Below are 144,179 nucleotides of genomic sequence, written 5' to 3'. Positions count from 1 at the left end.
TTAGTGACAAAACGGATGGCACTGTGATAGACTGCATCCAGTTTGCTGAGTAGAGTATTGGAAGCCATTTTGTAGATGACATCGCCGAAGTCGAGGATCGGTAGGATAGTCAGTTTTACTAGGGTAAGCTTGGCGGCGTGAGTGAAGGAGGCTTTGTTGCAGAATAGAAAGCCGACTCTTGATTTGATTTTCGATTGGAGATGTTTGATATGAGTCTGGAAGGAGAGTTTGCAGTCTAGCCAGACACCTAGGTACTTATAGACGTCCACATATTCTAGGTCGGAACCATCCAGGGTGGTGATGCTAGTCGGGCATGCGGGTGCAGGCAGCGACCGGTTGAAAAGCATGCATTTGGTTTTACTAGCGTTTAAGAGCAGTTGGAGGCCACGGAAGGAGTGTTGTATGGCATTGAAGCTTGTTTGGAGGTTAGATAGCACAGTGTCCAATGACGGGCCGAAAGTATATAGAATGGTGTCGTCTGCGTAGAGGTGGATCAGGGAGTCGCCCGCAGCAAGAGCAACATCATTGATATACACAGAGAAAAGAGTCGACCCGAGAATTGAACCCTGTGGCACCCCCATAGAGACTGCCAGAGGACCGGACAGCATGCCCTCCGATTTGACACACTGAACTCTGTCTGCAAAGTAATTGGTGAACCAGGCAAGGCAGTCATCCGAAAAACCGAGGCTACCGAGTCTGCCAATAAGAATATGGTGATTGACAGAGTCGAAAGCCTTGGCAAGGTCGATGAAGACGGCTGCACAGTACTGTCTTTTATCGATGGCGGTTATGATATCGTTTAGTACCTTGAGTGTGGCTGAGGTGCACCCATGACCGGCTCGGAAACCAGATTGCACAGCGGAGAAGGTGCGGTGGGATTCGAGATGGTCAGTGACCTGTTTGTTGACTTGGCTTTCGAAGACCTTAGATAGGCAGGGCAGGATGGATATAGGTCTGTAGCAGTTTGGGTCCAGGGTGTCTCCCCCTTTGAAGAGGGGGATGACTGCGGCAGCTTTCCAATCCTTGGGGATCTCAGACGATATGAAAGAGAGGTTGAACAGGCTGGTAATAGGGGTTGCGACAATGGTGGCAGATAGTTTCAGAAATAGAGGGTCCAGATTGTCAAGCCCAGCTGATTTGTACGGGTCCAGGTTTTGCAGCTCTTTCAGAACATCTGCTATCTGGATTTGGGTAAAGGAGAACCTGGAGAGGCTTGAGCGACGAGCTGCGGGGGGGGCGGAGCTGTTGGCCGAGGTTGAAGTAGCCAGGCGGAAGGCATGGCCAGCCGTTGAGAAATGCTTACTGAAGTTTTCGATAATCATGGATTTATCAGTGGTGACCGTGTTACCTAGCCTCAGTGCAGTGGGCAGCTGGGAGGAGGTGCTCTTGTTCTCCATGGACTTCACAGTGTCCCAGAACTTTTTGGAGTTGGAGCTACAGGATGCAAACTTCTGCCTGAAGAAGCTGGCCTTAGCTTTCCTGACTGACTGCGTGTATTGGTTCCGGACTTCCCTGAACAGTTGCATATCACGGGGACTATTCGATGCTATTGCAGTCCGCCACAGGATGTTTTTGTGCTGGTCGAGGGCAGTCAGGTCTGGGGTGAACCAAGGGCTGTATCTGTTCTTAGTTCTGCATTTTTTGAACGGAGCATGCTTATCTAAAATGGTGAGGAAGTTACTTTTAAAGAATGACCAGGCATCCTCAACTGACGGGATGAGGTCAATGTCCTTCCAGGATACCCGGGCCAGGTCGATTAGAAAGGCCTGCTCACAGAAGTGTTTTAGGGAGCGTTTGACAGTGATGAGGGGTGGTCGTTTGCGGATACAGGCAATGAGGCAGTGATCGCTGAGATCCTGGTTGAAGACAGCGGAGGTGTATTTGGAGGGCCAGTTGGTCAGGATGACGTCTATGAGGGTGCCCTTGTTTACAGAGTTAGGGTTGTACCTGGTGGGTTCCTTGATGATTTGTGTGAGATTGAGGGCATCTAGCTTAGATTGTAGGACTGGCGGGGTGTTAAGCATATCCCAGTTTAGGTCACCTAACAGAACAAACTCTGAAGCTAGATGGGGGGCGATCAATTCACAAATGGTGTCCAGGGCACAGCTGGGAGCTGAGGGGGGTCGGTAGCAGGCGGCAACCGTGAGAGACTTATTTCTGGAGAGAGTAATTTTCAAAATTAGTAGTTCGAACTGTTTGGGTATGGACCTGGAAAGTATGACATTACTTTGCAGGCTATCTCTGCAGTAAACTGCAAGTCCTCCCCCTTTGGCAGTTCTATCTTGACGGAAGATGTTATAGTTTGGTATGGAAATCTCTGCATTTTTGGTGGCCTTCCTGAGCCAGGATTCAGACACAGCAAGGACATCAGGGTTAGCAGAGTGTGCTAAAGCAGTGAGTAAAACAAACTTAGGGAGGAGGCTTCTGATGTTGACATGCATGAAACCAAGGCTTTTTCGATCACAGAAGTCAACAAATGAGGGTGCCTGGGGACATGCAGGGCCTGGGTTTACCTCCACATCACCCGCGGAACAGAGAAGGAGTAGTATGAGGGTGCGGCTAAAGGCTATCAAAACTGGTCACCTAGAGCGTTGGGGACAGAGAATAAGAGGAGCAGGTTTCTGGGCATGGTAGAATATATTCAGGGCATAATGCGCAGACAGGGGTATGGTGGGGTGCGGGTACAGCGGAGGTAAGCCCAGGCACTGGGTGATGATGAGAGAGGTTGTATCTCTGGACATGCTGGTAGTAATGGGTGAGGTCACCGCATGTGTGGGAGGTGGGACAAAGGAGTTATCAGGGGTATGAAGAGTGGAACTAGGGGCTCCATTGTGAACTAAAACAATGATAACTAACCTGAACAACAGTATACAAGGCATATTGACATTTGAGAGAGACATACAGCGAGGCATACAGTAATCACAGGTGTTGAATTGGGAAAGCTAGCTAAAGCAGTAGGTGAGACAACAGCTAATCAGCTAGCACAACAACAGCAGGTAAAATGGCGTAGACTAGGCAACGGGGCCAACAGATAAAACAAACAAGCAGAATGGAGTACCGTGATTAATGGACAGTCCAGCGTGCATCAGCTATGTAGCCAAGAGGTCAGTGTCCAGGGGGCAGTGGTGGATGGGGCAGGGAAGCTGGACTGGCGAGTGTTATCCAGGTAAAAAAAACTAACAATGACTAAATAGCTTGTAGCTAGTTAGCTGGTTAGCTTCTGGAGGTTCTTGAGTGTGTTCTAAAAATTTAAAAAATAATAGTGATTCCGTATCACATTGGGTGAGGCAGGTTTCCGGAAGGTATAAACAAATTAAAAGTCAAAAGAGATAGAAAGTAAATATGGGTCCAGTGAGAGTTTTGGGACGCGGCGATTCAGGCGGTTAGCAGGCCTGTGCTAACAAGCTAACAGTTTGTAGGCCCGGGCTAGACAAGGTAGCAGTTAGCGGACCGGAGCTGGACAAGCTAGCAGTTAGCAGGCCGAATTAGCAAGCAGGGAGATAGCGAGGGCTAGAGAGTTAGCCTTTGGGGGACGTCGCGATGGGGTGAGTCTGTTTATTCCTCTTCATGCGGTGACCGGTCGTGGGCCCGGGTATTGTAGCTCAGGAGTATGCTACGGTGCTAGCACAGGTGCGCAGGCCGGGCTAGCTTCAAGCTAAGTGGGTGGAAACGCTAGCCAGGAGAAATCATCCGGGGTTGCGGTTTAGCTAGATAGCTAGTTGTGAAGATCCAGCTGAAAAATCCAGCTGAAAAATGTTCCGTTTGCGGTGGGAATCCGGGGATGAAAAATAAATAGGTCCGTTATGCTCTGGTTAGAGTCGCGTTGTTCGAACTGGCGAGAGCTTTCCGAACTAAAGGTTAGCTGATGACCGGTTAGCTGAAGACCGCTAGCATAGCTGGTGGTTAGCTGGCTAGCTTCAGTTGAGGGGTTCCGAAGTGAATATAAATACTTTAGGAAAAATAGCTACATTGGGTGAGGCGGGTTGCAGGAGAGTATTTGGAAGCTTAGGTTTAGCAAAATGTTTTTAAAGAGATATGCGGAGAAAAATATGTAAAAAACGAAAAATAAACGATATATACAGGGACACGACACGACAGGACGACTTACTGCTACGCCATCTTCTGAACTTCTTACTTTTGTCCTTAAGAAACTTCTTACGTTTTTTTGTAAAGTAATGTTTTGTGAATCCGGACCCTGATCCCTAAAAAGGCTCTGGGGCCTGATCCATACAGGCTCTGGGGCCTGATCCATACAGGCTGTGGGGCTTGATCCCTACAGACTCTTGGGCCTGATCCATACACGGCTCTGGGGCCTGATCCATACAAGGCTCTGGGGTCTGATCCCTACACACTCTGGGGCCTGATCCCTACAGACTCTGGGGCCTGATCCCTACAGACTCTGGGGTCTGATTCCTACAGACTCTGGGGTCTGATTCCTACAGACTCTGGGGTCTGATTCCTACAGACTCTGGGGCCTGATTCCTACAGACTCTGGGGCCTGATTCCTACAGACTCTGGGGCCTGATTCCTACAGACTCTGGGGCCTGATCCCTACAGACTCTGGGGTCTGATTCCTACAGACTCTGGGGTCTGATTCCTACAGACTCTGGGGCCTGATCCCTACAGACTCTGGGGTCTGATTCCTACAGACTCTGGGGTCTGATTCCTACAGACTCTGGGGTCTGATTCCTACAGACTCTGGGGCCTGATTCCTACAGACTCTGAGGTCTGATTCCTACAGACTCTGGGGCCTGATTCCTACAGACTCTGGGGTCTGATTCCTACAGACTCTGGGGCCTGATTCCTACAGACTCTGGGGCCTGATTCCTACAGACTCTGGGGCCTGATCCCTACAGACTCTGGGGTCTGATCCCTACAGACTCTGGGGTCTGATTCCTACAGACTCTGGGCCCTGATTCCGACAGGCTCTGGGGCCTGAGAGGGGGAAGCATCTTCAGACAAAATTCCCTGCATTGTTTCAGCTGTGAAATCCTGGATATCCAATAACCTTTCTTTTTTTTTTGCTTTCACAATGATTTCCAGTTTCTTCTATTGTATGCTAGTTCGTCCAGAAAAACATGTGCACTAAATGCAACAAAATCTACCTTATTCACAATTAGTGTTTCAGGAAGTCTCAACTGACTGACATCCAAAAACTGCTGGGCATCCACTACCATAGCTTCATCATCTCTTCTCGCTGCTTCGTCGAGTTTCACCGCCTCTGTATAGGAGACCTTCTCAGCAGCCCTGATCCTCCCTGTTTTGACCTCCTTCAGCCTAACAGGGCACCAAGGAAACTCTGGAACGTGATTCCCATCACAATTGCAACACTGTCTCAGACTCTTCAACAATGACGTTCCGTTTGCAAACACTTGACACGTGGCCAAACGTTTTACATTGATGACATTGAAGTGGCTTTTGTGCATACGCTCCAACCAATCATACACTGCGTGACCCACAGGATGTGGACACCTGCTCGTCGAACATCTTATTCCAAAATCATGGGCATTAATATAAAGTTGGTCCCTCCCTTTGCTGTTATATCCACTCTTCTGGGAAGGCTTTCCACTAGACGTTGGAACATTGCTGCTATATCAGCCTCCACTCTTCTGGGAAGGCTTTCCACTAGACGTTGGAACATTGCTGCTATAACAGCCTCCACTCTTCTGGGAAGGCTTTCCACTAGATGTAGGAACATTGCTGCTATAACAGCCTCCACTCTTCTGGGAAGGCTTTCCACTAGATGTAGGAACATTGCTGCTATAACAGCCTCCACTCTTCTGGGAAGGCTTTCCACTAGATGTAGGAACATTGCTGCTATAACAGCCTCCACTCTTCTGGGAAGGCTTTCCACTAGATGTAGGAACAATGCTGCTATAACAGCCTCCACTCTTCTGGGAAGGCTTTCCACTAGATGTAGGAACATTGCTGCTATAACAGCCTCCACTCTTCTGGGAAGGCTTTCCACTAGATGTAGGAACATTGCTGCTATAACAGCCTCCACTCTTCTGGGAAGGCTTTCCACTAGATGTTGGAACATTGCTGCTATAACAGCCTCCACTCTTCTGGGAAGGCTTTCCACTAGATGTTGGAACATTGCTGCTATAACAGCCTCCACTCTTCTGGGAAGGCTTTCCACTAGATGTAGGAACATTGCTGCTATAACAGCCTCCACTCTTCTGGGAAGGCTTTCCACTAGATGTTGGAACATTGCTGCTATAACAGCCTCCACTCTTCTGGGAAGGCTTTCAACTAGATGTAGGAACATTGCTGCTATAACAGCCTCCACTCTTCTGGGAAGGCTTTCCACTAGATGTTGGAACATTGCTGCTATAACAGCCTCCACTCTTCTGGGAAGGCGTTCCACTAGATGTCGGATCATTGCTGCTATAACAGCCTCCACTCTTCTGGGAAGGCTTTCCACTAGATGTAGGAACATTGCTGCTATAACAGCCTCTTCTCTTCTGGGAAGGCTTTCCACTAGATGTTGGAACATTGCTGCTATAACAGCCTCCACTCTTCTGGGACGGCTTTCCACTAGATGTTGGAACATTTCTGCTACAACAGCCTCCACTCTTCTGGGAAGGTTTTCCACTAGATGTTGGAACATTGCTGCTACAACAGCCTCCACTCTTCTGGGAAGGTTTTCCACTAGATGTTGGAACATTGCTGCTACAACAGCCTCCACTCTTCTGGGAAGGCTTTCCACTAGATGTTGGAACATTGCTGCTATAACAGCCTCCACTCTTCTGGGAAGGCTTTCCACTAGATGTTGGAACATTGCTGCTATAACAGCCTCCACTCTTCTGGGAAGGCTTTCCACTAGATGTCGGATCATTGCTGCTATAACAGCCTCCACTCTTCTGGGAAGGCTTTCCACTAGATGTTGGAACATTGCTGCTATAACAGCCTCCACTCTTCTGGGAAGGCTTTCCACTAGATGTCGGAACATTGCTGCTATAACAGCCTCCACTCTTCTGGGAAGGCTTTCCACTAGATGTTGGAACATTGCTGCTATAACAGCCTCCACTCTTCTGGGAAGGTTTTCCACTAGATGTTGGAACATTGCTGCTATAACAGCCTCCACTCTTCTGGGAAGGCTTTCCACTAGATGTAGGAACATTGCTGCTATAACATCCTCCACTCTTCTGGGAAGGCTTTCCACTAGATGTAGGAACATTGCTGCTATAACAGCCTCCACTCTTCTGGGAAGGCTTTCCACTAGATGTAGGAACATTGCTGCTATAACAGCCTCCACTCTTCTGGGAAGGCTTTCCACTAGATGTTGGAACATTGCTGCTATAACAGCCTCCACTCTTCTGGGAAGGCTTTCCACTAGATGTAGGAACATTGCTGCTATAACAGCCTCCACTCTTCTGGGAAGGCTTTCCACTAGATGTAGGAACATTGCTGCTATAACAGCCTCCACTCTTCTGGGAAGGCTTTCCACTAGATGTTGGAACATTGCTGCTATAACAGCCTCCACTCTTCTGGGAAGGCTTTCCACTAGATTTTGGAACATTGCTGCTATAACAGCCGCCACTCTTCTGGGAAGGCTTTCCACTAGATGTTGGAACATTGCTGCTATAACAGCCTCCACTCTTCTGGGAAGGCTTTCCACTAGATGTTGGAACATTGCTGCTATAACAGCCGCCACTCTTCTGGGAAGGCTTTCCACTAGATGTTGGAACATTGCTGCTATAACAGCCTCCACTCTTCTGGGAAGGCTTTCCACTAGATGTTGGAACATTGCTGCTATAACAGCCTCCACTCTTCTGGGAAGGCTTTCCACTAGATGTTGGAACATTGCTGCTATAACAGCCTCCACTCTTCTGGGAAGGCTTTCCACTAGATGTTGGAACATTGCTGCTACAACAGCCTCCACTCTTCTGGGAAGGCTTTCCACTAGATGTTGGAACATTGCTGCGGGGACTAAGCAAAGTTTACTTCTGCTTTCTTTAAACTACTGACCAACTACTGATCTAGTTACATTCCTGGAACTCTTGTTAACAATGTTTATTTGACAAGAATTCTTGCAGGAGCTTTTCTATAATGGCTTGGGCGTAGACTGCCCTGCCATTCAGACTGTGCCGGAGATTATTCTGCTCCAATATAGCAATATGTCTATCGAACATAGTCCTTCAGATGCACATCTTGTTGTCTGAGTCTTTGGGGGCGAGGCTGTATTTGAATGGCCTCGTCAGGTACTAGCACTTGTCCAGGCGGTGTGTCAGGCTCTGCCCGGTCAGGTACTAGCACTTGTCCAGGCGGTGTGTCAGGCTCTGCCCGGTCAGTGTCTCTGTCACTTGTCCAGGCGGTGTGTCAGGCTCTGCCCGGTCAGTGTCTCTGTCACTTGTCTAGGCGGTGTGTCAGGCTCTGCCCGGTCAGTGTCTCTGTCACTTGTCTAGGCGGTGTGTCAGGCTCTGCCCGGTCAGTGTCTCTGTCACTTGTCTAGGCGGTGTGTCAGGCTCTGCCCGGTCAGTGTCTCTGTCACTCGTCTAGGCGGTGTGTCAGGCTCTGCCCGGTCAGTGTCTCTGTCACTTGTCTAGGCGGTGTGTCAGGCTCTGCCCGGTCAGTGTCTCTGTCACTTGTCCAGGCGGTGTGTCAGGCTCTGCCCGGTCAGTGTCTCTGTCACTTGTCTAGGCGGTGTGTCAGGCTCTGCCCGGTCAGTGTCTCTGTCACTTGTCTAGGCGTGTGTCAGGCTCTGCCCGGTCAGTGTCTCTGTCACTCGTCTAGGCGGTGTGTCAGGCTCTGCCCGGTCAGTGTCTCTGTCACTCGTCTAGGCGGTGTGTCAGGCTCTGCCCGGTCAGTGTCTCTGTCACTCGTCTAGGCGGTGTGTCAGGCTCTGCCCGGTCAGTGTCTCTGTCACTCGTCTAGGCGGTGTGTCAGGCTCTGCCCGGTCAGTGTCTCTGTCACTTGTCTAGGCGGTGTGTCAGGCTCTGCCCGGTCAGTGTCTCTGTCACTCGTCTAGGCGGTGTGTCAGGCTCTGCCCGGTCAGTGTCTCTGTCACTTGTCTAGGCGGTGTGTCAGGCTCTGCCCGGTCAGTGTCTCTGTCACTTGTCCAGGCGGTGTGTCAGGCTCTGCCCGGTCAGTGTCTCTGTCACTTGTCCAGGCGGTGTGTCAGGCTCTGCCCGGTCAGTGTCTCTGTCACTTGTCTAGGCGGTGTGTCAGGCTCTGCCCGGTCAGTGTCTCTGTCACTTGTCTAGGCGGTGTGTCAGGCTCTGCCCGGTCAGTGTCTCTGTCACTCGTCTAGGCGGTGTGTCAGGCTCTGCCCGGTCAGTGTCTCTGTCACTCGTCTAGGCGGTGTGTCAGGCTCTGCCCGGTCAGTGTCTCTGTCACTTGTCTAGGCGGTGTGTCAGGCTCTGCCCGGTCAGTGTCTCTGTCACTTGTCCAGGCGGTGTGTCAGGCTCTGCCCGGTCAGTGTCTCTGTCACTTGTCCAGGCGGTGTGTCAGGGGTGTGTCAGGCTCTGCCCGGTCAGTGTCTCTGTCACTTGTCTAGGCGGTGTGTCAGGCTCTGCCCGGTCAGTGTCTCTGTCACTTGTCTAGGCGGTGTGTCAGGCTCTGCCCGGTCAGTGTCTCTGTCACTCGTCTAGGCGGTGTGTCAGGCTCTGCCCGGTCAGTGTCTCTGTCACTCGTCTAGGCGGTGTGTCAGGCTCTGCCCGGTCAGTGTCTCTGTCACTTGTCTAGGCGGTGTGTCAGGCTCTGCCCGGTCAGTGTCTCTGTCACTTGTCTAGGCGGTGTGTCAGGCTCTGCCCGGTCAGTGTCTCTGTCACTTGTCCAGGCGGTGTGTCAGGCTCTGCCCGGTCAGTGTCTCTGTCACTTGTCTAGGCAGTGTGTCAGGCTCTGCCCGGTCAGTGTCTCTGTCACTCGTCTAGGCGGTGTGTCAGGCTCTGCCCGGTCAGTGTCTCTGTCACTTGTCTAGGCGGTGTGTCAGGCTCTGCCCGGTCAGTGTCTCTGTCACTTGTCTAGGCGGTGTGTCAGGCTCTGCCCGGTCAGTGTCTCTGTCACTTGTCCAGGCGGTGTGTCAGGCTCTGCCCGGTCAGTGTCTCTGTCACTTGTCTAGGCAGTGTGTCAGGCTCTGCCCGGTCAGTGTCTCTGTCACTCGTCTAGGCGGTGTGTCAGGCTCTGCCCGGTCAGTGTCTCTGTCACTTGTCTAGGCGGTGTGTCAGGCTCTGCCCGGTCAGTGTCTCTGTCACTTGTCTAGGCGGTGTGTCAGGCTCTGCCCGGTCAGTGTCTCTGTCACTCGTCTAGGCGGTGTGTCAGGCTCTGCCCGGTCAGTGTCTCTGTCACTTGTCCAGGCGGTGTGTCAGGCTCTGCCCGGTCAGTGTCTCTGTCACTTGTCTAGGCGGTGTGTCAGGCTCTGCCCGGTCAGTGTCTCTGTCACTTGTCTAGGCGGTGTGTCAGGCTCTGCCCGGTCAGTGTCTCTGTCACTTGTCTAGGCGGTGTGTCAGGCTCTGCCCGGTCAGTGTCTCTGTCACTCATCTAGGCGGTGTGTCAGGCTCTGCCCGGTCAGTGTCTCTGTCACTTGTCTAGGCGGTGTGTCAGGCTCTGCCCGGTCAGGTACTAGCACTTGTCCAGGCGGTGTGTCAGGCTCTGCCCGGTCAGTGTCTCTGTCACTTGTCCAGGCGGTGTGTCAGGCTCTGCCCGGTCAGTGTCTCTGTCACTTGTCTAGGCGGTGTGTCAGGCTCTGCCCGGTCAGTGTCTCTGTCACTTGTCTAGGCGGTGTGTCAGGCTCTGCCCGGTCAGTGTCTCTGTCACTTGTCTAGGCGGTGTGTCAGGCTCTGCCCGGTCAGTGTCTCTGTCACTCGTCTAGGCGGTGTGTCAGGCTCTGCCCGGTCAGTGTCTCTGTCACTTGTCTAGGCGGTGTGTCAGGCTCTGCCCGGTCAGTGTCTCTGTCACTCGTCTAGGCGGTGTGTCAGGCTCTGCCCGGTCAGTGTCTCTGTCACTCGTCTAGGCGGTGTGTCAGGCTCTGCCCGGTCAGTGTCTCTGTCACTCGTCTAGGCGGTGTGTCAGGCTCTGCCCGGTCAGTGTCTCTGTCACTCGTCTAGGCGGTGTGTCAGGCTCTGCCCGGTCAGTGTCTCTGTCACTCGTCTAGGCGGTGTGTCAGGCTCTGCCCGGTCAGTGTCTCTGTCACTCGTCTAGGCGGTGTGTCAGGCTCTGCCCGGTCAGTGTCTCTGTCACTTGTCTAGGCGGTGTGTCAGGCTCTGGCCGGTCAGTGTCTCTGTCACTTGTCTAGGCGGTGTGTCAGGCTCTGCCCGGTCAGTGTCTCTGTCACTTGTCTAGGCGGTGTGTCAGGCTCTGCCCGGTCAGTGTCTCTGTCACTTGTCTAGGCGGTGTGTCAGGCTCTGCCCGGTCAGTGTCTCTGTCACTCGTCTAGGCGGTGTGTCAGGCTCTGCCCGGTCAGTGTCTCTGTCACTTGTCTAGGCGGTGTGTCAGGCTCTGCCCGGTCAGTGTCTCTGTCACTCGTCTAGGCGGTGTGTCAGGCTCTGCCCGGTCAGTGTCTCTGTCACTTGTCTAGGCGGTGTGTCAGGCTCTGCCCGGTCAGTGTCTCTGTCACTTGTCCAGGCGGTGTGTCAGGCTCTGCCCGGTCAGTGTCTCTGTCACTTGTCCAGGCGATGTGTCAGGGGTGTGTCAGGCTCTGCCCGGTCAGTGTCTCTGTCACTTGTCTAGGCGGTGTGTCAGGCTCTGCCCGGTCAGTGTCTCTGTCACTCGTCTAGGCGGTGTGTCAGGCTCTGCCCGGTCAGTGTCTCTGTCACTCGTCTAGGCGGTGTGTCAGGCTCTGCCCGGTCAGTGTCTCTGTCACTCGTCTAGGCGGTGTGTCAGGCTCTGCCCGGTCAGTGTCTCTGTCACTCGTCTAGGCGGTGTGTCAGGCTCTGCCCGGTCAGTGTCTCTGTCACTCGTCTAGGCGGTGTGTCAGGCTCTGCCCGGTCAGTGTCTCTGTCACTTGTCTAGGCGGTGTGTCAGGCTCTGCCCGGTCAGTGTCTCTGTCACTTGTCTAGGCGGTGTGTCAGGCTCTGCCCGGTCAGTGTCTCTGTCACTTGTCCAGGCGGTGTGTCAGGCTCTGCCCGGTCAGTGTCTCTGTCACTCGTCTAGGCGGTGTGTCAGGCTCTGCCCGGTCAGTGTCTCTGTCACTCGTCTAGGCGGTGTGTCAGGCTCTGCCCGGTCAGTGTCTCTGTCACTCGTCTAGGCGGTGTGTCAGGCTCTGCCCGGTCAGTGTCTCTGTCACTTGTCTAGGCGGTGTGTCAGGCTCTGCCCGGTCAGTGTCTCTGTCACTCGTCTAGGCGGTGTGTCAGGCTCTGCCCGGTCAGTGTCTCTGTCACTCGTCTAGGCGGTGTGTCAGGCTCTGGCCGGTCAGTGTCTCTGTCACTCGTCTAGGCGGTGTGTCAGGCTCTGCCCGGTCAGTGTCTCTGTCACTCGTCTAGGCGGTGTGTCAGGCTCTGCCCGGTCAGTGTCTCTGTCACTTGTCTAGGCGGTGTGTCAGGCTCTGCCCGGTCAGTGTCTCTGTCACTTGTCTAGGCGGTGTGTCAGGCTCTGCCCGGTCAGTGTCTCTGTCACTTGTCTAGGCGGTGTGTCAGGCTCTGCCCGGTCAGTGTCTCTGTCACTTGTCTAGGCGGTGTGTCAGGCTCTGCCCGGTCAGTGTCTCTGTCACTTGTCTAGGCGGTGTGTCAGGCTCTGCCCGGTCAGTGTCTCTGTCACTCGTCTAGGCGGTGTGTCAGGCTCTGCCCGGTCAGTGTCTCTGTCACTCGTCTAGGCGGTGTGTCAGGCTCTGCCCGGTCAGTGTCTCTGTCACTCGTCTAGGCGGTGTGTCAGGCTCTGCCCGGTCAGTGTCTCTGTCACTCGTCTAGGCGGTGTGTCAGGCTCTGCCCGGTCAGTGTCTCTGTCACTCGTCTAGGCGGTGTGTCAGGCTCTGCCCGGTCAGTGTCTCTGTCACTCGTCTAGGCGGTGTGTCAGGCTCTGCCCGGTCAGTGTCTCTGTCACTCGTCTAGGCGGTGTGTCAGGCTCTGCCCGGTCAGTGTCTCTGTCACTCGTCTAGGCGGTGTGTCAGGCTCTGCCCGGTCAGTGTCTCTGTCACTCGTCTAGGCGGTGTGTCAGGCTCTGCCCGGTCAGTGTCTCTGTCACTCGTCTAGGCGGTGTGTCAGGCTCTGCCCGGTCAGTGTCTCTGTCACTCGTCTAGGCGGTGTGTCAGGCTCTGCCCGGTCAGTGTCTCTGTCACTCGTCTAGGCGGTGTGTCAGGCTCTAACCCGGTCAGTGTCTCTGTCACTCGTCTAGGCGGTGTGTCAGGCTCTGCCCGGTCAGTGTCTCTGTCACTCGTCTAGGCGGTGTGTCAGGCTCTGCCCGGTCAGTGTCTCTGTCACTCGTCTAGGCGGTGTGTCAGGCTCTGCCCGGTCAGTGTCTCTGTCACTCGTCTAGGCGGTGTGTCAGGCTCTGCCCGGTCAGTGTCTCTGTCACTCGTCTAGGCGGTGTGTCAGGCTCTGCCCGGTCAGTGTCTCTGTCACTCGTCTAGGCGGTGTGTCAGGCTCTGCCCGGTCAGTGTCTCTGTCACTCGTCTAGGCGGTGTGTCAGGCTCTGCCCGGTCAGTGTCTCTGTCACTCGTCTAGGCGGTGTGTCAGGCTCTGCCCGGTCAGTGTCTCTGTCACTCGTCTAGGCGGTGTGTCAGGCTCTGCCCGGTCAGTGTCTCTGTCACTCGTCTAGGCGGTGTGTCAGGCTCTGCCCCGTCAGTGTCTCTGTCACTCGTCTAGGCGGTGTGTCAGGCTCTGCCCGGTCAGTGTCTCTGTCACTTGTAGTAAATTGTCCTGACTCTGTGGTTGTATCCACAGTTTCACAAAAGAAACATGTTGCATGTCCCTCTTGATATTCCAATCCAGGACAACAGAGTTCCTGTCTACGACGGTGTATGGCTCTGGTTCGAAGTTACTTGACAACTTGTTCTGCTTTGGTTTCTGTAGCAGAACCATGTGACCGTGTTGGATTGGTGCTTTCAGTTGCTTCGCTAGATCTGGCGGAGTTCTGTCAGCCCTTCTCCTTCCTTTCAGCATCAGCAAAGCCGAACAGTGTTGTTGTGTGATTCAGGCTGTCGGCTAACAGCTCTGGCAGTTTGGTCCTGATTTTGGCGTTTGAACAATAGTTCAGCTGGCCTGTGACTGAGTGTGGCGTACTGTAGGACATGACATTCCCTCCTGATTGAGCAGTGCGGACGTCACCTTTAGGCTTTTGATTATATTCGCGGTGGTGATGCGGTTTAGGATCAATCCCTTCTCTTGAATCTGTTGTTACGAAGAGGTGTTCTCCTGTTGGAAACGGCACACACATGTCGATGGCTAGGATCTGCCGGGGTTTAGCTGGTAGCTCTGTTCTGATTGTGGGGACCTGCTTTGATGGTGTGCCATTGATTTGACATGCTGAAAAGGACTGTATTTTGGTTACACAGTAGATGTAGTCGTCTCCGTAGTGTAGAGATGCTGTTTCTCTACGTAGTAGATGTAGTCGTCTCTGTAGTGTAGAGATGCTGTTTCTCTATGCAGTAGATGTGGTCGTCTCCGTAGTGTAGAGATGCTGTTTCTCTACCTAGTAGATGTAGTCGTCTCCGTAGTGTAGAGATGCTGTTTGGCTACGTAGTAGATGTAGTCGTCTCTGTAGTGTAGAGATGCTGTTTCTCTATGCAGTAGATGTGGTCGTCTCCGTAGTGTAGAGATGCTGTTTCTCTACCTAGTAGATGTAGTCGTCTCCGTAGTGTAGAGATGCTGTTTGGCTACGTAGTAGATGTAGTCATCTCCGTAGTGTAGAGATGCTGATTGGCTACGTAGTAGATGTAGTCGTCTCCGTAGTGTAGAGATGCTGATTGGCTACGTAGTAGATGTGGTTGTCCCCGTAGTGTAGAGATGCTGATTGGCTACGTAGTAGATGTAGTCGTCTCCGTAGTGTAGAGATGCTGATTGGCTACGCAGTAGATGTAGTCGTCCCCGTAGTGTAGAGATGCTGATTGGCTACGCAGTAGATGTAGTGTAGAGATGCTGATTGGCTACGTAGTAGATGTAGTCGTCTCCGTAGTGTAAAGATGCTGATTGGCTACGTAGCAGATGTAGTGTTCTGTACATCATAGAACATCCACATACACCATAGAATTGACTACTGACGCCACTGTGGGATTCTGGGAAAAAAAATAAAAAAGCCTAAAAATATCAAACACAGGTCCATAACAGTAGATGGAGATTCCGTCTCTCTTCTGGTGCTGACGGTACTCCCACCAAGATAATCAACTGCTCAATTAATTTGTATATCAATTGAACAAATTGCGGTTCCAATATTATCTCACTAATAATATATGTTAAATCTTTGAAGTGTATTTGTTATAGGTGAGTGTATGATCTGTAACGTTTGTCGTTGGGAAAAAGAGAGGAGGACCAAGGTGCAGCGTGGTAAGTATTCATATTCTCCTTTTAATGAAAACGAATACTCGAACAAAACACAACAAAACACGAGAACGAAACGAAAACAGTCCTGAACGGTGAAATACAAAACACAGAACAGAAAATAAACACCCGTGAAACACAGGTGGGAAAAGGCTACCTAAATATGATTCTCAATCAGAGACAACGAACGACACCTGCCGCTGAACCATACCAGGCCAAACTCAAAACACAACATAGAAAACGGAACATAGACAAACCCACCCTAACTCACGCCCTGACCAAACTAAAACAAAGACATAACAAAAGAACTAAGGTCAGAACGTGACAAGTCAGCTGTTCTCATCAAAGGTTGCTTATTAGTATTCACACCTGTACCAAGGATCAGAATCTCATATTCACTTTTGAAATACCCAATTATTTTTTCCAGTGTCCTACTCCACTAGCCAGCACCTCAACCTAAACAGGCGTTCCTTCCGCCTCCAGAAATACCAAATTCTATTTAATCCAATCCGATTGTTGAAATCCGAAAAACGTGGTCCTGTTGATTACTATCATTCACGCCTGTCTCACTCACTTAGATAACTGATGCCTGACACCAGACATACACTGAAGAAGGTGGACACACAAATGTTTCTGTTTGTTTTTCCTGTTGAACCCCCCCCCCCCCCCCCACCCCCAAAATAAAAAAGAGGAAGTTGGGAAGTCTGGTATATATTTGTCCGGCCTTTAATTTCCTGGACTTATATATCGATTTAACACACCGACATTTAGAGTTTGAAGTTGAGCGCGTTGGAACTTGCTTTCTTAAAAACGTGCTTCTCTCATGCGCTGCTTATTCGTCTAGTGTAGCATCACTTATGAAGAATATTTGCCTACATCCTTTGGCACTTTATTGGGTGTATTATTCCCTTATAGAGAGCCATATGATGTTGTTTGTTAAAAGCTACGTTCTCATTGCGATATGACAGTACGTTGCATGTACACTGAGTGTACAAAAACATGAATCTTTCTAATATTGAGGATGCACTTGCAAACCCAACGTTGGCCCCGTGTTGAGTCGAATGCTTCTCACAGTGTCAAGTTGGCTGGATGTCCCAGGCCCCGTGTTGAGTCCAATGCTTCTCACAGTGTCAAGTTGGCTGGATGTCCCAGGCCCCGTGTTGAGTCGAATGCTTCTCACAGTGTCAAGTTGGCTGGATGTCCCAGGCCCCGTGTTGAGTCCAATGCTTCTCACAGTGTCAAGTTGGCTGGATGTCCCAGGCCCCGTGTTGAGTCGAATGCTTCTCACAGTGTCAAGTTGGCTGGATGTCCCAGGCCCCGTGTTGAGTCCAATGCTTCTCACAGTGTCAAGTTGGCTGGATGTCCCAGGCCCCGTGTTGAGTCCAATGCTTCTCACAGTGTCAAGTTGGCTGGATGTCCCAGGCCCCGTGTTGAGTCCAATGCTTCTCACAGTGTCAAGTTGGCTGGATGTCCCAGGCCCAAGCTGATCTAGCATCAGTTTGGGACTTTTACATTATAATAAATATTATTATTCTCTGTTTATCATATATGTATAGTCACTTTAACTATACATTCATGTACATACTACCTCAATTGGGCCGACCAACCAGTGCTCCCGCACATTGGCTAACCGGGCCATCTGCATTGTGTCCCTCCACCCGCCAACCCCTCTTTTTACGCTACTGCTACTCTCTGTTCATCATATATGCATAGTCACTTTAACCATATCTACATGTACATACTACCTCAATCAGCCTGACTAACCGGTGTCTGTATATAGCCTCTCTGCTGTATATAGCCTCTCTGCTGTATATAGCCCCTCTACTGTATATAGCCTCTCTGCTGTATATAGCCTCTCTGCTGTATATAGCCCCTCTACTGTATATAGCCTCTCTACTGTATATAACCTCTCTACTGTATATAGCCTCTCTACTGTATATAGCCTCTCTACTGTATATAGCCTCTCTACTGTATGTAGCCTCTCTACTGTATATAGCCTCTCTACTGTATATAGCCTCTCTACTGTATATAGCCTCTCTACTGTATATAGCCTCTCTACTGTATATAACCTCTCTACTGTATATAGCCTCTCTACTGTATATAACCTCTCTACTGTATATAGCCTCTCTACTGTATATAGCCTCTCTACTGTATATAACCTCTCTACTGTATATAGCCTCTCTACTGTATATAGCCTCTCTACTGTATATAACCTCTCTACTGTATATAGCCTCTCTACTATATATAGCCTCTCTACTGTATATAACCTCTCTACTGTATATAGCCTCTCTACTGTATATAGCCTCTCTACTGTATATAACCTCTCTACTGTATATAACCTCTCTACTGTATATAGCCTCTCTACTGTATGTAGCCTCTCTACTGTATATAACCTCTCTACTGTATATAGCCTCTCTACTGTATATAGCCTCTCTACTGTATATAGCCTCTCTACTGTATAGAGCCTCTCTACTGTATATAACCTCTCTACTGTATATAGCCTCTCTACTGTATATAGCCTCTCTACTGTATATAACCTCTCTACTGTATATAGCCTCTCTACTGTATATAACCTCTCTACTGTATATAGCCTCTCTACTGTATATAGCCTCTCTACTGTATATAGCCTCTCTACTGTATATAACCTCTCTACTGTATATAACCTCTCTACTGTATATAGCCTCTCTACTGTATGTAGCCTCTCTACTGTATATAACCTCTCTACTGTATATAGCCTCTCTACTGTATATAGCCTCTCTACTGTATAGAGCCTCTCTACTGTATATAGCCTCTCTACTGTATATAACCTCTCTACTGTATATAGCCTCTCTACTGTATGTAGCCTCTCTACTGTATGTAGCCTCTCTACTGTATATAGCCTCTCTACTGTATATAGCCTCTCTACTGTATATAGCCTCTCTACTGTATATAGCCTCTCTACTGTATAGAGCCTCTCTACTGTATATAGCCTCTCTACTGTATAGAGCCTCTCTACTGTATATAGCCTCTCTACTGTATATAGCCTCTCTACTGTATAGAGCCTGTCTTTTTACTGTTGTTTTATTTCTTTACTTACCTGTTGTTCACCTAACACCTTTCTAATACATTTTTTTGCACTATTGGTTAGAGCTTGTAAGTAAGAATTTCACTGTGAGGTCTACTACACCGGTTGTATTCAGCATTTCACTGTGAGGGCTACTACACCGGTTGTATTCAGCATTTCACTGTGAGGTCTACTACACCTGTTGTATTCAGCATTTCACTGTGAGGTCTACTACACCTGTTGTATTCAGCATTTCACTGTGAGGTCTACTACACCTGTTGTATTCAGCATTTCACTGTGAGGTCTACTACACCTGTTGTATTCAGCATTTCACTGTGAGGTCTACTACACCTGTTGTATTCAGCATTTCACTGTGAGGTCTACTACACCTGTTGCATTCAGCATTTCACTGTGAGGTCTACTACACCTGTTGTATTCAGCATTTCACTGTGAGGTCTACTACACCTGTTGTATTCAGCATTTCACTGTGAGGTCTACTACACCTGTTGTATTCAGCATTTCACTGTGAGGTCTACTACACCGGTTCTATTCAGCATTTCACTGTGAGGTCTACTACACCTTTTGTATTCAGCATTTCACTGTAAGGTCTACTACACCTGTTGTATTCAGCATTTCACTGTGAGGTCTACTACACCTGTTGTATTCAGCATTTCACTGTGAGGTCTACTACACCTGTTGTATTCAGCATTTCACTATAAGGTCTACTACACCTGTTGTATTCAGCATTTCACTGTAAGGTCTACTACACCTGTTGTATTCAGCATTTCACTGTAAGGTCTACTACACCTGTTGTATTCAGCATTTCACTGTGAGGTCTACTACACCTGTTGTATTCAGCATTTCACTGTGAGGTCTACTACACCTGTTGTATTCAGCATTTCACTGTAAGGTCTACTACACCTGTTGTATTCAGCATTTCACTGTGAGGTCTACTACACCTGTTGTATTCAGCATTTCACTGTAAGGTCTACTACACCTGTTGTATTCAGCATTTCACTGTGAGGTCTACTACACCTGTTGTATTCAGCATTTCACTGTAAGGTCTACTACACCTGTTGTATTCAGCATTTCACTGTAAGGTCTACTACACCTGTTGTATTCAGCATTTCACTGTGAGGTCTACTACACCTGTTGTATTCAGCATTTCACTGTGAGGTCTACTACACCTGTTGTATTCAGCATTTCACTGTGAGGTCTACTACACCTGTTGTATTCAGCATTTCACTGTAAGGTCTACTACACCTGTTGTATTCAGCATTTCACTGTGAGGTCTACTACACCTGTTGTATTCAGCATTTCACTGTAAGGTCTACTACACCTGTTGTATTCAGCATTTCACTGTAAGGTCTACTACACCTGTTGTATTCAGCATTTCACTGTGAGGTCTACTACACCTGTTGTATTCAGCATTTCACTGTGAGGTCTACTACACCGGTTGTATTCAGCATTTCACTGTGAGGTCTACTACACCTTTTGTATTCAGCATTTCACTGTAAGGTCTACTACACCTGTTGTATTCAGCATTTCACTGTGAGGTCTACTACACCTGTTGTATTCAGCATTTCACTGTGAGGTCTACTACACCTTTTATATTCAGCATTTCACTGTAAGGTCTACTACACCTGTTGTATTCAGCATTTCACTGTGAGGTCTACTACACCTGTTGTATTCAGCATTTCACTGTGAGGTCTACTACACCGGTTGTATTCAGCATTTCACTGTGAGGTCTACTACACCTTTTGTATTCAGCATTTCACTGTAAGGTCTACTACACCTGTTGTATTCAGCATTTCACTGTGAGGTCTACTACACCTGTTGTATTCAGCATTTCACTGTGAGGTCTACTACACCTGTTGTATTCAGCATTTCACTGTAAGGTCTACTACACCTGTTGTATTCAGCATTTCACTGTGAGGTCTACTACACCTGTTGTATTCAGCATTTCACTGTAAGTTCTACTACACCTGTTGTAGTCAGCATTTCACTGTGAGGTCTACTACACCTGTTGTATTCAGCATTTCACTGTGAGGTCTACTACACCTGTTGTATTCAGCATTTCACTGTAAGGTCTACTACACCTGTTGTATTCAACATTTCACTGTGAGGTCTACTACACCGGTTGTATTCGGCGCACGTGACAAATAAACTTTGATTTGTATGGACAGATCCTAGGCCAGCACTCCTGCTCTGAGACACTGTGGATATGGACCCAGATCATACAGGCATATCATTAATTTAATGATATAACTTTATTCTTACAAATGTATGGGTCAAAATCCCATCAAAGCAGAGTAGCAGTTACTGAAATGATCCCACTGCAGGATAAAGTTATAATAAACATAAATAAGGTAAACGTACAAGATATTAAATACTACATTTTATTCACACCGTTCTGACAGAACTGTAACTCTCTCCTCCTCTCCCTCCTCTCCCTCCTCTCCCTCCTCTCCCCTCTCCCTCCTCTCCCTCCTCTCCCTCCTCTCCCCTCTCTCTCCTCTCCCTCCTCTCCCTCCTCTCCCCTCTCCCTCCTCTCCCTCCTCTCCTCTCCCTCCTCTCCCCTCTCCCTCCTCTCCCTCCTCTCCCCTCTCCCTCCTCTCCCCTCTCCCTCCTCTCCCTCCTCTCCCCTCTCCCTCCTCTCCCTCCTCTCCCTCCTCTCTCCTCTCCCTCCTCTCCCCTCTCCCTCCTCTCCCCTCTCCCTCCTCTCCCTCCTCTCCCCTCTCCCTCCTCTCCCTCCTCTCCCCTCTCCCTCCTCTCCTCTCCCCTCTCCCTCCTCTCCCTCCTCTCCCCTCCTCTCTCCCCTCTCTCCCTCCTCCTCCTCCTCTCTCTCCTCTCCCCTCTCTCCCTCCTCTCCCTTCAGTGCAGCTCATAAAAACAAAAACAGTAGACAGTAAAAAAAAAATTTAAACAGAATCACAAGAATAAAACACAAAAACATCCATAAAATAATTTTAGATTGGATGATCTCAACTGCGAGTGTTGTCCTCAATAAAAAGGACCTGAACCCCCCCCGAGGGGCGACGGGAGGCTTTGATCGAGATGTAGGCCATCATGGCGGAGAGCTCCAGGGTGATGCTACAGGTGTGAGACATGCTCCGTCTGCAAATCATTAATCTAATACACACAGCAGGTCATGACGGAAACTTAGGGCTCAGTGGTTTAACAGTGAAGGGCTAGGTGAGATTAGGGGGTAGTGGTAGGGTGTAGTCAGAGGCTAGGTGAGAGCAGGGGGTAGCGGTAGGGTGTTGTCAGGGGCTAGGTGAGAGTAGGGGGTAGGGGGTAGTGGTAGGGGGTAGTCAGGGGCTAGGTGAGTAGTGGGTAGCGGTAGGGTGTAGTCAGTGGCTAGGTGAGAGTAGAGAGTAGGGGGTAGTGGTTGGGTGTAGTCAGGGGCGAGGTGAGAGCAGGGGGAAGTGGTAGGGTATAGTCAGGGGCTAGGTGAGTAGTGGGTAGTGGTAGGGTGTGGTCAGGGGCTAGGTGAGAGTAGAGAGTAGTGGTAGGGTGTTGTCAGGGGCTAGGTGAGAGCAAAGAGTAGGGGGTAGTGGTAGGGTGTTGTCAGGGGCTAGGTGAGAGTAGAGAGTAGGGGGTAGTGGTAGGGTGTGGTCAGGGGCTAGGTGAGAGCAGGGGGCAGTGGTAGGGTGTTGTCAGGGGCTAGGTGAGAGTAGAGAGTAGGGGGTAGTAGTAGGGTGTGGTCAGGGGCTAGGTGAGAGCAGGGGGCAGTGGTAGGGTGTTGTCAGGGGCTAGGTGAGAGTAGGGGGTAGTAGTAGGGTGTGGTCAGGGGCTAGGTGAGTAGGGGGTAGTGGTAGGGTGTGGTCAGGGGCTAGGTGAGTAGGGGGTAGTGGTAGGGTGTTGTCAGGGGCTAGGTGAGTAGGGGGTAGTGGTAGGGTGTGGTCAGGGGCTAGGTGAAAGTAGGGGGTAGCGGTAGGGTGTGGTCAGGGGCTAGGTGAGTAGGGGGTAGCGGTAGGGTGTTGTCAGGGGCTAGGTGAGAGTAGGGGGTAGCGGTAGGGTGTTGTCAGGGGCTAGGTGAGAGTAGGGGGTAGCGGTATGGTGTGGTCAGGGGCTAGGTGAAAGTAGGGGGTAGCGGTAGGGTGTGGTCAGGGGCTAGGTGAGTAGGGGGCAGTGGTAGGATATAGTCAGGGGCTAGGTGAGAGCAGGGGGTAGTGGTAGGGTGTGGTCAGGGGCTAGGTGAGAGTAGGGGGTAGTGGTAGGGTGTGGTCAGGGGCTAGGTGAGAGTAGAGAGTAGGGGGTAGTGGTAGGGTGTTGTCAGGGGCTAGGTGAGTAGGGGGTAGTAGTAGGGTGTGGTCAGGGGCTAGGTGAGTAGGGGGTAGTAGTAGGGTGTGGTCAGGGGCTAGGTGAGAGTAGAGAGTAGGGGGTAGTGGTAGGGTGTTGTCAGGGGCTAGGTGAGTAGGGGGTAGTGGTAGGGTGTGGTCAGGGGCTAGGTGAGAGCAGGGGGTAGCGGTAGGGTGTGGTCAGGGGCTAGGTGAGAGTAGGGGGTAGCGGTAGGGTGTTGTCAGGGGCTAGGTGAGAGTAGGGGGTAGCGGTAGGGTGTTGTCAGGGGCTAGGTGAGAGTAGGGGGTAGCGGTAGGGTGTGGTCAGGGGCTAGGTGAGAGTAGGGGGTAGCGGTAGGGTGTGGTCAGGGGCTAGGTGAGTAGTGGGTAGCGGTAGGGTGTGGTCAGGGGCTAGGTGAGAGTAGTGGGTAGCGGTAGGGTGTGGTCAGGGGCTAGGTGAGTAGGGGGCAGTGGTAGGATATAGTCAGGGGCTAGGTGAGAGCAGGGGGTAGTGGTAGGGTGTGGTCAGGGGCTAGGTGAGAGTAGGGGGTAGTGGTAGGGTGTGGTCAGGGGCTAGGTGAGAGTAGAGAGTAGGGGGTAGTGGTAGGGTGTTGTCAGGGGCTAGGTGAGAGTAGGGGGTAGCGGTAGGGTGTGGTCAGGGGCTAGGTGAGAGTAGGGGGTAGGGGTTAGTGGTAGGGTGTTGTCAGGGGCTAGGTGAGTAGGGGGTAGTGGTAGGGTGTGGTCAGGGGCTAGGTGAGAGCAGGGGGTAGCGGTAGGGTGTGGTCAGGGGCTAGGTGAGAGTAGGGGGTAGCGGTAGGGTGTTGTCAGGGGCTAGGTGAGAGTAGGGGGTAGCGGTAGGGTGTTGTCAGGGGCTAGGTGAGAGTAGGGGGTAGCGGTAGGGTGTGGTCAGGGGCTAGGTGAGAGTAGGGGGTAGCGGTAGGGTGTGGTCAGGGGCTAGGTGAGTAGTGGGTAGCGGTAGGGTGTGGTCAGGGGCTAGGTGAGAGTAGGGGGTAGCGGTAGGGTGTGGTCAGGGGCTAGGTGAGAGTAGGGGGTAGCGGTAGGGTGTGGTCAGGGGCTAGGTGAGAGCAGGGGGCAGTGGTAGGATATAGTCAGGGGCTAGGTGAGAGCAGGGGGTAGTAGTAGGATATAGTCAGGGGCTAGGTGAGAGTAGGGGGTAGTGGTAGGGTGTGGTCAGTGGCTAGGTGAGAGCAGGGAGTAGGGGGTAGCGGTAGGGTGTTGTCAGGGGCTAGGTGAGAGCAGGGGGTAGTGGTAGGGTGTTGTCAGGGGCTAGGTGAGAGTAGGGTGCAGTGGTAGGATATAGTCAGGGGCTAGGTGAGAGCAGGGGGTAGTGGTAGGGTGTGGTCAGGGGCTAGGTGAGAGTAGGGGGTAGTGGTAAGGTGTGGTCAGGGGCTAGGTGAGAGTAGGGGGTAGCGGTAGGGTGTGTGTGTGTGTATTTGGGGCGGGAGCAACAGGAGCCTCATGTTGTCGGGAGAGCCCACCTGCACTCGGCTGACCAGCTGCCTAAACAAAAACAGGATATTACATCACACAGGGAACAAGAGACCACAGGAGCAGTGGTGCCCTGTATGTCCAGGGGTTCTACTTCCTACCCACCAGGTAGGAAGTAGCTGTGATAGCACTGCCAAGCATCTGGCTCTGCCAAGTAGCTGGCCTTGCCAAGTAGATGGCACTGCCAAGTAGATGGAACTGCCAAGTAGATGGAACTGCCAAGTAGATGGAACTGCCAAGTAGATGGCACTGCCAAGTAGCTGGCCCTGCCAAGTAGCTGGCCCTGCCAAGTAGATAGCACTGCCAAGTAGCTGGCCCTGCCAAGTAGCTGGCCCTGCCAAGTAGATAGCACTGCCAAGTAGCTGGCCCTGCCAAGTAGCTGGCCCTGCCAAGTAGCTGACACTGCCTCGTGGCTGGGATGTCCTCCACCGAGTCCACCCGTCCTCTCCACCCCAAACACCTCCACTCCCTCCCTCTGACCACTGATAGACCACGCATTAACCACCCAACATGGTCAACAAACGGTCAAATCAAACATAACCTCGTCGCCAGGCAATTGCACACAGCAAATATAAACCTGCTGAAATCAACCACTCAAAGTTGACCTTAGTGGGAGCGACCATAGAATGATATGGGACCTACTGAGTAAAGTATCTGGCATCATTTAATTTTACCGTGACACACGACTGCGAGGCGATATGCTAGCGTACAAGGGAGGGTTAGGGTGAAGGTGTTGTGAGAGATGATTGGTTGGTAGTTTATAGATTAAGCCAATGCCCATGCGTTGTAACATTCTCCCAGTCTTTCTGTATTGGCTAACAAAGGCCCAGTTTTGAGTCGTTGGCCACACCAGACTCTTAAGTGTTTTTTAGCCAAAGTGTCTTGGAACGAGACTGAATCAAACACCACTGAGAACACATCAACTTCATAGACCAGTGAACAGACTGTCATCTCTCACAAAACACACACTACTATGAGTAGGGCAGACTCCGATAACTGACGCACACGGACACCAGGGTTGAATTCAAATTAGTTTTGAATTCCAGTCAATTCAGAAAATAAATCAAATTCCAATTCAACATTTTTCCTCATTGAAAAGCATTGAAGACAATTGTAATTTCAGTGTACTTCCTGAATTGACTGGAATTCAAATGGAATTGAACCCAACCCTGACGGACACACTCACATACAGTTGTGGCCAAAAATATTGGCAACCTTGCACTTTTTTAAGTAACTCACAATTCCCCCCCCCCAAACAAAATAGGTTGAAATTTAACAAAGTATTTGGTCTCCACAATTCTTTATTTCACTTAATATTACAGAACCTAGGATTTGAATCAGAACTATGTAGTGACCTCTGTCATTGCCAACACAGGGTATATAACTAAGTATTGAGATAAACTTTTGTTATTGACCAAATACATATTTTCCACCATAATTTGCAAATAAATTAATTAAAAATCATACAATGTGATCTTCTGGATGGAATTTTTTCCCTCATTTTGTCTGTCACAGTTGAAGTGTACCTATGATGAAAATTACAGTCCTTCACAATTTGATTTGAGATGACTGTACAACCATCCTGAAACACTGTCAGATTCAACAGCAGATCTCTTTGTTTCTTGGGACCGAGAACTAGAATCTCTGAGTCGATGATGGCTCTGAAAGCCATTTGGACTGGGTCTGGGGACTTTTCCATGTGAATAGAAAGTCCGATAGGAATTCAGGGAACTCAATGAGGAACGCTGTATATGGCCCAGGAGGACTGATTTCATGACTAGAAGCTCAAAAGATGAAAACACAGTCATTTATTTTTTGGTAAATTGAAATTTGCTAACGAAAATGTTAGCAACAACTCCTCCTTTGCGAGATGCACGGGGGATATGGTCACTAGTGTAAACAGGAGAAGAGGCTTCATTTAACACAGTAAATTCATCAGGCTTAAGCCATGTTTCAGTCAGGCCAATCACATCAAGATTATGATCAGTGATTAGTTGATTGACTATAACTGCCTTGGAAGTGAGGGATCTAACATTAAGTAGCCCTATTTTGAGATGTGAGGTATCACAATCTCTTTCAATAATGACAGGATGGAGGAGGTCTTTATCCTAGTGAGATTGCTAAAGCGAACACCGCCATGTTTAGTTTTGCCCAACCTGGGTCGAGGCACAGACACGGTCTCAATGGGGAAAGCTGAGCTGACTACACTGACTGTGCTACTAATGGTAGACTCCACTAAGCTGGCAGGCTGGCTAACAGCCTGTTGCCTGGCCTGCACCCGATCTCATTGATCGGGTGCATTGTGTATCATTCTCCACATTTAGCCTCATGTCAGTTTCAGTGAGGACTTTTCACCACAAGAGGGAGTTCCATAACTTCCATTTCACATTTCCACTTGGGCATCTTTTTTCAAAGTTGCCCAATTGCAAAAAAAACTGCGACATTGGCAACACATTGAGCGGAAACTCACGGTCTTGGAACTAAACTGGATACTAATTCCCTCATTGGTTGCTCTGATAAAAGTAAATTTGATCAAATGTCGATTTTTTGCGAATTTACGGTGTAGAGGCAGAGTTTATGATTGACAGAGATCGCTCCTCCTACCTGTGTGACCGTGCTCTCCTCAGTTGAAAAGCTCTGAAGAATTAAAGAGGCGCACTGTAACATGGAAACGCGTTCGCAGACTAGAAGACACATATCTCGAATGGGACATGAGCTTTCATATAACCATTGGTGTTGCTCAATTACAAGCATTGCGACGTTGACATTCGACGTGTGTTTTTATATATGCTATTTGTAATTCAACACAATCCATTACTTGCACGACATTTTCATTATATACGATGTGTCAATTCTATAATTGAATTTTTAAAATTATTATTATTTTTGATTTTATTCATACTCTCTCCAACAATTGGATTTAATTAACCATCATTGAAATATTAATTGGAGACATATTTGTCCACAAGAGGGTGATATAACCACAGAGATTCTTATGTCGGAAAAACTGCAGCCCTGCCCCCTCCTCCCCTTTTTAAAACCAAACTCTAAACAGGAAGCAGTTAGCCAGAAGGTTATCGGCTGAACACAGAAGCGAGAGCAAATAACGTTACATTTCGCCCGTGATAATGGCGTTTGTTTTTTATTTTGGCAACAGTTCAGTGAGGTATATCTCCACTTAAGAAGAAAATACAGTCTTGGAGAATCCCATCAAACTAGCTAACTAATGTAAAATAAAAAATAAAAAAAAATAGCAAGTTGCCCCTGAAGAGCTAACAACGTTAGCCATTTTCTTTGTTAATTGGCTGGCTAGCGAGCTGAAACGTGTACCGGGCTACATGTCAATTTCCTCTTGTTTGCAAGCCTGTGTGTCTAACTAACTATTGATGTAACTAGGTAACAAGCGAACTAACGTTAACGACCAATGAGTTACGAGGTGATTGTGCAGGTCAGGCGTACACAGGTACGTTACTACGCAACGCCGGGTAGCAACTAAACTGACCTAGCTAAGCTAAACTCAACTCCTATTCAATATCTTTAGACTTTTTATTTTTTGTTGTTGAGTTTAATGATGCAGAAACCTGACAACCAACTTATTTTGTAATAATATAAAAGAGCGGTGTGTCTAGACGCCGTGGTAAGTTAGCCAGTGCTATTCTGGTGATGCTAGCTAGCTAGTTCACTTGACTTACTAATTAGCTTAACGTTATTCCCCTTTTATCTTACTTAGAGAATGTCTCTCTGTACCATTCTGATGTTAATTGTGAAACTTGAATGTAATGTTTTGATATTTGCAGTATATCGTTTTTTCTGACCGGGGTCGTATGAACATCCCTGGTCTGTGTGCTGCAAGGAGCAGCTGTTGAGGAGTTCCCGGATAAATCCTCATTATCACGTCCATCTGTGGAGCTAATTGTCTTTATTTTCTACTTGAGACGAGTCTGATAGAAGAACAAGAACATCTACAGACAAACCCGGTATGTTGTGGTACACGAAACAACTTCATAAAACACAGCTGAAGTGGATAGTTAATATACATGGTCAGGTATACAGTACCAGTCAAATGTTTGGACACCTACTCGTTCCAGGGTTTTTATTTTAATAGTGAAGACATCAAAACTATGAAATAACACATATGGAATCATGTAGTAACCCAAAAAAAGTGTTAAACAAATCACAATATATTTTATATTTGAGATTATTCAAAGAAGCCAACCTTTGCCTTGATGACCGCTTTGCACACTCTTGGCATTCTCTCAACCAGCTCCACGAGTTAGTCACCAGGAATGAATTTCAATTAACAGGTGTGCCTGTGGAATTTCTTTCCTTCTCAATGCGTTCCAGCCAATCAGTTGTGTTGTGACAAGGTAGGGGTGGTTTACAGAAGATTGCCCAATTTGGTAAAAGACCAAGTCAATTTTATGGCAAGAACAGCTCAAATAAGAAAAGAGAAACGACAGTCCATCACTACTTTAAGACATGGCCAGTCAATCCTGAAAATGTATTTGGACGTTTCTTCAAGTGCAGTGGCAAAAACCATCAAACGCTGTGATGAAACTGGCTCTCATGAGGACCACCACAGGAAAGGAAGACCCAGACTTACATCTGCTGCAGAAGATAAGTTCATTAGAGTTACCAGCCTCAGAAACTGTAGCCCAAATAAATGCTTCAGAGTTCAAGTAACAGACACATCTCAACATCAACTGTTCAGAGGATACTGCGTGAATCAGGCCTTCATGGTCGAATTGCTGCAAAGAAACCACTACTAAAGGACACCAATAAGAAGACCGAACTTGCTTGGGCCAAGGAACATGAGCAATGGACATTAGACCGGTGGAAATCTGTCCTTTGGTCCAAATTTGAGATTTTTGGTTACGCATGTGTGGTCCCCACCTTGAAGCATGGAGGAGGTGTGATGGTGTGCTTTGCTGTTGACACTGTCAGTGATTTATTTAGAATTCAAGGTACACTTAACCAGCATGGCTACCACAGCATACTGCAGTGATACACCATCCCATCTGGTTTGCACTTAGTGGGAATATTATTTGTTTTTCAACAGGACAATGACCCAAAACGCCTCCAGGCTGTGTACAGCTATTTTAACCAAGAAGGATAGTGATGGAGTGCTGCATCAGATGACCTGGCCTCCACAATCACCCGACCTCAACCCAGTTGAGATGGTTTGGGATGAGTTGACCCGCAGAGTGAAGGAAAAGCAGTCAACAAGTGCTCAGCATATGTGGGAACTCTTTCAAGATGGTTGGAAAAGCATTCCAGGTGAAGCTGGTTGAGAGAATGCCAAGAGTGTGCAAAGCTGTCAAGGCAAAGGGTGGCTACTTTGAAGAATATAGAATATATTTAGATGGAACACTTTTTTGGTTACTACATGATTCCATATCTGTTATTTCATTGTTTTGATGTCTTCACTATTATTCTACAATTTTAGAGAATTGTAAAAAATAAAAACCTGTAATGAGAGGTATGTCCCAACTTTTGACCGAATCTGTACATTTTCTGTATCAATCGAGACTTTGGTCCATATACAGTTGAAGTCGGAAGTTTACATACACTTAGGTTGGAGTCATTAAAACTAGTTTCTCAACCACTCCACAATTTCTTGTTAACAAACTATAGTTTTGGCAAGTCGGTTAGGGCATCTACTTTGTGCATGACACAATTTTTCCAACAATTGTTTACAGACAGATTATTTCACTTATAATTCACTATCACAATTCCAGTGGGTCAGAAGTTTACATACACTGAGTTGACTGTGCCTTTAAACAGCTTGGAAAATTAGGTAATGTCTTTAGAAGCTTCGGATAAGCTAATTGACATAATTTGAGTCAATTGGAGGTGTACCTGTGGATGTATTTCAAGGCCTACCTTCAAACTCAGTGCCTCTGCTTGACATGGGAAAATCAAAAGAAATCAGCCAAAACCTCAGGGGGAAAGAATTGTAGACTTCCACAAGTCTGGTTCATCCTTGGGAGCAATTTCCAAACGTCTGAAGGTACCACGTTCATCTGAACAAACAATAGGACGCAAGTATAAACACCATGGGACCACGCAGCCGTCATACCGCTCAGGAAGGAGACGCGTTCTGTCTCCTAGAGGTGAACTTACTTTGGTGCGAAAAGTGAGAAACAATCCCAGAAGAACAGCGAAGGACCTTTAAAAAAAAATATTATTTAACCTTTATTTAACCAGGTAAGCTAGTTGAGAACAAGTTCTCATTTACAACTGCGACCTGGCCAAGATAAAGCTAAATTAAGCCTTGTGAAGATGCTCGAGGAAACGGGTACAAAAGTATCTATATCCACAGTAAAACAAGTCCTATATCGACAACCTGAAAGGCAGCTCAGCAAGGAAGAAGCCACTGCTCCAAAACCGCCATAAAAAAGCCAGACTACGATTTGCAACTGCACATGGGGACAAGTATTGTACTTTTTGGAGAAATGTCCTCTGGTCTGATGAAACAAAAATAGAACTGTTTGGCCAAAATGACCATCTTTATGTTTGGAGGATAAAGGGGGAGGCTAGCATGCCGAAGAACATCATCCCAACCGTGAAGCACGGGGGTGTTAGCATCATGTTGTGGGGGTGCTTTGCTGCAGGAGGGACTGGTGCACTTCATAAAATAGATAGCATCATGAGGGAGGAAAATTATGTGGATATATTGAAGCAACATCTCAAGACATCAGTCAGGAAGTTAAAGCTTGGTCTCAAATGGGTCTTCCAAATGGACAATGACCCCAAGCATACTTCCAATGTTGTGGCAAAATGGCTTAAGGACAACAAAGTCAAGGTATTAGAGTGGCCATCACAAAGCCCTGACCTCAATCTTATGGAACATTTGTGGGCAGAACTGAAAAAGTGTGTGTGAGCAAGGAGGCCTACAAATATACCAGCTTTGTCTGGAGCAATGGGCTAAAATTCACCCAACTTATTGTGGGAAGCTTTTGGAAGGCTACCTGAAACGTTTGACCCAAGTGAAACAATTTAAAGGCAATGCTACCCAAATACTAATTGAGAGTATGCAAACTTCTGACCCACTGGCAATGTGATGAAAGACATAAAACCTTAAATAAATCATTCTCTACTATTATTGACTTATATATATATATACACTTTTCACATTTCTTAAAATAAAGTGGTGATCCTAACTGACCTAAGACAGGGGATTTTTACTAGGATTAAATGTCAGGAATTGTGAAACTGAGTTTAAATGTGTTTTGGCTAAGTTGTACAGTTGAAGTTGGAAGTTTAAATACATGTATCAAGCCTTTCAGTGTAGAAGTGCTGATCTATGATCAGTTCCCCTCTCCATGTAATCTGATACATTGTGATCTAAAATGTAAAACTGATCTTAGACCAGAACTCCTACTCTGAGATGCTGGGATATCGAATGGCTATTGGTGAAGGTGGTAAATGCTTCCTTCATCTAGCTAGCGGAATGAGCTATCTAATACTAGGGATGTCTGTCTCTGTGATTTCTAGTGTTCGTATCCAGGCGGTTGTCATGCACCTGTAATCCGCTTCCTGTCAGCCAGACAGCCGGGCCCAGCCACCCAGACCCAGCCACAGCGCTCCGGTCCAGTGGGTCCCCATGGAGCCCAGTAATGACGTAGCGTTGGATATCATTATCACCAATGTGGTGGCTGTATTCAGGACACGCTGCCACCTCAACCTGCGCACCATCGCTCTGGAGGGGGTCAACGTAATCTATAAACCTGAATATGGGGTAAGGACAGACGCACAATGGGTGGACTGGCGGCCATTTTGAGTGTACACATAACCTGTATTATTTTACTTAGCTCTTAAGACTACAGGATTCTAATATCCCATAACTCTTTGCAGCAATGGAACCAGCTTTGCTTGTTAGCAACGGCGCTAGCACTTGTCATGAATTTGTTTATTTTCAAACACTCCCGCATGGAATTATTAGTGTCTTAACCTGTATTTTTTTAAACATAGCTTAGGAGGAAAGCAGGAAGTAAAATCAGAAAGTGTACCCCTCAATCTTTTTCTGTAATTTGTCGAATCAACTCAACTGACTTTACAATAAATGCAATCGATTGCATGAGCCACATCAGTTAGCATCATTTGAATGAAAAATTCTACGTTACCATGGAAATTATTGCATCACAATAGCAGCCAGCCATTGTGAGTTTACCAGTCAAATTGCCAGGGTTATAGGTTCCAAGCCTGTTCTATGTCTATGGTGAGGACACCACCTGTGACCTGTAATGTTGTTTCACCTTTCAACTCAGTTGGCCAGAGAATTGGCTTTTCCGGAATTCCTCTCAACGTTTCTAGAGGTTTTTTTTGTGATCTCAAGGGAACCCGGGGCGTTTTACTTTGAGGGAACCCGGTGCGTTTTACTTTGAGGGAACCCGGGGCGTTTTGCTTTGAGGGAACCCGGTGCGTTTTGCTTTGAGGGAACCCGGTGCGTTTTGCTTTGAGGGAACCCGGTGCGTTTTGCTTTGAGGGAACCCGGGGCGTTTTGCTTTGAGGGAACCCGGGGCGTTTTGCTTTGAGGGAACCCGGGGCGTTTTGCTTTGAGGGAACCCGGGGCGTTTTGCTTTGAGGGAACCCGGGGCGTTTGAGGGAACCCGGTGCGTTTGAGGGAACCCGGTGCTTTTGAGGGAACCTGGTGCCCTTATCTTAATTGATCTACATACTGTGTTACACTCTGCTTTAGTTCTATGCACTTCTGTGCAGATGAATTTTGGACCGGGCTGTATACAACTCTCCGTGGTTCTGTTTGCGTAGAGTCCTTTAGGTGGACCGGGCCGTATACAACTCTCCGTGGTTCTGTTTGCGTAGAGTCCTTTAGGTGGACCGGGCCGTATACAACTCTCCGTGGTTCTGTTTGCGTAGAGTCCTTTAGGTGGACCGGGCCGTATACAACTCTCCGTGGTTCTGTTTGCGTAGAGTCCTTTAGGTGGACCGGGCCGTATACAACTCTCCGTGGTTCTGTTTGCGTAGAGTCCTTTAGGTGGACCGGGCCGTATACAACTCTCCGTGGTTCTGTTTGCGTAGAGTCCTTTAGGTGGACCGGGCCGTATACAACTCTCCGTGGTTCTGTTTGCGTAGAGTCCTTTAGGTGGACCGGGCCGTATACAACTCTCCGTGGTTCTGTTTGCGTAGAGTCCTTTAGGTGGACCGGGCCGTATACAACTCTCCGTGGTTCTGTTTGCGTAGAGTCCTTTAGGTGGACCGGGCCGTATACAACTCTCCGTGGTTCTGTTTGCGTAGAGTCCTTTAGGTGGACCGGGCCGTATACAACTCTCCGTGGTTCTGTTTGCGTAGAGTCCTTTAGGTGGACCGGGCCGTATACAACTCTCCGTGGTTCTGTTTGCGTAGAGTCCTTTAGGTGGACCGGGCCGTATACAACTCTCCGTGGTTCTGTTTGCGTAGAGTCCTTTAGGTGGACCGGGCCGTATACAACTCTCCGTGGTTCTGTTTGCGTAGAGTCCTTTAGGTGGACCGGGCCGTATACAACTCTCCGTGGTTCTGTTTGCGTAGAGTCCTTTAGGTGGACCGGGCCGTATACAACTCTCCGTGGTTCTGTTTGCGTAGAGTCCTTTAGGTGGACCGGGCCGTATACAACTCTCCGTGGTTCTGTTTGCGTAGAGTCCTTTAGGTGCTCTGTGACTAGTAACTTTGAGGACAGTGTGTATTGTATAGTCCTATCCTGTGTGTGTGTGTGTGTGTGTGTGTGTGTGTGTGTGTGTGTGTGTGTGTGTGTGTGTGTGTGTGTGTGTGTAACTTCTAGAAAGTCCTGATGAAACTCCGCAAACCCAGGATCACCGCTTCCATCTGGTCTTCAGGGAAAATCATCTGTACCGGCGCTACCAGGTACACACACCTCAACACACACACACACCTCAACACACACACACACCTCAACACACACACACACACCTCAACACACACACCTCAACACACACACACACACCTCAACACACACACACACACCTCAACACACACACACACACCTCAACACACACACACACCTCAACACACACACCTCAACACACACACACACCTCAACACACACACACACCTCAACACACACACACACCTCAACACACACACACACCTCAACACACACACACACCTCAACACACACACACACACCTCAACACACACACCTCAACACACACACCTCAATACACACACCTCTCAACACACAAACCTCAATACACACACACCTCAACACACACACCTCAATACACACACCTCAACACACACACACACATCAATACACACACACATCAATACACACACACACACATCAATACACACACACACACACACACACATCAATACACACACACACACACACATCAATACACACACACACATCAATACACACACACACACATCAATACACACACACACACATCAATACACACACACACACATCAATACACACACACACATCAATACACACACACACACATCAATACACACACACACATCAATACACACACACACACACACACATCAATACACACACATCAATACACACACACACACACATCAATACACACACACACACATCAATACACACACACACACACACATCAATACACACACACACACATCAATACACACACACACACACACACACACACATCAATACACACACACACACACACACACACCAATACACACACACACACACACATCAATACACACACACACACACACACACACACACTCAATACCACACACACACACACACATCAATACACACCACACACACACACATCAATACACACACACACATCAATACACACACACACATCAATACACACACACACACACACATCAATACACACACACCACACACACATCAATACACACACACACACATCAATTACACACACACACACACACACACACATCAATACACACACACACACACACACAACACACACACATCAACACACACACACCACACACATCAATACACACACACCACACACACACATCAATACACACACACACACACACACACACATCAATACACACACACACACATCAATACACACACACACACACACCAATACACACACATCAATACACACACATCAATACACACCACACACACACACACACACATCAATACACACACATCAATACACACACACACACACACACACACATCAATACACACACACACACATCAATACACACACATCAATACACACACACACACATCAATACACACACACACACATCAATACACACACATCAATACACACACATCAACACACACACATCAATACACACACATCAACACACACACATCAATACACACACATCAATACACACACATCAATACACACACATCAATACACACACATCAATACACACACATCAATACACACACACACACATCAATACACACACACACACACACACACACACATCAATACACACACACACACACACACACACATCAATACACACACACACACACACACACACATCAACACACACACACACACACACACATCAACACACACACACACACACATCAACACACACACCACACACACACACATCAACACACACACACACACATCAACACACACACACACACACACACATCAACACACACACACACATCAATACACACACACACACATCAATACACACACATCAATACACACACATCAATACACACACAGATCAATACACACACACACACATCAATACACACACACACACACATCAATACACACACTCAATACACACACACATCAATACACACACACATCAATACACACACACATCAATACACACACACATCAATACACACACACATCAATACACACACACATCAATACACACACACATCAATACACACACACATCAATACACACACACATCAATACACACACACATCAATACACACACACATCAATACACACACACACATCAATACACACACACATCAATACACACACACACACATCAATACACACACACACACATCAATACACACACATCAATACACACACACACATCAATACACACACACACACATCAATACACACACACACATATCAATACACACACACACATATCAATACACACACACACACATCAATACACACACACACACATCAATACACACACACACACATCAATACACACACACACATCAATACCACACACACACACACACATCAATACACACACACACATCAATACACACACACACACACACATCAATACACACACACACACACACACACATCAATACACACACACACACATCAATACACACACACACACACCAATACACACACACACATCAATACACACACACACACACACATCAATACACACACACACATCAATACACACACACACACACCACATCAATACACACACACACACATCAATACACACACACACACATCAATACACACACACACACACATCAATACACACACACACCACACATCAATACACACACACACACACATCAATACACACACACATCAATACACACACACACACACACATCAATACACACACACACACATCAATACACACACACACATCAATACACACACACACACACACATCAATACACACACACACACACACATCAATACACACACACACACACACACACACATCAATACACACACACACACACACACACATCAATACACACACACACACACACACATCAATACACACACACACACACACACATCAATACACACACACACACACACACACACACATCAATACACACACACACACACACACACACACACATCAATACACACACACACACACACACACATCAATACACACACACACACACACCTCAATACACACACATACACACACACCTCAATACACACACACACTGATCTGTGTCTCTGATGTGTCTCTCTGTCTCCCCAGCGAGGATGAGGCTAAGCAGGGAGCCCGGAGGTTAGCCCGCACCCTGCAGAAACTGGGCTTCAAGGTACGAGAACTAACCTGTACATGACCCGTGGGGTTCAATTGGTAGAGCGTGGTACTAACCTGTTCATGACCCGTGTGGCTGTTGGTAGAGCATGGTACTAACCTGTTCATGACCCGTGTGCCTGTTGGTAGAGCGTGGTACTAACCTGTACATGGCCCTTGTGGCTGTTGGTAGAGCGTGGTACTAACCTGTTCCTGACCCGTGTGGTTCAGTTGGTAGAGCGTGGTACTAACCTGTACATGACCCGTGTGCCTGTTGGTAGAGTGTGGAACTAACCTGTTCCTGACCCTTGTGGGGTTGTTGGTAGAGCGTGGTACTAACCTGTACATGACCCGTGTGGTTCAGTTGGTAGAGCGTGGTACTAACCTGTACATGACCCGTGTGCCTGTTGGTAGAGCGTGGTACTAACCTGTACATGACCCGTGTGGGGTTGTTGGTAGAGCGTGGTACTAACCTGTACATGACCCGTGTGGCTGTTGGTAGAGCGTGGTACTAACCTGTTCATGACCCGTGTGGCTGTTGGTAGAGCGTGGTACTAACCTGTTCATGACCCGTGTGGTTCAGTTGGTAGAGCGTGGTACTAACCTGTACATGACCCGTGTGGGGTTGTTGGTAGAGCGTGGTACTAACCTGTACATGACCCGTGGGGTTGTTGGTAGAGCGTGGTACTAACCTGTACATGACCCGTGGGGTTGTTGGTAGAGCGTGGTACTAACCTGTACATGACCCGTGTGGCTGTTGGTAGAGCGTGGTACTAACCTGTTCATGACCCGTGTGCCTGTTGGTAGAGCGTGGTACTAACCTGTTCATGACCCGTGTGGCTGTTGGTAGAGCGTGGTACTAACCTGTTCATGACCCGTGTGGCTGTTGGTAGAGCGTGGTACTAACCTGTTCCTGACCCGTGGGGTTGTTGGTAGAGCGTGGTACTAACCTGTTCATGACCCAGGGGCTTCAGTTGGTAGAGCGTGGTACTAACCTGTACATGACCCGTGGGGTTGTTGGTAGAGCGTGGTACTAACCTGTACATGACCCGTGGGGTTGTTGGTAGAGCGTGGTACTAACCTGTACATGACCCGTGTGGCTGTTGGTAGAGCGTGGTACTAACCTGTTCCTGACCCGTGTGGGGTTGTTGGTAGAGTGTGGTACTAACCTGTTCATGACCCGTGGGGTTGTTGGTAGAGCGTGGTACTAACCTGTTCATGACCCGTGGGGTTGTTGGTAGAGCGTGGTACTAACCTGTTCATGACCCGTGGGGTTGTTGGTAGAGCGTGGTACTAACCTGTTCATGACCCGTGGGGTTGTTGGTAGAGCGTGGTACTAACCTGTTCATGACCCGTGGGGTTGTTGGTAGAGCGTGGTACTAACCTGTTCATGACCCAGGGGGTTCAGTTGGTAGAGCGTGGTACTAACCTGTTCATGACCCAGGGGGTTCAGTTGGTAGAGCGTGGTACTAACCTGTACATGACCCGTGGGGTTCAGTTGGTAGAGCGTGGTACTAACCTGTTCATGACCCTTGTGGCTGTTGGTAGAGCGTGGTACTAACCTGTACATGACCCATGGGGTTCAGTTGGTAGAGCGTGGTACTAACCTGTTCATGACCCGTGGGGTTGTTGGTAGAGCGTGGTACTAACCTGTACATGACCCGTGGGGTTCAGTTGGTAGAGCGTGGTACTAACCTGTTCATGACCCTTGTGGCTGTTGGTAGAGCGTGGTACTAACCTGTACATGACCCATGGGGTTCAGTTGGTAGAGCGTGGTACTAACCTGTTCATGACCCGTGGGGTTGTTGGTAGAGCGTGGTACTAACCTGTTCATGACCCGTGGGGTTGTTGGTAGAGCGTGGTACTAACCTGTTCATGACCCGTGGGGTTGTTGGTAGAGCGTGGTACTAACCTGTTCATGACCCGTGGGGTTGTTGGTAGAGCGTGGTACTAACCTGTTCATGACCCGTGGGGTTGTTGGTAGAGCGTGGTACTAATCATGACCCGTGGGGTTGTTGGTAGAGCGTGGTACTAATCATGACCCGTGGGGTTGTTGGTAGAGCGTGGTACTAATCATGACCCGTGGGGTTGTTGGTAGAGCGTGGTACTAATCATGACCCGTGGTGTTGTTGGTAGAGCGTGGTACTAACCTGTTCATGACCCGTGGGGTTGTTGGTAGAGCGTGGTACTAATCATGACCCGTGGGGTTGTTGGTAGAGCGTGGTACTAATCATGACCCGTGGGGTTGTTGGTAGAGCGTGGTACTAATCATGACCCGTGGGGTTGTTGGTAGAGCGTGGTACTAACCTGTTCATGACCCGTGGGGTTGTTGGTAGAGCGTGGTACTAATCATGACCCGTGGGGTTGTTGGTAGAGCGTGGTACTAACCTGTACATGACCCGTGTGGCTGTTGGTAGAGCGTGGTACTAATCATGACCCGTGGGGTTGTTGGTAGAGCGTGGTACTAATCATGACCCGTGGGGTTGTTGGTAGAGCGTGGTACTAATCATGACCCGTGGGGTTGTTGGTAGAGCGTGGTACTAACCTGTACATGACCCGTGTGGCTGTTGGTAGAGCGTGGTACTAATCATGACCCGTGGGGTTGTTGGTAGAGCGTGGTACTAATCATGACCCGTGGGGTTGTTGGTAGAGCGTGGTACTAACCATGACCCGTGGGTTGTTGGTAGAGCGTGGTACTAATCATGACCCGTGGGGTTGTTGGTAGAGCGTGGTACTAACCTGTTCATGACCCGTGGGGTTGTTGGTAGAGCGTGGTACTAACCTGTTCATGACCCGTGGGGTTGTTGGTAGAGCGTGGTACTAATCATGACCCGTGGGGTTGTTGGTAGAGCGTGGTACTAATCATGACCCGTGGGGTTGTTGGTAGAGCGTGGTACTAACCTGTTCCTGACCCGTGGGGCTGTTGGTAGAGCGTGGTACTAATCATGACCCGTGGGGTTGTTGGTAGAGCGTGGTACTAATCATGACCCGTGGGGCTGTTGGTAGAGCGTGGTACTAACCTGTTCCTGACCCGTGGGGCTGTTGGTAGAGCGTGGTACTAATCATGACCCGTGGGGTTGTTGGTAGAGCGTGGTACTAATCATGACCCGTGGGGCTGTTGGTAGAGCGTGGTACTAACCTGTTCCTGACCCGTGGGGCTGTTGGTAGAGTGTGGTACTAATCATGACCCGTGGGGTTGTTGGTAGAGCGTGGTTGTGGGTTTAATTCCCACGGGGGACTGTTACGGGGCCAGAAATACCATGTGCTAAATGACTCCAATGTAAATCACAAAACATCATTAAAATGATCGAATCGAGGAATCGATTCCTTACGAAAGTGTTGATTCCTTAAGAATCAATTGTAAATCGAGCCCTAACTATAGCCCACCACAAACTATCGTGTGTGTGTGTGTAGGTGAGGTTCTCAGAGTTCAAGGTGGTGAATGTCCTGGCAGTGTGCTCCATGCCGTTCGCCATCCGACTCATCGACTTCACCAAGAACAACCGGCCCATCGCCAGGTAAAACAGACTACGTCGTCACCCCAGCAATGGATCACACACACACACTGTCACTGCAACAACCATTGCCAAACGTTTCCACAGATCTCCACTCTCAGCACAGCAGTGTGTGACTGTGTAGATGAGGCCTTTCTATAGTAAAGGGTGTCCCAGCCAGAACAACCCATAGGGCAGGAGTCCAGCTCCTGTTACTGTAGTGAGACAGCTTGAAGTACCAGGACACCCCCTGGACAGGACACTAGTCCTTCTCCTGTTTCTGTAGTGAGACCGCTTGAAGTACCAGGACACCCCCTGGACAGGACCCTCGTTAAGAATCAATGCTATATCTTTAATTGAAATGCTCTTTGATTTTGGTACAATCTGACATTCACTGCTGTTCAAGGTTTTAGGGAAACTGGCCCATAGATTTTAAATTCTCAATGGGAATAGATGACGTGTCCATGTCCTTACCGTGTCCTTACCGTGTCCTTACCGTGTCCTTACCATGTCCTTACCGTGTCCTTACCAAACATTTTCACAGACGAAAAGTTCAGATGAGTTGAACTTTTGACGGGTCGACGGATGCCCCCCCCCCCCCCTCCCCCCCGTGGATCAATTTCCAAAATATAAAATTGATAAATTAAACATTGGGCAGGGGCGGTGTTGTTAACTCAGTCAGGGCCCAACTTAAGAGAGAAACTGCTGATGCACAAACACATTTAGCTATTGCACCTTTTGAATTCTACTAATTGTTATGTCAAATCACTGACAGTCACTCAATTAGCCCCTGTGCCCACATAAACGTGGGTACTGACAGTCACTCAATTAGCCCCTGTGCCCACATAGACGTGGGTACTGACTCACTCAATTAGCCCCTGTGCCCACATAGACGTGGGTACTGACTCACTCAATTAGCCCCTGTGCCCACATAAACGTGGGTACTGACTCACTCAATTAGCCCCTGTGCCCACATAGACGTGGGTACTGACTCACTCAATTAGCCCCTGTGCCCACATAGACGTGGGTACTGACTCACTCAATTAGCCCCTGTGCCCACATAGACGTGGGTACTGACAGTCACTCAATTAGCCCCTGTGCCCACATAGACGTGGGTACTGACTCACTCAATTAGCCCCTGTGCCCACATAGACGTGGGTACTGACTCACTCAATTAGCCCCTGTGCCCACATAAACGTGGGTACTGACTCACTCAATTAGCCCCTGTGCCCACATAGACGTGGGTACTGACAGTCACTCAATTAGCCCCTGTGCCCACATAGACGTGGGTACTGACTCACTCAATTAGCCCCTGTGCCCACATAGACGTGGGTACTGACTCACTCAATTAGCCCCTGTGCCCACATAAACGTGGGTACTGACTCACTCAATTAGCCCCTGTGCCCACATAAACGTGGGTACTGACAGTCACTCAATTAGCCCCTGTGCCCACATAGACGTGGGTACTGACTCACTCAATTAGCCCCTGTGCCCACATAGACGTGGGTACTGACTCACTCAATTAGCCCCTGTGCCCACATAAACGTGGGTACTGACTCACTCAATTAGCCCCTGTGCCCACATAAACTGGATGGAAATGTGGGTACTGACAGTCACTCAGCTAATATTGTTTCAGATTGGTAAGTTGGTCTAGCCAGCTATCTAAACTTGTAGTAATCATGGTGGATTTACTGACCTAGGGGCCACCATTCATTTTGTTAGTCACGCTCACTCAGATATCCTATTCAAAACGGCAAACATTTCTCTCCACCCAATGACAAAATCAATAGAATTGCAGGAAATGACTTGTAAAATGTCAAATTGATCTCCGCGCCATGGCAAAATTAGAATTGCACGAAATGCCTTTTATAAATGTCCTACATCTCCTCTCAGACCCCTTCCCTACCTTCAGGCTCTGCTCAAATCCCTCCATCCCGAGCACTCTCTCTGCCACCGCTGGTCTCTTGACCCTCCCGCCCCTACAGGAGGGATGTTCCCACTGGTCTCTTGACCCTCCCACCCCTACAGGAGGGAAGTTCCCGCTCGTCTCCGTCCTGGCAACCCGATGATGGAAGCAGCTTCCCCCTGAAGCTAGGACAGCAGAGTCCCTTCCCGTCTTCTAAAAACCTGCCCTCTTCAAATAGTATCTTAAATAGTCCAACAGCAACCACGCCAAACCCCCCCCCTTACTAGCTCTGATCTTGCTATAAAAAATTAAAAAAAGATTTACTACGAATGTGTGATGTAGTTGTCCCACCTGGCTTATCTTAAGATAAGAGCTTCTGCTAAATGACTAAAATGTCAAATGTCATGGCAAAATGTGTAGACTTGCAGGACATTCATTTTAAAAAATAAAATAAAAAATTGTTCCAGGGTCCTTAGCTCAGTGATGAGCTTTATTGTTGAACCGCTGAGCTGTCGTCAACGAACAGCATTCTCACATAGGTGTTCGTTTTGTCCAGGTGGGAAAGGGCAGTGTGGAGTGAAATAGAGACCGCATCATCTGTGTATCTGTTATGGCGGTATGCAAATTGGAGTGGGTCAAGGGTCTCTGGGATAATGGTGTTGATGTGAGCCATTTACTAGCTTTTCAAAGCACTTCATGGCTACAGACGTGAGTGCTACGGGGCTGTAGTCATGTAGGCAGGTTACCTTAGTGTTCTTGGGCAAAGGTACTATGGTGGTCTGCTTGAAACATGTTGGTATTACAGACTCAATCAGGGACAGGTTGAAAATGTCGTTGAAGACACCTGCCAGTTGGTCAGCACATGCCCGGAACACACGTCCTGGTAATCCGTCTGGCCCTGCGGCCTTGTGAATGTTGACCTGTTTAAAGGTCTAACTCACATCGGCTCACCCACACGCTACTCTATAATGACAAAGGTCTAACTCACATCGGCTCACCCACACGCTACTCTATAATGACAAAGGTCTAACTCACATCGGCTCACCCACACGCTACTCTATAATGACAAAGGTCTAACTCACATCGGCTCACCCACACGCTACTCTATAATGACAAAGGTCTAACTCACATCGGCTCACCCACACGCTACTCTATAATGACAAAGGTCTAACTCACATCGGCTCACCCACACGCTACTCTATAATGACAAAGGTCTAACTCACATCGGCTCACCCACACGCTACTCTATAATGACAAAGGTCTAACTCACATCGGCTCACCCACACGCTACTCTATAATGACAAAGGTCTAACTCACATCGGCTCACCCACACGCTACTCTATAATGACAAAGGTCTAACTCACATCGGCTCACCCACACGCTACTCTATAATGACAAAGGTCTAACTCACATCGGCTCACCCACACGCTACTCTATAATGACAAAGGTCTAACTCACATCGGCTCACCCACACGCTACTCTATAATGACAAAGGTCTAACTCACATCGGCTCACCCACACGCTACTCTATAATGACAAAGGTCTAACTCACATCGGCTCACCCACACGCTACTCTATAATGACAAAGGTCTAACTCACATCGGCTCACCCACACGCTACTCTATAATGACAAAGGTCTAACTCACATCGGCTCACCCACACGCTACTCTATAATGACAAAGGTCTAACTCACATCGGCTCACCCACACGCTACTCTATAATGACAAAGGTCTAACTCACATCGGCTCACCCACACGCTACTCTATAATGACAAAGGTCTAACTCACATCGGCTCACCCACACGCTACTCTATAATGACAAAGGTCTAACTCACATCGGCTCACCCACACGCTACTCTATAATGACAAAGGTCTAACTCACATCGGCTCACCCACACGCTACTCTATAATGACAAAGGTCTAACTCACATCGGCTCACCCACACGCTACTCTATAATGACAAAGGTCTAACTCACATCGGCTCACCCACACGCTACTCTATAATGACAAAGGTCTAACTCACATCGGCTCACCCACACGCTACTCTATAATGACAAAGGTCTAACTCACATCGGCTCACCCACACGCTACTCTATAATGACAAAGGTCTAACTCACATCGGCTCACCCACACGCTACTCTATAATGACAAAGGTCTAACTCACATCGGCTCACCCACACGCTACTCTATAATGACAAAGGTCTAACTCACATCGGCTCACCCACACGCTACTCTATAATGACAAAGGTCTAACTCACATCGGCTCACCCACACGCTACTCTATAATGACAAAGGTCTAACTCACATCGGCTCACCCACACGCTACTCTATAATGACAAAGGTCTAACTCACATCGGCTCACCCACACGCTACTCTATAATGACAAAGGTCTAACTCACATCGGCTCACCCACACGCTACTCTATAATGACAAAGGTCTAACTCACATCGGCTCACCCACACGCTACTCTATAATGACAAAGGTCTAACTCACATCGGCTCACCCACACGCTACTCTATAATGACAAAGGTCTAACTCACATCGGCTCACCCACACGCTACTCTATAATGACAAAGGTCTAACTCACATCGGCTCACCCACACGCTACTCTATAATGACAAAGGTCTAACTCACATCGGCTCACCCACACGCTACTCTATAATGACAAAGGTCTAACTCACATCGGCTCACCCACACGCTACTCTATAATGACAAAGGTCTAACTCACATCGGCTCACCCACACGCTACTCTATAATGACAAAGGTCTAACTCACATCGGCTCACCCACACGCTACTCTATAATGACAAAGGTCTAACTCACATCGGCTCACCCACACGCTACTCTATAATGACAAAGGTCTAACTCACATCGGCTCACCCACACGCTACTCTATAATGACAAAGGTCTAACTCACATCGGCTCACCCACACGCTACTCTATAATGACAAAGGTCTAACTCACATCGGCTCACCCACACGCTACTCTATAATGACAAAGGTCTAACTCACATCGGCTCACCCACACGCTACTCTATAATGACAAAGGTCTAACTCACATCGGCTCACCCACACGCTACTCTATAATGACAAAGGTCTAACTCACATCGGCTCACCCACACGCTACTCTATAATGACAAAGGTCTAACTCACATCGGCTCACCCACACGCTACTCTATAATGACAAAGGTCTAACTCACATCGGCTCACCCACACGCTACTCTATAATGACAAAGGTCTAACTCACATCGGCTCACCCACACTATCCTAACTCTATATGACAAAGGTCTAACTCACATCGGCTCACCCACACGCTACTCTATAATGACAAGGTCTAACCACATCGGCTCACCCACACGCTACTCTATAATGAACAAAGGCTAACTCACATCGGCTCACCCACACGCTACTCTATATGACAAAGTGAAAACGGTTTTTTAAAAATTTTTGCTAATTTAGTGAACATTTATTTACATAAGTATTCATACCCCTGAGTCAATACATGTTAGAATCACCTTTTGATTCTTTCTGGTTAGAATCACCTTTTTGATTCTTTCTGGTTAGAATCACCTTTTTGATTCTTTCTGGTTAGAATCACCTTTTTGATTCTTTCTGGTTAGAATCACCTTTTTGATTCTTTCTGGTTAGAATCACCTTTTTGATTCTTTCTGGTTAGAATCACCTTTTTGATTCTTTCTGGTTAGAATCACCTTTTTGATTCTTTCTGGTTAGAATCACCTTTTTGATTCTTTCTGGTTAGAATCACCTTTTTGATTCTTTCTGGGTAAGTCTCTTAAGAACTTTGCACACCTGGATTGTACAATATTTCCACATTACTTTTAATAAAATTCTTCAAGCTCTGTCAAGTTGGTTGTTGACAGTCATTGTTTAAGTCTTGCCATAAGATTTTCAAGCCTCCGAAACATTCAACTCCATATTTGGCCTTTTGTTTTAGGTTATTGTCCTGTTGAAAAGTGAATTTGTCCCCCAGTGATTATTTTTATCCTAAAAAAACTCAAAAGTCCTTGCCGATGACAAGCATACCCATAACATGATGCAGCAACCACCATACTTGAAGTATGAAGTGGTACTCTGTGTTGGATTTGCTCCAAACGGTAACTCTTTGTATTCAGGACATGAAGTTAATTTCTTTGCCATATTTTTTTGCAGTGTTACTTTAGTGTCTTGTTGCAAACAGGATGCACGTTTTGGAATATATTTGATTCTGTACAGGCTTCCTTTTATCACTCTGTCTTTTAGTTTAGTATTGTGGAGTTAACTACAATGTTGTTGATCCATCCTCAGTTTCTCCTTTCACAGCCATTAAACTCAAACTGTTTTAAAGTCAGTCCCCATAATGGTGAAATCCTTGAGCGGTTTCCTTCCTCTCTGGCAACTAATAACTTCACGACGCTCAGAGATGTATTCAAATTCAGCTTTTTTAACATTTATTTTTTACCCACCTACCAATAGGTTCCCTTCTTTGCGAGACATTGGAAAACCTCCCTGGTCTTTGTGGTTGAATCTGTGTTGTGAAATTCATTGCTCGACTGAGGGACCTGACAGATAATTGTTTGTGTGGTGGTACAGAGATGAGGTAGTCATTCACAAATTATGTTACACTTATTATTGCACACAGAGTGAGTCCATACAACTTATTTTTACTCCTGAACTTGTTTAGGCTTGTCATAACAAAAGGGTTGAGTACTTATTGACTCATTTCAGCTGTTCATTTTTTAAATTAATTTGTAAAAAAATGTCTAAACAAATTCCACTTTTGACATTATGTGGTTGTGTGTAGATCAGTGACACAATCTCAATTTAATCTGTTTTTAAATTCAAGCTGTAACGCAACAAAATGTGGAAACAGTCAAGGGGTGTGAATACTTTCTGAAAGGGTGGGTGTGTGTGTGTGTGTGTGTGTGTGTGTGTGTGTGTGTGTGTGTGTGTGTGTGTAGCTATGAGCCAGAGCTCCACCCCGCTGCCACCTACAGGATCAAAACCCTCAAGGCCACCGTCCAGGTCTTCTCTACCGGCAGCCTTACCATCACAGGTACACACACACACACACACTGTCCAGGTCTTCTCTACCGGCAGCCTTACCATCACAGGTACACACACACACACCGTCCAGCGACAGCCTTACCATCACAGGTACACACACACACACCGTCCAGCGACAGCCTTACCATCACAGGTACACACACACACACACACCGTCCAGCGACAGCCTTACCTTCACGGGTACACACACACACCGTACACAGTCAAACTTTTACGTCTTGTCACTTTTGTGGAAACTTGAAACCCGTGTCCAACCACACCCAACGCATTTCATATGACTAACTTTGTCTGTCTGTGTCTCGTCTGTCTGTCTCTCTCAGGACCAAATGTGCAGGCTGTAGCCACGGCTGTAGAGCACATCTACCCCATGCTATTAGAGTGTCAGAAACCCCTCCGCAAATAACACACACGGAAAAACAAGAACGGAATGGAGAGAGAAAGACAGAGGCTAAAAAGCACCTCATCCATTGGATGCATTGTATTATCCTCAACTTGTCTGCCCCGGCAACAGTCTGGGCCTTTGTCCTGATTGGCTGGATTTGTCCAGGAAGTCAGAAAGGCAGCTTCCGTCCTCCTACTGTCCAATGACCTGTTGTCTTGGTGACAGCTACGCCCTCTGAACTTTGACCCTGGATGACCTCTACAGTATGACCTCTAACCTTTCACCTTTAGCAGCCAGCCAGCCAATGATGGCTGCTCCAGTGACTGATTCACACTCATGGTTGACTCTCCAAGCCAACCATGATTCCTTATTATTTTAGATTTGATGATGTCACGGGCTGTGTTCCAAATGGCAGCCTATTCCCTATATAGTGTACTACTTTCATGGGTCCTGGTCTAAGGTAGTGCACTATGTAGGGAATATGGCCCTGGTCTAAAGTAGTGTACTATATAGGGAATAGGCTTTCATTAATGCATGGGCAGACAGACCAGTCTTCAACATGACCTGTCCCACAGAACATGACAGACCAGTCTTCAACATGACCTGTCCCACAGAACACAAGGGTTTTAACAGAACATGATGTAACAGACAGACCAGTCTTCAACATGACCTGTCCCACAGAATGAGGGTTTTAACAGAACATGACGTAACAGATATTTCCATAAGAAGCTTTGACAGTCCCATTTGACCGTGATGTTGAACAGAGCCTTGTTTTTAGACCCTGTAGTCATCTGCTCTATTCAAATCACTGGGATTACAAAATTCCTGTAACTTTCCACAAATTCCCAGGTTCTCCGAAAATCTCGGTCGGACGATTCCAGATGACCTGTTTCTTCTATCCTTTCCTGGGAAAACTTCCTACAGTGATTTCTTGAAAACCTGTGAATTCTGGGAGAGTTGCCGGTGTTACGCAACCCGACATGTCCCCCTTTAACCACAGATCAGATGTTTCCATCCACCTTGGTAGTCTTTTACTTGAGATGCGTCTTCTGGAAGATTCCGTCCGTGAGTTGTTCAGGCTGGGGCTTTGAATACTTGACAGACAGGTGGTGGTTGTTGATCTGTGGAGAGAAACACCTGCTGGAATGGGAAATGCTTGTCCTATTCCTGTCCTGATTGTTGTATGGTTGGACTTTTTTTGTATTTTATAAATAAAATAAAATGTTTAAAAAAAGGGGAAAAAGGAACGTAACAATAAAATAAATAATCAGAGGAATTGATTGTTGTAAATGTCTCGCTGTCTCTCTCACTGTCTCTCTCTCTCACACACCCCCCCCCCCCCCCCCAATAAAATGCAAGGGCCTGCGCTAACTGTATGTGTGGGTATTGATGTGGGTAAGCAGACACACGGCCCCTTATGTTCAGATTGTTTTTATGCCCCCCCCCCCCCCATCAAAGTTGCCCATCCTTGCCCTACACCAAGTTGTTACCCGGTGGTGTGGTGGCGTTATCTGGAGCTATGAACAATCTGCATATTGCAATGCTTATACGGTGAAGTATGAATCATGTCAAGGACGAAAAGTAGACAAAAGCAACACCTTAAACACACACAAGGAATAATCAAACCCTGCTTCGACAAGGAACAAACCAACTAAGCGCAAACACACAATATTGTCCATGGCTATATTATTAGCGCAGAATTTGTCAGAGGCGCAGCATCGCATGACTTCCGGGAATGCTTGCAAACAGATCAAGCACGCTGGGTTTTGGGGTTAGTGAAGTCTATAGAGTACCACAGTATGAGTCATAAAACCTAGCGGTCAAACATAAATTGTTCCAATCATTTTTTCCCCCAGTAAATAGATATGGAATAAATGGAAGTCACCGTGTATGAGAGAGATTTACAGTTGTAGGCTTACCCTGGTGTGAAGTTTTGACAAGAAGCGCAATCCTTTTTAAGTGTTTCTAAAATTAATTGTGGAAAAACGATTGGAACCATTTCCCTGTTTTACCGGTAAAATGACACCTCCACTGTGGAGCTCTATGAGAAGAGAAACTATCTTCCTTAGTTGTTATATTTCCCGAAATGTAAAGGCACAACCTAGATTCGAGACAATTTGAACATGTTATAAGCCAACCACGTCAAAGTGACAAACTTGACTCATTTTCATTTTCGTTAAAAACAACTCTTTTTTTTTGACGGCCTGCTCATGCGCATAATCGCCTGAGACGACAGCTAGACCCGATGACCTTTTTTCTGCGAAGGAGTTTATCTACCCAACCGCGCCATGACGTACCTGTGAAGCTAGCCACAATAAGGATGAGTCATAATCGTGGAATTTGCGGTTTGCCTTCAAAATAAAAGTTTTTTAAACGGTTACAAATAGTGGAATCATGCCATATTTGGATTATATAATGCTAAACAAGGTCGGAATGTTGTTCTATATATATATATATTTTAAACAAAAGACAATAATTTGTTAATTTGACACAACAAAAAAATCTGAAATCGCACTGTGGCTGTGTTAGACTAAATAATTGCATTGGGGGCATATTTATTTGCACTGTATGGCCTATGGCTGTTGCACCAATGAAATCCGCCTACTCAGTGACACTCCAAAGAGCACACCCACTCAGGACGTGACCGCGAATTATGGGCTACGAGGTTGGCTGAATGTACCTACTGTTGGTGCAGAAAACCGGCAAGAATACGATTACTGCACCATTTGTATCAGTTCGCTCTGTGTCACTCTCACTGACAAATTCAGTCCCACACTGAGAGAGACCTGTGCATTCTCCTTACCAGAGTTGTTCGGCTGTGATACACCTCGTTTTATTACTGAGTGACAACTGTAACAGCAGGCTAGTGGTGTTATCGCCACACCAGTGCCAGAATGTTAACTCATGGTAGAATAACACCAACAGGTTTCCCAGAATGTTAACTCATGGTAGAATAACACCAACAGGTTTCCCAGAATGTTAACTCATGGTAGAATAACACCAACAGGTTTCCCAGAATGATAACTCATGGTAGAATAACACCAACAGGTTTCCCAGAATGATAACTCATGGTAGAATAACACCAACAGGTTTCCCAGAATGATAACTCATGGTAGAATAACACCAACAGGTTTCCCAGAATGTTAACTCATGGTAGAATAACACCAACAGGTTTCCCAGAATGTTAACTCATGGTAGAATAACACCAACAGGTTTCCCAGAATGTTAACTCATGGTAGAATAACACCAACAGGTTTCCCAGAATGATAACTCATGGTAGAATAACACCAACAGGTTTCCCAGAATGATAACTCATGGTAGAATAACACCATCAGGTTTCCCAGAATGTTAACTCATGGTAGAATAACACCAACAGGTTTCCCAGAATGATAACTCATGGTAGAATAACACCAACAGGTTTCCCAGAATGATAACTCATGGTAGAATAACACCAACAGGTTTCCCAGAATGATAACTCATGGTAGAATAACACCAACATGTTTCCCAGAATGATAACTCATGGTAGAATAACACCAACAGGTTTCCCAGAATGATAACTCATGGTAGAATAACACCAACAGGTTTCCCAGAATGATAACTCATGGTAGAATAACACCAACAGGTTTCCCAGAATGTTAACTCATGGTAGAATAACACCAACAGGTTTCCCAGAATGTTAACTCATGGTAGAATAACACCAACAGGTTTCCCAGAATGTTAACTCATGGTAGAATAACACCAACAGGTTTCCCAGAATGATAACTCATGGTAGAATAACACCATCAGGTTTCCCAGAATGTTAACTCATGGTAGGATAACACCAACAGGTTTCCCAGAATGATAACTCATGGTAGAATAACACCAACAGGTTTCCCAGAATGTTAACTCATGGTAGAATAACACCAACAGGTTTCCCAGAATGATAACTCATGGTAGAATAACACCATCAGGTTTCCCAGAATGATAACTCATGGTAGAATAACACCAACAGGTTTCCCAGAATGATAACTCATGGTAGAATAACACCAACAGGTTTCCCAGAATGTTAACTCATGGTAGAATAACAACCAACAGGTTTCCCAGAATGTTAACTCATGGTAGAATAACACCAACAGGTTTCCCAGAATGTTAACTCATGGTAGAATAACACCAACAGGTTTCCCAGAATGATAACTCATGGTAGAATAACACCAACAGGTTTCCCAGAATGTTAACTCATGGTAGAATAACACCAACAGGTTTCCCAGAATGATAACTCATGGTAGAATAACACCAACAGGTTTCCCAGAATGATAACTCATGGTAGAATAACAACCAACAGGTTTCCCAGAATGATAACTCATGGTAGAATAACAACCAACAGGTTTCCCAGAATGATAACTCATGGTAGAATAACACCAACAGAAGGTGGGCTGTTACAGAAGGTGGGCTGTTACAGAAGGTGGGCTGTTACAGAAGGTGGGCTGTTACAGAAGGTGAGCTGTTACAGAAGGTGGGCTGTTACAGAAGGTGGGCTGTTACAGAAGGTGGGCTGTTACAGAAGGTGAGCTGTTACAGAAGGTGTGCTGTTACAGAAGGTGAGCTGTTACAGAAGGTGTGCTGTTACAGAAGGTGGGCTGTTACAGAAGGTGGGCTGTTACAGAAGGTGGGCTGTTGCAGAAGGTGGGCTGTTACAGAAGGTGGGCTGTTACAGAAAGTGGGCTGTTACAGAAGGTGGGCTGTTACAGAAGGTAGGCTGTTACAGAAGGTGGGCTGTTACAGAAGGTAGGCTGTTACAGAAGGTGTGCTGTTACAGAAGGTGGGCTGTTACAGAAGGTGGGCTGTTACAGAAGGTAGGCTGTTACAGAAGGTAGGCTGTTACAGAAGGTGGGCTGTTACAGAAGGTGTGCTGTTACAGAAGGTGGGCTGTTACAGAAGGTAGGCTGTTACAGAAGGTAGGCTGTTACAGAAGGTGGGCTGTTACAGAAGGTGGGCTGTTACAGAAGGTAGGCTGTTACAGAAGGTGGGCTGTTACAGAAGGTGGGCTGTTACAGAAGGTGGGCTGTTACAGAAGGTGTGCTGTTACAGAAGGTGGGCTGTTACAGAAGGTGGGCTGTTACAGAAGGTGTGCTGTTACAGAAGGTGGGCTGTTACAGCAGGTCTATCAAGTAACAGGTTTTTTTTTTTTGCATAGCTGATGTTAAAACATAACATCGGAAGAATTTTCATTCCAAAACGCTAAATATATGTGTATTTATACAGGGGGGGGGGGGGGGGGAAATGATTTAATTTGGTTATATTCCACTGACAATCTCTCAGTGGTGTAAAGTACTTAAGTAAAAATACTTTTGTTATTTTTTAATTTTTTACTTTACTTAACAAAAGCAAGTCAGTTCAGAACAAATTCTTATTTACGATGACAGCCTGGCAAAAGGCCTCCTGCAGAGACAGGGGGTTGGGATTTAAAATAAAAACTATTCAAAAATATAAATAAATATAAATATAGGACAAAACACAACAACTTTTTTGAAGCATCTGTACTTTTATTATTTATATTTTTGGAAACTTTTACCTTTTTAAATTCTTAAAGAAAATTATATTTTTTACTCCGTATATTTTATCCCTGACACCCAAAAGTACTTTTTTCAATGCTCAGCAGGACAGGAAAATGGTCCAATTTACACAAACACATCAAGAGTACATCTCTGGTCATCCCTACTGCCTCTGATCTGGAGGACTCACTAAACAGAGAACATCTCTGGTCATCCCTACTGCCTCTGATCTGGCAGACTCACTAAACAGAGAACATCTCTGGTCATCCCTACTGCCTCTGATCTGGAGGACTCACTAAACAGAGAACATCTCTGGTCATCCCTACTGCCTCTGATCTGGAGGACTCACTAAACAGAGAACATCTCTGGTCATCCCTACTGCCTCTAATCTGGAGGACTCACTAAACAGAGAACATCTCTGGTCATCCCTACTGCCTCTGATCTGGAGGACTCACTAAACAGAGAACATCTCTGGTCATCCCTACTGCCTCTGATCTGGAGGACTCACTAAACAGAGAACATCTCTGGTCATCCCTACTGCCTCTAATCTGGAGGACTCACTAAACAGAGGACATCCCTGGTCATCCCTACTGCCTCTGATCTGGAGGACTCACTAAACAGAGAACATCCCTGGTCATCCCTACTGCCTCTAATCTGGAGGACTCACTAAACAGAGAACATCCCTGATCATCCCTACTGCCTCTGATCTGGAGGACTCACTAAACAGAGAACATCTCTGGTCATCCCTACTGCCTCTGATCTGGAGGACTCACTAAACAGAGAACATCCCTGGTCCTCCCTACTGCCTCTGATCTGGTGGACTCACTAAACAGAGAACATTCCTGGTCATCCCTACTGCCTCTGATCTGGAGGACTCACTAAACAGAGAACATCCCTGATCATCCCTACTGCCTCTGATCTGGAGGACTCACTAAACAGAGAACATCTCTGGTCATCCCTACTGCCTCTGATCTGGAGGACTCACTAAACAGAGAACATCCCTGGTCCTCCCTACTGCCTCTGATCTGGAGGACTCACTAAACAGAGAACATCCCTAGTCCTCCCTACTGCCTCTGATCTGGAGGACTCACTAAACAGAGAACATCCCTGGTCATCCCTACTGCCTCTAATCTGGAGGACTCACTAAACAGAGGACATCCCTAGTCCTCCCTACTGCCTCTGATCTGGAGGACTCACTAAACAGAGAACATCCCTGGTCATCCCTACTGCCTCTGATCTGGAGGACTCACTAAACAGAGAACATCCCTAGTCCTCCCTACTGCCTCTGATCTGGAGGACTCACTAAACAGAGAACATCCCTGGTCATCCCTACTGCCTCTGATCTGGAGGACTCACTATACAGAGAGCATCTCTGGTCATCCCTACTGCTTCTGATCTGGTGGACTCACTAAACAGAGAACATCCCTGGTCATCCCTACTGCCTCTGATCTGGAGGACTCACTAAACAGAGAATATCCCTGGTCATCCCTACTGCCTCTGATCTGGAGGACTCACTAAACAGAGAACATCCCTGGTCATCCCTACTCCCTCTGATTTGGAGGACTCACTAAACAGAGAACATCCCTACTGCCTCTGATCTGGAGGACTCACTAAACAGAGAACATCCCTGGTCATCCCTACTGCCTCTGATCTGGAGGACTCACTAAACAGAGAACATCCCTGGTCATCGCTACTACCTCTAATCTGGAGGACTCACTAAACAGAGAACATCCCTGGTCATCACTACTGCCTCTGATCTGGAGGACTCACTAAAAAGAGAACATCCCTGGTAATCCCGACTGCCTCTGATCTGGAGGACTCACTAAACAGAGAACATCCCTGGTCATCCCTACTGCCTCTGATCTGGAGGACTCACTAAACAGAGAACATCCCTAGTCCTCCCTACTGCCTCTGATCTGGAGGACTCACTAAACAGAGAACATCCCTGGTCATCCCTACTGCCTCTGATCTGGAGGACTCACTAAACAGAGAGCATCTCTGGTCATCCCTACTGCTTCTGATCTGGTGGACTCACTAAACAGAGAACATCCCTGGTCATCCCTACTGCCTCTGATCTGGAGGACTCACTAAACAGAGAACTTCCCTGGTCATCCCTACTGCCTCTGATCTGGAGGACTCACTAAACAGAGAACATCTCTGGTCATCCCTACTGCCTCTGATCTGGAGGACTCACTAAAAAGAGAACATCCCTGGTCATCCCGACTGCCTCTGATCTGGAGGACTAACTAAACAGAGAACATCCCTGGTCATCCCTACTGCCTCTGATCTGGAGGACTCACTAAACAGAGAACATCCCTGGTCATCCCTACTGCCTCTGATCTGGAGGACTCACTAAACAGAGAACATCCCTGGTCCTCCCTACTGCCTCTGATCTGGAGGACTCACTAAACAGAGAACATCCCTAGTCCTCCCTACTGCCTCTGATCTGGAGGACTCACTAAACAGAGAACATCCCTGGTCATCCCTACTGCCTCTAATCTGGAGGACTCACTAAACAGAGGACATCCCTAGTCCTCCCTACTGCCTCTGATCTGGAGGACTCACTAAACAGAGAACATCCCTGGTCATCCCTACTGCCTCTGATCTGGAGGACTCACTAAACAGAGAACATCCCTAGTCCTCCCTACTGCCTCTGATCTGGAGGACTCACTAAACAGAGAACATCCCTGGTCATCCCTACTGCCTCTGATCTGGAGGACTCACTATACAGAGAGCATCTCTGGTCATCCCTACTGCTTCTGATCTGGTGGACTCACTAAACAGAGAACATCCCTGGTCATCCCTACTGCCTCTGATCTGGAGGACTCACTAAACAGAGAATATCCCTGGTCATCCCTACTGCCTCTGATCTGGAGGACTCACTAAACAGAGAACATCCCTGGTCATCCCTACTCCCTCTGATCTGGAGGACTCACTAAACAGAGAACATCCCTACTGCCTCTGATCTGGAGGACTCACTAAACAGAGAACATCCCTGGTCATCCCTACTGCCTCTGATCTGGAGGACTCACTAAACAGAGAACATCCCTGGTCATCCCTACTGCCTCTGATCTGGAGGACTCACTAAACAGAGAACATCCCTGGTCATCGCTACTACCTCTAATCTGGAGGACTCACTAAACAGAGAACATCCCTGGTCATCACTACTGCCTCTGATCTGGAGGACTCACTAAACAGAGAACATCCCTGGTAATCCCGACTGCCTCTGATCTGGAGGACTCACTAAACAGAGAACATCCCTGGTCATCCCTACTGCCTCTGATCTGGAGGACTCACTAAACAGAGAACATCCCTAGTCCTCCCTACTGCCTCTGATCTGGAGGACTCACTAAACAGAGAACATCCCTGGTCATCCCTACTGCCTCTGATCTGGAGGACTCACTAAACAGAGAGCATCTCTGGTCATCCCTACTGCTTCTGATCTGGTGGAATCACTAAACAGAGAACATCCCTGGTCATCCCTACTGCCTCTGATCTGGAGGACTCACTAAACAGAGAACTTCCCTGGTCATCCCTACTGCCTCTGATCTGGAGGACTCACTAAACAGAGAACATCTCTGGTCATCCCTACTGCCTCTGATCTGGAGGACTCACTAAACAGAGAACATCCCTGGTCATCCCTACTGCCTCTGATCTGGAGGACTAACTAAACAGAGAACATCCCTGGTCATCCCTACTGCCTCTGATCTGGAGGACTCACTAAACAGAGAACATCCCTGGTCATCCCTACTGCCTCTGATCTGGAGGACTCACTAAACAGAGAACATCCCTGGTCCTCCCTACTGCCTCTGATCTGGAGGACTCACTAAACAGAGAACATCCCTAGTCCTCCCTACTGCCTCTGATCTGGAGGACTCACTAAACAGAGAACATCCCTGGTCATCCCTACTGCCTCTAATCTGGAGGACTCACTAAACAGAGGACATCCCTAGTCCTCCCTACTGCCTCTGATCTGGAGGACTCACTAAACAGAGAACATCCCTGGTCATCCCTACTGCCTCTGATCTGGAGGACTCACTAAACAGAGAACATCCCTAGTCCTCCCTACTGCCTCTGATCTGGAGGACTCACTAAACAGAGAACATCCCTGGTCATCCCTACTGCCTCTGATCTGGAGGACTCACTATACAGAGAGCATCTCTGGTCATCCCTACTGCTTCTGATCTGGTGGACTCACTAAACAGAGAACATCCCTGGTCATCCCTACTGCCTCTGATCTGGAGGACTCACTAAACAGAGAATATCCCTGGTCATCCCTACTGCCTCTGATCTGGAGGACTCACTAAACAGAGCACATCCCTGGTCATCCCTACTCCCTCTGATCTGGAGGACTCACTAAACAGAGAACATCCCTACTGCCTCTGATCTGGAGGACTCACTAAACAGAGAACATCCCTGGTCATCCCTACTGCCTCTGATCTGGAGGACTCACTAAACAGAGAACATCCCTGGTCATCGCTACTACCTCTAATCTGGAGGACTCACTAAACAGAGAACATCCCTGGTCATCACTACTGCCTCTGATCTGGAGGACTCACTAAACAGAGAACATCCCTGGTAATCCCGACTGCCTCTGATCTGGAGGACTCACTAAACAGAGAACATCCCTGGTCATCCCTACTGCCTCTGATCTGGAGGACTCACTAAACAGAGAACATCCCTAGTCCTCCCTACTGCCTCTGATCTGGAGGACTCACTAAACAGAGAACATCCCTGGTCATCCCTACTGCCTCTGATCTGGAGGACTCACTAAACAGAGAGCATCTCTGGTCATCCCTACTGCTTCTGATCTGGTGGACTCACTAAACAGAGAACATCCCTGGTCATCCCTACTGCCTCTGATCTGGAGGACTCACTAAACAGAGAACTTCCCTGGTCATCCCTACTGCCTCTGATCTGGAGGACTCACTAAACAGAGAACATCTCTGGTCATCCCTACTGCCTCTGATCTGGAGGACTCACTAAACAGAGAACATCCCTGGTCATCCCTACTGCCTCTGATCTGGAGGACTAACTAAACAGAGAACATCCCTGGTCATCCCTACTGCCTCTGATCTGGAGGACTCACTAAACAGAGAACATCTCTGGTCATCCCTACTGCCTCTGATCTGGAGGACTCACTAAACAGAGAACATCCCTGGTCATCCCTACTGCCTCTGATCTGGAGGACTAACTAAACAGAGAACATCCCTGGTCATCCCTACTGCCTCTGATCTGGAGGACTCACTAAACAGAGAACATCCCTGGTCATCCCTACTGCCTCTGATCTGGAGGACTCACTAAACAGAGAACATCCCTGGTCCTCCCTACTGCCTCTGATCTGGAGGACTCACTAAACAGAGAACATCCCTAGTCCTCCCTACTGCCTCTGATCTGGAGGACTCACTAAACAGAGAACATCCCTGGTCATCCCTACTGCCTCTAATCTGGAGGACTCACTAAACAGAGGACATCCCTAGTCCTCCCTACTGCCTCTGATCTGGAGGACTCACTAAACAGAGAACATCCCTGGTCATCCCTACTGCCTCTGATCTGGAGGACTCACTAAACAGAGAACATCCCTAGTCCTCCCTACTGCCTCTGATCTGGAGGACTCACTAAACAGAGAACATCCCTGGTCATCCCTACTGCCTCTGATCTGGAGGACTCACTAAACAGAGAGCATCTCTGGTCATCCCTACTGCTTCTGATCTGGTGGACTCACTAAACAGAGAACATCCCTGGTCATCCCTACTGCCTCTGATCTGGAGGACTCACTAAACAGAGAACTTCCCTGGTCATCCCTACTGCCTCTGATCTGGAGGACTCACTAAACAGAGAACATCCCTGGTCATCCCTACTGCCTCTGATCTGGAGGACTCATTAAACAGAGAACATCCCTAGTCCTCCCTACTGCCTCTGATCTGGAGGACTCACTAAACAGAGAACATCCCTGGTCATCCCTACTGCCTCTAATCTGGAGGACTCACTAAACAGAGAGCATCTCTGGTCATCCCTACTGCTTCTGATCTGGTGGACTCACTAAACAGAGAACATCCCTGGTCATCCCTACTGCCTCTGATCTGGAGGACTCACTAAACAGAGAACATCCCTGGTCATCCCTACTGCCTCTGATCTGGAGGACTCACTAAACAGAGAACATCCCTGGTCATCCCTACTCCCTCTGATCTGGAGGACTCACTAAACAGAGAACATCCCTACTGCCTCTGATCTGGAGGACTCACTAAACAGAGAACATCCCTGGTCATCGCTACTGCCTCTGATCTGGAGGACTCACTAAACAGAGAACATCCCTGGTCATCGCTACTACCTCTAATCTGGAGGACTCACTAAACAGAGAACATCCCTGGTCATCACTACTGCCTCTGATCTGGAGGACTCACTAAACAGAGAACTTCCCTGGTCATCCCTACTGCCTCTGATCTGGAGGACTCACTAAACAGAGAGCATCTCTGGTCATCCCTACTGCTTCTGATCTGGTGGACTCACTAAACAGAGAACATCCCTGGTCATCCCTACTGGCTCTGATCTGGAGGACTCACTAAACAGAGAACATCCCTGGTCATCCCTACTGCCTCTGATCTGGAGGACTCACTAAACAGAGAACATCCCTGGTCATCCTTACTCCCTCTGATCTGGAGGACTCACTAAACAGAGAACATCCCTGGTCATCCCTACTGCCTCTGATCTGGAGGACTCACTAAACAGAGAACATCCCTGGTCATCGCTACTACCTCTAATCTGGAGGACTCACTAAACAGAGAACATCCCTGGTCATCACTACTGCCTCTGATCTGGAGGACTCACTAAACAGAGAACATCCCTGGTCATCTCTACTGCCTCTGATCTGGAGGACTCACTAAACAGAGAACATCCCTGGTCATCCCTACTGCCTCTGATCTGGAGGACTCACTAAACAGAGAACATCCCTAGTCCTCCCTACTGCCTCTGATCTGGGGGACTGGCTAAACAGAGAACATCCCTGGTCATCCCTACTGCCTCTGATCTGGAGGACTCACTAAACAGAGAACATCCCTGGTCATCTCTACTGCCTCTGATCTGGTGGACTCACTAAACAGAGACCATCCCTACTGTCTCTGATCTGGAGGACTCACTAAACAGAGAACATCCCTGCTCATCTCTACTGCCTCTGATCTGGAGGACTCACTAAACAGAGAACATCCCTTGTCATCCCTACTGCCTCTGATCTGGAGGACTCACTAAACAGAGAACATCCCTGGTCATCTCTACTGCCTCTGATCTGGTGGATTCACTAAACAGAGAACATCCCTACTGTCTCTGATCTGGAGGACTCACTAAACAGAGAACATCCCTGGTCATCCCTACTGTCTCTGATCTGGAGGACTCACTAAACAGAGAACATCCCTGGTCATCCCTACTGCCTCTGATCTGGAGGACTCACTAAACAGAGAACTTCCCTGGTCATCCCTACTGCCTCTGATCTGGAGGACTCACTAAACAGAGAACATCCCTGGTCATCCCTACTGCCTCTGATCTGGAGTACTCACTAAACAGAGAAAAATCCCTAGTCCTCCCTACTGCCTCTGATCTGGGGGACTCACTAAACAGAGAACATCCCTGGTCATCCCTACTGCCTCTGATCTGGAGGACTCACTAAACAGAGAACTTCCCTGGTCATCCCTACTGCCTCTGATCTGGAGGACTCACTAAACAGAGAACATCCCTGGTCATCCCTACTGCCTCTGATCTGGAGGACTCACTAAACAGAGAACATCCCTGGTCATCTCTACTGCCTCTGATCTGTAGGACTCACTAAACAGAGAACATCCCTGGTCATCCCTACTCCCTCTGATCTGGAGGACTCACTAAACAGAGAACATCCTTACCGCCTCTGATCTGGAGGACTCACTAAACAGAGAACATCCCTGGTCATCCCTACTGCCTCTGATCTGGAGGACTCACTAAACAGAGAACATCCCTGGTCATCGCTACTACCTCTAATCTGGAGGACTCACTAAACAGAGAACATCCCTGGTCATCCCTACTGCCTCTGATCTGGAGGACTCACTAAACAGAGAACATCCCTGGTCATCACTACTGCCTCTGATCTGGAGGACTCACTAAACAGAGAACATCCCTGGTCATCCCTACTGCCTCTGATCTGGAGGACTCACTAAACAGAGAACTTCCCTGGTCATCCCTACTGCCTCTGATCTGGAGGACTCACTAAACAGAGAACATCCCTGGTCATCCCTACTGCCTCTGATCTGGAGTACTCACTAAACAGAGAACATCCCTAGTCCTCCCTACTGCCTCTGATCTGGGGGACTCACTAAACAGAGAACATCCCTGGTCATCCCTACTGCCTCTGATCTGGAGGACTCACTAAACAGAGAACTTCCCTGGTCATCCCTACTGCCTCTGATCTGGAGGACTCACTAAACAGAGAACATCCCTGGTCATCCCTACTGCCTCTGATCTGGAGGACTCACTAAACAGAGAACATCCCTGGTCATCTCTACTGCCTCTGATCTGTAGGACTCACTAAACAGAGAACATCCCTGGTCATCCCTACTCCCTCTGATCTGGAGGACTCACTAAACAGAGAACATCCCTACCGCCTCTGATCTGGAGGACTCACTAAACAGAGAACATCCCTGGTCATCCCTACTGCCTCTGATCTGGAGGACTCACTAAACAGAGAACATCCCTGGTCATCACTACTGCCTCTGATCTGGAGGACTCACTAAACAGAGAACATCCCTGGTCATCTCTACTGCCTCTGATCTGGAGGACTCACTAAACAGAGAACATCCCTGGTCATCCCTACTGCCTCTGATCTGGAGGACTCACTAAACAGAGAACATCCCTAGTCCTCCCTACTGCCTCTGATCTGGGGGACTGGCTAAACAGAGAACATCCCTGGTCATCCCTACTGCCTCTGATCTGGAGGACTCACTAAACAGAGAACATCCCTGGTCATCTCTACTGCCTCTGATCTGGAGGACTCACTAAACAGAGAACATCCCTTGTCATCCCTACTGCCTCTGATCTGGAGGACTCACTAAACAGAGAACATCCCTGGTCATCTCTACTGCCTTTGATCTGGTGGACTCACTAAACAGAGAACATCCCTGGTCATCCCTACTGCCTCTGATCTGGAGGACTCACTAAACAGAGAACATCCCTGGTCATCTCTACTGCCCCTGATCTGGTGGACTCACTAAACAGAGACCATCCCTACTGTCTCTGATCTGGAGGACTCACTAAACAGAGAACATCCCTGGTCATCCCTACTGCCTCTGATCTGGAGGACTCACTAAACAGAGAACATCCCTGGTCATCTCTACTGCCCCTGATCTGGTGGACTCACTAAACAGAGACCATCCCTACTGTCTCTGATCTGGAGGACTCACTAAACAGAGAACATCCCTGGTCATCTCTACTGCCTCTGATCTGGAGGACTCACTAAACAGAGAACATCCCTTGTCATCCCTACTGCCTCTGATCTGGAGGACTCACTAAATAGAGAACATCCCTGGTCATCTCTACTGCCTCTGATCTGGTGGACTCACTAAACAGAGAACATCCCTACTGTCTCTGATCTGGAGGACTCACTAAACAGAGAACATCCCTGGTCATCCCTACTGTCTCTGATCTGGAGGACTCACTAAACAGAGAACATCCCTGGTCATCCCTACTGCCTCTGATCTGGAGGACTCACTAAACAGAGAACTTCCCTGGTCATCCCTACTGCCTCTGATCTGGAGGACTCACTAAACAGAGAACATCCCTGGTCATCCCTACTGCCTCTGATCTGGAGTACTCACTAAACAGAGAACATCCCTAGTCCTCCCTACTGCCTCTGATCTGGGGGACTCACTAAACAGAGAACATCCCTGGTCATCCCTACTGCCTCTGATCTGGAGGACTCACTAAACAGAGAACTTCCCTGGTCATCCCTACTGCCTCTGATCTGGAGGACTCACTAAACAGAGAACATCCCTGGTCATCCCTACTGCCTCTGATCTGGAGGACTCACTAAACAGAGAACATCCCTGGTCATCTCTACTGCCTCTGATCTGTAGGACTCACTAAACAGAGAACATCCCTGGTCATCTCTACTGCCTTTGATCTGGTGGACTCACTAAACAGAGAACATCCCTACTGTCTCTGATCTGGAGGACTCACTAAACAGAGAACATCCCTGGTCATCCCTACTGCCTCTGATCTGGAGGACTCACTAAACAGAGAACATCCCTGGTCATCTCTACTGCCCCTGATCTGGTGGACTCACTAAACAGAGACCATCCCTACTGTCTCTGATCTGGAGGACTCACTAAACAGAGAACATCCCTGGTCATCTCTACTGCCTCTGATCTGGAGGACTCACTAAACAGAGAACATCCCTTGTCATCCCTACTGCCTCTGATCTGGAGGACTCACTAAACAGAGAACATCCCTGGTCATCTCTACTGCCTCTGATCTGGTGGACTCACTAAACAGAGAACATCCCTACTGTCTCTGATCTGGAGGACTCACTAAACAGAGAACATCCCTGGTCATCTCTACTGTCTCTGATCTGGTGGACTCACTAAACAGAGAACATCCCTGGTCATCTCTACTGCCTCTGATCTGGAGGACTCACTAAACAGAGAACATCCTTGGTCATCCCTACTGCCTCTGATCTGGAGGACTCACTAAACAGAGAACATCCCTGGTCATCCCTACTGCCTCTGATCTGGAGGACTCACTAAACAGAGAACATCCCTGGTCATCCCTACTGCCTCTGATCTGGAGGACTCACAAAACAGAGAACATCCCTGGTCATCCCTACTGCCTCTGATCTGGAGGACTCACTAAACAGAGAACATCCCTGGTCATCTCTACTGCCTCTGATCTGGAGGACTCACTAAACAGAGAACATCCCTTGTCATCCCTACTGCCTCTGATCTGGAGGACTCACTAAACAGAGAACATCCCTGGTCATCTCTACTGCCTTTGATCTGGTGGACTCCCTAACAGAGAACATCCCTACTGTCTCTGATCTGGAGGACTCACTAAACAGAGAACATCCCTGGTCATCCCTACTGCCTCTGATCTGGAGGACTCACTAAACAGAGAACATCCCTGGTCATCTCTACTGCCCCTGATCTGGTGGACTCACTAAACAGAGACCATCCCTACTGTCTCTGATCTGGAGGACTCACTAAACAGAGAACATCCCTGGTCATCTCTACTGCCTCTGATCTGGAGGACTCACTAAACAGAGAACATCCCTGGTCATCTCTACTGCCTCTGATCTGGTGGACTCACTAAACAGAGAACATCCCTACTGTCTCTGATCTGGAGGACTCACTAAACAGAGAACATCCCTGGTCATCCCTACTGTCTCTGATCTGAAGGACTCACTAAACAGAGAACATCCCTGGTCATCCCTGCTGCCTCTGATCTGGAGGACTCACTAAACAGAGAGCATCTCTGGTCATCCCTACTGCCTCTGATCTGGAGGACTCACTAAACAGAGAACTTCCCTGGTCATCCCTACCGCCTCTGATCTGGAGGACTCACTAAACAGAGAACATCCCTGGTCATCCCTACTGCCTCTGATCTGGAGGACTCACTAAACAGAGAACATCCCTAGTCCTCCCTACTGCCTCTGATCTGGGGGACTGGCTAAACAGAGAACATCCCTGGTCATCCCTACTGCCTCTGATCTGGAGGACTCACTAAACAGAGAACATCCCTGGTCATCTCTACTGCCTCTGATCTGGAGGACTCACTAAACAGAGAACATCCCTGGTCATCTCTACTGCCTCTGATCTGGAGGACTCACTAAACAGAGAACATCCCTTGTCATCCATACTGCCTCTGATCTGGAGGACTCACTAAACAGAAAACATCCCTGGTCATCTCTACTGCCTCTGATCTGGTGGACTCACTAAACAGAGAACATCCCTACCCGCTCTGATCTGGAGGACTCACTAAACAGAGAACATCCCTGGTCATCCCTACTGTCTCTGATCTGGAGGACTCACTAAACAGAGAACATCCCTGGACATCTCTACTGCCTCTGATCTGGAGGACTCACTAAACAGAGAACATCCCTGGTCATCCCTACTGCCTCTGATCTGGAGGACTCACTAAACAGAGAACATCCCTGGTCATCTCTACTGTCTCTGATCTGGTGGACTCACTAAACAGAGAACATCCCTGGTCATCTCTACTGCCTCTGATCTGGAGGACTCACTAAACAGAGAACATCCTTGGTCATCCCTACTGCCTCTGATCTGGAGGACTCACTAAACAGAGAACATCCCTGGTCATCCCTACTGCCTCTGATCTGGAGGACTCACTAAACAGAGAACATCCCTGGTCATCCCTACTGCCTCTGATCTGGAGGACTCACAAAACAGAGAACATCCCTGGTCATCCCTACTGCCTCTGATCTGGAGGACTCACTAAACAGAGAACATCCCTGGTCATCCCTACTGCCTCTGATCTGGAGGACTCACTAAACAGAGAACATCCCTATTCCTCCCTACTGCCTCTGATCTGGAGGACTCACTAAACAGAGAACATCCCTGGTCATCCCTGCTGCCTCTGATCTGGGGGACTCACTAAACAGAGAGCATCTCTGGTCATCCCTACTGCTTCTGATCTGGTGGACTCACTAAACAGAGAACATCCCTGGTCATCCCTACTGCCTCTGATCTGGAGGACTCACTAAACAGAGAACTTCCCTGGTCATCCCTACTGCCTCTGATCTGGAGGACTCACTAAACAGAGAACATCCCTGGTCATCCCTACTGCCTCTGATCTGGAGGACTCACTAAACAGAGAACATCCCTAGTCCTCCCTACTGCCTCTGATCTGGAGGACTCACTAAACAGAGAACATCCCTGGTCATCCCTACTGCCTCTGATCTGGAGGACTCACTAAACAGAGAGCATCTCTGGTCATCCCTACTGCTTCTGATCTGGTGGACTCACTAAACAGAGAACATCCCTGGTCATCCCTACTGCCTCTGATCTGGAGGACTCACTAAACAGAGAACATCCCTGGTCATCCCTACTCCCTCTGATCTGGAGGACTCACTAAACAGAGAACATCCCTGGTCATCACTACTGCCTCTGATCTGGAGGACTCACTAAACAGAGAACATCCCTGGTCATCCCTACTGCCTCTGATCTGGAGGACTCACTAAACAGAGAACATCCCTGGTCATCCCTACTGCCTCTGATCTGGAGGACTCACTAAACAGAGAACATCCCTAGTCCTCCCTCTGCCTCTGATCTGGAGGACTCACTAAACAGAGAACATCCCTTGTCATCCCTACTGCCTCTGATCTGGAGGACTCACTAAACAGAGAACATCCCTGGTCATCCTTACTCCCTCTGATCTGGAGGACTCACTAAACAGAGAACATCCCTACCGCCTCTGATCTGGAGGACTCACTAAACAGAGAACATCCCTGGTCATCCCTACTGCCTCTGATCTGGAGGACTCACTAAACTGAGAACATCCCTGGTCATCGCTACTACCTCTAATCTGGAGGACTCACTAAACAGAGAACATCCCTGGTCATCACTACTACTGCCTCTGATCTGGAGGACTCACTAAACAGAGAACATCCCTGGTCATCCCTACTGCCTCTGATCTGGAGGACTCACTAAACAGAGAACATCCCTTGTCATCCCTACTGCCTCTGATCTGGAGGACTCACTAAACAGAGAACATCCCTGGTCATCCCTACTCCCTCTGATCTGGAGGACTCACTAAACACAGAACATCCCTACCGCCTCTGATCTGGAGGACTCACTAAACAGAGAACATCCCTACCGCCTCTGATCTGGAGGACTCACTAAACAGAGAACATCCCTGGTCATCCCTACTGCCTCTGATCTGGAGGACTCACTAAACAGAGAACATCCCTGGTCATCGCTACTACCTCTAATCTGGAGGACTCACTAAACAGAGAACATCCCTGGTCATCACTACTGCCTCTGATCTGGAGGACTCACTAAACAGAGAACATCCCTGGTCATCCCTACTGCCTCTGATCTGGAGGACTCACTAAACAGAGAACATCCCTGGTCATCACTACTGCCTCTGATCTGGAGGACTCACTAAACAGAGAACATCCCTGGTCATCTCTACTGCCTCTGATCTGGAGGACTCACTAAACAGAGAACATCCCTGGTCATCCCTACTGCCTCTGATCTGGAGGACTCACTAAACAGAGAACATCCCTAGTCCTCCCTACTCCCTCTGATCTGGAGGACTCACTAAACAGAGAACATCCCTACCGCCTCTGATCTGGAGGACTCACTAAACAGAGAACATCCCTGGTCATCCCTACTGCCTCTGATCTGGAGGACTCACTAAACAGAGAACATCCCTTGTCATCCCTACTGCCTCTGATCTGGAGGACTCACTAAACAGAGAACATCCCTACCGCCTCTGATCTGGAGGACTCACTAAACAGAGAACATCCCTGGTCATCCCTACTGCCTCTGATCTGGAGGACTCACTAAACAGAGAACATCCCTAGTCCTCCCTACTGCCTCTGATCTGGGGGACTCGCTAAACAGAGAACATCCCTGGTCATCCCTACTGCCTCTGATCTGGAGGACTCACTAAACAGAGAACATCCCTGGTCATCTCTACTGCCTCTGATCTGGAGGACTCACTAAACAGAGAACATCCCTTGTCATCCCTACTGCCTCTGATCTGGTGGACTCACTAAACAGAGAACATCCCTACTGTCTCTGATCTGGAGGACTCACTAAACAGAGAACATCCCTGGTCATCCCTACTGCCTCTGATCTGGAGGACTCACTAAACAGAGAACATCCCTGGTCATCTCTACTGCCTCTGATCTGGTGGACTCACTAAACAGAGAACATCCCTACTGTCTCTGATCTGGAGGACTCACTAAACAGAGAACATCCCTGGTCATCCCTACTGCCTCTGATCTGGAGGACTCACTAAACAGAGAACATCCCTGGTCATCTCTACTGCCTCTGATCTGGTGGACTCACTAAACAGAGAACATCCCTGGTCATCTCTACTGCCTCTGATCTGGAGGACTCACTAAACAGAGAACATCCTTGGTCATCCCTACTGCCTCTGATCTGGAGGACTCACTAAACAGAGAACATCCCTGGTCATCCCTACTGCCTCTGATCTGGAGGACTCACTAAACAGAGAACATCCCTGGTCATCCCTACTGCCTCTGATCTGGAGGACTCACAAAACAGAGAACATCCCTGGTCATCCCTACTGCCTCTGATCTGGAGGACTCACTAAACAGAGAACATCCCTGGTCATTCCTACTGCCTCTGATCTGGAGGACTCACTAAACAGAGAACATCCCTGGTCATTGCTACTACCTCTAATCTGGAGGACTCACTAAACAGAGAACATCCCTGGTCATCACTACTGCCTCTGATCTGGAGGACTCACTAAACAGAGAACATCCCTGGTCATCTCTACTGCCTCTGATCTGGTGGACTCACTAAACAGAGAACATCCCTGGTCATCTCTACTGCCTCTGATCTGGAGGACTCACTAAACAGAGAACATCCTTGGTCATCCCTACTGCCTCTGATCTGGAGGACTCACTAAACAGAGAACATCCCTGGTCATCCCTACTGCCTCTGATCTGGAGGACTCACTAAACAGAGAACATCCCTGGTCATCCCTACTGCCTCTGATCTGGAGGACTCACAAAACAGAGAACATCCCTGGTCATCCCTACTGCCTCTGATCTGGAGGACTCACTAAACAGAGAACATCCCTGGTCATCCCTACTGCCTCTGATCTGGAGGACTCACTAAACAGAGAACATCCCTGGTCATCCCTACTGCCTCTAATCTGGAGGACTCACTAAACAGAGAACATCCCTGGTCATCCCTACTGCCTCTGACCTGGAGGACTCACTAAACAGAGAACATCCCTGATAATTTTTTTATGTTTGTTGTTCAACTTTAACCCTCTACCTCAAACATGTATGTTACTGTGTGTTGTTAATTTGTCAAGTGAATACATGTCGCAGGCGGATGGGTCAGAAGGTCGTGTGAACTGGGGAAGGCCTGTGTTCTGGGACGCAGGCGGACGGGTCAGAAGGTCGTGTGAACTGGGGAAGGCCTGTGTTCTGGGACGCAGGCGGACGGGTCAGAAGGTCGTGTGAACTGGGGAAGGCCTGTGTTCTGGGACGCAGGCGGACGGGTCAGAAGGTCGTGTGAACTGGGGAAGGCCTGTGTTCAGGGACGCAGCCGGACGGGTCAGAAGGTCGTGTGAACTGGGGAAGGCCTGTGTTCTGGGACGCAGGCGGACGGGTCAGAAGGTCGTGTGAACTGGGGAAGGCCTGTGTTCAGGGACGCAGGCGGACGGGTCAGAAGGTCGTGTGAACTGGGGAAGGCCTGTGTTCTGGGACGCAGGCGGACGGGTCAGAAGGTCGTGTGAACTGGGGAAGGCCTGTGTTCTGGGACGCAGGCGGACGGGTCAGAAGGTCGTGTGAACTGGGGAAGGCCTGTGTTCTGGGACGCAGGCGGATGGGTCAGAAGGTCGTGTGAACTGGGGAAGGCCTGTGTTCTGGGACGCAGGCGGATGGGTCAGAAGGTCGTGTGAACTGGGGAAGGCCTGTGTTCAGGGACACAGTGGGAAACAAGGCTACATAAAAAACTAGTTCCTCCTGCAATACTTTTCCAGTCATCTGAAGAGTTACATAATTGTATGTCTCTTTCTGCAGGGTTTTTAATTTAATTTATTTAACCAGGCAAGTCAGTTAAGAACAAATTCTTATTTTCAATAACGGCCTAGGAACAGTGGGATAACTGGTCTAGGAACAGTGGGTTAACCGGTCTAGAAACAGTGGGTTAACTGGTCTAGGAACAGTGGGTTAACTGGTCTAGGAACAGTGGGTTAACTGGTCTAGGAACAGTGGGGTTAACTGGTCTAGGAACAGTGGGTTAACTGGTCTAGGAACAGTGGGTTAACTGGTCTAGGAAAAGTGGGTTAACTGGCCTAGGAACAGTGGGTTAACTGGTCTAGGAACAGTGGGTTAACTGGTCTAGGAACAGTGGGTTAACTGGTCTAGGAACAGTGGGTTAACTGGTCTAGGAACAGTGGGTTAACTGCCTGTTCAGGGGCAGAACGACAGATTTGTACCTTGTCAGCTCGGGGGATTTGAACTTGCAACCTTCCGGTTACTAGTCTAACGCTCTAACCACTAGGCTACCCTGCCGCCCCAATAATGATGGCCTACCCCGTCCAAACCCTAAACCGGATGACGCTGGGCCAATTATGCGCTGCCCTATGGGACTCCCAATCACGGCCGGTTGTGATACAGCCTGGAATCGAACCAGGATCTGTAGTGACGCCTCTAGCACTGAGATGCAGTGCCTTAGACTGCTCCACCACTTGGGACTGTTTGAGGTGCTGGCCCCTAGCTTCTCCTCCTGCACGAGCTCAGACATTGTGGGGCAGAGAGTGTTCTGGAAGCTGCTGGAGAACATCCCAGAGAGCTGGCCGGAGAACATCCCAGAGAGCTGGCCGGAGAACATCCCAGAGAGCTGGCCGGAGAACATCCCAGAGAGCTGGCCGGAGAACATCCCAGAGAGCTGGCCGGAGAACATCTCAGAGTGGTGGCCGGAGAACATCCCAGAGAGCTGGCCGGAGAACATCTCAGAGTGCTGGCCGGAGAACATCCCAGAGAGCTGGCCGGAGAACATCCCAGAGAGCTGGCCGGAGAACATCCCAGAGAGCTGGCCGGAGAACATCCCAGAGAGCTGGCCGGAGAACATCCCATGAGGTGAGACGGTGAACTGATGTTGAACTGGGCAGTCAGCTGCTCCAATACAGTATGAGGTGAGATGGTGAACTGGGCAGTCAGCTGCTGCTGCTCCAATACAGTATGAGGTGAGACGGTGATGTCAGGACAGGGAGAGGACACTACTTGTACTCAGCACAGGGAGAGGACACTACTCGTACTGAGCACAGGGAGAGAACACTACTAGTACTCAGGACAGGGAGAGGACACTACTAGTACTCAGGACAGGGAGAGGACACTATTAGTACTCAGGACAGGGAGAGGACACTATTAGTACTCAGGACAGGGAGAGGACACTATTAGTACTCAGGACAGGGAGAGGACACTATTTGTACTCAGCACTGGGAGAGGACACTACTTATACAGGTGAGTTTACAACCAAGTCATTGATGCTGTGATGATATATGTGGATTTATGCCAATGTTTTTTACTGTGTCCAGCTGCTGTATGTGATGCAGAGATACAGAGCTCTACTGTAGATATAACACCTCCAACACTCCAACACATATCATATCATCAGAGATACAGAGCTCTACTGTAGATATAACACCTCCAACACTCCAATATATCATAAGAGATACAGAGCTCTACTCTACGGTCTCCTAATATATCACATCAGCCAGTGGTCCGGGTCACGGTCTCCTAATATATCACATCAGCCAGTGGTCTGGGTCACGGTGTCCTAATAAATCACATCAGCCAGTGGTCTGGGTCACAGTCTCCAAATAAATCACATCAGCCAGTGGTCCCAGTTGAGCATCATTTATTTCTGTTGCTGTTGTTAAATGGGAAACAGCACTGGCTTAACGATGTGGATGGCTGTCGATGGCTTAACGATATTGATGGCTGTCGATGGCTTAACGATGTGGATGGCTGTCGATGGCTTAACGATGTGGATGGCTGTCGATGGCTTAACGATATTGATGGCTGTCGATGGCTTAACGATATGGATGGTTGTCGATGGCTTAACGATATGGATGGTTGTCGATGGCTTAACGATATGGATGGTTGTCGATGGCTTAACGATATGGATGGTTGTCGATGGCTTAACGATGTGGATGGCTGGTCGATGGCTTAACGATATTGATGGCTGTCGATGCCTTAACGATGTGGATGGCTGTCGATGGCTTAACGATGTGGATGGCTGTCGATGGCTTAACGATATGGATGGTTGTTGATGGCTTAACGATATGGATGGTTGTCGATGGCATTAATCTGTAGCATGAAGACAAGTGTGTTAGCAGTGGGCTTATGTGACCATTACATCGGTGTATGCTAGCTAACACACTTATTTACAGCAATCATATGCCAAAGCACATCCCAGAAAGCCCCTCAATCCCTCACAGGTACCATATACCCACACATGTATAAATCAGTAACGTACAGCTAACTTGTACACATTGTAAAATAGAAAACGTGACCTACCCATTGCATCACATTTTCATACTGGGAAGACCTGATGTTCGCGATCTCCCCCTATCTGCAAGCGGGGCCAATCACAACACACCTTTTGGTCATTAGAGTTGAACTAACCAATAAGAATGCTTGAACATTAAATACCCATTTCTTTAGAGGAAAGTGTCCCTGTTACATTAGGACACAGGGGTGTGTGGTGTGTTCAGTGTTTCTTTCCCACAGGATGACCAAGGAGCTGCTCTCACTGATGACTCTACTGTCTGTTGAAGAAACGCCAGCCGCTTGATGACTGATTGGATCAAACTGAATTGGTCCACCCACACCGACGGCGTGGTGAAGAAGGCGCAGCAGCGCCTCTTTAACCTCAGGAGGCTGAAGAAATGTGGCTTGTCACCAAAAACACTCGCATGCCACTTTATATAATGTTTGCATACCCTACATTAGTCATCTCATGTGTATATACTGTACTCTATATCATCTACTGCATCTTGTCTATGCCGTTCGGCCATCACTCTATTTATATATACATATTCTTATTCATTCCTTGACACTTGTTTGTGTATAAGGTAGTTCAAATCAAATCAAATGTATATATAAATACTGGAGGCTGAGACAGGAGGGGTCAGGAGACACTGTGGCCCCACCCGAGGACACCCCCTGACAGGGCCAAACAGGAAGGATATAACCCCACCCACTTTGCCAAAGCATAGCCCCCACACCACTAGAGGGATATCCTTAAATTCACACAGGACACCGAATAGGACAGGAGAAGTACTCCAGATATAACAAACTGACCCTTGCCCCCCGACACATAAACTACTGCAGTATAAATACTGGAGGCTGAGACAGGAGGGGTCAGGAGACACTGTGGCCCCACCCGAGGACACCCCCTGTCCCTCCCACCCCCTAGTTGTGACTTTACTGTCTGTTGAAGAAATGGCAGCCGCTTGATGACCCAAAATATAAGCTTGTTTTTACTCCATTGGTTTGTTATTTTAAAAAATACAATTGTACAAATACATTCTCAGTTAGTTGCATAAATAATTAGGATTTCTGAATGTTATATGAAATATCAAAACCAAATGGAAATTCACTTCAGCGTGAGGCACGGAATAATAATAAAATAAAAATATATATATATATTTTGTCATGCTGGATGTTTTAAGGTCAAGCTTCTTCAGTAGTTGGGGGAAAAAATACCATTTGCACTTGAATGCTGTAAATAAATACTGTGTATGAATACTGGAGTGATGTATGATTTCAAATCACATTGTTCATAGACCAGGTTGATACTGTGTCCATGTGTTTGCAAGTGCGCTGAAATTACATTGTTTTCAAGTAAACAAATCAACGACCTAAAAAATATATATTTTTAAATTAATTTAATTTAAACCGAACGTAGACTGGACGTCGTCTTTTCAATTACATTTTGCTATGCGGTCAACTGCCCCCCCCCCCCAACCCCTCTTTACGCTGCTGCTACTCTCTTGTTCATCTTATATGCATAGTGACATTAACCATACCTACATGTACATACTACCTCAATTAGCCCGACCAACCAGTGCTCCCTCACATTGGCTCACTGGGCTATCTGCATTGTGTCCCAACCACCACCCGCCAACCCCTCTTCTTACGCTACTGCTACTCTCTGTTCATCATATATGCATAGTCACTTTAACCATATCTACATGTACATACTGCCTCAATCAGCCTGACTAACAGGTGTCTGTATGTAGCTACATGTACATACTACCTCAATCAGCCTGACTAACAGGTGTCTGTATGTAGCTACATGTACATACTACCTCAATCAGCCTGACTAACAGGTGTCTGTATGTAGCTACATGTACATACTACCTCAATCAGCCTGACTAACCAGTGTCTGTATGTAGCTACATGTACATACTACCTCAATCAGCCTGACTAACAGGTGTCTGTATGTAGCTACATGTACATACTACCTCAATCAGCCTGACCTCTCTACTGTATGTAGCCTCTCTACTGTATATAGCCTCTCTACTGTATATAGCCTCTCTACTGTATGTAGCCTCTCTACTGTGTATAGCCTCTCTACTGTATATAGCCTCTCTACTGTATATAGCCTCTCTACTGTATATAGCCTCTCTACTGTATATAGCCTCTCTGCTGTATATAGCCTCTCTACTGTATATAACCTCTCTACTGTATATAGCCTCTCTACTGTATATAGCCTCTCTACTGTATATAGCCTCTCTACTGTATATAGCCTCTCTACTGTATATAACCTCTCTACTGTATATAGCCTCTCTACTGTATATAGCCTCTCTACTGTATATAGCCTGTCTACTGTATATAGCCTCTCTACTGTATATAGCCTCTCTACTGTATATAACCTCTCTACTGTATATAGCCTCTCTACTGTATATAGCCTGTCTACTGTATATAGCCTCTCTACTGTATATAGCCTCTCTACTGTATATAACCTCTCTACTGTATATAGCCTCTCTACTGTATATAGCCTGTCTACTGTATATAGCCTCTCTACTGTATATAACCTCTCTACTGTATATAACCTCTCTACTGTATATATCCTCTCTACTGTATATAGCCTCTACTGTATATAGCCTCTCTACTGTATATAGCCTCTACTGTATATAACCTCTCTACTGTATATAGCCTCTCTACTGTATATAGCCTCTCTACTGTATATAGCCTCTCTACTGTATATAGCCTCTCTACTGTATATAGCCTCTCTGCTGTATATAGCCTCTCTACTGTATATAGCCTCTCTACTGTATATAGCCTCTCTACTGTATATAGCCCCTCTACTGTATATAGCCTCTACTGTATATAACCTCTCTACTGTATATAACCTCTCTACTGTATATAACCTCTCTACTGTATATAGCCTCTCTACTGTATATAGCCTGTCTACTGTATATAGCCTCTCTACTGTATATAGCCTGTCTACTGTATATAGCCTGTCTACTGCATATAGCCTCTCTACTGTATATAGCCTCTCTACTGTATATAGCCTCTCTACTGTATATAGCCTCTCTACTGTATATAGCCTCTCTACTGTATATAGCCTCTCTACTGTATATAGCCTCTCTGCTGTTATTTTCAAATGTCTTTTTACTGTTGTTTTATTTCTTTACTTACCTACACACACACATACCTTTTTTTCCCGCACTATTGGTTAGAGCCTGTTAGTCAGCATTTCACTGTAAGGTCTACTACACCTGTTGTATTCAGCATTTCACTGTAAGGTCTACTACACCTGTTGTATTCAGCATTTCACTGTAAGGTCTACTACACCTGTTGTATTCAGCATTTCACTGTGAGGTCTACTACACCTGTTGTATTCAGCATTTCACTGTAAGGTCTACTACACCTGTTGTATTCAGCATTTCACTGTGAGGTCTACTACATCTGTTGTATTCAGCATTTCATTGTGAGGTCTACTACACCTGTTGTATTCAGCATTTCACTGTACGGTCTACTACACCTGTTGTATTCAGCATTTCACTGTGAGGTCTACTACACCTGTTGTATTCAGCATTTCACTGTGAGGTCTACTACACCTGTTGTATTCAGCATTTCACTGTAAGGTCTACTACACCTGTTGTATTCAGCATTTCACTGTGAGGTCTACTACACCTGTTGTATTCAGCATTTCACTGTAAGGTCTACTACACCTGTTGTATTCAGCATTTCACTGTGAGGTCTACTACACCTGTTGTATTCAGCATTTCACTGTAAGGTCTACTACACCTGTTGTATTCAGCATTTCACTGTAAGGTCTATTACACCTGTTGTATTCAGCATTTCACTGTAAGGGCTACTACACCTGTTGTATTCACCATTTCACTGTAAGGTCTACTACACCTGTTGTATTCAGCATTTCACTGTGAGGTCTACTACACCTGTTGTAGTCAGCATTTCACTGTGAGGTCTACCTACACCTGTTGTATTCAGCATTTCACTGTAAGGTCTACTACACCTGTTGTATTCAGCATTTCACTGTGAGGTCTACTACACCTGTTGTATTCAGCATTTCACTGTAAGGTCTACTACACCTGTTGTATTCAGCATTTCACTGTGAGGTCTACTACACCTGTTGTATTCAGCATTTCACTGTAAGGTCTACTACACCTGTTGTATTCAGCATTTCACTGTGAGGTCTACTACACCTGTTGTATTCAGCATTTCACTGTGAGGTCTACTACACCTGTTGTATTCAGCATTTCACTGTGAGGTCTACTACACCTGTTGTATTCATCATTTCACTGTCAGCTCTACTACACCTGTTGTATTCAGCATTTCACTGTGAGGTCTACTACACCTGTTGTATTCAGCATTTCACTGTAAGGTCTACTACACCTGTTGAAATCGGCGCATGTCACAAATTTTGATTTGATAAGTTTCCACAAAAATTATCATCTTAGCTCTTATTGCAGGACTTTGAATGTGAGAAATCACCTCACCAGTCAGTCGATTGTGTACATTACACATTCATATTGCACTGTAACAGCTTAACCTATGGATGTGGAACCCATGAAATGGGGTTATCAGCCAACTCCTGTGTATCCGTTTTGAATCACTTTCAATTAGGGGAACTTTTTTTTTGAAGGCAAATTCCACTATTGTGTTCTAATCCTTATTGAAGACAGCTTCACACAGGTCCATGACTTCCTTTATGTGATCGGGGATTTCTATTGGAGAATACATGTTTTTTGTGTGTGCATATCTTCAGATTAGATTGCAGAGTTTTAATAGTCACATGTACAAGGTTACAGATGTAATTACAGGGTACAGTGACATTTCTTGAGAGCTGAGCTGCAACAACGCAGGACAAAGTGAAATAAAACAATAGTAGATAATATAGTAATATATACATATTAACAAGTGTGCAGTGATAAATGTTCATTTGGGTTGGGGGGGGGGGGGGGGGGTGACAGAGTAAACGGTACTGTCTTTGTTATCAGGCTTTTGATTTTATAACATAGATATTACATTTGCAAAAGTGCACAAACTCTTATCTGCTGTTATTATGTCATACAACTATAGACAATCAATGTCCTGTAGTTGATGTGACTGATTTCCACACAACATTAGTGTAGATTGTAAAACAAACTCTTCTATTAGAGACTTCTGATCACTTGATGTTTTCTACACATCTGTGATTTTGTGGACTGGCATACAAAGGAAGGTGGGTTTATAATTACACAATAAGAAGTTCAACCAGTTTACTTGGTTTGGACAGAGTTTTACGGCACCGGGCATAGACATCATTAAAACTTCTAGTTTAGTTTTTTATATTTGGTTGAGTTGTCAACTAACGTGAATTAAACGTGAAAATCAACAAAACACGGAACCATGTCATTGGATTTATATATATTTTTAAATGGGGTAAAAAAATTAAAATAAATAGACAATTGGTTTACCGCGATAATTTTTTGCAAATCCAATACATTTTCGTCATCACGTAGATTCGTTTTATTATGACGTGGCAAAAACGTTGCTTCAAACATGTTTTTTTTTTGCCCAGTGGGACGTTATTTGGGCTCGTACAGAAATCCAAGGGCAGGCCTGCAGTTTTCTATTGGTGTGTTATAAACATGGAGGCGGATCTTGCCCGAGCACCTCTGGTCAAAAACAAGTACCGTGTACTGTAGCAACTGGAGGACGAGCTGAGTTGTTTTAAAAAAATACTACTCATTTACTATTATTTAAAAATGAGGAGAATTACTGCTACAAATGGACGGGTTTAGATAGCATTCAGGGCACCCTATGCTGATCCGGTAAGTGATTAATACTGCGAATCAATCAATCATCAGATTCAGATATGAATCAATATCTCAATTAGTTCATACCCCTGCACATCTACTCGGTACTGGGACCACGTGTATATATCTACGTTATCATTACTCAGTACTTATTGTATGATTACGTGTTATTACTTATTATTTCTCTATTTTCTCTCTCTCTGCGTTTCTGGGAAGAGCCCGTCAGTAAGCATTTCACTGTTAGTCTACACCTGTTGTTTACCAAGCATGTGACGAATAAAATGCGGTTTGATGTCATCCCGAGTCGAGACGTGTAGTCCAGGGTAGCCTAATGTTTTGGAACGGGACTGTACTAGTTTAGTCTCGTCTATCCTCTTCAAAAGGTATGTGGAACGTCTTGTCAACAACGCAGCCGAAGTTAGGCACTGGCCCGGATAGTTTATTTTGAAGGAGATCTTGAGTATGTTTGCCCAGACAGACCAGTAAGAGGTAAAGTAGACTGGTGTCGAGACCAGCGTGAGCAACAATAGTGGAATCAGCGTTTCGCCTTAAAAAATAAAATGGTGTAATCATGCCACAATTGTATTTGATAATACTAAACTATATTGGAATGGTATTATATAAATGCAACAAAATACAATAATGAGTTAATTTGACACAAACATAAAAAAAATAGTTGAAATGTATAAACTTCAGAATTGCAATGGGGACATAGTTATATTGCAATATACAGCCTTACAAATAGCTCGTATTGCGGGCCTTTAACAATGGGAAATCACCTCACAACTCAGTCTATTGTGCCTATTCCTTACATTCATATTGCAATGTACCACCTTCCCTATGGATCTTGGGTCCATGAAATGGGGAATCAGCCCACTCACTGACCCCCGCAGATCACAATTCTAAAGCCTTGACACAACTATGACGTGTCGTGGTTCTTTAACTGTGGGAAAAGCTACAATAAGAGCTACAACCCTTCAGGTTTATTCTGTGGAGAGGTCTGCTACTGGCTACTGCCAGGGTCCACTGTAAATATAATCATCCCATTACTGGTCCGACTATAACCCGCTAGACACATTTTCGGTTGTGTATACAGCTGAAATGCAGTATACAGACAAAATGCAAAAAAAGGGGATTTAGACGGGAGAAAATGAAGTGCGTCTCTAGTCAGCCTCAAATAACCATCATATAACCTATAATAACATCATGTAACCATTAATAACCATCATGTAACCATTAATAACATTCCTGTAACCTATAGTAACATCCCTGTAGCCTATAATAACATCCCTGTAACCTATAGTAACATCCCTGTAACCTATAGTAACCTATAATAGCATTCCTGTAACCTATAGTAACCATCCTGTAACCTATAATAACATCCCTGTAACCTATAGTAACATCCCTGTAACCTATAATAACATCCCTGTAACCTATAGTAACATCCCTGTAACCTATAGTAACCATCCTGTAACCTATAATAACATCCCTGTAACCTATAATAACATCCCTGTAACCTATAGTAATATCCCTGTAACCTATAGTAACCATCCTGTAACCTATAATAACATCCCTGTAACCTATAGTAACATCCATGTAACCTATAATAACATCCCTGTAACCTATAATAACATCCCTGCAACCTATAGTAACATCCTGTAACCTATAATAACATCCCTGTAACCTATAGTAACATCCCTGTAACCTATAGTAATATCGCTGTAACCTATAGTAACCATCCTGTAACCTATAGTAACATCCCTGTAAGCTATAATAACATCCCTGTAACCCATAGTAACATCCCTGTAACCTATAGTAATATCCCTGTAACCTATAGTAACCATCCTGTAACCTATAATAACATCCCTGTAACCTATAGTAACATCCCTGTAACCTATAGTAATATCCCTGTAACCTATAGTAACCATCCTGTAACCTATAATAACATCCCTGTAACCTATAGTAACATCCCTGTAACCTTTAGTAACCATCCTGTAACCTATAGTAACCATCCTGTAACCTATAATAACATCCCTGTAACCTATAGTAACATCCCTGTAACCTTTAGTAACCATCCTGTAACCTATAATAGCATTCCTGTAACCTATAGTAATATCCCTGTAACCTATAGTAACCATCCTGTAACCTATAATAACATCCCTGTAACCTATAGTAACCATCCTGTAACCTATAGTAACCATCATGTAACCTATAGTAACATCCCTGTAACCTATAGTAACATCCCTGTAACCTATAGTAACCATGCTGTAACCTATAATAACATCCCTGTAACCTATAGTAACATCCCTGTAACCTATAGTAACCATCCTGTAACCTATAATAACATCCCTGTAACCTATAGTAACCATCCTGTAACCTATAGTAACCATCATGTAACCTATAGTAACATCCCTGTAACCTATAGTAACATCCCTGTAACCTATAGTAATATCCATGTAACCTATAGTAACCATATTGTAACCTATAATAACATCCCTGTAACCTATAGTAACATCAAATCAAATCAAATCAAATTTATTTATATAGCCCTTCGTACATCAGCTGATATCTCAAAGTGCTGTACAGAAACCCAGCCTAAAACCCCAAACAGCAAGCAATGCAGGTGTAGAAGCATCCCTGTAACCTATAGTAACCATCTTGTAACCTATAATAACATCCCTGTAACCTATAGTAACCATCCTGTAACCTATAATAACATCCCTGTAACCTATAGTAACATCCCTGTAGCCTATAGTAACCATCCTGTAACCTATAATAACATCCCTGTAACCTATAGTAACCATCCTGTAACCTATAGTAACCATCATGTAACCTATAGTAACATCCCTGTAACCTATAATAACATCCCTGTAACCGATAGTAACCACCCTGTAAGCTATAATAACATCCCTGTAACCTATAATAGCATCCCTGTAACCTATAGTAACATCCCTGTAACCTATAGTAACTATCCTGTAACCTATAGTAACATTCCTGTAACCTATAGTAACCATCCTGTAACCTATAATAACATCCCTGTAACATATAGTAACATCCCTGTAACCTATAGTAACATCCCTGTAACCTATAGTAACATCCTGTAACCTATAATAACATCCCTGTAACCTATAATAACATCCCTGTAACCTATAGTAACATCCCTGTAACCTTTAGTAACCATCCTGTAACCTATAGTAACCATCCTGTAACCTATAATAACATCCCTGTAACCTATAGTAACATCCCTGTAACCTTTAGTAACCATCCTGTAACCTATAATAGCATTCCTGTAACCTATAGTAATATCCCTGTAACCTATAGTAACCATCCTATAACCTATAATAACATCCCTGTAACCTATAGTAACCATCCTGTAACCTATAGTAACCATCATGTAACCTATAGTAACATCCCTGTAACCTATAGTAACATCCCTGTAACCTATAGTAATATCCCTGTAACCTATAGTAACCACCCTGTAACCTATAGTAACATCCCTGTAACCTATAATAACATCCCTGTAACCTATAGTAACATCCATGTAACCTATAGTAACATCCCTGTAACCTATAGTAATATCCCTGTAACCTATAGTAACCATCTTGTAACCTATAATAACATCCCTGTAACCTATAGTAACATCCCTGTAACCTATAGTAACCATCTTGTAACCTATAATAACATCCCTGTAACCTATAGTAACCATCCTGTAACCTATAATAACATCCCTGTAACCTATAGTAACATCCCTGTAACCTTTAGTAACCATCCTGTAACCTATAATAGCATTCCTGTAACCTATAGTAATATCCCTGTAACCTATAGTAACCATCCTGTAACCTATAATAACATCCCTGTAACCTATAGTAACCATCATGTAACCTATAGTAACATCCCTGTAACCTATAGTAACATCCCTGTAACCTATAGTAATATCCCTGTAACCTATAGTAACCACCCTGTAACCTATAGTAACATCCCTGTAACCTATAATAACATCCCTGTAACCTATAGTAACATCCATGTAACCTATAGTAACATCCCTGTAACCTATAGTAATATCCCTGTAACCTATAGTAACCATCTTGTAACCTATAATAACATCCCTGTAACCTATAGTAACATCCCTGTAACCTATAGTAACCATCTTGTAACCTATAATAACATCCCTGTAACCTATAGTAACCATCCTGTAACCTATAATAACATCCCTGTAACCTATAGTAACATCCCTGTAACCTTTAGTAACCATCCTGTAACCTATAATAGCATTCCTGTAACCTATAGTAATATCCCTGTAACCTATAGTAACCATCCTGTAACCTATAATAACATCCCTGTAACCTATAGTAACATCCCTGTAACCTATAGTAACCATCCTGTAACCTATAGTAACCATCCTGTAACCCATAATAACATCCCTGTAACCTATAATAACATCCCTGTAGCCTATAGTAACATCCCTGTAACCTATAGTAACATCCCTGTAACCTATAGTAACCATCCTGTAACCTATAATAACATCCCTGTAACCTATAATAACATCCCTGTAACATATAGTAACATCCCTGTAACCTATGGTAACATCCCTGTAACCTATAGTAACCATCCTGTAACCTATAATAGCATCCCTGTAACCTATAGTACCCATCCTGTAACCTATAGTAACATCCCTGTAACCTATAGTAACCATCCTCTAACCTATAATAACATCCCTGTAACCTATAGTAACATCCCTGTAACCTATAGTAACATCCCTGTAACCTATAGTAACCATCCTGTAACCTATAATAACATCCCTGTAACCTATAGTAACATCCCTGTAACCTATAGTAACATCCATGTAACCTATAATAACATCCCTGTAACCTATAATAACATCCCTGTAACCTATAGTAACCATCCTGTAACCTATAATAACATCCCTGTAACGTATAGTAACATCCCTGTAACCTTCAGTAACCATCATGTAACCTATAATAACATCCCTGTAACCTATAGTAACATCCCTGTAACCTTTAGTAACCATCCTGTAACCTATAGTAACATCCTGTAACCTATAATAACATCCCTGTAACCTATAGTAACATCCCTGTAACCTTTAGTAACCATCCTGTAACCTATAATAGCATTCCTGTAACCTATAGTAATATCCCTGTAACCTATAGTAACCATCATGTAACCTATAATAACATCCCTGTAACCTATAGTAACCATCCTGTAACCTATAGTAACATCCCTGTAACCTATAGTAACCACCCTGTAACCTATAGTAACATCCCTGTAACCTATAATAACATCCCTGTAACCTATAGTAACATCCATGTAACCTATAGTAACATCCCTGTAACCTATAGTAATATCCCTGTAACCTATAGTAACCATCTTGTAACCTATAATAACATCCCTGTAACCTATAGTAACATCCCTGTAACCTATAGTAACCATCCTGTAACCTATAATAACATCCCTGTAACCTATAGTAACCATCCTGTAACCTATAATAACACCCCTGTAACCTATAGTAACATCCATGTAACCTATAGTAACCATCCGGTAACCTATAGTAACATCCCTGTAACCTATAGTAACCATCCTGTAACCTATAATAACACCCCTGTAACCTATAATAACATCCCTGTAACCTATAGTAACATCCTGTAACCTATAGTAACCATCCTGTCACCTATAGTAACCATCCTGTAACCTATAGTAACATCCCTGTAACCTATAGTAACCATCCTGTAACCTATAATAACATCCCTGTAACCTATAGTAACCATCCTGTAACCTATAGTAACCATCCTGTAACCTATAGTAACCATCCTGTAACCTATTCCCTATATAGTACACTACTTTAGACCAGAGCCCTATTCCCTATATAGTGTACTACTTTAGACCAGAGCCCTATTCCCTATATAGTGTACTACTTTAGACCAGAGCCCTATTCTCTATATAGTACACTACTTTAGACCAGAGCCCTATTCCCTATATATTGTACTACTTTAGACCAGAGCCCTATTCTCTATATAGTACACTACTTTAGACCAGAGCCCTATTCCCTATATAGTACACTACTTTAGACCAGAGCCCGAAAGCTGTGTGTTGTTCTGGATGGCCCGAAGGCTGTGTGTTGTTCTGGATGGCCCGAAGGCTGTGTGTTGTTCTGGATGGCCCCGATAACTAGCAGCAGCGACAACAAACTGCCATGTGGTGAATCGTGTGGCTCATTTCAGCTCATTTGATCTTGTTCTTGATAACATGTCTTGTTTTTAAATCAAATCTAAATGTATTTGTCACATACACATGGTTAGCAGATGTTAATGCGAGTGTAGTGAAATGCTTGCGAAATGCTTCGAGGTGTTTTGACTGATGTCACGTAATTTACTTATGTAAATGAGATATTTCTGTATTTAATTTTCAATAATTCTAAGAACCTGTTTTCACTTTGTCATTATGGGGAATTGTGATGTCATTATGGGGTATTGTGATGTCATTATGGGGAATTATGATGTCATTATCGGAATTGTGTGTAGAATCCATTTTGAATTCAGGCTGTAACACAACAAAATGTGGAATAAGTCAAGGGGGGTCTGAATAATTTCTTGAAGGCACTGTATATAGTTAATGCTCGTCTTCTTCAGCCTGAAGGCTGTAGTTCTGTAAATATACGATTGATAGCAGAATAAAAATAAAACAAAATGTTGTGCCTGTGTAGCAGATGCAGATTTCTGAAACTCAATACTCAGCCTGAAGTGACACCCCTTGTGTAAATTAAGGCCTTTTTCAGTGGCGCAAGGGTTGGAACTCTTGAGGGTTGGAACTCTTGAGGGTTGGAACTCTTGAGGGTTGGAACTCTTGAGTTGGAACTCTTGATGGTTGGAACTCTTGATGGTTGGAACTCTTGAGTTGGAACTCTTGATGGTTGGAACTCTTGAGTTGGAACTCTTGATGGTTGGAACTCTTGAGGGTTGGAACTCTTGAGGGTTGGAACTCTTGATGGTTGGAACTCTTGATGGTTGGAACTCTTGATGGTTGGAACTCTTGAGGGTTGGAACTCTTGAGGGTTGGAACTCTTGATGGTTGGAACTCCTGATGGTTGGAACTCTTGATGGTTGGAACTCTTGAGGAGAGCGGCATTGTGAATTGGGAGATGTGGTTCTACAGCGTGACGTCCATCTGTCTATTGATGACGATGATGATGAGATGTTACTGTATATGTTCATCCTCCTCTCCTCTCTCCCACCTTCCCCCGACCCCAGAGTCAGTAGGAGGTGATGAATCCCCCAGCTGAGATGTCCCCTCCCACCGCCCCTGTCGCCACAGAGACACGGAGCATGACCTCTGACCCGTCCCACCTCGGAACTCTGGGAAGTAATGTCCGCCTGAAGGCAGCCACACCTAACAGCACAGGTACTGAGTCGCACACACACACACACACACACACACACACACACACACACACACACACACACACACACACACACACACACACACACACACACACACACACACACACACACACACACACACACACACACACACACACACTCCCACCCGTAGCTGCTGTACCGGTACCACCTGTATATAGCCTCCACATTGACTCTGTACCGTAATACCCTGTATATAGCCTCCACGTTGACTCTGTACCGGTAACCCATGTATATAGCCTCCACATTGACTCAATACACCTGTTGTATTCAGCATTTCACTGTCAGGTCTACTACACCTGTTGTATTCAGCATTTCACTGTCAGGTCTACTACACCTGTTGTATTCAGCATTTCACTGTCAGGTCTACTACACCTGTTGTATTCAGCATTTCACTGTAAGGTCTACTACACCAAAAATTATAATGTGCAAATATTGTACAATCCAGGTGTGTAAAGCTCTTAGAAACTTACCCAGAAAGACTCACGGCTGTAATCACTCTTAGAGACTTACCCAGAAAGACTCACAGCTGTAATCACTCTTAGAGACTTACCCAGAAAGACTCACAGCTGTAATCACTCTTAGAGACTTACCCAGAAAGACTCACAGCTGTAATCACTCTTAGAGACTTACCCAGAAAGACTCACAGCTGTAATCACTCTTAGAGACTTACCCAGAAAGACTCACAGCTGTAATCACTCTTAGAGACTTACCCAGAAAGATTCACAGCTGTAATCACTCTTAGAGACTTACCCAGAAAGACAACAGCTGTAATCACTCTTAGAGACTTACCCAGAAAGACTCACGGCTATAATCACTCTTAGAGACTTACCCAGAAAGACTCACGGCTGTAATCACTCTTAGAGACTTACCCAGAAAGACTCACGGCTGTAATCACTCTTAGAGACTTACCCAGAAAGACTCACGGCTGTAATCACTGCCAAAGGTGATTCTAACATGTATTGACTCAGGTGTGTGAATATTTTGTGTAGACTGTTGATGAAAAATAACAATTTAATCCATTTTAATCCATTTTAATCCATTTTAACTATGTGGTTTCTATGGTAGGAACAACAGTTTCCCAAACCTCTCCTCTGTGTGTGTGTGTTTGTGTGTTTGTGTGTTTGTGTGTTTGTGTGTATGTGTGTGTGTGTGTGTGTGTGCGTGTAACCATATCAGGGAGTGTGTGTTGTGTATCAGTTAGTGTGTTATCCGGTGTTCTCTCGTCCTGCCTGGCACAGGTGATAGTGCTATCACACCACACACACACACACACACACACACACACACACACACACACACACACACACACACACACACACACACACACACACACACACACACACACACACACACACACACACACACACACACACACACACACACACACACACACACTGAGGAGAGGTTTGCTCGGTCATGAAACAGTGGTATTAGTCTGTGTGTTTACCTATGGCCTGTTAACCCTTCTACGTGTATTGTGTGTGTGTGTGTGTGTGTACTTATGGCCTGATAAACCTTCCCCTACTGTGTCGGTAAGACGGCTTTAGTCCAGGAATCTGGGGAGGGGAATTTTAACATGAATTAACACATGAAGAGGAATCTACCAGAATAACCTTTTCCAAGCCATGTCAAACCTGTCCTCAAGACCCCCAGACATGTCAAACCTCTCCTCAGGACCCCCAGACATGTCGGGCCTGTCCTCCAGGACCCCCAGACATGTCAAACCTCTCCTCAGGACCCCCAGACATGTCAAAACTCTCCTCAAGACCCCCAGACATGTCAAACCTCTCCTCAAGACCCCCAGACATGTCGGGCCTGTCCTCCAGGACCCCCAGACATGTCAAACCTCTTCTCAGGACCCCCAGACATGTCAAAACTCTCCTCAGGAACCTCAGACATGTCAAACCTCTCCCCAGGACCCCCAGACGTGTCAAACCTCTCCCCAGGATCTCCAGACATGTCAAACCTCTCCCCAGGACCCCCAGACATGTCAAATCTCTCCCCAGGACCTCCAGATGTGTCAAACCTCTCCCCAGGACCCCCAGACGTGTCAAACCTCTCCCCAGGATCTCCAAACATGTCAAACCTCTCCTCAGGACCCCCAGACATATCAAACCTCTTCTCAGGACCCCCAGACATGTCACACCTCTCCTCAAAACCCCCAGACATGTTGAACCTGTCCTCCAGGACCCCCAGACATGTCAAAACTCTCCTCAGGACCCCCAGACATGTCAAACCTCTCCTCAGGACCCCCAGACATGTCAAACCTCTTCTCAGGAACCCCAGACATGTCAAACCTCTCCTCAGGACCCTCAGACATGTCAAACCTCTCCTCAGGACCCCCAGAGATGTCAAACCTCTCCCTTGGACCCCCCGATGTGTCAAACCTCTCCTCAGGACCCTCAGACATGTCAACCTCTACTCAGGACCCCCAGAGATGTCAAACCTCTCCCCAGGACCCCCAGATATGTCAAACCTCTCCCCAGGACCCCCAGACATGTCAAACCTCTCCCCAGGACCCCCTGATGTGTCAAACCTCTCCCCAGGACCCCCAGATGTGTCAAACCCCTCCTCAGGACCCCCAGACATGTCAAACCTCTCCCCAAGATCCCCAGACATCTCAAACCTCTTCTCAGGACCCCCAGACATGTCAAACCTCTCCTCAAAACCCCCAAACATGTCGAACCTGTCCTCCAGGACCCCCAGACATGTCAAAACTCTCCTCAGGACCCCCAGACATGTCAAACCTCTCCTCAGGACCCTCAGACATGTCAAACCTCTCCTCAGGACCCCCAGACATGTCAAACCTCTCCCCAGGACCCCCAGACATGTCAAACCTCTCCTCAGGATCTCCAGACGTGTCAAACCTCTCCCCAGGACCCCCAGACATGTCAAATCTCTCCCCAGGACCTCCAGATGTGTCAAACCTCTCCCCAGGACCCCCAGACATGTCAAATCTCTCCCCAGGACCCCCAGACATATCAAACCTCTTCTCAGGACCCCCAGACATGTCACACCTCTCCTCAAAACCCCCAGACATGTTGAACCTGTCCTCCAGGACCCCCAGACATGTCAAAACTCTCCTCAGGACCCCCAGACATGTCAAACCTCTCCTCAGGACCCCCAGACATGTCAAACCTCTTCTCAGGAACCCCAGACATGTCAAACCTCTCCTCAGGACCCTCAGACATGTCAAACCTCTCCTCAGGACCCCCAGAGATGTCAAACCTCTCCCTTGGACCCCCCGATGTGTCAAACCTCTCCTCAGGACCCTCAGACATGTCAACCTCTACTCAGGACCCCCAGAGATGTCAAACCTCTCCCCAGGACCCCCAGATATGTCAAACCTCTCCCCAGGACCCCCAGACATGTCAAACCTCTCCCCAGGACCCCCTGATGTGTCAAACCTCTCCCCAGGACCCCCAGATGTGTCAAACCCCTCCTCAGGACCCCCAGACATGTCAAACCTCTCCCCAAGATCCCCAGACATCTCAAACCTCTTCTCAGGACCCCCAGACATGTCAAACCTCTCCTCAAAACCCCCAAACATGTCGAACCTGTCCTCCAGGACCCCCAGACATGTCAAAACTCTCCTCAGGACCCCCAGACATGTCAAACCTCTCCTCAGGACCCTCAGACATGTCAAACCTCTCCTCAGGACCCCCAGACATGTCAAACCTCTCCCCAGGACCCCCAGACATGTCAAACCTCTCCTCAGGATCTCCAGACGTGTCAAACCTCTCCCCAGGACCCCCAGACATGTCAAATCTCTCCCCAGGACCTCCAGATGTGTCAAACCTCTCCCCAGGACCCCCAGACGTGTCAAACCTCTCCCCAGGATCTCCAGACATGTCAAACCTCTTCTCAGGACCCCCAGACATGTCAAACCTCTCCTCAAAACCCCCAGACATGTCGAACCTGTCCTCCAAGACCCCCAGACATGTCAAAACTCTCCTCAGGAACCCCAGACATGTCAAACCTCTCCTCAGGACCCCCAGACATGTCAAACCTCTTCTCAGGAACCCCAGACATGTCAAATCCTCTCCTCAGGACCCTCAGACATGTCAAACCTCTCCTCAGGACCCCCAGACATGTCAAACCTCTCCTCAGGACCCCCAGACATGTCAAACCTCTCCTCAGGACCCCCAGAGATGTCAAACCTCTCCCCAGGACCCCCAGATGTGTCAAACCTCTCCTCAGGACCCCCAGACATGTCAAACCTCTCCCCAGGACCCCCAGACATGTCAGACCTCTCCCCAGGACCTCCAGACGTGTCAAACCTCTCCTCAGGACCCTCAGACATGTCAAACCTCTCCTCAGGACCCCCAGAAATGTCAAACCTCTCCCCAGGACCTCCAGATGTGTCAAACCTCTCCCCAGAACCCCCAGACGTGTCAAACCTCTCCCCAGGATCTCCAGACATGTCAAACCTCTCCTCAGGACCCCCAGACATGTCAAACCTCTCCTCAGGACCCCCAGACATGTCAAACCTCTCCTCAGGACCCCCAGACATGTCGAACCTGTCCTCCAGGACCCCCAGACATGTCAAAACTCTCCTCAGGACCCCCAGACATGTCAAACCTCTCCTCAGGACCCCCAGACATGTCAAACCTCTCCCCAGGACCCCCAGACATGTCAGACCTCTCCCCAGGACCTCCAGACGTGTCAAACCTCTCCTCAGGACCCTCAGACATGTCAAACCTCTCCTCAGGACCCCCAGAGATGTCAAACCTCTCCCCAGGACCCCCAGATGTGTCAAACCTCTCCTCAGGACCCCCAGACATGTCAAACCTCTCCCCAGGACCCCCAGACATGTCAGACCTCTCCCCAGGACCTCCAGACGTGTCAAACCTTTCCTCAGGACCCCCAGACATGTCAAACCTATCCTCAGGATCTCCAGACGTGTCAAACCTCTCCTCAGGACCCCCAGACATTTCAAACCTGTCCTCCAAGACCCCCAGACATGTCAAACCTCTCCTCAAAACCCCCAGACATGTCGAACCTGTCCTCCAAGACCCCCAGACATGTCAAACCTCTCCTCAGGATCTCCAGACATGTCAAACCTCTCCTCAGGACCCCCAGACATTTCAAACCTGTCCTCCAAGACCCCCAGACATGTCAAACCTCTCCCCAGGACCCCCAGATGTGTCAAACCTCTCCTCAGGACCCTCAGACATGTCAAACCTCTCCTCAGGACCCCCAGAGATGTCAAACCTGTCCCCAGGACCCCCAGATGTGTCAAACCTCTCCTCAGGACCCCCAGACATGTCAAACCTCTCCCCAGGACCCCCAGACATGTCAGACCTCTCCCCAGGACCTTCAGACGTGTCAAACCTTTCCCCAGGACCCCCAGACATGTCAAACCTCTTCTCAGGAACCCCAGACATGTCAAACCTCTCCTCAGGACCCTCAGACATGTCAAACCTCTCCTCAGGACCCCCAGAGATGTCAAACCTCTCCCCAGGACCCCCAGATGTGTCAAACCTCTCCTCAGGACCCTGAGACATGTCAAACCTCTCCTCAGGACCCCCAGACATGTCAAACCTGTCCCCAGGACCCCCAGATGTGTCAAACCTCTCCTCAGGACCCCCAGACATGTCAAACCTCTTCTCAGGAACCCCAGACAAGTTCAAATCCTCTCCTCAGGACCCTCAGACATGTCAAACCTCTCCTCAGGACCCCCAGACATGTCAAACCTCTCCTCAGGACCCCCAGACATGTCAAACCTCTCCTCAGGACCCCCAGAGATGTCAAACTTCTCCCCAGGACCCCCAGATGTGTCAAACCTCTCCTCAGGACCCCCAGACATGTCAAACCTCTCCCCAGGACCCCCAGACATGTCAGACCTCTCCCCAGGACCTCCAGACGTGTCAAACCTCTCCTCAGGACCCTCAGACATGTCAAACCTCTCCTCAGGACCCCCAGAGATGTCAAACCTCTCCCCAGGACCTCCAGATGTGTCAAACCTCTCCCCAGAACCCCCAGACGTGTCAAACCTCTCCCCAGGATCTCCAGACATGTCAAACCTCTCCTCAGGACCCCCAGACATGTCAAACCTCTCCTCAGGACCCCCAGACATGTCAGACCTCTCCCCAGGACCTCCAGACGTGTCAAACCTTTCCTCAGGACCCCCAGACATGTCAAACCTCTCCTCAGGATCTCCAGATGTGTCAAACCTCTCCTCAGGACCCCCAGACATTTCAAACCTGTCCTCCAAGACCCCCAGACATGTCAAACCTCTCCTCAAAACCCCCAGACATGTCGAACCTGTCCTCCAAGACCCCCAGACATGTCAAACCTCTCCTCAGGATCTCCAGACATGTCAAACCTCTCCTCAGGACCCCCAGACATTTCAAACCTGTCCTCCAAGACCCCCAGACATGTCAAACCTCTCCCCAGGACCCCCAGATGTGTCAAACCTCTCCTCAGGACCCTCAGACATGTCAAACCTCTCCTCAGGACCCCCAGAGATGTCAAACCTGTCCCCAGGACCCCCAGATGTGTCAAACCTCTCCTCAGGACCCCCAGACATGTCAAACCTCTCCCCAGGACCCCCAGACATGTCAGACCTCTCCCCAGGACCTTCAGACGTGTCAAACCTTTCCCCAGGACCCCCAGACATGTCAAACCTCTCCTCAGGACCTCCAGACGTGTCAAACCTCTCCTCAAAACCCCCAGACATGTCGAACCTGTCCTCCAAGACCCCCAGACATGTCAAAACTCTCCTCAGGACCCCCAGACATGTCAAACCTCTCCTCAGGACCCCCAGACATGTCAAACCTCTTCTCAGGAACCCCAGACATGTCAAACCTCTCCTCAGGACCCTCAGACATGTCAAACCTCTCCTCAGGACCCCCAGAGATGTCAAACCTCTCCCCAGGACCCCCAGATGTGTCAAACCTCTCCTCAGGACCCTCAGACATGTCAAACCTCTCCTCAGGACCCCCAGACATGTCAAACCTGTCCCCAGGACCCCCAGATGTGTCAAACCTCTCCTCAGGACCCCCAGACATGTCAAACCTCTTCTCAGGAACCCCAGACAAGTTCAAATCCTCTCCTCAGGACCCTCAGACATGTCAAACCTCTCCTCAGGACCCCCAGACATGTCAAACCTCTCCTCAGGACCCCCAGACATGTCAAACCTCTCCTCAGGACCCCCAGACATGTCAAACCTCTCCTCAGGATCTCCAGACGTGTCAAACCTCTCCTCAGGACCCCCAGACATTTCAAACCTGTCCTCCAAGACCCCCAGACATGTCAAACCTCTCCTCAAAACCCCCAGACATGTCGAACCTGTCCTCCAAGACCCCCAGACATGTCAAACCTCTCCTCAGGATCTCCAGACATGTCAAACCTCTCCTCAGGACCCCCAGACATTTCAAACCTATCCTCCAAGACCCCCAGACATGTCAAACCTCTCCCCAGGACCCCCAGATGTGTCAAACCTCTCCTCAGGACCCTCAGACATGTCAAACCTCTCCTCAGGACCCCCAGAGATGTCAAACCTGTCCCCAGGACCCCAGATGTGTCAAACCTCTCCTCAGGACCCCCAGACATGTCAAACCTCTCCCCAGGACCCCCAGACATGTCAGACCTCTCCCCAGGACCTTCAGACGTGTCAAACCTTTCCCCAGGACCCCCAGACATGTCAAACCTCTCCTCAGGACCTCCAGACGTGTCAAACCTCTCCTCAAAACCCCCAGACATGTCGAACCTGTCCTCCAAGACCCCCAGACATGTCAAAACTCTCCTCAGGACCCCCAGACATGTCAAACCTCTCCTCAGGACCCCCAGACATGTCAAACCTCTTCTCAGGAACCCCAGACATGTCAAACCTCTCCTCAGGACCCTCAGACATGTCAAACCTCTCCTCAGGACCCCCAGAGATGTCAAACCTCTCCCCAGGACCCCCAGATGTGTCAAACCTCTCCTCAGGACCCTCAGACATGTCAAACCTCTCCTCAGGACCCCCAGACATGTCAAACCTGTCCCCAGGACCCCCAGATGTGTCAAACCTCTCCTCAGGACCCCCAGACATGTCAAACCTCTTCTCAGGAACCCCAGACAAGTTCAAATCCTCTCCTCAGGACCCTCAGACATGTCAAACCTCTCCTCAGGACCCCCAGACATGTCAAACCTCTCCTCAGGACCCCCAGACATGTCAAACCTCTCCTCAGGACCCCCAGAGATGTCAAACTTCTCCCCAGGACCCCCAGATGTGTCAAACCTCTCCTCAGGACCCCCAGACATGTCAAACCTCTCCCCAGGACCCCCAGACATGTCAGACCTCTCCCCAGGACCTCCAGACGTGTCAAACCTCTCCTCAGGACCCTCAGACATGTCAAACCTCTCCTCAGGACCCCCAGAGATGTCAAACCTCTCCCCAGGACCTCCAGATGTGTCAAACCTCTCCCCAGAACCCCCAGACGTGTCAAACCTCTCCCCAGGATCTCCAGACATGTCAAACCTCTCCTCAGGACCCCCAGACATGTCAAACCTCTCCTCAGGACCCCCAGACATGTCAGACCTCTCCCCAGGACCTCCAGACGTGTCAAACCTTTCCTCAGGACCCCCAGACATGTCAAACCTCTCCTCAGGATCTCCAGACGTGTCAAACCTCTCCTCAGGACCCCCAGACATTTCAAACCTGTCCTCCAAGACCCCCAGACATGTCAAACCTCTCCTCAAAACCCCCAGACATGTCGAACCTGTCCTCCAAGACCCCCAGACATGTCAAACCTCTCCTCAGGATCTCCAGACATGTCAAACCTCTCCTCAGGACCCCCAGACATTTCAAACCTGTCCTCCAAGACCCCCAGACATGTCAAACCTCTCCCCAGGACCCCCAGATGTGTCAAACCTCTCCTCAGGACCCTCAGACATGTCAAACCTCTCCTCAGGACCCCCAGAGATGTCAAACCTGTCCCCAGGACCCCCAGATGTGTCAAACCTCTCCTCAGGACCCCCAGACATGTCAAACCTCTCCCCAGGACCCCCAGACATGTCAGACCTCTCCCCAGGACCTTCAGACGTGTCAAACCTTTCCCCAGGACCCCAGACATGTCAAACCTCTCCTCAGGACCTCCAGACGTGTCAAACCTCTCCTCAAAACCCCCAGACATGTCGAACCTGTCCTCCAAGACCCCCAGACATGTCAAAACTCTCCTCAGGACCCCCAGACATGTCAAACCTCTCCTCAGGACCCCCAGACATGTCAAACCTCTTCTCAGGAACCCCAGACATGTCAAACCTCTCCTCAGGACCCTCAGACATGTCAAACCTCTCCTCAGGACCCCCAGAGATGTCAAACCTCTCCCCAGGACCCCCAGATGTGTCAAACCTCTCCTCAGGACCCTCAGACATGTCAAACCTCTCCTCAGGACCCCCAGACATGTCAAACCTGTCCCCAGGACCCCCAGATGTGTCAAACCTCTCCTCAGGACCCCCAGACATGTCAAACCTCTTCTCAGGAACCCCAGACAAGTTCAAATCCTCTCCTCAGGACCCTCAGACATGTCAAACCTCTCCTCAGGACCCCCAGACATGTCAAACCTCTCCTCAGGACCCCCAGACATGTCAAACCTCTCCTCAGGACCCCCAGAGATGTCAAACTTCTCCCCAGGACCCCCAGATGTGTCAAACCTCTCCTCAGGGACCCCCAGACATGTCAAACCTCTCCCCAGGACCCCCAGACATGTCAGACCTCTCCCCAGGACCTCCAGACGTGTCAAACCTCTCCTCAGGACCCTCAGACATGTCAAACCTCTCCTCCGGACCCCCAGAGATGTCAAACCTCTCCCCAGGACCCCCAGATGTGTCAAACCTCTCCTCAGGACCCCCAGACATGTCAAACCTCTCCCCAGGACCCCCAGACATGTCAGACCTCTCCCCAGGACCTCCAGACGTGTCAAACCTTTCCCCAGGACCCCCAGACATGTAAAACCTCTCCTCAGGATCTCCAGACGTGTCAAACCTCTCCTCAGGACCCCCAGACATTTCAAACCTGTCCTCCAAGACCCCCAGACATGTCAAACCTCTCCCCAGGACCCCCAGATGTGTCAAACTTCTCCTCAGGACCCTCAGACATGTCAAACCTCTCCTCAGGACCCCCAGAGATGTCAAACCTGTCCCCAGGACCCCCAGACGTGTCAAACCTCTCCTCAGGACCCCCAGACATTTCAAACCTGTCCCCAGGACCCCCAGATGTGTCAAACCTCTCCTCAGGACCCCCAGACATGTCAAACCTCTTCTCAGGAACCCCAGACAAGTTCAAATCCTCTCCTCAGGACCCTCAGACATGTCAAACCTCTCCTCAGGACCCTCAGACATGTCAAACCTCTCCTCAGGATCCCCAGACATGTCAAACCTGTCCCCAGGACCCCCAGATGTGTCAAACCTCTCCTCAGGACCCCCAGACATGTCAAACCTCTTCTCAGGAACCCCAGACAAGTTCAAATCCTCTCCTCAGGACCCTCAGACATGTCAAACCTCTCCTCAGGACCCCCAGACATGTCAAACCTCTCCTCAGGACCCCCAGACATGTCAAACCTCTCCTCAGGACCCCCAGAGATGTCAAACTGCTCCCCAGGACCCCCAGATGTGTCAAACCTCTCCTCAGGGCCCCCAGACATGTCAAACCTCTCCCCAGGACCCCCAGACATGTCAGACCTCTCCCCAGGACCTCCAGACGTGTCAAACCTCTCCTCAGGACCCTCAGACATGTCAAACCTCTCCTCAGGACCCCCAGAGATGTCAAACCTCTCCCCAGGACCCCCAGATGTGTCAAACCTCTCCTCAGGACCCCCAGACATGTCAAACCTCTCCCCAGGACCCCCAGACATGTCAGACCTCTCCCCAGGACCTCCAGACGTGTCAAACCTTTCCCCAGGACCCCCAGACATGTCAAACCTCTCCTCAGGATCTCCAGACGTGTCAAACCTCTCCTCAGGACCCCCAGACATTTCAAACCTGTCCTCCAAGACCCCCAGACATGTCAAACCTCTCCCCAGGACCCCCAGATGTGTCAAACTTCTCCTCAGGACCCTCAGACATGTCAAACCTCTCCTCAGGACCCCCAGAGATGTCAAACCTGTCCCCAGGACCCCCAGACGTGTCAAACCTCTCCTCAGGACCCCCAGACATTTCAAACCTGTCCTCCAAGACCCCCAGACATGTCAAACCTCTCCCCAGGACCCCCAGATGTGTCAAACCTCTCCTCAGGACCCTCAGACATGTCAAACCTCTCCTCAGGACCCCCAGAGATGTCAAATCTGTCCCCAGGACCCCCAGATGTGTCAAACCTCTCTTCAGGTCCCCCAGACATGTCAAACCTCTCCCCAGGACCCCCAGACATGTCAGACCTCTCCCCTGGACCTCCAGACGTGTCAAACCTTTCCCCAGGACCCCCAGACATGTCAAACCTCTCCTCAGGATCTCCAGACGTGTCAAACCTCTCCTCAAAACCCCCAGACATGTCGAACCTGTCCTCCAAGACCCCCAGACATGTCAAAACTCTCCTCAGGACCCCCAGACATGTCAAACCTCTCCTCAGGACCCCCAGACATGTCAAATCTCTTCTCAGGAACCCCAGACATGTCAAACCTCTCCTCAGGACCCTCAGACATGTCAAACCTCTCCTCAGGACCCCCAGAGATGTCAAACCTCTCCCCAGGACCCCCAGATGTTTCAAACCTCTCCTCAGGACCCTCAGACATGTCAAACCTCTCCCCAGGACCCCCAGACATGTCAAACCTGTCCCCAGGACCCCCAGATGTGTCAAACCTCTCCTCAGGACCCCCAGACATTTCAAACCTGTCCTCCAAGACCCCCAGACATGTCAAACCTCTCCCCAGGACCCCCAGATGTGTCAAACCTCTCCTCAGGACCCTCAGACATTTCAAACCTCTCCCCAGGACCCCCAGATGTGTCAAACCTCTCCTCAGGACCCCCAGACATGTCAAACCTCTCCCCAGGACCCCCAGACATGTCAGACCTCTCCCCAGGACCTCCAGACGTGTCAAACCTTTCCCCAGGACCCCCAGACATGTCAAACCTCTCCTCAGGATCTCCAGACGTGTCAAACCTCTCCTCAGGACCCCCAGACATTTCAAACCTGTCCTCCAAGACCCCCAGACATGTCAAACCTCTCCCCAGGACCCCCAGATGTGTCAAACTTCTCCTCAGGACCCTCAGACATGTCAAACCTCTCCTCAGGACCCCCAGAGATGTCAAACCTGTCCCCAGGACCCCCAGACGTGTCAAACCTCTCCTCAGGACCCCCAGACATTTCAAACCTGTCCTCCAAGACCCCCAGACATGTCAAACCTCTCCCCAGGACCCCCAGATGTGTCAAACCTCTCCTCAGGACCCTCAGACATGTCAAACCTCTCCTCAGGACCCCCAGAGATGTCAAATCTGTCCCCAGGACCCCCAGATGTGTCAAACCTCTCTTCAGGTCCCCCCAGACATGTCAAACCTCTCCCCAGGACCCCCAGACATGTCAGACCTCTCCCCTGGACCTCCAGACGTGTCAAACCTTTCCCCAGGACCCCCAGACATGTCAAACCTCTCCTCAGGATCTCCAGACGTGTCAAACCTCTCCTCAAAACCCCCAGACATGTCGAACCTGTCCTCCAAGACCCCCAGACATGTCAAAACTCTCCTCAGGACCCCCAGACATGTCAAACCTCTCCTCAGGACCCCCAGACATGTCAAATCTCTTCTCAGGAACCCCAGACATGTCAAACCTCTCCTCAGGACCCTCAGACATGTCAAACCTCTCCTCAGGACCCCCAGAGATGTCAAACCTCTCCCCAGGACCCCCAGATGTTTCAAACCTCTCCTCAGGACCCTCAGACATGTCAAACCTCTCCCCAGGACCCCCAGACATGTCAAACCTGTCCCCAGGACCCCCAGATGTGTCAAACCTCTCCTCAGGACCCCCAGACATTTCAAACCTGTCCTCCAAGACCCCCAGACATGTCAAACCTCTCCCCAGGACCCCCCAGATGTGTCAAACCTCTCCTCAGGACCCTCAGACATTTCAAACCTCTCCTCAGGACCCCCAGAGATGTCAATCCTGTCCCCATGACCCCCAGATGTGTCAAACCTCTCCTCAGGACCCCCAGACATGTCAAACCTCTCCTCAGGACCCCCAGACATGTCAAATCTCTACCCAGGACCTCCAGATGTGTCAAACCTCTCCCCAGGACCCCCAGACGTGTCAAACCTCTCCTCAGGACCCCCAGACATTTCAAACCTCTCCCCAGGATCTCCAGACATGTCAAACCTCTCCCCAGGACCCCCAGACGTGTCAAACCTCTCCCCAAGACCCCCAGAGATGTCAAACCTCTCCCCAGGACCCCCCAGACATGTCAAACCTCTCCTCAGGACCCCCAGACATGTCGAACCTGTCCTCCGGGACCCCCAGACATGTCAAACCTCTCCTCAGGACCCCCAGACATGTCAAACCTCTCCCCAGGACCCCCAGACATGTCAAATCTCTCCCCAGGACCTCCAGACGTGTCAAACCTCTCCCCAGGACCCCCAGACGTGTCAAACCTCTCCCCAGGATCTCCAGACATGTCAAACCTCTCCCCTGGACCCCCAGACATGTCAAATCTCTCCCCAGGGCCTCCAGATGTGTCAAACCTCTCCCCAGGACCCCCAGACGTGTCAAACCTCTCCCCAGGACCCCCAGACATGTCGAATCTCTCCCCAGGACCTCCAGATGTGTCAAACCTCTCCCCAGGACCCCCAGACGTGTCAAACCTCTCCCCAGGATCTCCAGACATGTCAAACCTCTCCTCAAAACCCCCAGACATTTCGAACCTGTCCTCCAAGACCCCCAGACATGTCAAAACTCTCCTCAGGACCCCCAGACATGTCAAACCTCTCCTCAGGAACCCCCAGAAATGTCAAACCTCTTCTCAGGACCCTCAGACATGTCAAACCTCTCCTCAGGACCCCCAGAGATGTCAAACCTCTCCCCAGGACCCCCAGATGTGTCAAACCTCTCCTCAGGACCCTCAGACATGTCAAACCTCTCCTCAGGACCCCCAGACATGTCAAACCTGTCCCCAGGACCCTCAGATGTGTCAAACCTCTCCTCAGGACCCCCAGACATGTCAAACCTCTCCCCAGGATCCCCAGACATGTCAAACCTCTCCTCAGGATCTCCAGACATGTCAAACCTCTCCTCAGGACCCCCAGACATTTCAAACATGTCCTCCAAGACCCCCAGACATGTCAAACCTCTCCCCAGGACCCCCAGATGTGTCAAACCTCTCCTCAGGACCCCCAGATGTGTCAAACCTCTCCTCAGGACCCTCAGACATGTCAAACCTCTCCTCAGGACCCCCAGACATGTCAAACCTGTCCCCAGGACCCTCAGATGTGTCAAACCTCTCCTCAGGACCCCCAGACATGTCAAACCTCTCCCCAGGATCCCCAGACATGTCAAACCTCTCCTCAGGATCTCCAGACATGTCAAACCTCTCCTCAGGACCCCCAGACATTTCAAACATGTCCTCCAAGACCCCCAGACATGTCAAACCTCTCCCCAGGACCCCCAGATGTGTCAAACCTCTCCTCAGGACCCCCAGACATGTCAAACCTCTCCTCAGGAACCCCCAGAAATGTCAAACCTCTTCTCAGGACCCTCAGACATGTCAAACCTCTCCTCAGGACCCCCAGAGATGTCAAACCTCTCCCCAGGACCCCCAGATGTGTCAAACCTCTCCTCAGGACCCTCAGACATGTCAAACCTCTCCCCAGGATCCCCAGACATGTCAAACCTCTCCTCAGGATCTCCAGACATGTCAAACCTCTCCTCAGGACCCCCAGACATTTCAAACATGTCCTCCAAGACCCCCAGACATGTCAAACCTCTCCCCAGGACCCCCAGATGTGTCAAACCTCTCCTCAGGACCCTCAGACATGTCAAACCTCTCCTCAGGACCCCCAGAGATGTCAAACCTGTCCCCAGGACCCCCAGATGTGTCAAACCTCTCCTCAGGACCCCCAGACATGTCAAACCTCTCCCCAGGACCCCCAGACATGTCAGACCTCTCCCCAGGATCTCCAGACGTGTCAAACCTTTCCCCAGGACCCCCAGACATGTCAAACCTCTCCTCAGGATCTCCAGACGTGTCAAACCTCTCCTCAAAACCCCCAGACATGTCGAACCTGTCCTCCAAGACCCCCAGACATGTCAGACCTCTCCCCAGGATCTCCAGACGTGTCAAACCTTTCCCCAGGACCCCCAGACATGTCAAACCTCTCCTCAGGATCTCCAGACGTGTCAAACCTCTCCTCAAAACCCCCAGACATGTCAAACCTGTCCCCAGGACCCTCAGATGTGTCAAACCTCTCCTCAGGACCCCCAGACATGTCAAACCTCTCCCCAGGATCCCCAGACATGTCAAACCTCTCCTCAGGATCTCCAGACATGTCAAACCTCTCCTCAGGACCCCCAGACATTTCAAACCTGTCCTCCAAGACCCCCAGACATGTCAAACCTCTCCCCAGGACCCCCAGATGTGTCAAACCTCTCCTCAGGACCCTCAGACATGTCAAACCTCTCCTCAGGACCCCCAGAGATGTCAAACCTGTCCCCAGGACCCCCAGATGTGTCAAACCTCTCCTCAGGACCCCCAGACATGTCAAACCTCTCCCCAGGACCCCCAGACATGTCAGACCTCTCCCCAGGATCTCCAGACGTGTCAAACCTTTCCCCAGGACCCCCAGACATGTCAAACCTCTCCTCAGGATCTCCAGACGTGTCAAACCTCTCCTCAAAACCCCCAGACATGTCGAACCTGTCCTCCAAGACCCCTAGACATGTCAAAACTCTCCTCAGGAACCCCAGACATGTCAAACCTCTCCTCAGGACCCCCAGACATGTCAAACCTCTCCTCAGGATCTCCAGACGTGTCAAACCTCTCCTCAAAACCCCCAGACATGTCGAACCTGTCCTCCAAGACCCCCAGACATGTCAAACCTCTCCTCAGGACCCCCAGACATGTCAAACCTCTCCCCAGGATCCCCAGACATGTCAAACCTCTCCTCAGGATCTCCAGACATGTCAAACCTCTCCTCAGGACCCCCAGACATTTCAAACATGTCCTCCAAGACCCCCAGACATGTCAAACCTCTCCCCAGGACCCCCAGATGTGTCAAACCTCTCCTCAGGACCCCCAGATGTGTCAAACCTCTCCTCAGGACCCTCAGACATGTCAAACCTCTCCTCAGGACCCCCAGACATGTCAAACCTGTCCCCAGGACCCTCTGATGTGTCAAACCTCTCCTCAGGACCCCCAGACATGTCAAACCTCTCCCCAGGATCCCCAGACATGTCAAACCTCTCCTCAGGATCTCCAGACATGTCAAACCTCTCCTCAGGACCCCCAGACATTTCAAACATGTCCTCCAAGACCCCCAGACATGTCAAACCTCTCCCCAGGACCCCCAGATGTGTCAAACCTCTCCTCAGGACCCCCAGACATGTCAAACCTCTCCTCAGGAACCCCCAGAAATGTCAAACCTCTTCTCAGGACCCTCAGACATGTCAAACCTCTCCTCAGGACCCCCAGAGATGTCACACCTCTCCCCAGGATCCCCAGATGTGTCAAACCTCTCCTCAGGACCCTCAGACATGTCAAACCTCTCCCCAGGATCCCCAGACATGTCAAACCTCTCCTCAGGATCTCCAGACATGTCAAACCTCTCCTCAGGACCCCCAGACATTTCAAACATGTCCTCCAAGACCCCCAGACATGTCAAACCTCTCCCCAGGACCCCCAGATGTGTCAAACCTCTCCTCAGGACCCTCAGACATGTCAAACCTCTCCTCAGGACCCCCAGAGATGTCAAACCTGTCCCCAGGACCCCCAGATGTGTCAAACCTCTCCTCAGGACCCCCAGACATGTCAAACCTCTCCCCAGGACCCCCCAGACATGTCAGACCTCTCCCCAGGATCTCCAGACGTGTCAAACCTTTCCCCAGGACCCCCAGACATGTCAAACCTCTCCTCAGGATCTCCAGACGTGTCAAACCTCTCCTCAAAACCCCCAGACATGTCGAACCTGTCCTCCAAGACCCCCAGACATGTCAGACCTCTCCCCAGGATCTCCAGACGTGTCAAACCTTTCCCCAGGACCCCCAGACATGTCAAACCTCTCCTCAGGATCTCCAGACGTGTCAAACCTCTCCTCAAAACCCCCAGACATGTCAAACCTGTCCCCAGGACCCTCAGATGTGTCAAACCTCTCCTCAGGACCCCCAGACATGTCAAACCTCTCCCCAGGATCCCCAGACATGTCAAACCTCTCCTCAGGATCTCCAGACATGTCAAACCTCTCCTCAGGACCCCCAGACATTTCAAACCTGTCCTCCAAGACCCCCAGACATGTCAAACCTCTCCCCAGGACCCCCAGATGTGTCAAACCTCTCCTCAGGACCCTCAGACATGTCAAACCTCTCCTCAGGACCCCCAGAGATGTCAAACCTGTCCCCAGGACCCCCAGATGTGTCAAACCTCTCCTCAGGACCCCCAGACATGTCAAACCTCTCCCCAGGACCCCCAGACATGTCAGACCTCTCCCCAGGATCTCCAGACGTGTCAAACCTTTCCCCAGGACCCCCAGACATGTCAAACCTCTCCTCAGGATCTCCAGACGTGTCAAACCTCTCCTCAAAACCCCCAGACATGTCGAACCTGTCCTCCAAGACCCCTAGACATGTCAAAACTCTCCTCAGGAACCCCAGACATGTCAAACCTCTCCTCAGGACCCCCAGACATGTCAAACCTCTCCTCAGGATCTCCAGACGTGTCAAACCTCTCCTCAAAACCCCCAGACATGTCGAACCTGTCCTCCAAGACCCCCAGACATGTCAAACCTCTCCTCAGGACCCCCAGACATGTCAAACCTCTCCTCAGGACCCCCAGACATGTCAAACCTCTTCTCAGGAACCCCAGACATGTCAAACCTCTCCTCAGGACCCCCAGACATGTCAAACCTCTCCTCAGGACCCCCAGACATGTCGAACCTGTCCTCCAGGACCCCCAGACATGTCAAACCTCTCCTCAGGACCCCCAGACATGTCGAACCTGTCCTCCAGGACCCCCAGACATGTCAAACCTCTCCCCAGGACCCCCAGACATGTCAAATCTCTCCCCAGGACCTCCAGATGTGTCAAACCTCTCCCCAGGACCCCCAGACGTGTCAAACCTCTCCCCAGGATCTCCAGACATGTCAAACCTCTCCCCTGGACCCCCAGACATGTCAAATCTCTCCCCAGGACCTCCAGATGTGTCAAACCTCTCCCCAGGACCCCCAGACGTGTCAAACCTCTCCCCAGGACCCCCAGACATGTCAAATCTCTCCCCAGGACCTCCAGATGTGTCAAACCTCTCTCCAGGACCCCCAGACGTGTCAAACCTCTCCCCAGGATCTCCAGACATGTCAAACCTCTCCTCAAAACCCCCAGACATGTCGAACCTGTCCTCCAAGACCCCCAGACATGTCAAAACTCTCCTCAGGACCCCCAGACATGTCAAACCTCTCCTCAGGACCCCCAGACATGTCAAACCTCTTCTCAGGAACCCAGACATGTCAAACCTCTCCTCAGGACCCTCAGACATGTCAAACCTCTCCCCAGGACCCCCAGAGATGTCAAACCTCTCCCCAGGACCCCCAGATGTGTAAAACCTCTTCTCAGGACCCTCAGACATGTCAAACCTCTCCTCGGGACCCCCAGACATGTCAAACCTGTCCCCAGGACCCCCAGATGTGTCAAACCTCTCCTCAGGACCCCCAGACATGTCAAACCTCTCCCCAGGACCCCCAGACATGTCAAACCTCTCCCCAGGACCCCCAGACATGTCAAACCTCTCCTCAGGATCTCCAGACGTGTCAAACCTCTCCTCAGGACCCCCAGACGTGTCAAACCTCTCCTCAGGACCCCTAGACATTTCAAACCTGTCCTCCAAGACCCCCAGACATGTCAAACCTCTCCTCAAAACCCCCAGACATGTCTAATCTCTCCCCAGGACCTCCAGATGTCTCAAACCTCTCCCCAGGACCCCCAGACGTGTCAAACCTCTCCTCAGGACCCCCTTACATTTCAAACCTCTCCCCAGGATCTCCAGACATGTCAAACCTCTCCCCAGGACCCCCAGACATGTCAAATCTCTCCCCAGGACCCCCAGACGTGTCAAACCTCTCCCCAGGATCTCCAGACATGTCAAACCTCTCCCCAGGACCCCCAGACATGTCAAATCTCTCCCCAGGACCCCCAGAGATGTCAAACCTCTCCCCAGGACCCCCAGACGTGTCAAACCTCTCCCCAGGATCTCCAGACATGTCAAACCTCTCCTCAGGACCCCCAGACATGTCAAACCTCTCCTCAAAACCCCCAGACATTTCAAACCTGTCCTCCAAGACCTCCAGACATGTCAAACCTCTCCTCAGGAACCCCAGACATGTCAAACCTCTCCTCAAAACCCCCAGACATGTCGAACCTGTCCTCCAGGACCCCCAGACATGTCAAAACTCTCCTCAGGACCCCCAGACATGTCAAACCTCTCCTCAGGACCCCCAGACATGTCAAACCCCTTCTCAGGAACCCCAGACATGTCAAACCTCTCCCCAGGACCCCCAGACATGTCAAACCTCTCCCCAGGACCCCCAGAGATGTCAAACCTCTCCCCAGGACCCCCAGATGTGTCAAACGTCTCCTCAGGACCCCCCGACATGTACAACCTCTCCCCAGGACCCCCAGACATGTCAAACCTCTCCCCAGGATCTCCAGACATGTCAAACCTCTCCTCAGGACCCCCAGATGTGTCAAACCTCTCCTCACGACCCCCAGACATTTCAAACCTGTCCTCCAAGACCTCCAGACATGTCAAACCTCTCCTCAGGAACCCCAGACATGTCAAACCTCTCCTCAAACCCCCCAGACATGTCGAACCTGTCCTCCAGGACCCCCAGACATGTCAAAACTCTCCTCAGGACCCCCAGACATGTCAAACCTCTCCTCAGGACCCCCAGACATGTCAAACCTCTTCTCAGGAACCCCAGACATGTCAAACCTCTCCCCAGGACCCCCAGAGATGTCAAACCTCTCCCCACGACCCCCAGATGTGTCAAACCTCTCCTCGGGACCCTCCGACATGTAAAACCTCTCCTCAGGACCCCCAGAGATGTCAAACCTCTCCCCAGGACCCCCAGACGTGTCAAACCTCTCCCCAGGATCTCCAGACATGTCAAACCTCTCCTCAGGATCCCCAGACATGTCAAACCTCTCCTCAAAACCCCCAGACATGTCAAACCTCTCCTCAGGAACCCCAGACATGTCAAACCTCTTCTCAGGACCCCCAGACATGTCAAACCTCTCCTCAGGACCCCCAGAGATGTCAAACCTTTCCCCAGGACCCCCAGATGTGTCAAACCTCTCCCCAGGACCCCCAGAGATGTCAAACCTCTCCCCAGGACCCCCAGATGTGTCAAACCTCTCCCCAGGACCTCCAGATGTGTCAAACCTCTCCTCAGGATCCCCAGACGTGTCAAACCTCTCCTCAGGACCCCCAGACATGTCAAACCTCTTCTCAGGACCCCCAGACATGTCAAACCTCTCCTCAAAACCCCCAGACATTTCAAACCTCTCCTCAGGACCCCTAGACATTTCAAACCTGTCCTCCAAGACCCCCAGACATGTCAAACCTCTCCTCAGGAACCCCAGACATGTCAAATCTCTCCCCAGGACCTCCAGATGTGTCAAACCTCTCCCCAGGACCCCCAGACGTGTCAAACCTCTCCTCAGGACCCCCTGACATTTCAAACCTCTCCCCAGGATCTCCAGACATGTCAAACCTCTCCCCAGGACCCCCAGACATGTCAAATCTCTCCCCAGGATCTCCAGATGTGTCAAACCTCTCCCCAGGACCCCCAGACATGTCAAATCTCTCCCCAGGACCTCCAGATGTGTCAAACCTCTCCCCAGGACCCCCAGACGTGTCAAACCTCTCCCCGGGATCTCCAGACATGTCAAACCTCTCCTCAGGACCCCCAGACATTTCAAACCTCTCCTCAAAACCCCCAGACATGTCGAACCTGTCCTCCAGGACCCCCAGACATGTCAAAACTCTCCTCAAAACCCCCAGACATGTCGAACCTGTCCTCCAGGACCCCCAGACATGTCAAAACTCTCCTCAGGACCCCCAGACATGTCAAACCTCTCCTCAGGACCCCCAGACATGTCAAATCTCTCCCCAGGACCCCCAGACATGTCAAACCTCTCCTCAAAACCCCCAGACATTTCAAACCTCTCCTCAGGACCCCTAGACATTTCAAACCTGTCCTCCAAGACCCCCAGACATGTCAAACCTCTCCTCAGGAACCCCAGACATGTCAAAACTCTCCTCAGCACCCCCAGACATGTCAAACCTCTCCTCAGGACCCCCAGACATGTCAAACCTCTTCTCAGGACCCCCAGACATGTCAAACCTCTCCCCAGGACCCCCAGAGATGTCAAACCTCTCCCCACGACCCCCAGATGTGTCAAACCTCTCCTCAGGACCCTCCGACATGTAAAACCTCTCCTCAGGACCCCCAGAGATGTCAAACCTCTCCCCAGGACCCCCAGACGTGTCAAACCTCTCCCCAGGATCTCCAGACATGTCAAACCTCTCCTCAGGACCCCCAGACATGTCAAATCCTCTCCTCAAAACCCCCAGACATGTCAAACCTCTCCTCAGGAACCCCAGACATGTCAAACCTCTTCTCAGGACCCCCAGACATGTCAAACCTCTCCTCAGGACCCCCAGAGATGTCAAACCTTTCCCCAGGACCCCCAGATGTGTCAAACCTCTCCCCAGGACCCCCAGAGATGTCAAACCTCTCCCCAGGACCCCCAGATGTGTCAAACCTCTCCCCAGGACCTCCAGATGTGTCAAACCTCTCCTCAGGATCCCCAGACGTGTCAAACCTCTCCTCAGGACCCCCAGACATGTAAAACCTCTTCTCAGGACCCCCAGACATGTCAAACCTCTCCTCAAAACACCCAGACATTTCAAACCTCTCCTCAGGACCCCTAGACATTTCAAACCTGTCCTCCAAGACCCCCAGACATGTCAAACCTCTCCTCAGGATCCCCAGACGTGTCAAACCTCTCCTCAGGACCCCCAGACATGTAAAACCTCTTCTCAGGACCCCCAGACATGTCAAACCTCTCCTCAAAACACCCAGACATTTCAAACCTCTCCTCAGGACCCCTAGACATTTCAAACCTCTCCCCAGGACCCCCAGACGTGTCAAACCTCTCCCCAGGATCTCCAGACATGTCAAACCTCTCCTCAGGACCCCCAGACATGTCAAATCCTCTCCTCAAAACCCCCAGACATGTCAAACCTCTCCTCAGGAACCCCAGACATGTCAAACCTCTTCTCAGGACCCCCAGACATGTCAAACCTCTCCTCAGGACCCCCAGAGATGTCAAACCTTTCCCCAGGACCCCCAGATGTGTCAAACCTCTCCCCAGGACCCCCAGAGATGTCAAACCTCTCCCCAGGACCCCCAGACATGTCAAATCTCTCCCCAGGACCTCCAGATGTGTCAAACCTCTCCCCAGGACCCCCAGACGTGTCAAACCTCTCCCCAGGATCTCCAGACATGTCAAACCTCTCCTCAGGACCCCCAGACATGTCAAACCTCTCCTCAAAACCCCCAGACATTTCAAACCTCTCCTCAGGACCCCTAGACATTTCGAACCTGTCCTCCAAGATCCCCAGACATGTCAAACCTCTCCTCAGGAACCCCAGACATGTCAAATCTCTCCCCAGGACCTCCAGATGTGTCAAACCTCTCCCCAGGACCCCCAGACGTGTCAAACCTCTCCTCAGGACCCCCTGACATTTCAAACCTCTCCCCAGGATCCCCAGACATGTCAAACCTCTCCCCAGGACCCCCAGACATGTCAAATCTCTCCCCAGGACCTCCAGATGTGTCAAACCTCTCCCCAGGACCCCCAGACGTGTCAAACCTCTCCCCAGGATCTCCAGACATGTCAAACCTCTCCCCAGGACCCCCAGACATGTCAAATCTCTCCCCAGGACCTCCAGATGTGTCAAACCTCTCCCCAGGACCCCCAGACGTGTCAAACCTCTCCCCAGGATCTCCAGACATGTCAAACCTCTCCTCAGGACCCCCAGACATTTCAAACCTGTCCTCCAAGACCCCCAGACATGTCAAACTTCTCCTCAAAACCCCCAGACATGTCGAACCTGTCCTCCAGGACCCCCAGACATGTCAAAACTCCTCAGGACCCCCAGACATATCAAACCTCTCCTCAGGACCCCCAGACATGTCAAACCTCTTCTCAGGAACCCCAGACATGTCAAACTTCTCCTCAAAACCCCCAGACATGTCGAACCTGTCCTCCAGGACCCCCAGACATGTCAAAACTCCTCAGGACCCCCAGACATGTCAAATCTCTCCCCAGGACCTCCAGATGTGTCAAACCTCTCCCCAGGACCCCCAGACGTGTCAAACCTCTCCCCAGGATCTCCAGACATGTCAAACCTCTCCTCAGGACCCCCAGACATTTCAAACCTCTCCTCAAAACCCCCAGACATGTCGAACCTGTCCTCCAGGACCCCCAGACATGTCAAAACTCTCCTCAAAACCCCCAGACATGTCAAACCTCTCCTCAGGACCCCCAGACATGTCAAACCTCTTCTCAGGAACCCCAGACATGTCAAACCTCTCCTCAGGACCCCCAGACATGTCAAACCTCTCCTCAGGACCCCCAGACATGTCGAACCTGTCCTCCAGGACCCCCAGACATGTCAAACCTCTCCTCAGGACCCCCAGACATGTCGAACCTGTCCTCCAGGACCCCCAGACATGTCAAACCTCTCCCCAGGACCCCCAGACATGTCAAATCTCTCCCCAGGACCTCCAGATGTGTCAAACCTCTCCCCAGGACCCCCAGACGTGTCAAACCTCTCCCCAGGATCTCCAGACATGTCAAACCTCTCCCCTGGACCCCCAGACATGTCAAATCTCTCCCCAGGACCTCCAGATGTGTCAAACCTCTCCCCAGGACCCCCAGACGTGTCAAACCTCTCCCCAGGACCCCCAGACATGTCAAATCTCTCCCCAGGACCTCCAGATGTGTCAAACCTCTCTCCAGGACCCCCAGACGTGTCAAACCTCTCCCCAGGATCTCCAGACATGTCAAACCTCTCCTCAAAACCCCCAGACATGTCGAACCTGTCCTCCAAGACCCCCAGACATGTCAAAACTCTCCTCAGGACCCCCAGACATGTCAAACCTCTCCTCAGGACCCCCAGACATGTCAAACCTCTTCTCAGGAACCCAGACATGTCAAACCTCTCCTCAGGACCCTCAGACATGTCAAACCTCTCCCCAGGACCCCCAGAGATGTCAAACCTCTCCCCAGGACCCCCAGATGTGTAAAACCTCTTCTCAGGACCCTCAGACATGTCAAACCTCTCCTCGGGACCCCCAGACATGTCAAACCTGTCCCCAGGACCCCCAGATGTGTCAAACCTCTCCTCAGGACCCCCAGACATGTCAAACCTCTCCCCAGGACCCCCAGACATGTCAAACCTCTCCCCAGGACCCCCAGACATGTCAAACCTCTCCTCAGGATCTCCAGACGTGTCAAACCTCTCCTCAGGACCCCCAGACGTGTCAAACCTCTCCTCAGGACCCCTAGACATTTCAAACCTGTCCTCCAAGACCCCCAGACATGTCAAACCTCTCCTCAAAACCCCCAGACATGTCTAATCTCTCCCCAGGACCTCCAGATGTCTCAAACCTCTCCCCAGGACCCCCAGACGTGTCAAACCTCTCCTCAGGACCCCCTTACATTTCAAACCTCTCCCCAGGATCTCCAGACATGTCAAACCTCTCCCCAGGACCCCCAGACATGTCAAATCTCTCCCCAGGACCCCCAGACGTGTCAAACCTCTCCCCAGGATCTCCAGACATGTCAAACCTCTCCCCAGGACCCCCAGACATGTCAAATCTCTCCCCAGGACCCCCAGAGATGTCAAACCTCTCCCCAGGACCCCCAGACGTGTCAAACCTCTCCCCAGGATCTCCAGACATGTCAAACCTCTCCTCAGGACCCCCAGACATGTCAAACCTCTCCTCAAAACCCCCAGACATATCAAACCTGTCCTCCAAGACCTCCAGACATGTCAAACCTCTCCTCAGGACCCCCAGACATGTCAAACCCCTTCTCAGGAACCCCAGACATGTCAAACCTCTCCCCAGGACCCCCAGACATGTCAAACCTCTCCCCAGGACCCCCAGAGATGTCAAACCTCTCCCCAGGACCCCCAGATGTGTCAAACGTCTCCTCAGGACCCCCCGACATGTACAACCTCTCCCCAGGACCCCCAGACATGTCAAACCTCTCCCCAGGATCTCCAGACATGTCAAACCTCTCCTCAGGACCCCCAGATGTGTCAAACCTCTCCTCACGACCCCCCAGACATTTCAAACCTGTCCTCCAAGACCTCCAGACATGTCAAACCTCTCCTCAGGAACCCCAGACATGTCAAACCTCTCCTCAAACCCCCCAGACATGTCGAACCTGTCCTCCAGGACCCCCAGACATGTCAAAACTCTCCTCAGGACCCCCAGACATGTCAAACCTCTCCTCAGGACCCCCAGACATGTCAAACCTCTTCTCAGGAACCCCAGACATGTCAAACCTCTCCCCAGGACCCCCAGAGATGTCAAACCTCTCCCCACGACCCCCAGATGTGTCAAACCTCTCCTCGGGACCCTCCGACATGTAAAACCTCTCCTCAGGACCCCCAGAGATGTCAAACCTCTCCCCAGGACCCCCAGACGTGTCAAACCTCTCCCCAGGATCTCCAGACATGTCAAACCTCTCCTCAGGATCCCCAGACATGTCAAACCTCTCCTCAAAACCCCCAGACATGTCAAACCTCTCCTCAGGAACCCCAGACATGTCAAACCTCTTCTCAGGACCCCCAGACATGTCAAACCTCTCCTCAGGACCCCCAGAGATGTCAAACCTTTCCCCAGGACCCCCAGATGTGTCAAACCTCTCCCCAGGACCCCCAGAGATGTCAAACCTCTCCCCAGGACCCCCAGATGTGTCAAACCTCTCCCCAGGACCTCCAGATGTGTCAAACCTCTCCTCAGGATCCCCAGACGTGTCAAACCTCTCCTCAGGACCCCCAGACATGTCAAACCTCTTCTCAGGACCCCCAGACATGTCAAACCTCTCCTCAAAACCCCCAGACATTTCAAACCTCTCCTCAGGACCCCTAGACATTTCAAACCTGTCCTCCAAGACCCCCAGACATGTCAAACCTCTCCTCAGGAACCCCAGACATGTCAAATCTCTCCCCAGGACCTCCAGATGTGTCAAACCTCTCCCCAGGACCCCCAGACGTGTCAAACCTCTCCTCAGGACCCCCTGACATTTCAAACCTCTCCCCAGGATCTCCAGACATGTCAAACCTCTCCCCAGGACCCCCAGACATGTCAAATCTCTCCCCAGGATCTCCAGATGTGTCAAACCTCTCCCCAGGACCCCCAGACATGTCAAATCTCTCCCCAGGACCTCCAGATGTGTCAAACCTCTCCCCAGGACCCCCAGACGTGTCAAACCTCTCCCCGGGATCTCCAGACATGTCAAACCTCTCCTCAGGACCCCCAGACATTTCAAACCTCTCCTCAAAACCCCCAGACATGTCGAACCTGTCCTCCAGGACCCCCAGACATGTCAAAACTCTCCTCAAAACCCCCAGACATGTCGAACCTGTCCTCCAGGACCCCCAGACATGTCAAAACTCTCCTCAGGACCCCCAGACATGTCAAACCTCTCCTCAGGACCCCCAGACATGTCAAATCTCTCCCCAGGACCCCCAGACATGTCAAACCTCTCCTCAAAACCCCCAGACATTTCAAACCTCTCCTCAGGACCCCTAGACATTTCAAACCTGTCCTCCAAGACCCCCAGACATGTCAAACCTCTCCTCAGGAACCCCAGACATGTCAAAACTCTCCTCAGCACCCCCAGACATGTCAAACCTCTCCTCAGGACCCCCAGACATGTCAAACCTCTTCTCAGGACCCCCAGACATGTCAAACCTCTCCCCAGGACCCCCAGAGATGTCAAACCTCTCCCCACGACCCCCAGATGTGTCAAACCTCTCCTCAGGACCCTCCGACATGTAAAACCTCTCCTCAGGACCCCCAGAGATGTCAAACCTCTCCCCAGGACCCCCAGACGTGTCAAACCTCTCCCCAGGATCTCCAGACATGTCAAACCTCTCCTCAGGACCCCCAGACATGTCAAATCCTCTCCTCAAAACCCCCAGACATGTCAAACCTCTCCTCAGGAACCCCAGACATGTCAAACCTCTTCTCAGGACCCCCAGACATGTCAAACCTCTCCTCAGGACCCCCAGAGATGTCAAACCTTTCCCCAGGACCCCCAGATGTGTCAAACCTCTCCCCAGGACCCCCAGAGATGTCAAACCTCTCCCCAGGACCCCCAGATGTGTCAAACCTCTCCCCAGGACCTCCAGATGTGTCAAACCTCTCCTCAGGATCCCCAGACGTGTCAAACCTCTCCTCAGGACCCCCAGACATGTAAAACCTCTTCTCAGGACCCCCAGACATGTCAAACCTCTCCTCAAAACACCCAGACATTTCAAACCTCTCCTCAGGACCCCTAGACATTTCAAACCTGTCCTCCAAGACCCCCAGACATGTCAAACCTCTCCTCAGGATCCCCAGACGTGTCAAACCTCTCCTCAGGACCCCCAGACATGTAAAACCTCTTCTCAGGACCCCCAGACATGTCAAACCTCTCCTCAAAACACCCAGACATTTCAAACCTCTCCTCAGGACCCCTAGACATTTCAAACCTCTCCCCAGGACCCCCAGACGTGTCAAACCTCTCCCCAGGATCTCCAGACATGTCAAACCTCTCCTCAGGACCCCCAGACATGTCAAATCCTCTCCTCAAAACCCCCAGACATGTCAAACCTCTCCTCAGGAACCCCAGACATGTCAAACCTCTTCTCAGGACCCCCAGACATGTCAAACCTCTCCTCAGGACCCCCAGAGATGTCAAACCTTTCCCCAGGACCCCCAGATGTGTCAAACCTCTCCCCAGGACCCCCAGAGATGTCAAACCTCTCCCCAGGACCCCCAGACATGTCAAATCTCTCCCCAGGACCTCCAGATGTGTCAAACCTCTCCCCAGGACCCCCAGACGTGTCAAACCTCTCCCCAGGATCTCCAGACATGTCAAACCTCTCCTCAGGACCCCCAGACATGTCAAACCTCTCCTCAAAACCCCCAGACATTTCAAACCTCTCCTCAGGACCCCTAGACATTTCGAACCTGTCCTCCAAGATCCCCAGACATGTCAAACCTCTCCTCAGGAACCCCAGACATGTCAAATCTCTCCCCAGGACCTCCAGATGTGTCAAACCTCTCCCCAGGACCCCCAGACGTGTCAAACCTCTCCTCAGGACCCCCTGACATTTCAAACCTCTCCCCAGGATCCCCAGACATGTCAAACCTCTCCCCAGGACCCCCAGACATGTCAAATCTCTCCCCAGGACCTCCAGATGTGTCAAACCTCTCCCCAGGACCCCCAGACGTGTCAAACCTCTCCCCAGGATCTCCAGACATGTCAAACCTCTCCCCAGGACCCCCAGACATGTCAAATCTCTCCCCAGGACCTCCAGATGTGTCAAACCTCTCCCCAGGACCCCCAGACGTGTCAAACCTCTCCCCAGGATCTCCAGACATGTCAAACCTCTCCTCAGGACCCCCAGACATTTCAAACCTGTCCTCCAAGACCCCCAGACATGTCAAACTTCTCCTCAAAACCCCCAGACATGTCGAACCTGTCCTCCAGGACCCCCAGACATGTCAAAACTCCTCAGGACCCCCAGACATATCAAACCTCTCCTCAGGACCCCCAGACATGTCAAACCTCTTCTCAGGAACCCCAGACATGTCAAACTTCTCCTCAAAACCCCCAGACATGTCGAACCTGTCCTCCAGGACCCCCAGACATGTCAAAACTCCTCAGGACCCCCAGACATGTCAAATCTCTCCCCAGGACCTCCAGATGTGTCAAACCTCTCCCCAGGACCCCCAGACGTGTCAAACCTCTCCCCAGGATCTCCAGACATGTCAAACCTCTCCTCAGGACCCCCAGACATTTCAAACCTCTCCTCAAAACCCCCAGACATGTCGAACCTGTCCTCCAGGACCCCCAGACATGTCAAAACTCTCCTCAAAACCCCCAGACATGTCGAACCTGTCCTCCAGGACCCCCAGACATGTCAAAACTCTCCTCAGGACCCCCAGACATGTCAAACCTCTCCTCAGGACCCCCAGACATGTCAAATCTCTCCCCAGGACCTCCAGATGTGTCAAACCTCTCCCCAGGACCCCCAGACGTGTCAAACCTCTCCCCAGGATCTCCAGACATGTCAAACCTCTCCTCAGGACCCCCAGACATGTCAAACCTCTCCTCAAAACCCCCAGACATTTCAAACCTCTCCTCAGGACCCCTAGACATTTCAAACCTGTCCTCCAAGATCCCCAGACATGTCAAACCTCTCCTCAGGAACCCCAGACATGTCAAATCTCTCCCCAGGACCTCCAGATGTGTCAAACCTCTCCCCAGGACCCCCAGACGTGTCAAACCTCTCCTCAGGACCCCCTGACATTTCAAACCTCTCCCCAGGATCCCCAGACATGTCAAACCTCTCCCCAGGACCCCCAGACATGTCAAATCTCTCCCCAGGACCTCCAGATGTGTCAAACCTCTCCCCAGGACCCCCAGACGTGTCAAACCTCTCCCCAGGATCTCCAGACATGTCAAACCTCTCCCCAGGACCCCCAGACATGTCAAATCTCTCCCCAGGACCTCCAGATGTGTCAAACCTCTCCCCAGGACCCCCAGACGTGTCAAACCTCTCCCCAGGATCTCCAGACATGTCAAACCTCTCCTCAGGACCCCCAGACATTTCAAACCTGTCCTCCAAGACCCCCAGACATGTCAAACTTCTCCTCAAAACCCCCAGACATGTCGAACCTGTCCTCCAGGACCCCCAGACATGTCAAAACTCCTCAGGACCCCCAGACATATCAAACCTCTCCTCAGGACCCCCAGACATGTCAAACCTCTTCTCAGGAACCCCAGACATGTCAAACCTCTCCTCAGGACCCCCAGAGATGTCAAACCTCTCCCCAGGACCCCCAGATGTGTCAAACCTCTCCCCAGGACCCCCAGAGATGTCAAACCTCTCCCCAGGACCCCCCGATGTGTCAAACCTCTCCCCAGGACTTCCAGATGTGTCAAACCTCTCCTCAGGACCCCAGACGTGTCAAACCTCTCCTCAGGACCCCCAGACATTTCAAACCTGTCCTCCAAGACCCCCAGACATGTCAAACCTCTCCTCAGGACCCCCAGACATGTCAAACCTCTCCTCAGGACCCCCAGACATGTCAAACCTCTCCTCAGGACCCCCAGACATGTCAAACCTCTTCTCAGGAACCCCAGACATGTCAAAGCTCTCCTCAGGACCCTCAGACATGTCAAACCTCTCCTCAGGACCCCCAGAGATGTCAAACCTCTCCCCAGGACCCCCAGATGTGTCAAACCTCTCCTCAGGACCCTCAGACATGTCAAACCTCTCCTCAGGACCCCCAGAGATGTCAAACATGTCCCCAGGACCCCCAGATGTGTCAAACCTCTCCCCAGGACCCCCTGACATTTCAAACCTCTCCCCAGGATCCCCAGACATGTCAAACCTCTCCCCAGGACCCCCAGACATGTCAAATCTCTCCCCAGGACCTCCAGATGTGTCAAACCTCTCCCCAGGACCCCCAGACGTGTCAAACCTCTCCCCAGGATCTCCAGACATGTCAAACCTCTCCCCAGGACCCCCAGACATGTCAAATCTCTCCCCAGGACCTCCAGATGTGTCAAACCTCTCCCCAGGACCCCCAGACGTGTCAAACCTCTCCCCAGGATCTCCAGACATGTCAAACCTCTCCTCAGGACCCCCAGACATTTCAAACCTGTCCTCCAAGACCCCCAGACATGTCAAACTTCTCCTCAAAACCCCCAGACATGTCGAACCTGTCCTCCAGGACCCCCAGACATGTCAAAACTCCTCAGGACCCCCAGACATATCAAACCTCTCCTCAGGACCCCCAGACATGTCAAACCTCTTCTCAGGAACCCCAGACATGTCAAACCTCTCCTCAGGACCCCCAGAGATGTCAAACCTCTCCCCAGGACCCCCAGATGTGTCAAACCTCTCCCCAGGACCCCCAGAGATGTCAAACCTCTCCCCAGGACCCCCCGATGTGTCAAACCTCTCCCCAGGACTTCCAGATGTGTCAAACCTCTCCTCAGGACCCCAGACGTGTCAAACCTCTCCTCAGGACCCCCAGACATTTCAAACCTGTCCTCCAAGACCCCCAGACATGTCAAACCTCTCCTCAGGACCCCCAGACATGTCAAACCTCTCCTCAGGACCCCCAGACATGTCAAACCTCTCCTCAGGACCCCCAGACATGTCAAACCTCTTCTCAGGAACCCCAGACATGTCAAAGCTCTCCTCAGGACCCTCAGACATGTCAAACCTCTCCTCAGGACCCCCAGAGATGTCAAACCTCTCCCCAGGACCCCCAGATGTGTCAAACCTCTCCTCAGGACCCTCAGACATGTCAAACCTCTCCTCAGGACCCCCAGAGATGTCAAACATGTCCCCAGGACCCCCAGATGTGTCAAACCTCTCCCCAGGACCCCCAGACATGTCAAACCTCTCCTCAGGATCTCCAGACGTGTAAAATCTCTCCTCAGGACCCCCAGAGATGTCAAACCTCTCCCCAGGACCCCCAGATGTGTCAAACCTCTCCCCAGGACCCCCAGAGATGTCAAACCTCTCCCCAGGACCCCCAGATGTGTCAAACCTCTCCCCAGGACCTCCAGATGTGTCAAACCTCTCCTCAGGATCCCCAGACGTGTCAAACCTCTCCTCAGGACCCCCAGACATGTCAAACCTCTTCTCAGGACCCCCAGACATGTCAAACCTCTCCTCAAAACCCCCAGACATTTCAAACCTCTCCTCAGGACCCCTAGACATTTCAAACCTGTCCTCCAAGACCCCCAGACATGTCAAATCTCTCCCCAGGACCTCCAGATGTGTCAAACCTCTCCCCAGGACCCCCAGACGTGTCAAACCTCTCCCCAGGATCTCCAGACATGTCAAACCTCTCCCCAGGACCCCCAGACATGTCAAATCTCTCCCCAGGACCTCCAGATGTGTCAAACCTCTCCCCAGGACCCCCAGACGTGTCAAACCTCTCCCCAGGATCTCCAGACATGTCAAACCTCTCCTCAGGACCCCCAGACATGTCAAATCTCTCCCCAGGACCCCCAGACATGTCAAACCTCTCCTCAAAACCCCCAGACATTTCAAACCTCTCCTCAGGACCCCTAGACATTTCAAACCTGTCCTCCAAGACCCCCAGACATGTCAAACCTCTCCTCAGGAACCCCAGACATGTCAAATCTCTCCCCAGGACCTCCAGATGTGTCAAACCTCTCCCCAGGACCCCCAGACGTGTCAAACCTCTCCTCAGGACCCCCTGACATTTCAAACCTCTCCCCAGGATCTCCAGACATGTCAAACCTCTCCCCAGGACCCCCAGACATGTCAAATCTCTCCCCAGGACCTCCAGATGTGTCAAACCTCTCCCCAGGACCCCCAGACGTGTCAAACCTCTCCCCAGGATCTCCAGACATGTCAAACCTCTCCCCAGGACCCCCAGACATGTCAAACCTCTCCTCAGGATCCCCAGACGTGTCAAACCTCTCCCCAGAACCCCCAAACCCTCCTGGCTAAATAAACCATATAAACGAATGACGTGATGTTTTGATGCACAACAGAATGAATCAATAATGGTGACCGCTGAAGGATATTTTTTTCATGTTCTTTGCTCTTTAATGAAATATTGTTTAATTTCTCCCTTCTCTCCCCTCCTCCCTCCCTTCAGGTTGTACCTGGCTGGTTGTCCTAGCAGCGATAGCTGCATCTCTCAGTGGCTTGATGTTGGGCTATGAATTAGGCCTGACTTCCGGGGTCCTGCTCCAGCTAAGGGGTATCCTCTCTCTGTCATGCCGGGAACAGGAGCTCCTGGTGGGGTCTCTGCTGCTGGGCTGTCTGGTGATCTCCATTGTTGGAGGCTGGGGCCTGGACCGCTACGGACGCCGCTGGTCCATGCTTCTGTCCGGAGGCCTGGTGGCTGGAGGTACCATGCTACTACTGCTCCCGGCCTCGCTCACCACGCTGTCCCTCGGCCGCGCCGTGGTTGGCATGGGGACAGCGTTGTCGGGTACGGCGGCGTGCATGTACATAGCGGAGATTGCGCCACGGGAGCGCCGTGGGTTGTTAGTGACACTGTACGAGCTGATGGTGGTTGTCGGGGTTTTGCTAGGTTTCGGGTGTAGCTACGCATTCTCTGCGCTGCCTAATGGGTGGAGATACACCTTCGGTCTTGTCCTCCCACCAGCCGTTCTACAGGCTGCTGCCCTCGTCCTCCTCCCACCCAGCCCGCGCTTCCTCGTTGCCAGGGGCGACTCGGCGCGGGCCAAGGAGGTGCTGGTCCGTCTGAGGGGTGTGGCCAGCAGGGAGACCGTGGAGGAGGAGCTACGGGGCATCCAGGCGGGGCTTAAGGAGGAAGCGGAGCACGGTTTCCGAGAGCTGTTCAGCGACAAGGCTAACCTGCGTCGGCGATTGCTAACGGGCGTGGCTCTAGTGTTCCTGCAGCAGACTACGGGTCAGCCAAACCTCCTCTCGTACGCCTCGCCGCTACTACGCAGCGTGGGTTTCCATAGCGACGCCGCCGCCAACCTCGCCTCTACGGGCTTCGGCGTAGTGAAAGTGGTGGGGACTGTACCTGCCGTCCTATTGGTCGACAGGGTCGGGCCCAAGAGCTTCCTGTGTGTCGGTGCGGTCGCCATGGGGATGTCGCTGGTGACACTAGGGGCGGTGACCTTGCAGAGCCACACCCATCTCACCAGCCTATGCCAGAGCCCTGTGGGGCTGAACCACACCTACCAGGGACAGGACTTAAACACTCCTTCCTCCGGATTGGACTATAGCTCTTTTAAATTAATCACGCCCCCTCCTGGTGAGAGCCAATGGAATGGCAGTGACTCTGCGGAGGCTCTGGGGACTAAGAGAGAGGATGCTGGGATGGGGTCAGGGGTTAGGGGTCAGGGTCACGTGAAGTGGATCTCACTTGTCAGCCTTCTGGTGTATGTAGCTGCTTTCTCCTTCAGCCTCGGACCAAGTAAGAACACACACACACATACGCACACACACACACACACACACAACACAACACAACACTGTTGGGTCTCTGCCAGTGACTTAGAGTTCTTATCTCACATGACACCAATCATACAGACTGTTTTGGCTAGGAACGAGAGCGATGGAGAGAGAGAGAGAGAGAGAGAGAGAGAGAGAGAGAGAGAGAGAGGGAGAGAGAGAGAGAGAGAGAGAGAGAGAGAGAGAGAGAGAGAGAGGGAGAGAGAGAGAGAGAGAGAGGGAGAGAGAGAGAGAGGAGAGACAGAGGGAGAGGGAGAGAGGGAGAGGCTAAAGACTAGCTCCACCTTTATAACTTTATGTTGAACTGCTATAGGGCCTGCTATAGGGCCTGCTGTAGGGCCTGCTATAGGGCCTGTTGTAGAGCCTGCTATAGGGCCTGCTATAGGGCCTGCTGTAGGGCCTGCTATAGGGCCTGTTGTAGAGCCTGCTATAGGGCCTGCTATAGGGCCTGCTATAGGGCCTGCTGTAGGGCCTGCTATAGGGCCTGCTGTAGGGCCTGCTATAGGGCCTGTTATAGGGCCTGCTATAGGGCCTGCTGTAGAGCCTGCTATAGGGCCTGCTATAGGGACTGCTGTAGGGCCTGCTGTAGAGCCTGCTATAGGGCCTGCTGTAGGGCCTGCTGTAGAGCCTGCTATAGGGCCTGCTATAGGGCCTGCTGTAGAGCCTGCTATAGGGCCTGCTGTAGAGCCTGCTATAGGGCCTGCTGTAGGGCCTGCTGTAGAGCCTGCTATAGGGCCTGCTATAGGGCCTGCTGTAGGGCCTGCTGTAGGGCCTGCTATAGGGCCTGCTGTAGAGCCTGCTATAGGGCCTGCTATTGGGCCTGCTGTAGAGCCTGCTATAGGGCCTGCTGTAGAGCCTGTTGTAGAGCCTGTTGTAGAGCCTGTTGTAGAGCCTGCTGTAGAGCCTGCTGTAGAGCCTGTTGTAGAGCCTGTTGTAGAGCCTGCTGTAGAGCCTGTTGTAGAGCCTGTTGTAGAGCCTGTTGTAGAGCCTGTTGTAGAGCCTGCTATAGAGCCTGTTGTAGAGCCTGCTGTAGAGCCTGTTGTAGAGCCTGTTGTAGAGCCTGTTGTAGAGCCTGTTGTAGAGCCTGCTGTAGAGCCTGCTGTAGAGCCTGTTGTAGAGCCTGTTGTAGAGCCTGCTGTAGAGCCTGTTGTAGAGCCTGTTGTAGAGCCTGTTGTAGAGCCTGTTGTAGAGCCTGCTATAGAGCCTGTTGTAGAGCCTGCTGTAGAGCCTGTTGTAGAGCCTGTTGTAGAGCCTGTTGTAGAGCCTGCTATAGAGCCTGTTGTAGAGCCTGTTGTAGAGCCTGTTGTAGAGCCTGCTGTAGAGCCTGCTGTAGAGCCTGTTGTAGAGCCTGTTGTAGAGCCTGCTATAGAGCCTGTTGTAGAGCCTGCTGTAGAGCCTGTTGTAGAGCCTGTTGTAGAGCCTGTTGTAGAGCCTGCTATAGAGCCTGTTGTAGAGCCTGTTGTAGAGCCTGTTGTAGAGCCTGCTGTAGAGCCTGTTGTAGAGCCTGTTGTAGAGCCTGTTGTAGAGCCTGTTGTAGAGCCTGCTGTAGAGCCTGTTGTAGAGCCTGCTATAGAGCCTGTTGTAGAGCCTGCTATAGAGCCTGTTGTAGAGCCTGTTGTAGAGCCTGTTGTAGAGCCTGTTGTAGAGCCTGCTGTAGAGCCTGTTGTAGAGCCTGCTGTAGAGCCTGTTGTAGAGCCTGTTGTAGAGCCTGTTGTAGAGCCTGTTGTAGAGCCTGCTGTAGAGCCTGTTGTAGGGCCTGCTGTAGAGCCTGTTGTAGAGCCTGTTGTAGAGCCTGTTGTAGAGCCTGCTATAGAGCCTGTTGTAGAGCCTGTTGTAGAGCCTGCTATAGAGCCTGTTGTAGAGCCTGTTGTAGAGCCTGTTGTAGAGCCTGCTATAGAGCCTGCTATAGAGCCTGTTGTAGAGCCTGCTATAGAGCCTGTTGTAGAGCCTGCTATAAAGCCTGCTGTAGAGCCTGTTATAGAGCCTGCTATAAAGCCTGCTGTAGAGCCTGTTATAGAGCCTGCTATAAAGCCTGCTGTAGAGCCTGTTGTAGAGCCTGCTATAAAGCCTGCTGTAGAGCCTGTTGTAGAGCCTGCTATAAAGCCTGCTGTAGAGCCTGTTGTAGAGCCTGTTGTAGAGCCTGTTGTAGAGCCTGTTGTAGAGCCTGCTATAAAGCCTGCTGTAGAGCCTGTTGTAGAGCCTGTTGTAGAGCCTGTTGTAGAGCCTGTTGTAGAGCCTGTTGTAGAGCCTGTTGTAGAGCCTGCTATAAAGCCTGCTGTAGAGCCTGTTGTAGAGCCTGCTATAAAGCCTGCTGTAGAGCCTGTTATAGAGCCTGCTATAAAGCCTGCTGTAGAGCCTGTTGTAGAGCCTGCTATAAAGCCTGCTGTAGAGCCTGTTGTAGAGCCTGTTGTAGAGCCTGTTGTAGAGCCTGTTGTAGGGCCTGCTCTAGAGCCTGCTATAAAGCCTGCTGTTGAGCCTGTTGTAGAGCCTGTTGTAGAGCCTGTTGTAGAGCCTGCTATAGAGCCTGTTGTAGAGCCTGCTATAGAGCCTGTTGTAGAGCCTGCTATAAAGCCTGCTGTAGAGCCTGTTATAGAGCCTGCTATAAAGCCTGCTGTAGAGCCTGCTATAAAGCCTGCTGTAGAGCCTGTTGTAGAGCCTGCTATAAAGCCTGCTGTAGAGCCTGTTGTAGAGCCTGCTATAAAGCCTGCTGTAGAGCCTGTTGTAGAGCCTGTTGTAGAGCCTGTTGTAGAGCCTGCTATAAAGCCTGCTGTAGAGCCTGTTGTAGAGCCTGTTGTAGAGCCTGTTGTAGAGCCTGCTGTAGAGCCTGTTGTAGAGCCTGTTGTAGAGCCTGTTGTAGAGCCTGTTGTAGAGCCTGTTGTAGAGCCTGCTATAGAGCCTGCTGTAGAGCCTGCTGTAGAGCCTGCTGTAGAGCCTGCTATAGAGCCTGCTGTAGAGCCTGTTGTAGAGCCTGTTGTAGAGCCTGTTGTAGAGCCTGTTGTAGAGCCTGCTGTAAAGCCTGCTGTAGAGCCTGTTGTAGAGCCTGCTGTAGAGCCTGTTGTAGAGCCTGTTGTAGAGCCTGTTATAGAGCCTGTTGTAGAGCCTGTTGTAGAGCCTGCTATAGAGCCTGTTATAGAGCCTGTTGTAGAGCCTGTTGTAGAGCCTGCTATAGAGCCTGTTATAGAGCCTGTTGTAGAGCCTGTTGTAGAGCCTGCTATAAAGCCTGTTGTAGAGCCTGTTGTAGAGCCTGCTGTAGAGCCTGTTGTAGAGCCTGTTGTAGAGCCTGTTGTAGAGCCTGCTATAAAGCCTGTTGTAGAGCCTGTTGTAGAGCCTGCTGTAGAGCCTGTTGTAGAGCCTGCTGTAGAGCCTGCTGTAGAGCCTGTTGTAGAGCCTGTTGTAGAGCCTGTTGTAGAGCCTGTTGTATAGCCTGTTGTAGAGCCTGCTATAAAGCCTGCTATAGAGCCTGCTGTAGAGCCTGTTGTAGAGCCTGTTATAGAGCCTGTTGTAGAGCCTGCTGTAGAGCCTGTTGTAGAGCCTGTTGTAGAGCCTGCTATAAAGCCTGCTGTAGAGCCTGTTGTAGAGCCTGCTATAGAGCCTGCTGTAGAGCCTGTTGTAGAGCCTGTTGTAGAGCCTGCTATAAAGCCTGCTGTAGAGCCTGTTGTAGAGCCTGCTATAGAGCCTGTTGTAGAGCCTGTTGTAGAGCCTGCTATAGAGCCTGCTGTAGAGCCTGTTGTAGAGCCTGTTGTAGAGCCTGCTGTAGAGCCTGCTGTAGAGCCTGTTGTAGAGCCTGTTGTAGAGCCTGTTGTAGAGCCTGCTATAAAGCCTGTTGTAGAGCCTGTTGTAGAGCCTGCTGTAGAGCCTGTTGTAGAGCCTGTTGTAGAGCCTGTTGTAGAGCCTGCTATAAAGCCTGTTGTAGAGCCTGTTGTAGAGCCTGCTGTAGAGCCTGTTGTAGAGCCTGCTGTAGAGCCTGCTGTAGAGCCTGTTGTAGAGCCTGTTGTAGAGCCTGTTGTAGAGCCTGTTGTAGAGCCTGCTATAAAGCCTGCTATAGAGCCTGCTGTAGAGCCTGTTGTAGAGCCTGTTATAGAGCCTGTTGTAGAGCCTGCTGTAGAGCCTGTTGTAGAGCCTGTTGTAGAGCCTGCTATAAAGCCTGCTGTAGAGCCTGTTGTAGAGCCTGCTGTAGAGCCTGCTGTAGAGCCTGTTGTAGAGCCTGTTGTAGAGCCTGTTGTAGAGCCTGCTATAAAGCCTGTTGTAGAGCCTGTTGTAGAGCCTGCTGTAGAGCCTGTTGTAGAGCCTGTTGTAGAGCCTGTTGTAGAGCCTGCTATAAAGCCTGTTGTAGAGCCTGTTGTAGAGCCTGCTGTAGAGCCTGTTGTAGAGCCTGCTGTAGAGCCTGCTGTAGAGCCTGTTGTAGAGCCTGTTGTAGAGCCTGTTGTAGAGCCTGTTGTAGAGCCTGTTGTAGAGCCTGCTATAAAGCCTGCTATAGAGCCTGCTGTAGAGCCTGTTGTAGAGCCTGTTATAGAGCCTGTTGTAGAGCCTGCTGTAGAGCCTGTTGTAGAGCCTGTTGTAGAGCCTGCTATAAAGCCTGCTGTAGAGCCTGTTGTAGAGCCTGCTATAGAGCCTGCTGTAGAGCCTGTTGTAGAGCCTGTTGTAGAGCCTGCTATAAAGCCTGCTGTAGAGCCTGTTGTAGAGCCTGCTATAGAGCCTGTTGTAGAGCCTGTTGTAGAGCCTGCTATAGAGCCTGCTGTAGAGCCTGCTGTAGAGCCTGTTGTAGAGCCTGTTGTAGAGCCTGTTGTAGAGCCTGTTGTAGAGCCTGTTGTAGAGCCTGCTATAGAGCCTGTTGTAGAGCCTGCTGTAGAGCCTGTTGTAGAGCCTGCTATAAAGCCTGTTGTAGAGCCTGTTGTAGAGCCTGTTGTAGAGCCTGTTGTAGAGCCTGCTATAGAGCCTGCTGTAGAGCCTGTTGTAGAGCCTGCTATAAAGCCTGTTGTAGAGCCTGCTATAGAGCCTGTTGTAGAGCCTGTTGTAGAGCCTGCTATAAAGCCTGCTGTAGAGCCTGTTGTAGAGCCTGTTGTAGAGCCTGCTATAAAGCCTGTTGTAGAGCCTGCTATAAAGCCTGTTGTAGAGCCTGCTATAAAGCCTGTTGTAGAGCCTGCTATAAAGCCTGTTGTAGAGCCTGTTGTAGAGCCTGCTATAAAGCCTGTTGTAGAGCCTGCTATAAAGCCTGTTGTAGAGCCTGTTGTAGAGCCTGCTATAAAGCCTGTTGTAGAGCCTGTTGTAGAGCCTGTTGTAGAGCCTGCTATAAAGCCTGTTGTAGAGCCTGCTGTAGAGCCTGTTGTAGAGCCTGCTATAAAGCCTGTTGTAGAGCCTGTTGTAGAGCCTGTTGTAGAGCCTGTTGTAGAGCCTGCTATAGAGCCTGCTGTAGAGCCTGTTGTAGAGCCTGCTATAAAGCCTGTTGTAGAGCCTGCTATAGAGCCTGTTGTAGAGCCTGCTATAAAGCCTGCTGTAGAGCCTGTTGTAGAGCCTGTTGTAGAGCCTGCTATAAAGCCTGTTGTAGAGCCTGCTATAAAGCCTGTTGTAGAGCCTGCTATAAAGCCTGTTGTAGAGCCTGCTATAAAGCCTGTTGTAGAGCCTGTTGTAGAGCCTGCTATAAAGCCTGTTGTAGAGCCTGCTATAAAGCCTGTTGTAGAGCCTGTTGTAGAGCCTGCTATAAAGCCTGTTGTAGAGCCTGTTGTAGAGCCTGTTGTAGAGCCTGCTATAAAGCCTGTTGTAGAGCCTGCTGTAGAGCCTGTTGTAGAGCCTGCTATAGAGCCTGTTGTAGAGCCTGCTATAAAGCCTGCTGTAGAGCCTGCTATAAAGCCTGCTGTCATAACTGTATGTGTCACATTCCCTTCGAGATGTTTCTAATACACTGTTCTCTGTGTGTGTGTGTGTGTGTGTGTGTGTGTGTATGTGTGTGTGTGTGTGTGTGTGTGTGTGTGTGTGTGTGTGTGTGTGTGTGTGTGTGTGTGTGTGTGTGTGTGTGTGTGTGTGTGTGTGTGTGTGTGTGTGTGTGTGTGTGTGTGCGTGCGTGCGTGCGTGTGCCTGCCTGCCTGCCTGCCTGCGTGCGTGTGTGTTTGTACTTGCTGTGCGCCCCTGTGTGTGTGTTTGTACTTGCTGTGCTCCCCTGTGTGTGTGTGTGTTCCAGTGGTGTATGTGGTGCTGAGTGAGATCTTCCCTACAGGGGTCAGAGGTAAAGCCGTGTCTGTCGTGTCGGCTGTCAACTGGGCCACCAACCTCCTCATGTCCATGACCTTCCTCTCTGCCACAGGTACAGTACAGCTGAGGTACAGTACAGCTGAGGTACAGTACAGCTGAGGTACAGCTGAGGTACAGCTGAGGTACAGTACAGCTGAGGTACAGTACAGCTGAGGTACAGTACAGCTGAGGTACAGCTGAGGTACAGCTGAGGTACAGCTGAGGTACAGTACAGCTGAGGTACAGCTGAGGTACAGCTGAGGTACAGCTGAGGTACAGTACAGCTGAGGTACAGCTGAGGTACAGTACAGCTGAGGTACAGCTGAGGTACAGCTGAGGTACAGTACAGCTGAGGTACAGCTGAGGTACAGTACAGCTGAGGTGTGGTCCAACACAATCAGTCGTATGGAATCACTGAGTAATTCGCCGTCTTACTAAAATACTCCAAGCTTCATAACGAGGTTAACGAGTGGACACTCCTAAGACGGGATTCAATCAATGACCGTTGATTCTAGTTCATATCACGTACCGCCAAGCAGCCTTGTAGTTGTCTAGTCTGTGTTTTATCAAATGGGAAATAAGCGTAAAGCACAATTTATAACAAGGAATTAGCAACTCGTTTAAGGTAGGCCAGCGTGCTGCTCCAACAGTGGGAGAAATAAGGTAGGCTACTTGATTTAAACATGTGAACAAAGTGGACAGGCCAATGTGCTGACGTTGAGACTGGACAGAGGAACTCTGCCTAGAAGGCCAGCATCCCGGAGTTGCCTCTTCACTGTTGACGTTGAGACTGGACAGAGGAACTCTGCCTAGAAGGCCAGCATCCCGGAGTCGCCTCTTCACTGTTGACGTTGAGACTGGACAGAGGAACTCTGCCTAGAAGGCCAGCATCCCGGAGTTGCCCCTTCACTGTTGACGTTGAGACTGGACAGAGGAACTATGCCTAGAAGGCCAGCATCCCGGAGTCGCCTCTTCACTGTTGACGTTGAGACTGGACAGAGGAACTATGCCTAGAAGGCCAGCATCCCGGAGTCGCCTCTTCACTGTTGACGTTGAGACTGGACAGAGGAACTCTGCCTAGAAGGCCAGCATCCCGGAGTTGCCTCTTCACTGTTGACGTTGAGACTGGACAGAGGAACTCTGCCTAGAATGCCAGCATCCTGGAGTTGCCTCTTCACTGTTGATGTTGAGACTGGACAGAGGAACTCTGCCTAGAAGGCCAGCATCCCAGAGTCACCTCTTCACTGTTGACGTTGAGACTGGACAGAGGAACTCTGCCTAGAAGGCCAGCATCCCAGAGTCACCTCTTCACTGTTGACGTTGAGACTGGACAGAGGAACTCTGCCTAGAAGGCCAGCATCCCGGAGTCGCCTCTTCACTGTTGACGTTGAGACTGGACAGAGGAACTCTGTAGGTCCAACACAATCAGTCGTATGGAATCACTGAGTAATTCGCCGTCTTACTAAAATACTCCAAGCTTCATAACGAGGTTAACGAGTGGACACTTCTAAGACGGGATTCAATCAATGACCGTTGATTCTAGTTCATATCACGTACCGCCAAGCAGCCTTGTAGTTGTCTAGTCTGTGTTTTATCAAATGGGAAATAAGCGTAAAGCACAATTTATAACAAGGAATTAGCAACTCGTTTAAGGTAGGCCAGCGTGCTGCTCCAACAGTGGGAGAAATAAGGTAGGCTACTTGATTTAAACATGTGAACAAAGTGGACAGGCCAATGTGCTGACGTTGAGACTGGACAGAGGAACTCTGCCTAGAAGGCCAGTGTCCCGGAGTTGCCTCTTCACTGTTGACGTTGAGACTGGACAGAGGAACTCTGCCTAGAAGGCCAGCATCCCGGAGTCGCCTCTTCACTGTTGACGTTGAGACTGGACAGAGGAACTCTGCCTAGAAGGCCAGCATCCCGGAGTTGCCTCTTCACTGTTGACGTTGAGACTGGACAGAGGAACTATGCCTAGAAGGCCAGCATCCCAGAGTCACCTCTTCACTGTTGATGTTGAGACTGGACAGAGGAACTCTGCCTAGAAGGCCAGCATCCCGGAGTCGCCTCTTCACTGTTGACGTTGAGACTGGACAGAGGAACTCTGCCTAGAAGGCCAGCATCCCGGAGTTGCCTCTTCACTGTTGACGTTGAGACTGGACAGAGGAACTCTGCCTAGAAGGCCAGCATCCCGGAGTTGCCTCTTCACTGTTGACGTTGAGACTGGACAGAGGAACTCTGCCTAGAAGACCAGCATCCCAGAGTCGCCTCTTCACTGTTGATGTTGAGACTGGTGTTTTGCGTGTACTATTTAATGAAGCTGCCAGTTGAGGACTTGTGAGGCGTCTGTTTCTCAAACTAGACACTCTAATGTACTTGTCCTCTTGCTCAGTTGTGCACCGGGGCCTCACACTCCTCTTTCTATTCTGGTTAGAGCCAGTTTGCGCTGTTCTGTGATGGGAGTAGTACACAGCGTTGTACGAGAATAGACTGATGAGTTTCAGAAGAAAGTTCTTTGTTTCTTGCCATTTTGAGCCTGTAATCGAACCCACAAATGCTGATGCTCCAGATACTCAACGAGTCTAAAGAAGGCCAGTTTTATTCCTTCTTTTATCAGAACAACAGTTTTCAGCTGTGCTAACATAATTGATAAGGGGTTTTCTAATGATCAATTGCCCTTTTGATAAACTTGATGATAAACTTGGATTAGTTAACACAACGTGCCATTGGAACACAGGAGTGATGGTTGCTGATAATGGGCCTTGGTACTCCTATATTCCATTTAAAATCAGCCGTTTCCATCTACAATAGTCATATACAACATTAACAATGTCTACACTGTATTTTAATGGACAAGAAATGTGCGTTTCTTTCAAAAACAGGGACATTTCTCTTAGTGACCCCAAACTTTTGAACGGTAGTGTGTGTATATATGTATAAATAAATACAGTATATTACACTAGGGCTGCCTCCCATTGATATTACACACTAGGGCTGCTTCCCAGGGCTCTATATCGGATGGTATTTTGAACCAGGGCCTAGTTTTCATCTTGTCATGTCTGACTAGACTAGTTCAGCAGGTTAATCAAACCAACTAGGCAGAGCGGCAGTCAGCTAGAGTCTTCATTCTGGTTTTTCTAGACCAGGACTGAAAACCTACAGGACAGTAGACATCCAGGAAGAGGGTTGGACTGAAAACCTACAGGACAGTAGACATCCAGGAAGAGGGTTGGACTGAAAACCTACAGGACAGTAGACATCCAGGAAGAGGGTTGGACTGAAAACCTACAGGACAGTAGATCTCCAGGAAGAGGGTTAGACAGCCCTGTTTCAGACTAATATCAGGCTTGGTGTCATTTTGAAATTCAAGGAAATTATTTTAATCAACTTTTGTTGAGTTTTATTGATAAGTCGATGAATATAGATGATGTTTTTTATATTACTGAATTGACCCTGACTATCAAGAATGTAATTAAGAAATATATAAATATTAAGACGAACAATGTCGGAGTCCAGAGTATATATACAGTATATATATATGCGATGGGATGAATACACATTATGACAGTATGTGCATAGTATATATAGTATATCTGTAGAATACGTAGGATATAATAGTATACAGTGCCTTCGGAAAGTACTTATACTAAAAAACTCTAATAACAGTTCATACAAGATTCCAAGAACACAGGATGAGATGTTACTATCCTTTGTGCAAGCACTTCCAAGAGTTCATGAACAGTGAGCCTGGTGAAATTTGGGGAGCGCATCGTCAGTAGTGTACCTTTGGTTCCTAGGGTGTTTCGGCCTTTCACACTATACACCCTCCCCAAAGGCGGCCAGCGACAGGGTGATCAATCCTACGCTTGCGTCCCATTCCCAATTAGTCATAGTGAGTTGCCTTGTTGTTGATAGCCAACATCCCATGGGACTATGCATGGCAGGGGCGTCCTCCTCCCTGAGTCAAGCATTGTTGACCGCATACCTCCTGGCCCTCTCACTTCGGGGCCCAGCTGGGGTCTTTCCTCTTCATCCAGAGCCACTGACTGCTGCCTTCTGCCGCCTCCGATACAGCTTTGATTGCCGAACGCTGGCTCTGGCCCTTAATTCCAAGGTCTCTAAGCAGTCTGGTTGTAGATGTTGCCACAAAACCTCTGCAGCCCACCTCCACTGGTCGGACTTCTGTGTTCCAGCCATGATGCCGTGCTTCGGCAGCTAGATCGGCATAGCGCAGATGCTTTCGCTCATAAGCCTCATCTACTGAGACCTCCCAGGGTACTGTGAGCTCAATGATGAAGACCTTCTTGAGCGAACGGGACCAGAGCACCATGTCAGGACTTAGGGTGGTGGTTGCGATCTCCAGAGGAAATCTTGTCAATTTAAATAAATTCATTAGGCCCTAATCTACGGATTTCACATGACTTAGAATAAATATATGTGTCTGTTGGTCACAGATACTTTTTTTTTTTAAAGGTAGGAGTGTGGATCAGAAAACCAGTCAGTATGTGGTGTGACCCCCATTTACCACAAGCAGCACGACACATCTCCTTCACACAGAGTTGATCAGTCTGTTGATCCTCAAATCAAATCTTACCGGTCACATACACATATTTAGCAGATGTTATTGCGGGTTTAGCTAAATTATTATGTTCTCAGCTCCAACAGTGTAGTAGTATCTAACAATTCACAACAATACACACAAATTTAAAAGTAAAAGAATGTAATTAAGAAATATATCAATATTAAGACGAACAATGTCGGAGTCCAGAGTATATATACAGTATATATATATGCGATGGGATGAATACACATTATGACAGTATGTGCATAGTATATATAGTATATCTGTAGAATACGTAGGATATAATAGTATACAGTGCCTTCGGAAAGTATTCAGACCCCTTGACTTTTTACACATTTTGTTACATTTTACAGCCTTATTCTATAATTGATTAATTAAAACATTTCCCTCATCAATCTACAAACAATACCCCATAATGACATCACAATACCCCATAATGACATCACAATACCCCATAATGACATCACAATACCCCATAATGACATCACAATACCCCATAATGACATCACAATACCCCATAATGACATCACAATACCCCATAATGACACCACAATACCCATAATGACATCACAATACCCCATAATGACATCACAATACTCCATAATGACATCACAATACCCCATAATGACATCACGATACCCCATAATGACATCACAATACCCCATAATGACATCACGATACCACATAATGACATCACAATACCCCATAATGACATCACAATACCCCATAATGACATCACGATACCCCATAATGACATCACAATACCCCATAATGACATCACAATACCCCATAATGACATCACAATACCCCATAATGACATCACAATACCCCATAATGATAAAGCGAAGAAAAAAAACAGTTTTTCAAATGTATTAAAAATAAAAGACAGAAATACTTATTTACATAAGTATTTAGTATCCCTTTGCTATGAGACTCGAAATTTAGCTTGTTTCCATTTATCATCCTTGAGATGTTTCTACAACTTGATTGGAGTCCACCTGTGGTAAATTAAATTGATTGGACATGATTTTTGGAAAGGCACACACCTGTCTATATAAGGTCCCACAGTTGACAGTGCATGTCAGAGCAAAAACCAAGCCATTAGGTTGAAGGAATTGTCGGTAGAGCTCAGAGACAGAATTGTGTCGAGGCACAGATCTGGGGAAGGGTACCAAAAACTGTCTGCAGCATTGAAGGTCCCCAAGAACACAGTGGCCTCCATCATTCTTAAATGGAAGAAGTTTGGAGCCACCAAGACTCTTCCTAGAGCTGGCCGCACAGACAAACTGACCAATCGGGGGAGAAGGTCCTTGGTCAGGGAGGTGACCAAGATCCCAATGGACACTCTGACAGAGCAGACTGGGAGACGAATCAGGATCGAGGCAAAGATGAACAGAGTGAAGTACAGAGAGATCCTTGATGAAAACCTGCTCCAGAGCTCTCAGGACCTCAGACTGGGACGAAGGTTCACCTTCCAACAAGACAACAACCAAGACAACGTAGGAGTGGCTTCGGGACAAGTCTCTGAATGTCCTTGAGTGGCCCATCCAGAGCCCGGACTTGAACCCATCTCTGGAGAGACCTGAAAATAGCTGTGCAGCAACTCTCCCCATCCAACCTGACAGAGCTTGAGAGGATCTGCAGAGAAGAATGGGAGAAACTCCCCAAATACAGGTGTGCCAAGCTTGTAGCATCATACCCAAGAAGACACGAGGCTGTAATCACTGCCAAAGGTGCTTCAACAAAGTACTGAGTAAAGGGTCTGAATAGTTATGGAAATGTCATATTTCTGTTTTTTATTTTAATTTGCCAAAAAAATCTAAAAAGCTGTTTTGAATTTGTCATTATGTAGATTGATGAGGAGGAAAAAACTATTCAATCCATTTTACAATAAGGCTGTAAACAAAATGTAGAAAAAGTCAAGGCACTGTATAGGTGTGACATTTATTATGGTCCTGTAGAGAGGATGATGAGGTGTAACATCTATTATGGTCCCCCTGCTGAGTAGATGAGGAGGCGTGTCATGTTTGTTACTTCCTTCCTGTAGAGAGGATGATGAGGTGTAACATCTATTATGGTCCCCCTGCTGAGTAGATGAGGAGGCGTGTCATGTTTGTTACTTCCTTCCTGTAGAGAGGATGATGAGGTGTAACATCTATTATGGTCCCCCTGCTGAGTAGATGAGGAGGCGTGTCATGTTTGTTACTTCCTTCCTGTAGAGAGGATGATGAGGTGTAACATCTATTATGGTCCCCCTGCTGAGTAGATGAGGAGGCGTGTCATGTTTGTTACTTCCTTCCTGTAGAGAGGATGATGAGGTGTAACATCTATTATGGTCCCCCTGCTGAGTAGATGAGGAGGCGTGTCATGTTTGTTACTTCCTTCCTGTAGAGAGGATGATGAGGTGTAACATCTATTATGGTCCCCCTGCTGAGTAGATGAGGAGGCGTGTCATGTTTGTTACTTCCTTCCTGTAGAGAGGATGACGAGGTGTAACATCTATTATGGTCCCCCTGCTGAGTAGATGAGGAGGCGTGTCATGTTTGTTACTTCCTTCCTGTAGAGAGGATGATAAGGTGTAACATCTATTATGGTCCCCCTGTTGAGTAGATGAGGAGGCGTGTCATGTTTGTTACTTCCTTCCTGTAGAGAGGATGACGAGGTGTAACATCTATTATGGTCCCTCTGCTGAGTAGATGAGGAGGCGTGTCATGTTTGTTACTTCCTTCCTGTAGAGAGGATGACGAGGTGTAACATCTATTATGGTCCCTCTGCTGAGTAGATGAGGAGGCGTGTCATGTTTGTTACTTCCTTCCTGTAGAGAGGATGACGAGGTGTAACATCTATTATGGTCCCCCTGCTGAGTAGATGAGGTGTTTAACATTTATTATCCCCCTGCAGAGAGGATTGGTGTGTAACATGTATTATGGTCCCCCTGCAGAGAGGATTGGTGTTCCCAACGTGATGTTCCTGTACGCCACCATAAGCTTCATCCTGCTGGTCTTCGTCATCCTCTTCATCCCAGAGACTCAGGGACGCACACTGGAACAGATCTCTAAAGAACTGGCCAAGAAGTAAACCCCCACACACACCAGGGCCCATAGGGATTAGGGAAACAGTCAAAGATCTTTAGTCACCACCCAGAACATCTACCTAGTTCCTAGACGTACACCCCTACCCACCAAATGTTAGTTCAAGAGTTCTAGAGTAAGAAGTGGTTTTGACTTGGTCAATATTGGTCAAGACAACCTCTGATAGCTCTATACTCATATCTCTCTCTCCTTCTGCTCCTCCTCTCTCTCTTTCTACCTCTCTCTCTACCTCTCTCTCTACCTCCCTCTCTACCTTTCTTGCTCTCTGTCTCTCTCTCTCTACCTCTCTCTCTACCTCTCTCTCTACCTCCCTCTCTACCTTTCTTGCTCTCTGTCTCTCTCTCTCTCTACCTCTCTCTCTACCTTTCTTGCTCTCTGTCTCTCTCTCTCTACCTCTCTCTCTACCTTTCTTGCTCTCTGTCTCTCTCTACCTCTCTCTCTACCTTTCTTGCTCTCTGTCTCTCTCTCTCTACCTCTCTCTCTACCTTTCTTGCTCTCTGTCTCTCTCTCTCTCTACCTCTCTCTCTACCTTTCTTGCTCTCTGTCTCTCTCTCTCTACCTCTCTCTCTACCTTTCTTGCACTCTGTCTCTCTCTACCTCTCTCTTGCTCTCTGTCTCTACCTCTCTCTCCTCACCTAGAAAGCAGCTGAAGGTGAGGTTCTGGCGTCGAGTGCAACCCCAGGAGACTCTCTTCACCATTCACAGGACCCCTGAACTCTCAACTCTGAACCCTCACCCTCTCACCTAGCTGTCCACAGCAGAGGGACGAAGATCTGGGAGGAGAGAGGAAATGCGAGAAATGGAGAGGAGGGAGGCCGAGAAAGGAGGAGGAGAGAGGTAGAAGAGGGATGATAGAAGGAGAACAACCATATGACTATGAGATCACTTTATTCTCCCTCGCTCGCTCCCTTCCTCCTTCCCTCCCCCCTATTGAGAGAGCAGCCCTGAGGCTCAGATGGAACTCTGAGATCTGTCTGTCCTCTGGATTGCTAACCTGTCTGTCTGTTTCTACCTGTTTGTAACACTTTCTGTTTTCAAACAGAATACACAGGATTTTATCTTGGGGGGTAAAAAAATAAGCAATTTTCTGTATGACCCCGAATTTATTCAAACAGGGACTGTTTCAAGTTAGGGATGTGTTAAACAATAGACGTGTTAATGAATTTACCGTGGGGGAAAAACACCTCCATTCACCACAGTTTGATATTGGGACACATGGTCTCGAGCTGGGTCAAAATGTGTCAAATTATATACCATGTATTTGACCCACTACCACTTTCACACACCGTTACAAGAAAGAATGTGACAAAATGTATCAAATAAGGGGTTTTGTCTCTGTGTAAATGGGGTTTAAAGGTGCTGTTTCCACTGTTATTCAGACCCCTTGACTTTTTCCACATTTTGTTAGGTTACAGCCTTATTCTGAAATTGATTAAATTGTTTTTAGCCCTCTCATCAATCTATGCACAATAACCCATAATGACATCACAATACCCCATAATGACATCACAATACCCCATAATGACATCACAATACCTCATAATGACATCACAATACCTCATAATGACAAAGCAAAAAAAAAAAATGTAATAAAAAATGTATTATATTAAATTTACATACAGTACCAGTCAAAAGTATGGACACTACTCATTCAAGGGTTTTTCTTTATTTTTTTACTCTTTTCTACATTGTAGAACAATAGTGAAGACATCAAAACTATGAAATAACACACATGGAATCATGTAGTAACCAACACAATGAAATAACACATATGGAATCATGTAGTAACCAACACAATGAAATAACACATATGGAATCATGTAGTAACCACCACAATGAAATACCACACATGGAATCATGTAGTAACCACCACAATGAAATACCACATATGGAATCATGTAGTAACCACCACAATGAAATACCACACATGGAATCATGTAGTAACCACCACAATGAAATACCACACATGGAATCATGTAGTAACCACCACAATGAAATACCACACATGGAATCATGTAGTAACCACCACAATGAAATACCACACATGGAATCATGTAGTAACCAACACAATGAAATAACACATATGGAATCATGTAGTAACCAACACAATGAAATAACACATATGGAATCATGTAGTAACCACCACAATGAAATACCACGTATGGAATCATGTAGTAACCAACACAATGAAATACCACATATGGAATCATGTAGTAACCACCACAATGAAATACCACATATGGAATCATGTAGTAACCACCACAATGAAATACCACGTATGGAATCATGTAGTAACCACCACAATGAAATACCACGTATGGAATCATGTAGTAACCACCACAATGAAATACCACGTATGGAATCATGTAGTAACCAACACAATGAAATACCACGTATGAAATCATGTAGTAACCAACACAATGAAATACCACGTATGGAATCATGTAGTAACCACCACAATGAAATACCACATATGGAATCATGTAGTAACCAACACAATGAAATAACACATATGGAATCATGTAGTAACCAACACAATGAAATACCACGTATGGAATCATGTAGTAACCAACACAATGAAATACCACGTATGGAATCATGTAGTAACCAACACAATGAAATACCACGTATGGAATCATGTAGTAACCAACACAATGAAATACCACGTATGGAATCATGTAGTAACCAACACAATGAAATACCACGTATGGAATCATGTAGTAACCACCACAATGAAATACCACGTATGGAATCATGTAGTAACCACCACAATGAAATACCACGTATGGAATCATGTAGTAACCAACACAATGAAATACCACGTATGGAATCATGTAGTAACCAACACAATGAAATACCACGTATGGAATCATGTAGTAACCAACACAATGAAATACCACATATGGAATCATGTAGTAACCAACACAATGAAATACCACATATGGAATCATGTAGTAACCACCACAATGAAATACCACACATGGAATCATGTAGTAACCACCACAATGAAATACCACACATGGAATCATGTAGTAACCACCACAATGAAATAACACATATGGAATCATGTAGTAACCAACACAATGAAATAACACATATGGAATCATGTAGTAACCAACACAATGAAATACCACGTATGGAATCATGTAGTAACCAACACAATGAAATACCACATATGGAATCATGTAGTAACCAACACAATGAAATACCACATATGGAATCATGTAGTAACCACCACAATGAAATACCACACATGGAATCATGTAGTAACCACCACAATGAAATACCACACATGGAATCATGTAGTAACCACCACAATGAAATACCACATATGGAATCATGTAGTAACCACCACAATGAAATACCACACATGGAATCATGTAGTAACCACCACAATGAAATACCACACATGGAATCATGTAGTAACCACCACAATGAAATACCACACATGGAATCATGTAGTAACCAACACAATGAAATAACACATATGGAATCATGTAGTAACCAACACAATGAAATAACACATATGGAATCATGTAGTAACCAACACAATGAAATACCACATATGGAATCATGTAGTAACCACCACAATGAAATACCACATATGGAATCATGTAGTAACCACCACAATGAAATACCACGTATGGAATCATGTAGTAACCACCACAATGAAATACCACGTATGGAATCATGTAGTAACCACCACAATGAAATACCACGTATGGAATCATGTAGTAACCAACACAATGAAATACCACGTATGAAATCATGTAGTAACCAACACAATGAAATACCACGTATGGAATCATGTAGTAACCACCACAATGAAATACCACATATGGAATCATGTAGTAACCAACACAATGAAATAACACATATGGAATCATGTAGTAACCAACACAATGAAATACCACGTATGGAATCATGTAGTAACCAACACAATGAAATACCACGTATGGAATCATGTAGTAACCAACACAATGAAATACCACGTATGGAATCATGTAGTAACCAACACAATGAAATACCACGTATGGAATCATGTAGTAACCAACACAATGAAATACCACGTATGGAATCATGTAGTAACCACCACAATGAAATACCACGTATGGAATCATGTAGTAACCACCACAATGAAATACCACGTATGGAATCATGTAGTAACCAACACAATGAAATACCACGTATGGAATCATGTAGTAACCAACACAATGAAATACCACGTATGGAATCATGTAGTAACCAACACAATGAAATACCACGTATGGAATCATGTAGTAACCAACACAATGAAATACCACGTATGGAATCATGTAGTAACCAACACAATGAAATACCACGTATGGAATCATGTAGTAACCAACACAATGAAATACCACGTATGGAATCATGTAGTAACCAACACAATGAAATACCACGTATGGAATCATGTAGTAACCACCACAATGAAATACCACGTATGGAATCATGTAGTAACCACCACAATGAAATACCACGTATGGAATCATGTAGTAACCAACACAATGAAATACCACGTATGGAATCATGTAGTAACCACCACAATGAAATACCATGTATGGAATCATGTAGTAACCACCACAATGAAATACCATGTATGGAATCATGTAGTAACCACCACAATGAAATACCACGTATGGAATCATGTAGTAACCAACACAATGAAATACCACGTATGGAATCATGTAGTAACCACCACAATGAAATACCACATATGGAATCATGTAGTAACCACCACAATGAAATACCACGTATGGAATCATGTAGTAACCACCACAATGAAATACCACGTATGGAATCATGTAGTAACCAACACAATGAAATACCACGTATGGAATCATGTAGTAACCACCACAATGAAATACCACATATGGAATCATGTAGTAACCACCACAATGAAATACCACGTATGGAATCATGTAGTAACCAACACAATGAAATACCACGTATGGAATCATGTAGTAACCACCACAATGAAATACCACGTATGGAATCATGTAGTAACCACCACAATGAAATACCACGTATGGAATCATGTAGTAACCAACACAATGAAATACCACGTATGGAATCATGTAGTAACCAACACAATGAAATACCACGTATGGAATCATGTAGTAACCAACACAATGAAATACCATGTATGGAATCATGTAGTAACCACCACAATGAAATACCACGTATGAAATCATGTAGTAACCACCACAATGAAATACCACGTATGGAATCATGTAGTAACCAACACAATGAAATACCACGTATGGAATCATGTAGTAACCAACACAATGAAATACCACGTATGGAATCATGTAGTAACCACCACAATGAAATACCACGTATGGAATCATGTAGTAACCAACACAATGAAATACCACATATGGAATCATGTAGTAACCACCACAATGAAATACCACGTATGGAATCATGTAGTAACCAACACAATGAAATACCATGTTGTAACCATAAAAGTGTTAAACAAATCTAAATATATTTTATATTTGAGATTCTTGAAAGTAGCCACCCTTTGTCTTGTTGACAGCTTTGCACAGTCTTAAATGAGTAGGTGACTAGTACTGTAAGTATTCAGACACTTTACTCATTACTTTGTTGAAGCACCTTTGGCAGCGAAAACAGCCTCGAGTCTTCTTGGGTGTCACACCTGTATTTGGGGAGTTTCTCCCATTCTTCTCTGCAGAACCTCTTAAGCTCTGTCAGTTTGGATGGGGAGTGTTGCTGCACAGCTATTTTCATGTCTCTCCAGAGATGATGATCAGGTTTCAGTCCAGCCTCTGGCTGGGCCAACTCAAAGACATTCAGAGACTTCTTCCGCAGCCACTCCTGTGTTGTCTTGCCTGTGTGTTTAGGGTCGTTGTTCGTTGTTGGAAGGTGAACCTTCACCCCAGTCTTAGGTCCTGAGAGCTTTGGAGCAGGTTTTCATCAAGGATCTCTCTGTGCTTTGCTCGGTTCATCTTTGCCTCAATCTGGCTGGTGTGTTTACGGACATATTCAATCTCTCCCTATCCCAGTCTGCTGTCCCCACATGCTTCAAGATGGCCACCATTGTTCCTGGACCCAAAGATAACTGAATTAAATGACTATTTTCCCATAACACTCACCTCCACCTTACCTGATACCCTAGACTAATTTCAATGTGCATACCGCCCCAATAGATCCACAGCCTTCACACTGCACACTGCCCTATCCCATCTGGACAAGAGGAATACCTATGTAAGAATGATGTTCATTGACTACAGCTCAGCCTTCAACACCATAGTACCCTCCAAGCTCATCATTAAGCTGGAGACCCTGGGTCTGAACCCCACCCTGTGCAACTGGGTACTGGACTTCCTGACAGGCCGCCCCCAGGTGGTGAGGGTAGGTAACAACATCTCCACCCCGCTGATCCTCAACACTGGGGCCCCACAAGGGTGCGTTCTGAGCCCTCTCCTGTACTCCCTGTTCACCCACGACTGCGTGGCCATGCAGCCTCCAACTCAATCAACAAGTTTGCAGACGACACAACAGTAGTGTGCTTGATCACCAACAACGATGAGACGGCCTACAGGGAGGAGGTGAGGGCCCTCGGAGTGGGGTGTCAGGAAAACAACCTCTCCCTCAACGTCAACAAAACAAAGGAGATGATTGTGGACTTCAGGAAACAGCAGATGGAACACCCCCCTATCCACATCAACGGGACGCAGTGGAGAAGGTGGAAAGATTCAAGTTCCTCGGCGTACACATCACTGACCATCTGAAATGGTCCACCCACACAGACAGCGTGGTGAAGAAGGCACAACAGCGTCTCTTCAACCTCAGGAGGCTGAATAAATTTGGCTTGGCCCCTAAAACCCTCACAAACTTTTACAGATGCACAATCGAGAGCATCCTGTCAGGCTGTATCACCGCCTGGTACGGCAACTTCTCCGCCCACAACCGTAAGGCTCACCAGATGTTAGTGAGGTCTGCGCAACGCATCACCGGGGGCAAACTACCTGCCCTCCAGGACACCTACGCCACCCGATGTCACAGGAAGGCCAAAAAGATCATCAAGGACAACAACCACCCGAGCCACTGCCTGTTCACCCCGCTATCATCCAGAAGGCGAGGTCAGTACAGGTGCATCAAAGCTGGGACCGAGAGACTGAAAAACAGCATCTATCTCAAGGCCATCAGACTGTTAAACAGCCATCACTAGCACAGAGAGGCTGCTGCCTACATAGAGACTCATATCACTGGCCTCTTTAATAAATGGATCACCAGTCACTTTAAATAATTTAATAATGTTTACATATCTTACATTACTCATCTCATATGTATACACTGTATTTTATACCATCTATTACATCTTGCCTATGCTGCTCAGTCTTCGCTCATCCATATATTTATATGTACATATTCTCATTCACCCCTTTATATTTGTGTATTAGATAGTTGTTGTGGAATTGTTAGATTACTTGTTAGATATTACTGCACAGTCGGAACGAGAAACACAAGCATTTCGCTACACTCGCTTTAACATCTGCTAACCACGTGTATGTTGCCAATAAAATTGGATTTGATTTGATTTGAGTCCCTGAAAAACATCCCCACAGCATGATGCTGCCACCACCATGCTTCACTGTAGGGACGGTGCCAGGTTTCCTCCAGACGTGACGCTTGGCATTCAGGCCAAAGAGTTCAATCTTGGTTTCATCAGATCAGAGAATCTTATTTCTCATGGTCTGAGTGTCCTTTAGGTGCCTTTTGTCAAACTCCTAGCGGGCTGTTATGTGCCTTTTACTGAGGAGTGGCTTCCGTCTGGCCACTCAACCATAAAGGCCTGATTGGTGGAGTGCTGCAGAGATGGTTGTCCTTCTGGAATGTTCTGCCATCTCCACAGAGGAATTCTGGAGCTCTGTCAGAGTGACCATTGGGTGCTTGGTCACCTCCCTGACCAAGTCCCTTCTCCCCGATTGCTCAGTTTGGCCCGGTGGCCAGCTCTAGGAAGAGTCTTGGTGGTTCCAAACTTCTTCCATTTAAGAATGATGGAGGCTGCTGTGTTCTTGGGGACCTTCAATGCTGCAGAATTGTTTTGGTACCCTTCCCCAGATCTGTGCCTCGACACAATCCTGTCTCAGAGCTTTACGGACAATTCCTTCTACCTCATGGCTTTTGCATTTGCAAAAATGTCTAAAAACCTGTTTTCGTTTTGTCATTATGGGGTATTGTGATGTCATTATGGGGTATTGTGATGTCATTATGTGGTATTGTCATGTCATTATGGGGTATCGTGATGTCATTATGGGGTATTGTCATGTCATTATGGGGTATCGTGATGTCATTATGGGGTATCGTGATGTCATTATGGGGTATTGTCATGTCATTATGGGGTATTGTCATGTCATTATGGGGTATTGTGATGTCATTATGTGGTATTGTCATGTCATTATGGGGTATCGTGATGTCATTATGGGGTATTGTCATGTCATTATGGGGTATCGTGATGTCATTATGGGGTATCGTGATGTCATTATGGGGTATTGTCATGTCATTATGGGGTATTGTCATGTCATTATGGGGTATTGTGATGTCATTATGGGGTATTGTCATGTCATTATGGGGTATTGTCATGTCATTATGGGGTATTGTAATGTCATTATGGGGTATTGTCATGTCATTATGGGGTATTGTCATGTCATTATGAGGTATAGTGATGTCATTATGGGGTATTGTGATGTCATTATGGGGTATCGTGATGTCATTATGGGGTATTGTGATGTCATTATGGGGTATCGTGATGTCATTATGGGGTATTGTGATGTCATTATGGGGTATCGTGATGTCATTATGGGGTATTGTGATGTCATTATGGGGTATTGTCATGTCATTATGGGGTATTGTGATGTCATTATGGGGTATTGTCATGTCATTATGGGGTATTGTGATGTCATTATGGGGTATTGCGATGTCATTATGGGGTATTGTCATGTCATTATGGGGTATTGTGATGTCATTATGGGGTATTGTGATGTCATTATGGGGTATCGTGATGTCATTATGGGGTATCGTGATGTCATTATGGGGTATCGTGATGTCATTATGGGGTATCGTGATGTCATTATGGGGTATCGTGATGTCATTATGGGGTATCGTGATGTCATTATGGGGTATCGTGATGTCATTATGGGGTATCGTGATGTCATTATGGGGTATCGTGATGTCATTATGGGGTATCGTGATGTCATTATGGGGTATCGTGATGTCATTATGGGGTATCGTGATGTCATTATGGGGTATCGTGATGTCATTATGGGGTATCGTGATGTCATTATGGGGTATCGTGATGTCATTATGGGGTATCGTGATGTCATTATGGGGTATTGTGATGTCATTATGGGGTATTGTGATGTCATTATGGGGTATTGTGATGTCATTATGGGGTATTGTGATGTCATTGTGGGGTATCGTGATGTCATTGTGGGGTATCGTGATGTCATTATGGGGTATCGTGATGTCATTATGGGGTATTGTGATGTCATTATGGGGTATTGTCATGTCATTATGGGGTATTGTGATGTCATTATGGGGTATTGTGATGTCATTATGGGGTATCGTGATGTCATTATGGGGTATCGTGATGTCATTATGGGGTATCGTGATGTCATTATGGGGTATTGTGATGTCATTATGGGGTATTGTGATGTCATTATGGGGTATTGTGATGTCATTATGGGGTATCGTGATGTCATTATGGGGTATTGTGATGT

General features: G+C 48.5%; 2 protein-coding genes across 3 annotated transcripts; both read left to right on the top strand.

Annotated features, from left to right (window-relative positions):
* Positions 1-27,297: 27,297 nt before the first annotated feature.
* tbpl1 (TBP-like 1) lies at positions 27,298-49,351 on the top strand. The gene is made up of 8 exons (XM_031800371.1): positions 27,298-27,708; positions 28,043-28,222; positions 31,743-31,986; positions 34,024-34,106; positions 37,188-37,251; positions 40,647-40,750; positions 47,588-47,682; positions 48,014-49,351. The coding sequence occupies exons 3-8, from the start codon at positions 31,852-31,854 to the stop codon at positions 48,094-48,096; spliced, it is 564 nt and encodes a 187-aa protein (XP_031656231.1). The 5' UTR covers positions 27,298-27,708; positions 28,043-28,222; positions 31,743-31,851; the 3' UTR covers positions 48,097-49,351.
* Positions 49,352-78,413: 29,062 nt separating this feature from the next.
* On the top strand, positions 78,414-135,867 carry slc2a12 (solute carrier family 2 member 12). 2 transcript variants are annotated; one of them, XM_031800639.1, is made up of 6 exons: positions 78,419-78,644; positions 85,892-86,042; positions 119,180-120,478; positions 126,692-126,814; positions 134,262-134,394; positions 135,052-135,867. In XM_031800639.1, the coding sequence occupies exons 2-6, from the start codon at positions 85,907-85,909 to the stop codon at positions 135,158-135,160; spliced, it is 1,800 nt and encodes a 599-aa protein (XP_031656499.1). In that variant the 5' UTR covers positions 78,419-78,644; positions 85,892-85,906; the 3' UTR covers positions 135,161-135,867. The 2 variants fall into 2 exon arrangements, with proteins under 2 accessions (XP_031656500.1, XP_031656499.1); XM_031800640.1 differs by lacking the exon at positions 134,262-134,394 and having other exon boundaries at positions 78,414-78,644.
* The last annotated feature ends 8,312 nt before the right edge of the window (positions 135,868-144,179 follow it).

Source organism: Oncorhynchus kisutch, linkage group LG21, assembly GCF_002021735.2.
Source record: "Oncorhynchus kisutch isolate 150728-3 linkage group LG21, Okis_V2, whole genome shotgun sequence".
Lineage (NCBI taxonomy): Eukaryota > Metazoa > Chordata > Actinopteri > Salmoniformes > Salmonidae > Oncorhynchus > Oncorhynchus kisutch.
This window is presented reverse-complemented; position numbering and strand designations above follow the sequence as displayed.

Bases quoted from the DNA above. Each gene is read 5' to 3' on its own strand.
- tbpl1 (XM_031800371.1), top strand. From the start codon at position 31,852: ATGGAGCCCAGTAATGACGTAGCGTTGGATATCATTATCACCAATGTG. The intron at 37,252-40,646 runs GTACGAGAACTA...GTGTGTGTGTAG, and splicing joins TGCAGAAACTGGGCTTCAAG to GTGAGGTTCTCAGAGTTCAA. The intron at 40,751-47,587 runs GTAAAACAGACT...GTGTGTGTGTAG, and splicing joins AACAACCGGCCCATCGCCAG to CTATGAGCCAGAGCTCCACC.
- slc2a12 (XM_031800639.1), top strand. From the start codon at position 85,907: ATGAATCCCCCAGCTGAGATGTCCCCTCCCACCGCCCCTGTCGCCACA. The intron at 86,043-119,179 runs GTACTGAGTCGC...CCCTCCCTTCAG, and splicing joins AGCCACACCTAACAGCACAG to GTTGTACCTGGCTGGTTGTC. The intron at 134,395-135,051 runs GTAAACCCCCAC...CTCCTCACCTAG, and splicing joins TCTAAAGAACTGGCCAAGAA to AAAGCAGCTGAAGGTGAGGT.